We start from the raw sequence: 144179 nt of genomic DNA on the forward strand, positions 1-144179 counted from the left end.
GCAAGAGCAATGCCAGCTCCCACAGGAGGCGGTGTGACAGCTGGGTCATTGAGGATCCCCCTGTGGTCCCACTGCACACTGGGTGCCCTTTATAGGCTCCAGGACACCCAAGGAGACATAGCCAGGCCCAGGGGGATGGGATCCCTGGGGCCAAAATTCACCGAGACGTTGAATGAGGGCTGTGCCCAGGGGGGATGGTGTCCCCAGGGTCAAGATCAGCCTGGGGAGGGGGGCCGTGCACACCCTCAGCCCCATTAGGTGTATTTACTCAATGATTGCATATTATAAAACAATCTAAAATCCTTTGTGGAGGTGAATGCATGTTTGATCTATTGAAACGCAATCTGTATGCAACTGCTATGAGTGGGTTCTTTCGTGTCCTCTCCTGGTGAGAGCAGAGTCCATGCTGTTCTCTTTAAATTGCTACAAGTATGCAAATGTGCAAATCATCTGGGAGGTCAGCCTGCTTGGCCCGCCCAGTTCACCTTAGCAGTATGCAAAGGTCTTCCCCCCTTTTCCCAGGATGATGGACAGTTTACCAAGGGCCCCCCCAGTGCATTTTACCGCTGATTTTGGTGGCACATCCTAGATGCTGAGAGATAAGAGGACATCTTCACCAAACAAAGAAGCTCTTACATCATATAGATAAGAGGAAGTACCCTGGCTTGGTGGAGACTGACATCTTTATAGTCATGTTGGCCTCTCTATAGGAGGATTCATGTAATCAGATAATTTCAGAGAATGAGGCATGGGTAACAATCACATTGCCAAAAACACACAAGGTCACTGGAGACATTTCCTTGTGGTCCAATACAGAGCAGTAGTGTAGAACACATACTGTTCATTTTACCTAAGGAGGCAGAAAGGACTCCACTTGGGTAGATATTTTGTGCAAAATTGTGGATTATTTTTTAATAAAAGGGCAGGTGAGGTCACACAGCTACAGACGCACCCACTCAGATACTCACAGACACATTCAGACACTCACTCAGAGACTCATGCACCCATTCAGAGACCCACTCAGAGACTCAAGTACTCACTCACAGACCCACTTAGACACTCGCGCACCCACTCAAAAACCCACTCAGCCCCTCACATACTCACTCAGAAACTCATGCACCCACTCACAGATGCACTCAGACCCTCACACACCCATTCACAGACCGACTCAGACACATTCGGACTCAATCACAGAACCACTCGGAAAATCACATACCCACTCAAAGACCCACTCAGACTGTCATGCATCCACTCACAGGCCTACTTAAAAAGTCATGCATCTACACACACATCCACTGAGAGACTCATGCACCTACTCATAGACCCACTCAGAGACTCAGGTACTCACTCACAAACCCACTCAGACCCTCACACACCCACACACACCCCCCTCACACACTCATGTACCCACTCACAGACCCACTGAGACCCTCACACGCCCATTCACAGACCCACTCATACACTCATGGACTCAATCACAGACCCACCCAGACAGACATGCATCAACTCACAGGCCTACTCAAAAAGTAATGCACCCACTTACACATCCACTCAGAGACTCATGCACCCACTCACAGACCCACTGAGAGACCATGCACCCACTGACAGACGCACTGAGGTACTTGTGAACACACTCACAGACCCACTCACAGACTTTTGCATGTGGAGTTGGATGGTCATAGAGGGATGGAAAAAGGGTCAGGCCACAGGCCAGGTCCTGCTTCCTACCCTTGCTGCACACAGCCAAAAGCGTTACAGGGCACAGGGTTGGGTGGTTATAGGGGGTTGGATTCAGGATCTGGCTTCAGGCCAGGCCATACAGTCAACCCCCACCATGAACAGTCAAAGGCCAAGGGTGGCATGGGTAGTTATAGCAGGCTGGCACAAGGCAGTGGTTGGAGTAAGGTATAGTAGTTAAAATTACTTTACATTAAAAAACATAGAAATTCACTGAAAAAAACAAAGGTTACATGGATGTTATAGTTAGGATCTGAATTTACATGCTCAAAACAGAAATTCAGCAGATATAGAGAAAGTTATTTCAAGTAACTATTACTCGCAGCCTAAGGTAACTATAACTCATGCCCTTGCCATGCACTACTAATTACCACAGATATTACATCACTCATGACAACTTCTATAATGCCACTAAAAATATAAATGACACATTGGCAGTCCAATTATTGAAGAAAAACTGCTCAGTAGTTTATGAGATATTTAAAGTTTAAAAAATATAGATATCGAGGGATGCTTGTGCTGAGATCTGATTGGATGCCAAAACTTCCACCAGTAAGTGTTGGCAGCCATTTTTGGGCTCAACTTCTGCCGAGTCTCCCCCAAAAAAATTTGAAAAAAAGGAAAATGGACAGGGAACCATGATCCCCTAGCCTTGATGCTGCTGTCTGCCAGGGCAAAAAAACATTTTTTTACATTTGTAGCGAAACTCATGGAGAATCCATGAATCCACTGAAAGTTAAAAACTCAGTTCTTCATTTAGCCCCCAGATGTTCCAGGTCCTGTGGACATGCACACATAAAAAATAAAAAAGGTGGGCACACAGGGTCCCGTTCTAAGGCTCCTATGAGCCCAGGAGACCACCACCTCCCTGGGGCAATATATTATTTCGGAGGGGGCCACACAGACCCCCCTCCGGTGGCTCATTGAGCCCCAGGGACCACCATCGCCCCGGGCGTTCCTTGGAGAAAGGGGGGGACCAGGTGGACCACCCTCCTGTGACTTTTCTATGCTCTGGGGACCACCACCTCCCTTGGGCCAGTTGGGTTATTTAAAGAGGGAGTGCAGCCATGCAGCCCGTCTCCTAGGCCATATATGCCCCCCTGGGAACTCCACCTCCACAGGACCGTTCCATGCACAACCAAGGAGGGGGGCTGTACAGCCCCCCTCCAGATGCCATTAATGGCCATGGGGACCACCACGCCCAAGGCTGGCTCCTGCTATCTCGCAAGGTGCCCTCCCATGGGAAATAGGTGATAGCTTTCAGTTGGCAAGAGCTGAACCAGGGGGTTCCACCAAGCAATTGCAAACTAACTCTGCTCCCAGCAAGCAAGAGGGTGAAAACTGCTCCCGCTTGCTGAGAGAAGAGTTTTCATCTGTTTGCCTGCCTGTTGTCATGTGGGAAGGGAAACAGGTAAAAGATTACTCCCACACAAAGGGAGCTGCATATTTAGAAGCTCCCTGCATGCATAAGCAATGCCAGTTCCCACATGAGGCGGTGATCCGGCTGGGGCCAAGGGGGCCTTGATGCTCGCCCCCCCAGTTCCAATCAGAGTGATGGACAGCTTATTAAAAGACACCTGAGCGTGTTTCCTGCTGATTTTGGAGACTTGTTCTTGATGCAGAGGAATATGATGAACATCTCAATCGAACAAAGAAACACTTCATGTGCAGCATGGGGTGGGGTGGTTATAGGGTGGTTGTCCTATGGCCAACACCTGCTGCGCATGGCTGAAACCCATGTGTGGCATGGGGTTGGGTGGTAATATGGGTCAACACTTCAACCAGGCTGTGTTGGCAGCCATTTTGGGATTTGCCTTGAGCCGATTCCTAAAAAAACACAAAAAAGGGGGGCATTGTTAGAATACGCTAACCCTTAGGCCTTGGTGCTGGAGTCCCCCTGGGACTCCAAAAGGACATAAAGTTTTTTTTTTTTAATGTTTGGAAAAGTCCACAGTGGATACCCTGGTTTTGCTGAAAATGTAAAAAAAAAAGACATGCACAGCCTGCCACTCTTGGGCCCTCATTATGAACATGGCGGGATAGCCCGCTGTCGACCATGCTGATGGTCGACGAAAGACCGTCAGTGGCAGCGGCAGGCATTCTGCCATATCCTGACTCATGGAGCCTCACCACCATTGATGGTGGTGAGGGCCACCATGCGCCATGCTGGCGGTCAGTGGCGGGGGTGGATGCTGCTCCACCCTCATCGCCATTCTTTTCCTCTTTCACAAACCATCAGGTAACTTATTTCCATCCTGATATTGAAAATTGTCAGATTGCTTCTGAAACTGTCATTCAAATAAACTGACATTACAGATGATCCTTTTCGCCTCCCTGACTTCCTAGGGCCTTCACAATCCCAATTCTCATTTATCTGTCATGGGCCTACATTTTTAGGTTTCGGTGCTGCCGTCTTGGACTCAATTTAGCCTGTAGGGCCTTCTCACAGGACATGGTCATCTGGTGGGCTTGCTACATGTAACAGATGATTAGGTCTTCTCTTTCCTCATTGAATGTTGCCTCTGTACTTCCGCTTTTCCGGAAGGTTCTGCATTCATGGTTTTTCTCTGCTCCATGCAATGTTTTATCTGTTTTTCTCAGCTCATCAGACAATGTTTCAAACACTGCTCAGACTCAGGTCCTTCTTCTTATTGCTGTGGTGTGCTTCCACTTTTTCTACCAGGCCTAGCTTTCTATTCTGGAAGTGAGGGAGGCCTGCGCTCGCATTAATCCAAGGCAGGCTTTATGTCTCAAGCCTGACAATCCAGGACCTGTGTGTGAAGTTTACTGCAACTTTGACTTGGCATTTAAGACCTCTTGCCAAGCCTCAAACTCCCCTTTTAGTACATAGAAGTGACCCCTACTGTAGGCCCTATGTAGTACATTGGGCAGGGTGCTATGTAAGTAGAAGGCAGGACGTGTAGTTGTAAGTGATTTTTCACTACTGTGAGGCCTACTCCTCTCATAGGCTAGCATTGGGAATTCCTTATCATACGTTTAAGGTGCAATTCACGATTTGAAAGGAGTAGCTGCTTCATGTTTCATATCTTTGGAATGATAATGACACATCCTCTTTACTGGTAAAGTCATATTTTAACGTTCCCATTTTAGAAATGTCACTTTAGAAAGTAGACATTTTTCTTCTCTCACTGCTGTGTGTGCATTGCAGCCTGTCTCCAATACATATCTGGGCTAGGTGACAGTTACACCTTGTGAATTCCCTCCAGACAGCCATAATCATAGGAATGCTAGGTGTGGCTGAGTACCCATCTACATACATCACCATTATGGTGGCTTTTCCTGGGCAGGAAGGGAGGAGGGGGCTCACACTTATACTACCCCCCCCCACACACACACACAGATAGCCTGGCAGACAGGACTGGGTTGAAAGGTATACTTGTGCACTTCAAAGCAACTCTTTGAAGTCTCCCCACTTCAAGGGCACATTTGTATTAGTACTGGGTCACAGACCCCACCAAATCAGAAACACCTGGATCTTGAACTGGACCTCATTCAGAAAAACTGCTGTGCAGCTTAAATGACTCAACTGGTCTGCTTTTCTGCTTGTTGCCCTGCAGCCTGTTGCTCTCTGACTCTGCTAAAGAACAGTGGAACTCGGCCTTCCCTCCAAAGTAATGCTCATGGGCTTGCTGGCTTGCCTCCTGTTCCTGTTGTCTGAGAGCTATCAAAGATTTCTACTGGGTACCACTGCCTTGGGACTCTTCCATTCGTGAGCCAGGCTGCTGTACTTGTGAGAGAGATCAGAGTGTGTCTGAACATCAGCCTGCTAGTACGAAGAGAGGGTGCCCTGCTTCTGACACAGACGCAGCAACATCGAGGGATGCCTTTCAAGTGCAGGCCACTTGTACTTGGGACCAAGACTGAGCATCTAACTTCATGCAAGCCCGAGTCCCCTGCCTCTACGCGAGACCATGCAGGGACCCAGGCAGGCACTCCAACATGACCTGGGACTTAACAGCACATGTTGCTTTGAAGACCCAAGACTCACCTGCCCTGCTGCATTCCTGACGCTGAGAGTTGGTGTGCATTTTCATGCCTCGCTTACATCTACGAAAGACTCGCAGCACGACTCGCCAAAAGACAGCCTTTTTCTCCAAGGAAGGTAGTGTGATTCCCGAGCCCCATGAGGTCTCTGCAAGTGACCTATGTGACATCGTAGGCAGTTGGAAGGGATTATTAAAGCCTTCCGGTCTCAAGGGACGAGTTAGAGACTTCCATTTGAGAACTTCAGGGAGTACTATGCTAGTGCTCCCACTGTGAGAACATTCATTTGCCTTCTTTTTAGTATTACTGTGAAGAACCTAAAGGGAAAGGATATATCTATAGCACTGTGTTTTTACTACAATAACTGAAAAGCATAAAGTGGATTCTTGTCATTTTGGTCGTATGTTGGTAATATTATAATAATCTATTTTTCTAACACGGTGTGGAGTCTTTTTGTGGTGCTTTCACTGTGTTACTGTATGAGTTATTGCACATATACTTTATACATTGCCTTCCAAGTGAAACCTGCCTGCTCCGTGCCAAGCTACCCAAAGGTGACCACAGGATAATTTAGTTTGTGTTGTGACTTACCCTGACTAGGACTGTGGTCCCTACTTGTACAGGGTGCACACATCTGGCCACTAGAGAACCAATTTCTAACAGGTGCTCTTTGATTAGGCACTGTTGCAACTCCTCCTGGGTTTCTGGAACATACAGTATTGGTGAGCTTCTGTGCTCACGATCAATGCACAGCACTAGACAACTTTTGATACCTAGGATGTATTATTATAATTAATTCCTAGTTTCTGCAGCTTACTCAATAGTTCCTCCTTTTGACTGCCTCAGTTTTCTTTTGTTTGCAATAATTGTTTCTGTCTCTTGATTTCCTAGAGATGTATAATTCCAAAATTTGGACATAGAAAGGGACCTTTTGCCTTGTTTTGAGTGCTTCTTTTTGGACAGTCTTTACATGTGTTACTTCTTTTACCTCACTCAAAAAGGAAGAAGCCCAGTTGAGCTTCCTTTTGCCTACCAGTTTCAATTGACACTCTCTCTTGCTTACCAGGTGTTGAAAGAGAATTCAAGCTCCAGTTGTAGGTTTTTGCTCTTTCCATCATTTTGCTATCTAGGTTGCCACTGGAGAAGTACCCTGCAGTGTAACACCAATGCAAACTAATAAATTTCTCCATACACCTTTGTGTCCACCAAAAGTTTGATAGTGGTTAGAAATCTTTCTAAAGTGGGTGGCTCAAAGATATTTTTATCTTTGTTTGGCCCTTTTTCATTGAAGATCACTGACGTCCTCATGTACAAAGTGTTTTTCTAGTCACAAACGGGCCAATTCACAGAATTGGCCTGTTTGCGACTAGAAAAATGCTTTTTGGGATGTGCGAAGTCAAAATTGTGATTCAGTCATTTGTTACCGAATCACAATTTGGATTTTGCAATTTGGTGTTAGGAAGGGGTGTGTTCAGAGCGTCCCTTCCTAATATCAAATCTGAATGGTATGTTTGATTGTTTTGTGAAGGTAAATGTGGTAGCAAAAAATTGCAGTTAGCACCAATTTCCAACTAGTGTTAACCCATTCGCAAAGGGGGGGGTCCACAATGCACCACTTGCCCTTTGTGAATGCATGCAAAAATGTTTTTGAAGAACAGGCAGTGGTCCCGCGGATCGTTGCCTACTCTTAAAAAATGAAACTGAAATGTTTCATTTTTTTCTTTTTGAACACATCCCATTTTCCTTTATTTAAAGGCAATCACAGACATGGTGGTCTGCTGACCCCAGCAAGCGACCATCCCTGTGACTTTTGTGATTCTCAATGGGTCGCAAATTGCAACTTACCTCACTATTATTAATGAAGTAGGTCTATTTGGCACCCACCAGGAATCGCAAAAGAAACTCAATGGAGTTTCTTCATTTGGAATTGCGATTTCCTAATTGTGATTCACATGGAATCATAATTAGGAAATCGCAATTCTAAAAGTTTGTACATGTGGCCCGTAGTGCTGAAACAGTTGACTTGTGTGTGTTTCTTCCAAAAACCTATGATCAAAAGGTTTCTACTTGGCTATCCTCAATGTGTAAACACTGTAATGAGGAAGATGTATGAGGAGGCTTTACAGTGGACACTCACTGGGTTTCTTCATTAGTCTTAAGTCCTAGTCTTCATCTCCCTAATACTAACTTTCCTCCTTAACTCCAATTTCCTGGACTTACCCAAAGGGTTTAAATGCTTTGCTTGGTAGCACAGGATGGTTGATGCCCTGTGCACTGTCTTGTAATAGATGGGAAGGAAAATAGCCAACAATATGGCCTATGTGTTTATATTTATATGCAGAGTCTAGGCAAACTTTTTTGGGGTATAAGGCAAATCCAAATCATAAGGTCTGGGATGAGCAACACTTTGATTCTGTGGGAAAGATTTATCAAAGGATTGTGTTGCCCTTGCATGAGACATGGTAACTGAAGGGCAATGCAATCCTTAAGTCAAATTCACCAAGCCAGGAAAAACCACCTAGTTTGGCTCTGTGTGGATTGGTAAATATGGAGAAAAGCAAGACAGCACAAGTCTCTGCCTTGCATTACTCTGCACAAGGAAAGCTTTAAATGGGTGGAGATTGGGTATTCCCACACATTTGCCCATGCTCTGTGGCACATTTGCAGGTATACCAGGAGTAGTAAACCTGGAATTGTGTGCCTGACACAGGAACAAGGAGAAATATATTTCTCGATAAAGGGACGCGGAGAAATATCTTTATGTCTCTTTGTTTCCTCTTTTTAAGTGTGCTGTATTCTTCAGCATGCTTAGAAAGAGGGAACAGCCTCTAAAGAAGGTGCCATATCTTTGTAAATTTGATGCATTCCTGCCCCCTCCATTTGAAGCAGCAACTTTGTCTTGCTGCGTTGCATTGCGCTGCACCAAGTATAGATAAAAATGGCCGTGAGTGACGAAAATTACTGGTAGGCATTTGAGGCATTGGTGTCTTGACTTTAAAGTTGATGCAGTGGCTATTTTTATGCAGTGGTGTGGCATGGGTGCCCTTGGACCTACAGTAAGCATGTAAAATGCATTCAAGTTGACCTTAGGTTCTGTAGCAAAAGACTTTGGTAGTTGGAGTGCATCGAACCCCTCATTTCTCTGGTCACAGTGTATCTGCACTGGCTGCGTTATTGATAGTTACTTCTCTGCCTTTATTTCTTTTCTTCAAAATACCCAGACCCAGATTTAAGAAGTCCTAGCGTTAGGGGGATCCCAAAAAAGGTGCAGTGGAATCTATGAGATTCCACTGTGCCATTTTTAGCGGCTATTTTTAATTCCTGCACAGAGTAGGCGTGAAAAGGGGGCACACCGTTATTCTTAATGGCCCGCTCTGTACCTTGCAGGATTAGCGCCAAGATTGTTGGCAATGTACTGCAATAGCGCCAAAAATCATGATGCTATTGTCCCTAACATGCATCATGGTGCACTGTCTGTTAAATACGGCGCACACACTTGGTGGTGTTAAGGGGGCGTAAATGGCGCAAGAAAAGTGGGGCTGCATTTAATGCGTGCACCACTTTTCTTACATTTGGGACCCAGTATTGAAATTAAAGAAAAAAACGCAATTTATAAATGTGTTCTACTTTTGTGGAAGCCATTTTACAGCCCTTTTTAATACAACGTTTGTCTTTCCCATGGTGCTTGCTTGTTTGCTGCTTTTGCTCTGTAAAAAAGGAATCCACTTGTGTGAATCTTCCGACAGGCTGTTTACCGCCCTAGGGTCGTTTTCTTGGGTTAAATAAATGTGTTCAGCTAAGAACTTTAGAATGGATTTATTAATGTGTGAAGGGTATTTTTTTCAAAGGGGTGCTCTCATTCACAGTTTAGGGGCAGAGATCAGACCATCCAGCAAAATAATGTTCACGGGATAACGAATTTATCTATTTCTGTTCATCCCCAATATAATTCCCTCTGGAATTCAACACAACCACAGAAGATTCCTGAACATAAAAGAACACTTAAGGGCATAAAAAAAGCTCTGCAGCTCTGTGATTCATGGGTCATTTCTTAAAGCTTTTTAGGTTTTGCCTCGACAGTGCCGCTGAGCTTCATCTTAATCCAAAGCGTTATGTACAGGCAGCCCTATTTGTCAGTTGAAAGTGCGAATTTTAGAGCATTTTTACGCAATAAAAAATATCAGATACGCAACCCCATCATTTTTTTGTTCCTGATCATGAGGGCAAATGTTATAGGCTTAGGGCCTGATTTAGAATTTAATGGATGGGATACTCAGTCTCTAATGTGTCCAATATCCCGCCTAACTTGCTAGAGGTGCATTCATAACTAAATAGATTCCTTTTATCACAGATATTTTACTGAAATGTGGATTACCCCTGAACAGGGATCTAATAGGTGTTGTGAAGTGTTCGCAGGTCCCTACATTGACTGTTGCTCGAATTGGCAACGTTCTAATATTTCATAATCACATTTGGTTCCTTTTATAAAATTCACTTCTTTTGTATACTTATGTAAACACAGTACGATTTAATCATAAAATTAATTCCTGAATACATATCCCTTTCATCAGTGACAGGTGTGGACATTGTTTTTCTTGAAAAAGTGTTTGTCAGTCTTCAAATTTTTGTCATGCTGTAGAAGAGCATCAGGATTCGGTAATTTACATAGAATGCGTACATAGGTAGCACCTGTAATTAACTAATCAACCTTTATTCCAGGTTAAGTTTTGTATTGAAGGTGAGCATAATAACTGCTTTTCTTGTCCTTTGTGCAAGGAGTACTGTCATCCGACTTGAATGAGTAGTAGAGCGGGTCAGTGGGACACGAGCAAGTTATTCACCGGATTGCAGGGATTCTGTTCCTGTACACCAACGTTTCAAACGGGAATTCTACGATGAGTGTGTAAACTGCTCATGAGCTCTTTGTAATTGTCAGAAATCCAAATACCCTGTTTACTTATATGTTGAAACATTTTTATTTTAATGTTTTCATTTTTGCTCGTCCTCCTTATTTATAATTTGTTCGTCTCAGCATAGATATGTCTCTTTTTTATGCAAGTTTAAACAAAGCTAACTTGTCTTGGTGCAGGATTAAATTATGTATAAAGTGTTTAGAGTAATTTTAGATTTGTTGTAAGCTGTGCTCCATGAAGATGGGAAACACCATGAAACCAGTGCTTAATTTGAGCTGGTGGTATCTCTTGCTTGATACCTGCATTTACTTGTCACTTATGAGAGTCTGTCATATTGTTGCACTTCCTGTCTTATTTAGAAATGCAGAACAACAGTTTACTAGACCTGGCATCCTCTGTATGATTTTCCCCCTTTTTGCCTTCAACCCTCCAGTAATGTGGTACTACCTTTGCACAGGGCCTGTAAATTAAATGCTACTACTGGGCCTTCAACACTAACTGTGCAGCTCACTTAAATAGCATTATTAATCATGTCTCAGGCCTACCATTGCAACTTTTGTGTGTTCAGTTTAAAACTGCCATTCTGCCATGTCAAAATAAACCATGTGCAAGGACCCAAACCATTCTTTACAATACATATAAGTCACTTCTAAGCTAGGCCCTGGATAGCCCAAAGGACAGGGTGATGTGTTTTTAAAAGGTTGGACATGTACTGTTGAGGTTTATATGTGCTGGGACTGGAAAACTCTTAAATTAGTTTTTCAGTACTGCAAGGTCTACCCCTCCCGTAGGATAACACTGAAGTTACTTTATTGCAATTCATAAATGTAATTTACAAATTGGGCCAGGCTACCAGTTTTTTGTTTGTTGTCTCTGGAATTGCAATGTAAAGTCCTCTATTATGGTAACCTAGGATTCTAAATTGAAATTTTGAAAATACCACTTTTAGAAAGTTGGCAGTTTCCTGCCTTGGCAATGTAGTGCCTGCTGCTTGTCTCACGTGGCTGGGTGTAGTTGATAGATGGGCTTTGGGTATTCCTTCTAGAGAGCCACACACAATGAAATTTAGGTGTGTCTGGATGGGCGTTCACTGGCAGGATGGGAGGACAGATCTAGGGAAAGCCCTACTTGCATGTGATTAGGCTGAGCACTGCATCTCCACAAAAGGCTGCATGCCCCCTGTAGTTAGTCTGGAGCTAGGGTAGGATAAGCAGGAAACCAGTGCATTTCACAGAAAAACTTCTTACAGCTTCCTCCATTTCAAAGGAGGCCCTTGGTATAAATATTGTACTCAAATACCAACTCTCCAGTACACTTCTGGACCGGTGGAGACTCTGCCAGGAAGAATCACCGTTGGGCTGATGCAAAATGGAGCTCTGCTGGACTGCTGCCTGCTGGACTACTGCCTTGCTGTCCTTCTGCCTCAGTCAGGGGGAATTAGACCTGCACCTTAACCCAGTACATCCAGAATGTCTCCAAGGGCTAGTCTGCTGACCTCCTGCTCAGAGCCACATGGACATGACAAGCTCACAACCATCAGAATCAACATTCAGATCCAGCTGGAGCAACCTCCAGACCCCGAAGTGGTGCCAGTCAGATCCTACACCCTTCGTGTGACCTCAGAGAGGCTGAATTGACGCTTTTGGGCTCTACACAACGTAAACTAGCCCATAGGCACCAAAACCATGTTACTCACACAGCTCGCCATCGTGAAGTTCTATCAGTCTGACACTTTGTGCTACAGCATTGACCACTTGTGTAGAGTACCATCACGAAGCACTGGCCTGACTTTACAACAACAGGATCTTTGTGCTACTGTGACAACCGTCATTGATGCCAAACCTGCTCTTCATGCTACATAAATGACAATCAGCGGTGCTTTTCTGCTCCTTGCAGAACCCTCTATGTGAACAGGACCCTTTGCGCAGGACTGAGAAGGTAACTTTTCAGTGGGACTTACATGATCCCTGTATCCAACACATGCTATATTAGCCTGACTTGTGACTTTTTCCCGGTCTTGCAAGACCAGATAGTTGTGAGTGGCGCTTTTGGGTTTTTGGCGTATTTTCACTTAAATCTTTAAAACTGTGTATCTCTGGTTCTACTGATTTGATTTTGTCTTTTTGGTCTTTATGTATTTATTCAATTTTGCTCTATTTTTCTAAGTTGGTGTGGATTTTTGATTATGTTGTGTTTTCACTTTATGCATGAATACTTTACACATTGCCTCTAAGTTAAGCCTGACTCTTCTGTGCCAAACTACCAGAGGGTTGAGCACAGGTTAATTTCTGATATGCTTGTACCAAACCAATTTCTCACAACATTGTTTATTAATTCAATATACATAAAATGAGTAACAACTGCAGCCCAAGCTGTGCTTATAGCTTTGGAGGCCTGGAGTAGTCTAAACTGTCACACTTGTAGTAGAACAATCGCATTTGTGTTGATATTGCCATTTCCACTCAAACAGTAAGAGGAACAAAAGCATAAATTTGTGTTCTGGGTGACAAGAGTTGAAGGAGTCTCATCCTTTAACAGGTGGAAGTTATAGGTATAGTTGGCAATCATATTTTATTTAATAGCGATGGATGTAGCATTTGCTTGCGGTTTCCAGTGAACTCTTACCCTGAAAGCAATCCACTGCGGTAATATTAGTCCCCGCAGCCCCATAGTCCCGGCAGTGGTGGTGGGCTGTGAGCTCCTTGGGGCCCCCTCAGCACAGTACCCTAAGCAAAGTTGTACATGGTGGACCGGTGGGCCTTCCTTGTACTTTACAGGGAGGTCCCCTCAAGTTTTGTTATGTCACTAAAGCAATCACAAGTGCATGAAATATAAGCTAAGTGTCATAATTTCCTTCTCCTTTTTAGGGGATCTAAGGTTGAATTTGAAAGTGTAAAAAGCTCTGGAACTCCCTACCAGCCAGTATTAGAAGCACCCAGGAGCAGTGCTGGCTTTAGAGCAGTGAGAGCAGTGCAACCACACTCGATGCTGTCCTGGAAGGGTGGGACACAGACCTCAGGTGGACTCTTTGTTTAGCAATAACTTACCATTTGACTTATGATTTAAAAGCACCTGCTGCAAAGTTCCTTGTGCTTTCAGGCAGCAATTAAAATGTCAAGATAACTCTTGTGGTTCTTTCTAGAGAGAAAGAATGACGTTTTGTTCAGTGGCAGTTTTGCATCCCGCTAAAGTAGCAGAGAGAGTCAATATGTCTGCTGAAAAGAACAGATCTGTATTTTATGTGGATAGTTGAAAGGATTAGTAAAGCCAGCCTTTACCACCACTTTAAAACAATTGAAATGCATGTGAGAGGGGGCTATGAGTGATGAGGGGCACTTTTGCCAGGTGGTAGGGAGGGAATCCAAGGAGGTCATGGGGGAGTAGGGCAAGGGGGCACCAAAAAAGAGTGTTGCACTGGGCTCCACCATTGCCAAAGCTGGCCATGCCTGCTAGCATTTACACTTCCAAAGACACTTGAATATTGCAATTTTCTAGAAAACTGTACCACATGAATTCAAGCAACAGAGCACAGAAAACAGTCACACTCTCAAGCACAATCCTCAGCTTACAACCCATGTACTGCAAAAATCTTATCCAGCAAACTGCATTCTTTATGCAGGCAAGCAAATATAGCTGAACTATAACTTGTCATTGCATTATATAGTTATGTGCATCCAAATATAACTGTTATTGCCTACATTAATAGTAAGACCGTGACACGAAGTGGTCAGCAACACACTGTAACATAGCACCAATTATATTCACATATTATATATCTGCTATGAGGTGAAGCTCATTGTCCATGCTTTGTAAAATGCTGGTCCTTGCACAGTGGAAATAATTCTTGGCAACTCGAGGGCTGAGGGCCATACCCTGCCCCCAGTAAAATGCTGGTCTTCACATTATTGTTATAATTCTGAGCCACTTGTAGACCTCCATACCCACCACGGCTAAAATGTTGGCCTGTGCGTAGCAGAGGAAATTACAAGCACATCGTGATTAAGGGTGAGCAAAATGTATGTTATTTGCTTTTGCAAATATGTGAAATTACAACAAAATTTATGGAATTTAGCTTAATTACATAAAAGAAAATCTGTCATTTTGACCAGTGTTTTACTGCGAAATGCATCCTCACATGAATTTTTGACGTAAGGATGCTTTAAACAAAAGCATTGCAAACAACTGCTACTTTAATTCTGTTGTTACCATGTGTTTGTGGTAATGTTCTAACAAAAATTAAATTTTTATGTAATTATTTTACCATCAATGGCACTTATGTGAAGTGCAGTAATATCATGATTTCAGGAATTTCCCATAACAAGTGTTACAAAAAGTTCTTCAAATTACTCGAATTACACCTGCCTAATTAAAATTTTGCTCAGGCCTAATTGTAATATGACAGTGTCATTTTCTGACTTTGGGGGTCATTCTTACGCGGGCGGGCGGCGGACGCCGCCCGCCTGGCGGGAACCGCCAAATGGCCGCTCCGCGGTCAGAAGAACGCGGAGGCCATTCTGACTTTCCCGCTGGGCCGGCGGGCGCCCGCCAAGGGAGCGCCCGCTGGCCCAACGGGAAAGGCCCTGCAACACAGAGGCCGGCACCGAATGGAGCCGGCAGTGTTGCAGGGGTGCGACGGGTGCAGTTGCACCCATCGCGATTTTCACTGTCTGCTATGCAGACAGTGAAAATCATGCTGGGGCCCTGTTAGGGGGCCCCACGACACCCGTTCCCGCCATCCTGTTCCTGGCGTTCAAAACCGCCAGAAACAGGCTGGCGGGAAGGGGGTCGGAATCCCCATGGCGGCACTGCTTGCAGCGCCGCCATGGAGGTTCAGCCCAGCCAGGGGAAATCCGGCGGGAAACCGCCGGATCCCCTTTTCTGACCGCGGCTTTACCGCCGCGGTCAGAATGGGCACTGAAGCACCGCCAGCCTGTTGGCGGTGCTTCCGTTGCCCGCGTCCCTGGCGGTCTTAGACCGCCAGGGTCGGAATGAGGGCCATAATGCTGGTCCTGACATAATGGAGGTCATTTTCAACATACAGTTCACATTAATAGCAAAGTGGAGGGTGCCTACCCATGGCGTATTGGTGGTTCTATCAGAATTGTAATCACTTATGCAATTTTGTCAACATCCATTACCCACTGGTGCCCAACCCTGGCATAATATTCACCCTGAACAATGGTGGAAATTAGTGGCATTTTGCAGGCATTCGAGGCACAGTAGTAGGTCTGGAAGGATAGTAGCTATTCTTGACATATTGCGCATAACTTTACATAGTGGTGGTAATTCAAGACATATTGTGAGCATTCATGGCAAACAGAAATGCTGCACTGCTCTTTCACACATTATAGAGTTATATCATGGCACACTGTGAACATGCACTCTACCTTATTAGTGAAATTCCTGACATATTGTGATAACTACAGTATGGTGATGCCATGGTATAAATGTAAGTTAATTTTAATACAATGAAGACCAAGCATGTCCAGAAGAGGGGACCCAGTACATATAAACATATTTAATGTGTACACTACGTGTACACTACTCATCATTTTTAACTAAGCATCTCACCAAAACCCGAGGCAGTTACATCTTTGCCAATGCCTGGGATTTGGAGAGAGTGTCTAGCAAGGTGAAATGAATTGCACTGGAACTGCTTGTTTCTGGGAATATAAGAGAGTGTCTCTTTCTGCATGATCACCCCCATTTGTTTGGACTGATACTGTTGGTTTTTCAGCTCTGGGATCCTGACAACTAGGCCCCTGTGCATATTCTCTGACCACTAAAAACTTGTTGAATGGTTTAAAATCTGTATTGCCACATTTAACGTACATACAAGCCCCTAGTACATAGTTGCCCATGCACCCAGGGCCAGTAAGTTAAATTTTGCAAGTGAACTGCAGTATTGTGGCACCACCAAATTGGCCATGTAAAACATTCCACAGCAGCCTAGTTGGTCAGTCTTAAAACTGCCATTTGACCTATTATAATCACCCTGTTGACAAGCCTAAACCTTCTCTTTAAATACTAGGGAGTCACCCTTAAAATATGCCTTACCATCAATAAGGAAGGTTCCCTGATATTTAAAAGTAGGACATGCGTTTTAAATGTACCGAATTTACCAATGTAAAAATATGTTTTTTACATGTCCTTTCAGGGAAAAAGGCCAAAAATCAGTTTTTCACTGTAGCAAGTGTGGCTGTGCCATAGACAACACTTGGTTACTTTATTGCACTCAATAAAGCTAACTTCAGATTGGCACTCGCAAGGAAAATACCTAAAACTCTCATTTCCATATTAAACAAAGTCCAGCATAATGCCAAAGTTGAATTTTGTCTAACTGTATCAAAAGGCAAAAAATGTAGAAATTCAATGTTTTTCTGCTTATAGCCTCTGGTACCCTTTTCAGAGTTAATCACCAACGGTTACCTGGCAGCCTGCTACCCCCCTACAAGGATGTGTGAACAGCTCCCAGGAAAGCGAACAAAAGGCCCTTGGGTGGGAGAATGTGTGTTCTCCTACTGACAGAATGGCCTGAGAGATGTGCTCACCAACTGCACAAGCTTCAGAGGAGCATCTCCTGTCATATCTTTCTGTTACAGCAAAGCAGGTTGTTATAGCTGTTTATGATATTCTAAATAAGAAATACGTGCAATATTGTCACCATTTAGCCCTGAGGAAGTCGTTGGGGTCCTCCTCAAGACGAAACACGGGTTGGCTGTCCTGCTATAACAAGCTGCTTTGCTGTAACGGAAAGATATGAGATTTCAATATTGGACTGTGACAGAGTGCCGCGGTGTTGTAATGGAACAACAGTGATCAATGCACATTGGAGAATGAATCATGCAATTGGACGGAATAAATCATGAAGAATATGAATCACACTAAAGACTCGTTATGGTGTTTCTTCTCGTATCTTGTTGGATTTCATGTAAAGATCGGGACATTTGGCTATATTAATTAATTAATCCTTATTTGACTCTCTTTCCTTAAAAAATTTGTTTTATTTGGTCCTGAAACTCATCTTGCAACTTATGCTTTACTTTAGTGAGTGCCTCATATGTTGTTATTGTTTGCCTGTTTTACTTAGTAATTCAGTTTAGGGGATTTGGGAGTTCCCCTATGAGTGCACCGCTTCATTAACAATTCAGTCCTTACATATATGCCATACTGGGTCTTTGAGTGCCATTTCTTCGATTTTAACACCCTTTCTCTTTTGTAAGTCAGTTTCAGAAGTGGTTTGCTAGGGGAGAATCTCATTTCCCTAGGATCACCCAGAGGAAATCCCAAAGCTCTGTTCGGGGATGAAATAATCTGTTGGATTTTACAACAGTGCTCTGCGGGATTGTTTTGCTTCAACCCCCCAGGAAATTATGCCACAGTGGGTAGTTTTGATCCTGAAAACGTTTTCCCCATTGGTCAGGGAGATTCCCCCACCCACAAGCTGGTACCAGACATAAATGTGATATCCCTGGATACATTTTTCAGAACACATCTAACCTGCGGAAGACAGAAGAAGAATTGCACTAGCTGTTGAACCTGGGGAGAGAAACCCCAAGGGCTGGATCTGCTCCCACTTGTATGCAGTACAAAGAAGTCAAATCCAAGGGTCTCTTGGGTGAGCTCCTGTTAAGGTACAGGGTAACAAAAAGCTGCATGGAGGCTACTTTCCAAGAGCCCAGCTGACCAATTCCAACTGGATTTGCCCTAGACCCTACTAGTGGCTTTTGTGAGAGTTAAGTCCTAATACCCCAATTGGTTCCCACAAGGTCCTGGACATTTGGTTGGTATTAGATTGTACTCTTCTGACCCTAACACCTGCAAAACTGAACACTTCAAAACATTTTCAGAATTTTTCTGCAGAGAACCAGCCATGCTTGGGCCTGACACCAAAGCTGTAACCCTTGATGTTGAATTGCTGGTTGGACACAACTTGCGGTTTTCCCTATTGAAATAATTTTGACTTCCAGAAAAGTTTGAAGATAGAGTGACTTCACTAAGGCTGAAGTCGAACAGCATCCAACTGCCGACAAGACATTTTTTTGCACAGATTCTGGAGTTCACCATCTCTGAGCTTTCCTGCCATTGATGACAAACTTGCTGTGTTTCCCGCCCCAGCAGAAGCACCCACTGAGGGCCCACACTTCACCAGTCCACCATCCTCGAGCCCCCCATCTGATCCAACCTGCAGTCCTACCAACCTACTTTGTATATGTATAATGTTTACAACTGTAAATTATTTTTAATATACTGCCACGTTTATCACAAATCACCTCAACACAGATTTACGTAGTCATCTGCAGTGATCTAATGCAACTTCTTATAGTGCACATAATAGTATACAGAATAAAGTACGAAAGACTAACTTGCAAATAAATAGCCCCACCATGCCACTGGTAATGTTATTTAAATCAGAGGTGTCCTACATGGTAACTAGTTAACTGCAAGTTTATGCAGGGATGTGCTTCCAGTGTTATTAAACAGTTTTGTCTTGGAGAAGTTATTCTGTTGAAAAAGGTTTCCATTTTCTTAGGGTAGAGAATTTCTCACACAGAAACATTGTATTCCCCTTTTTTGTCTGCTCTTTATTTCTCCTTTCCTACATAAACCAATGAGCTCCAGCATTCAAGTATTTACCAAGACCACCAGAGGATATATTACATATGCACTGTGGGCTCAACTGACGTGCGCCTATTTTCATCACCCCTGGGACATTGAAGAAGATGCTGCAGGGGCTTGTGCTGGCTATTCTACAATACAGATAGCTTCAGGGCCCATACAGAACTGGGTGAACCGTGTAGGGAGTTTCCTCATTTGCATAGGAGCATGGCCCAATGAGAATGCACTTTGCTTCTGCCGCCATGCTGTAATATGGATGCAGGTACAGAGACAAAAAGGCCATCAAGAGGTACACTGACAGTGTGTGATAAAGAGGTGGTGCACTGCCAATGCGCCCCAGAGTGCAGGCCTCTTCAGGTGGGAAAGGGGATCCGATGGACCCCACCAGACATACCCTTGTAGGGGGTGCAGCAACTCACTTCATCCCATCAAGTGGAACTCTGCCCCCTTTCGAAGTGCAGGAGGGTGCTGTGTGCACAGTAAAAATCGGAATGGCTACTTCTAGCAGCTACTCTGTCTTTCACTAATGTTCTGTCCTCCAGGCAGCACGAGTTTGCAGCTTCGCTAGGGCACTTGTTTTAAGGTGCTCCGATTTCGTAATATGGCCCCAGGGGTCTACATTTGCTCTGTGGTGAAGTGACTCATTTGTTCCTTCTCCCTGTGGCATATTAACTAAAACTACGACCAGAACTAATATTGTGTTCATTTCAGAGTGTAGCCCTTATAATGCCAGTGTCTGGAAAATTAAGACTGTTTCATTGAGTTTTTTATTTTTCAGTACATTCTCTGTATCACTGTGCCTTCGATGTATGAAAAAAAACAATTATGAACACACATTTTTCGACTCCATTTAATTAAAGAACAAGAATGCCATGTCTGACTCTAATAATTTTCAGCAGGAACATTCCGGGTTCATTCAGGTTTTTCCCATCAGAATTAACTGGATTAAAAAAGTAAACAGTGGATGAGCCCTCACAAATATTTTTTTGCTGGGGTGCATCTTTGATCACAAAAGCATTTTAGATCAAAAAGGCAACGCATACTAGCTAAAATGTTTAAGCGCCTCAGCCAGGAACTGAGGCCCATATTTCTACTTTTTTAGCGCCGCATTTACTCCGCTTTTTGACGCAAAAACGGTGCAAACTTACAAATACAATGGGGCCTTATTTATACTTTTTGGTGCAAAACTGCACTAACGCAGTTTTGCACCAAAAAGTTTTGCACCGGCTTGCGCCATTTTTTAGCACCAGCTGGGCACCATATTTATGGAATGGTGCAAGCCGGTGCAAATGTTAGGCTTACAATTCTAGCGCATAAGGTTAACTCAAACTTTATTCAATCAGCTCAGAATTAATTCATTAGTGACCACCAATAACATAATCTAATCAAAACTTGAGAAAACATATGCTCTAATGCTTCAGCATAAGATAACAAAGATGAACATATCGACATTAATAGCAAAGTTCAGCAACCAGTTCGTTCATTTGTCACTGTCAGCGTCACTCAGAGGATCCTTACCTAACCCAGATTAGCATTTAGCATGTGGGACTTCATGCAAAAACAATTTAGAAATGTGAATTTGGAAAACATCTAGCTAGAAGACAAACTATAAAACAGCGCAGTTGATACCTAGAAAGAAAGGCACAAAAGTTATTTAGTCACATTGTCATAGCTACCTATCCATGGTATGGATCAGCAACAAAGTCAGTCTTTGTCTTCAGGTCATCAATCGATCAGCAATGCATCAGGCTCTCAGAGTTTGAGCCCAATGACAGAATCTTGAATTTGTGTCTCCTGACGTCATCAATTCTCCCCTCACATCTGCACCTCACATCTCTGAAGTTTTAGCCCCTTCAGTCCAACCCCCTAATTCCTAATTGGTCAATTAATTACCAGTTATGACTCTATCCAGTAATATTATTTTTGAAAATCTATGAATTCTAATATTTTGCCGTTCTCAGTTCATTGTTTGGTTCAATGTACGATGTCCTCATCATCCGGCTCATCAGGTATCGAAAAAGTTCCATCTTCTTCTCCAGTCACTGTCTCTATTGTTCGAGCTCTGGGAAAGTACATCAAGTCTGCCTTACACCAAATGTAGTTACAATTTCAGTTCCATCATCTCCTGTTTGTCAGTACATTTACAGAAAACTCTAATTAGCATATCTGCTTTAACCCTCTCTTAAACCGTGAATAACCTAATTTTTACCAACCTAAAAAGAACTGCACTCCTGTGTCAGGGCTGTTTTCGTTCCTTCTTTATCCTTTTTATTTTTTAGATATCCTTCATTTTAAACTAATTCAAAGACAACAGTATTTTTCTGTAGTGTGCCTTACACACAGTATTTCTGTTGTAAGCACAAGTGCCTGCTAGGAAGCAGGGATACTGTTTTACTAACATTTTGTGTTATGGTTGCTTTTTTGCAGTTTAAAACGTCTATTGCATGGACATGGCTGCCATATTTATGCAGTACTGTGTGTTTTTGTTTTTTTTCATATTTGTTGCACTCCAGCTATCCAAGGCCACGTTAATCGCCCTTGCCAATGCTTGTTCGGTATTCTAGTGACAAACTCGTTTCTAATAAATAAGTAAACAAAGCAAGCAAACACTATGAAAGCTGTGCCCGGCATTTCTTTGGAATGATTTTACCTTCACTAAAATAAATAACGAAAACAATTTTGATGGTTGAATTCATTTGAAAATATACATTATTTTCAAAAAGCTAAAATAAAGGCTTAAAGGAGACTTGTAATTGGCATTTGGAAAACATGTATTAAAATAAAATAGCCTATAGCATTCAGCATCTACTGAAAAACTGAGTACAATATGCGCCTCTTCTCAGATCAGAAAACTGTAGGACATTCCTGTAAAAAGCCAATGTCTACACTGCAATTGCAGGTTTAGGACTTATGGGAATTTTCAAAGTGAGAATGTTCAGAATTAAAAGCTGCCATTGTTCTTTTTCCAAACAAAGAAATCGTTTCTGTCTACACTGCATCCATTTGTGTATACACGATTTCACAGTTTTAGGTCCCTTGAATTTTCAGTTTAAATCTCTTTTTTTATATTGACTCTATTAAGAAATAGGATCAATGCTGATCTTTTATCCATGTTTTTTACCACACTATGTTGCCAAATGCTGTCCTTAGCCTTAGTACAAATATTTTCTTTGGTCGAGGATCAGTGCACTGACCTTTAAAAGTTCAGAGATATAGTGACGGCTGACATAGCTTAAAAGTCGTGGGGAGGGTGGAGGGGACACAGGGAGCTCGGGTGAGGGGGAGTACATGGGGGTTGGGGCGGGGGTTTTAATCATTCAAAAAAAGCATGCCTGGTGCTGCCGGTCTTCTTACACCTCTGCTTCCTGGTCTCAGCAGGTCATGGGATCACGTCAGAGACTTCCTGTACAAGCCCCACACTGCCCTCATGATATTACCAAGCATGAGAGCAGCACAGGGATTGGCCAAAGTGGGCTGGTGTACTGCTCGCTCAGCGCTATGCTGCTTCTCCAGCATGGCTGTGCAATACAGCTGCGTTGGAGAAACCTAAGTGCACATGTTTGTTTGGCCGGTCTCACACGGCTGGCCAAACTTACATGCACACTTAAGTGCACTCCACTCCTCCTCTCCCCTCCCATGGCCCAGCCTCTCCCCCTCCGTGCACATGCTGACTCAGCCAGCAGCTAAAAAATAAAACAATAATAAAATATTGTTTTATTTTTCAGCTGCTGACTCTGAGCCAGTGGGACGATGCTCCTCTGCCATTACAGAGGGGCTGCCCGTGTCTGCGGAGTTATTTTCTTTAGTTGAGGTGATTGACTTGTGAAATAATCTTATTCATAAACTATAGACAAGGATCTTGCTAAGTAAATCTCTCCATACTGAAACACTTTCTGTATAAAAGAGTTATAAGTTTTGCTCAGGAGCTCGCTGCCAGTACTGTTGAATGACAGACTGCAAAATATCAAGGTTATCTTGTCTTGATACTAATTTATCCCTCTTTCTTACACCACCATTAGCTTCTTGTCTTTTTATCTCAATGTTGCAGGTTGTTTTTATCCTTGCTTTCTTTGTCTATCACAGTTTACTTTTATGGGTCTTCCTCCTTCTTTCTTCGTTTTCTGCTTTTTTCTCTGTTTATCTTGAGCAAAATCTGATGGTTAACAAACAATGGCAAAACTAGCAACTCAGATCTATAAGGCAGAGCAATTCCTTTCCCAATGTTTTTTTCTCATTTGCATGTGAACAGGGATGTCAAGATGCACACAGATGGCTGCTGGTGTTGCACTGAATCTTCATTAATGAATCGTCATTCCAAGATGGCTAAAGACGCACATGCGTGTGATATGACATATGCACAAGCGTGCATGATAATATGTGGGTATGCAAGGTAACTAATGATAGTCATTTATATTTAATTACTGTTCTGACATGGAAAACAGCCATGTTAGAAAGGTAAATAAATAAAGGTAAAAAAGAAGAACAATGTCCATCAGTATCTGCTCAATTAAAAAAGACGAGCTGCTTAACATTACTTTGCAGCTGCCAGGCCTCTAAAACATACAAGTAAATAAATAAGTAAAATGATGTGAAGGGTGACAGTGAGTGATTTTGGAAACATCAGGGAGCAGGGGAGTTGTCAGACACAGAGGAGGTTGGACTGGCTGGTACCATGAATTGGACCTTTCCACTTGTGTGCACTCCAGGAGCTGCCACTAAAGAACACATATTCACCATGCAAATAGGTGAAGCCTTGCGAAGAGGAGCAGTGTAAGCATGGGGAGTGTGCTCTGCCATGAATGACCTTGGGGGCCTTCTCCCAGGTATTCCTCCAGTTCTGGAAACCACCAGGGTTGGACAGGAGGGCAGGTTCAGACCACCATAGCCAAGCTGGAGCTAAGGCGGAGAAAGTATAGTCCCAACGGCAGAAAGGTCAGAAAACAATCTTAAAGAAAATTCTAGGATTTGGAAGGCCTCATTAGACTGATTATGCTATGCTGGAAAGCTCTAATTGCACACATTTTGTAAATAACAGTGGAATCCACACAATGTACCCAATATATTTTAAAAACTGTTGGATTCTTGTGCACTACATTTCAAGCAACCTGAAAAGGAATGCTAGGTCACCTGCAGCACCGGGAAACCCCAAGCAAAATTGAGATTTTGCCCCTGGGGAGACCATTTGTTGTTAGTCTCCCCAAGGAGACTGTAGCACAAGCCTACATGTATATCTCCTGTGGTAGATGGGAAGGAATGGGGCCCATCATCTCTTTCAAACCTTGGAAACTGAGGAAGAGATTTTCCTTAACCCAGGAGAGCTTCTGGGTCTGTAGTGTATGGCTCCAGTCCAGCAGCGCCCATCCATGTGGGCGAATGAGCCATACCACCTCAAATGTTTTCAGAGAAGAAAAGTGTCTTTCAGGCTAAGCAAAGATCAGCCTGACACACTATTTTTGTTCAGCTCTAGCATCTAGGAGCTAGACTTGTGCTAAATAAGCAGGCTCCTAGCTTTCTGTGCAGAACTTTGCTAGGCTGAGGATTTCACAACCCTGAGGGAGTGACCTCCTGAGCCTGACAAAAGTGCCTCACATCTCTCCCCTTCATGACGAGGGTGAGCGTCACTGATTGCCTCGGGCCTGAGTGCTTCAGTTTTAAGCCCTTAAGCTCCAAGGGACAAGTGCCACCACATCACAGAGTAGGGTAGGTTCAAGCAAGGTTCAAGCAAGACTCACTGAACCCATCCCACTGTGTGATGAGTGAGGGACTGCTGCCTCCTCTCACTGGCTGAGCTATGGTCTTCCCCAATCCTTCAGGGACCTCTGAGGCTTTCATCTCCAGGACCTACAAGGCAGATAGGTGTTATGTTTTTAAGTTTTTGGGCCATGCGTTTATGCATAAATGTATGACGTTTTTGTGAGTGAGTATTGTTAATGTATGTATGTTGGAAAGTGTGATTATTGGTAGGGGCAGGTAAGTACCTACACCTAGCAATAGCAAAAAGAACAGTTGATGGACGGAATGTAGAACAAATCAAACATTCACCCCCAGTCACAGAGCTGGGTTTAATCCATCAGTTTTCTTGCTCACCATGCCATTCTAGTTTGGACCCAGTCATATGCAAATCAGTCTTGACCCTGTTCCCAATGGGAACAGTCCAGCCTGAACTGCCAGACCAGGTCCTCCCTGGACCAGAAACAAGCTTTTTTTTTTAAAGTTTCAAAACCTTTATTCAACTATTAAAAGACAGAATACATGGTAGCCAATCCATGTTTCAGGTGGCACGACATTTGACCAGGTGAAAAACCGCACACAGTGCCAAGGCCAACACCAGGTTAACATCTAGATGTTAATGCATTCAGAAGTAAAAGAAACTAAAAGCAGGAATGTTTAAAAGCAATGGGATAAAAGAAAAAAGCCAAAGATCAATCCCAAGAAACACAGCAACTCCTGTGTTAGAAAAAAGCCCAAACCAAAAAATAAACCATCCATCACCCATGATCACTCCAACACCATTACCCTTCAGACATATATCTTTACACAAGTAATCGTGGACCAAAGAACAACCAAGAGCATAGACCACTTGTGGAGAGAGATCAACCCCTTTAAAAAGCAGAAGATTTCTAGCCCTCCACAAAGCATCCTTCAAACAATTCACCACTATCCAATATTTCTGACATGGGGAGCTGGAAACGAACAGGCCAAAGATCACACCCTCTCTAGACAAAACCACATCAGAATTCAGGGATGAAAGCCATACTTCCGCCAAAGCCCACACCTGTTGTGCCATGGGGCAGTACCAAAAGAGGTGGTCACAGGATTCTTTCGCCAAACAACCCTTTCTGACAGAAAAGGGGGCCCTAGAACATCGTCTCCTAAACAAAAAAAGGCGGACGGGCAGGCAACCATGTATTGTGGACCATACCAGGTCACAATGGATATTATGAAGGTACCGTACAGAAACATTTGCCCAAATAGCCTTAGAAGCCAGGTCTCAAAACCCCCTGACTGGTACCTGCTGCTGGTCCCCAGTAACAGATTTGCGAATGAGCCTTGGTGAGATCAGGTCCAAAGGAATTGTGTGTAAATTGTGAGTCCTAATGAATTTCCTGGCAGAAAAGTAAGCAAATGGGCAGGATTCTGAATGAGGCATGCTATTAGAGACAACCATGCCCCATGTTCTGCACACCAGAAAATTCAACCAAAAACTGGCAAAAAAAGACCACTTCCTTTCTTCCTTATCCAGACAAATACTCCTTCTGATCATGGTGCAAATAAACAAAGATTGCAAAGCGAGACCAATGTTTGGAGCACTCTTGCCACCCAAAACCACAGGCTTTAACATGGTCACGCGGGCCACTCGTTCTTGCTTTGCTCCCCAAATGAACTGAAAAACCCACCTCTGTAGCAGTGTAAGGCAGTGTCGGGGGACGGGGTAAACCACTGCAATATACAGAAGGCACGATAGAAATTCTGCCTTTGTAACAAGAATTTTACCAGTCATAGTAAGTGACCGCAAACCCCAAAGTGCAGTCTTCTGCTTCACCCTGGACATGCATTCAGACCAGCTCTGCAAGCTACCACCCTCACCAAAGAACAGACCAAGAACTTTGACGCGATCTTGCACTACCTTAAGGCCCCAATCCATCTTATCTTCCTTCCAGTTGACATACAAACACTCACTCTTTGCCAGGTTAATCCTCGATGATGAAGCAAAGGAAAACCTACTACAATACCATAAAACCTGGCGGATGGAAATATTATCTAAACGAAAAACAGATACATCATCCATATAAGCAGAGGTAGTGACAGAAACCCCCCTACCTCCAGGGACAGAGATCCCTTTAATCAGCTTATCAGCCCTCAGAGTTGCAAGAAAAGGTTTGATGGCCAAAATGAACAAGAGGGGGGACAAAGGACAACCCTGCCGTACACCTGACAAAACAGGAAAAGAGGCAGTCAATGTCCCATTGACCATGACCTTGCTGTAAGAATGGGTATACAATAAAGAAATCCAGGACCTAAAAGTTGGACCAAAATTCAAATGTTCTAAAACCTGGAATATAAAAGAGTGGTTTAGCCGATTGAAAGCCTTTTCCTGACCCAAGTTCAGCAAACACATAGATAACCCACGGTCTTTAACATACGAGAACACATCCCTAACCAAACATAAATTGTCAGATATCTTGCGCCCAGGTATACCACACATTTGGTCTGACTCAACGACTGTGGAAACAACGGGCCGCAAGCGAAGGAACAAAGATTTAGACAATATTTTAAAGTCTACATTAAGAAGGCTGATTGGACGCCAGTTCCTTACATCGGCTCTATCACCTTTCTTCTTGTAGATTAGTCTTATGCAACCACCTCTCAGGGAATTGGGGAACAATCCTTCCCTCATAGAACAATGAAAGACTTCAAGCAAGTCGGAGCCCACTAGGTCCCAAAATGTAGCATAGAACTCTACAGGTATGCCCTCAGAACCAGGGGATCTCCCCTTAGGCAAGCTGATCCTAGCCCTTTTGGGGTCTGCAAGCACCAAGTCCCCTTCAAGAACTTCCTTATCCTCTTCAGACAAAGACAACTGCAGATGTTGCATGAAAAAATTCCCAGTTGCATTGTCTGAAACTTTGGGCCCATATAAGTCGCTATAGAAATCATGCACACTGTCTCGGATACCTTCGGTAGTGGTATGTGTGGCACCGTGGGAGTCCATCATGGCATCTATAATTCACCCAGTAGCCCTCGCTTTAAGAAAGAAAAACCTAGAGCAAGTCTCATTGTTCTCCAGGAACTGAACCCTACTGCGGAGAATCAACCCTTTAGTAAAATCATGGTACAATGAGGATAACCCCTGCTTGCACAATAGAATGTCTGCCTGTACATCAAAACCGTGCTCCAATAGCTTGGACAAATTCTGGAGCCGGATTTGCACACGGTTGATTCTGCACCGCCTGTCTCTAGCCACTCTAGTTCCCTCCAGAATAAAGAAGGACCGTATGCGAATCTTAATGTCCTCCCACCACTCACTGACTGAGGGGAAAAGAATTTTCAGGGGCTGCCAATTTTGGTAATGGTAACTAAACTTATCCCGGGTAGCCTTATCATTGAGCAAAAGAATATTGAGTTTCCACAGACCCTTCCCTCTAAGAGGTATATCTACTATGGAGACGCCAACTGAAATGAGGCAATGATCGGAAAAGAAAACCGGAATGAGAGTGGCTGAAACTATCTTTTCTGAGGGGCTTGCAAAGATAAAATCTATGCGTGACTTAGTGGGAGAGTTGGAACTAACCCAAGTGTAACCTGGATCATTAGGATGCAACAATCTGTAAGAATCCCGCAAATGAAAATCAGAAATAATACTTTTCAGTGAGGTAGAGCTTCCGTCCAGGTGTACTGCAGAAGAAGAGGATGTGTCTCCCACAGCCAGTAAACAGTTAAAATCACCACCTAGAAAAACATTCCTATTACATAAAAGGAGTTGAGGCAGGAAGCTCAAAACATCGTTTCTGCAGGACAAAGATGTATGGCAGTACACATTAATTAGGTGTAAATCATGGCCATTCCATGTACCATCCACACATAGTAATCGCACTTTAACCACATGTTGAACCTTCTGAATAACAAAGTCCTTACTGCTAATAAAATGCCTATCCCTGCATTTCGGTCCGAATTACAGCCTGACCAGATGGAAGGGCCACAAGTCCACATTTGCTGCAATTTTGTGTCCTCAGATTGTTCTGGGATAGCACATTCCTGTAAGAAAATGATGTCTAATTTTTGCAGTCTCAAAAAGTCAAAAACCGATGAACATTTTATATCATTCCCCAGGCACCTGACATTAATACTTCCCAGGAGAAGCATCAGGAAATATCTGAAAACCATAAACATTGTAAAATGGTACTTTCAGTCCAATTTCCTATTCCTCTTCTTAGTCTTCCGCTTTATCACAGGGGTAAAAGCATCCTCCCCTGTCACCGCCTGGAAATTACGCCTGTCATCCTGTGTGCACAAGTCTCTAGAGTCATTGCTCTCAAACCCAGTCTCTTCCGTGTCATCACCCTCTTTCTCCTTCCTTTTTAATGAGGTTGAGACATCCATGGCAGATTCAACCTCTTCCTCAATAAAAATGTCATCCTTGCCCCACTCAACTACCTCACCAGCAACCGCAGTGTCAGAGAAAGAAGAGTGATCCAGGGCATTACAGGCATACTCAATCTCACTGCAAGAGTCTGTAGAGTAAATTGTAGACACTGTATCCTGAGTACCAACCGCATTTGCAGTACCAGATGAAGCAGGTTCTAGGGAGTGCTGGCTTGGAGTGGAAAATACCTTAGGCGTAACATACAGACTGTCATCCATAACAGTGCCATGTGGCTTTGGAGCAGAAGGTGGAACAAGTTGCACCTGGGGTGCGTCAAGAGCTGCACCTGTGGTGGAAATCAAAGAAGAGCCACCAGCACTGAAGTTGGGCAACACCCCCCTAGTGGTTTTGGAGGACGTCTGCTGTGATTGGACATCCAAATTTAAATCAGGTGTGGGAGCCATGATTGCTTGATCAGGGGCACCTGGTGAAGCACCCTCATTAGGTTCCATTCAGTTCCCAGCCTCATCAACTGCACGTGCTTGTTTTCCCACCAAAACTGAAGCACCTTCCCCAGAGCTGTCTTGCTTCACAGTGATATCCACCTTTGCCTCAGACAAGGATAAACCAGGTTGGAGGGCAAATCTTTCCTCCTCCAAACCAAGCCTGATTAATTCTTCCTCCTCCTCCTCTACATCTTCCGTTGACCTCCCTCTACTCTGGTGTGGAGTGAAAGGTTGCTCCAATCGTGCAGCTTTGATTTTAAAGGCATAGGAGGAGGGGCAGTTTTTAAACTCATGCTCAGTTGAGCCACAAAGATTTCATGTTTTTTCAGCCACACAGTCCTCAACTTCATGTCTAGTGTTTCTACACTTAGGGGGTCATTCTAACCCTGGCGGTAAAAACCGCCAGGGCGAATGACCGTGGTAGCACCGCCAACAGGCTGGCGGTGCACCGCTGGGCATTCTGACCGCGGCGGTTCAGCCGCGGCCAGAAACGGAAAGTCGGCGGTGTACAGCCGACTTTCCACTGCCCTTGAGAATCCTCCATGGCGGCGGAGCGCGCTCCGCCGCCATGGGGATTCTGACACCCCCTACCGCCATCCTGTTCCTGGCGGGTCTCCCGCCAGGAACAGGATGGCGGTAGGGGGTGCCGCGGGGCCCCTGGGGGCCCCAAAAGGAATTTCAGTGTCTGCCTAGCAGACACTGAAATTCGCGACGGGTGCTACTGCACCTGTCGCACTCCAGCAACTCCGCCGGCTCCATTCGGAGCCGGCTTCATCGTTGCTGGGTCTTTCCCGCTGTGTTGGCGGGCAGCCTTTTGGCGGTCGCCCGCCAGCACAGCGGGAAAGCCAGAATGGCCGCTGCGGTCTTGTGACCGCGGTGCGGTCATTTGGCAGTAACCGCATGGCGGGCGGCGACCACCGCCCGCCGCGGTTAGAATCACCGCCTTAGTGCAGAACGGTGCAGTGCAATCCTTAGCCAAGTGCCCCTCCAAATTACAATTCCTGCATCTCCTAGGCTGACCCACATAGAAGAAAGTGCCTGTGGCTCCACCAAGTCTAATAGCGCTAGGTATGTGCCTCAGTTCCTCAGTGGCACGGTCTCTCTTTAAAGATACCAAGGCTTTAAAGTAGCCAGTCTTTCCTCCATCTGCATCTCTCACTCTTGCCCCATGAGAAACAATGCAAAACTGATTGAGCCAGGTGATAATGTCAGCGCTCTGAACATACTCATTAAACATGGAGACATTCACCCATCTCTTCTGAGGCTGAGTCAAGGCATTTATAGTTTCTAGTTTGGACCCAGTCATATGCAAATCAGTCTTGACCCTGTTCCCAATAGGAACAGTCCAGCCCGAACTGCCAGACCAGGTCCTTCCTGGACCTGAAACAAGCATCCTAGGACCGGTTTCTGGGTATCACCCCTCATTAGCCAGGCTAGCTTGAATCTGGTGGCATAGTGAGCATGGGACATACGTCTGGGCATACCCTTCCCACTTGGGGTGACAAAAGCAAAAAGAACAGTTAATGGACGGAATGTAAAACAAATCAAACATTCACCCCTAGTCACAGATCTGGGTTTAATTCATCAGTTTTTTTGCTCGCCATGCCATTCTAGTTTGGACCCAGTCATATGCAAATCAGTCTTGACCCTGTTTCCAATGGGAACAGTCCAACCCGAACTGCCAGAGCAGGTCCTCCCTGGACCAGAAACAAGCATCCTAGGACCGGTTTTGGGGTATCACCCCTCTTCAGCCCGGCTAGTTTGAATCTGGTGGCATAGTGAGCACGGGACCCACGTCTGGGCATACCCTTCCCACTTGGGGCGACAAATGCAAAAAGAACAGTTGATCGACGGAATGTAGAACAAATCAGACATTCACCCCCAGTCACACCTAGCAATAGGCCACTAACCTCCACTAGGTCCAGTTAGGTATCAATAACCTAAACCCAGCTCAACCCTTGCTACCTTGGCAATGAGTAACAAGGCTTAACTTAGGAGACAAGTGTGTAAAGCACTTAAAAATCACAAAACAGTAAATAAGTAAAACACAAAACATAAAAAAAATCACACATCATTTAATAAAATAGAGTATATTTTATCTTCATAATGACACCAAAACAATTAAAATCAGATAAGAGTAACCGGAGATATGAATTTTTAAAGAATTAATGATTTCTAGTGCATAAAAGCTAAAAGTGCCAATATGGTCATATGGTCGCTCTAGACGGGGGGAAGTTTAAGGCTGACCGCGATGGAGCCTTGCTCCACTACAGCAAGCAGGAGGCCCTGGTTAAATGTTTATCTTCAGACATAGGGTGTCATTACAACATTGGCGGTCTTTTCGCAAGACCGTCAAGTTACCGCCGCAGTGAAGACCGCCAGCCGTGGCGGTTTTCCGCACTGCGTATTATGACCGCTGGCAGCCTTCTGACGTTTTCCGTATGGAAAGCTGCCAGCAGCCATACTGGCGGTCGGCGGTAAAGTGGAGGCTGCTCAACCTCCACCGCCACGCCAACACAACACCGCCCACAGAATCACATCCCATGATTCGGTGTGGCAGTGTTCTGGTGGCGGTGTTCTGGTGGCGGTGATGTCACCATGGATCCCGTCCCCTCCCGGAGGACCAACGCACAAGGTAAGTTGATTGTCCGTTAGGGGAGGGGGTGGGGGGGTGATGTGTGTTGTGTGCGTGCATGGGGGTGTGCGTGTGAGTGCGTAGAGGGGGTGTGTGAGTGTGTGTATGCGTGCGGGGGGGTGCTGTGTGTATGGGATATGTGTGCGGGTCGGTCGGTGTGCATGTCTGAATGTATGTGTGCGGGTATGTGTTCTCGTGGTGTATGTGTGTGTGTAGGGGTGCGTGTATGTGCATGTTGGGGGTGTGTGCGTGTAGGGGTGCGTGTATGTGCATGTTGGGGTGAGGGTGGGGAGGGGGTGTGTACCCCCTTTGGGGGGTGGCAGGGGGGTGGGGGGTAGTACTCGTGGGGGGTGGGGGAGACCCCTATCAGTGCCAGGGAAGGAATTCCCTGGCACCGATAGTGCCTACCGCCATGGTTCTCGGTATGCAGGGTCCTGATACCGTTGGTGGTCTAGTGACGACCGCCGGGCCGGAGACCACAACCTCCAGCCCAGCGGTCATTACCTCATTGGCGGTCGGAATGGTGAAGTGGCGGTCGACGCAGCGGTAACCGCTGCGGTCCAAATTAAATTTTTCTGACCGCCGGGCTGTTTGCATTCTTACCGCCGCTTCTCCGCCGACCGCCAGGGTTGTAATGACCCCCATAGTTTTTGCTCGAAGATTTTCTTCAGTTGGAGAAAGTCGAATCACAGGAGACCTCAGTGAAGAAGTCTACCTTCGGACTTAGACGATTCTTCATCCGGGTCAAAGCTAGATCTTGATCTGATGTCCCTTGAGACCTACTCAGACACGCTGCGAGGGGAAGTCCAGTCAACTTTTTTGGAGCTTTTACTCTCTATCGTTGGAGGACCCTGAACAGCAAGCCGATTTCGAGTCTACGTCATCGGATTGCCTGTCCAGGAGCCCACGGTGCAGTCCTGGAAGTCTGTGATACCTGAGCTTTTCAGCGGGACAAACCTTCAAGTCAGACGAGGTCGCGGTTGACGTAAGCCGGCTTGACTCACTTCGGTCCCTTTATGGAGCTTTTTTCTAAAAGTTCTCCAAACTTTTGGATCTTCTTCCAGAAGGTCTTTGGAGTCCACAGCTCACCCTAAGTTCCCAGAAGCTCTGAGTTGCTCCTTGAGGGCTAGGACTCCAACTCCCAAAAAGGACCTGTTCAAATCCAAAAATGACCACTAGCCACTGGTCAGCTGGTCAGTTCCTTCAGGGTTTTATGCTGGGGACTCTGATTACCTATCTTCACCTGTAGCAAGCAGGAAGTCCCTTCTTGAACCAGTTGAAAACAGGCAAAGTCATTTTAGTGGTAAAGCTCAAGTGTGCAGTTGGTGCAGTCCTTCAGAGTGCAGTCTCCAGGTGCAGGTCAGGGATCCAGCAGGGCAGTCCTTCTTCTTCTGTCATTGTTCCTTGTAGGGATCAGTGGTGTGGGTACAGCTCTGGCAAATGTATCCATGCTCCTGGGGTAAAAAGCAGTCGGTGCGGGGTCAACAGTCCAATCACAGGCAGGCCACTACCCTCTTCGATGACCATTTCCTTGGAAGTGTGTCTAAAATCAATCCCAGGGAGCAACATTTCTTAAAAATCTAAAATGGTAGAAACAGAATTTTGGAGGTTAGCTCTAGCTGAGCCCACCCACTAGAGTGGCTAAAGATCCTTAACACACCCCTCTCCTGCCCTCTCCTAATATAATCAAGAGGGCACCTAGTTGTCCGGGTTTGCAGGAAATGGGGAAGGTCCTGTGCTGCTCCAAATGTCCTTTCCTCCTCTGAAGACCAGTTTGGCTGGTCTCCCCCATCCTGTTTCACCATCTGCTTAGGCAGATCTCCTCCCCCAGGCACTTCCTTTGTGTTCAGCCCAGGCCACTTCACACCTCATTGGCTTGGCCAGGCTGCTAGAGGCTCACCAATCAGAAAAGGGCACTACACGGCTACAACTGGTAACTTTATGAAGAGTTCTAAAACTCTTTCCTTGAACTAGTTATACTAAATCAAACAATGACAAGTTGTTGCATGTATTATAACAATCAGTTTGAGACCAAACGTGCCATATCTAGCTCCTTTGGGGAAGTATTAATTAAAATATATTCTTCCCATTTTAGCCTATTCACTACAATGAGGGAAAAACGAAGTTGGCTATTTTTCCTCACCAGGGCTTATAAAACATATTTTATAAGGTCCCTCCTTATAGTTACACTACATCTAACACTGGGGGCACCTAGGGCACACCTTAGGGGTGACTTATATGTAAAAATAAGGTAGCTTAAGACTTTGGAAGTACTTTTAATTCCAAAGTCAAATTTGCATGTCACTTTAATTTAAAAGCAGCCAGCAAGGCAGACCGGGTTTTAAAATGACCCTGCGCACCTCAGGAGTACTCCTATGGGGGCACTATCTATGCTGGGTCCCTAAATATAGATGCCTTACCATATACTCAGGACTTATAGGTAGGTTGATACTGCCAATTATAATTATCCTAATTTGCATACTCATTTTACACAGAGCACAGGCCCTGGGACTGATTAGCAGTATCCAGGGCACCATCAGAGCCAGGAAAACACCAGCAAAAAGTGGAAATGGGGGCAAAAAGTTAGGGAGCGTCTGCAATCAGCCAAGTTTTCTCACAATGTGTGTGCGTGTTTGTGAATGCATGCAAGTGAATGAGTGTATGTGTGTGCGTGTGTGTGTGACTGCCCGTCTCCCTCCATGTAAAAGTGACAATCCACTACTGTCCCAGTGCTTAATTTGAGCTGGTAGTTGCCGGTGGGGTCCACGGCACTTATCTTTTGGGGACTAGGACTTATTTTTCCACATCAGATAATTTCCAAGCGTAAGAGAGGGAAAAAGCACAAATCAGAAAGACAGAGGCAGAAAAAGACTGAAAAACCTCCACAAAGGGAGAACTGTGAGATAAAGTGGCAGGGAGTCTCTAGTAGTGGAGTAAAGAGGCATAAGGTGGATGTAAGACTATAAACCTTAGTATTTGGGGCTATTAATTGCACTGACTACATACCTGCTTGTGTAGTTTGAATGGAAGCTCATTTCTTTACTCTGTGTAATTCTTTAATACGTAGCTGTTTTCCAGGTATCCCTACTTACTCTATTGATGGATGTTACCCAGGAGTTTATGGTCATCATGGTGTTTCTTTGAATACAATTAATTAAATTACATAAGAGTGATAGACCTATTCCATGTATTCTTCTCATCTATCAAAATGAAAATATGTCATCTATGTGCCACAGGCATATTAGTGATTTATATCTATTGCTGTAGGAACATTTACTTTGCAGTTCTGAAAATTGCAGTCTACTTTGGTGCCACTTGTGTCTTTATAGCTTCTTGTGTTGTGGAGCCCTCTATACCTGGGCTGGTCACCCCTGCTTTAGCTTAGTTATATAGTTCATGTTTTTTAATTTTGCTTAGGCTGCTTTTTAACAATGGCTTTTAGACACGTTGTCACTTTGCTTTCTTCTAGGAAAGCAAGAACATGCTGCTCATTTCGTCTTTGCACAACATATAATCAGTATTTTCTGTCCATGGCAGGGGAACACAGTACACACAATGCTAGCTTGTCCTGCCTGTTCAGGAGACAGTTTCTATCATCTAGGCACAGAATTACATCACAACTGTATTTCCAATGTGGTATGGTTTATAATATAAACAACGCACTGACCAAGGAAGAGCAGAGGGTATTCCTGCCACAAGTATCCTGAGATGCTCACTGTGGGACATGTAGCTTGGCTGACAATGATCTGCCTGCTTCCTGAGACGATTGCCATATACACAACAGGCTGAGTCCTGACACTCTCTACATGTTTGGGGCTGGGGCTAATCCCTTAGATTAGTTACAAACGTTCTGCTCTCAGAATAGACCTTGGGTTAGGTAGGAGCCTCTAGTGCCTCTGGAACCAAATACATCATGATTGGATTGCTCATCTTTTTACCATATTTATAATGCTGATTACATTGCTTGGGTTCACCTGCCTAATTATTGCAGCTTACTATTTAACCCCGTGGCTGCCAGGCCTTTCCCCCTACAAAGCTAGGCCTCTTTTTTGGGGGAGTTCGTGCTTAGGCCCTCATAACTTTTTGTCCACATAAGCTACTCACGCCAAATTTGCATCCTTTTTGTCCACCATCCTATGGATTCTAGAGGTACCCAGAGTTTGTGGATTCACCTGGAGGACACCAAGAAATACTGCAAAAAAGTTAGTTTTTAAAAAAAAAAATGGGAAAAAGGGCTGCAGAAGAAGGTGGTTTTTCCCTGAAAGTGGCATCAACAAAAGGTTTGCAGTACTAAAATCACAATCTTCCCAGCTTTCAGGAACAGGCAGACTTGAATCAAAAACAAAAATTTTCAACACAATTTTGGCATTTTACTTGGACATACACCATTTTTATTATTTTTGTGCTTTTAGCCTCCTTCCAGTTAGTGACAGAAATAGGTATGAAACCAATACTATGCATTTTTTTAAACTAGACACCTGGGGGAATTCAGAATGGCATGACTTGTGGGGCTCTCACCCGTTTCTGTTACCCAGAATCCTTTGCAAACCTCAAAATGTGGCCGAAAAAATAATTCCTCACATTTCGGTGACAGAAATTTCTGGAATCTGAGAGGAGACACAAATTTCCTTAGACCCAGCGTTCCCCCAAGTCTCTCAATAAAAATTGTACCTTACATGTGTTAGTAGGTCTAGTGTCCGTGACAGGAAATGTTCGAAAACACAACAAGGACATTTCACATTTTCCCAAAGAAAATAGAGCTGTTTTTTGCAACGTGCGCAGCTGTGGATTTTGGCCTCTAGCTCAGCCAGCACCTAGGGAAATCTACTAAACCTGTGTATTTTTGAAAACTAGACACCTTTAGGAATCCAAGATGGGGTGACTTGTGGGACTCTCACCAGGTTCCGTCACCCAGAATCCTTTGCAAACCTCAAAATTTGGCAAAAAAACATATTTTTCTCACATTTCAGTGACAGAAAGTTCTGCAATCTGAGAGAAGCCACAAATTACCTCCTACCTAGCGTTCCCCAAAGTCTCCTGCTAAAAATGGTACCTCACATATGTGGGTAGGCCTAGTGCCCACAACAGTAAATGCCCCAAACCTCAACGTGGACACATCACGTTTTCCCAAAGAAAATAGAGCTGTGTTTTGCAAAAGTGCCTAGCTGTGGATTTTGGCCTCTAGCCTAGCCAGCACCTAGAGACACCTACCAAACCTGTGCATTTTTTAAAACTATACACCTAGTGGAATCAAAGATGGGGTGACGTGTGGGGCTCTCACTAGGTTCTGTTACCCAGAATCCTTTGCAAACCTCAAAATGTGGCCCAAAAAAATTTTTTCCTCACGTTGCGGTGACAGAAAGTTCAGGAATTCGAAAGGAGCCAGTAACTTCCTTCCACCCAGCTTTCCCCCAAGTCTCCCCATACAAATGGTACCTAACTTGTGTGGGTAGGCCTAGTGTAAGCAACAGGAAATGCCCCAAAACACAACATTTACACATCACATTTTCCCAAAAAAAACAGAGCTGTTTTTTGCAAAGTGCCTAGCTGTGGATTTTGGCTTCTAGCTCAGCCGGCACCTAGAGAAACCTGTCAAACCTATGCATTTTTTTAAACAAGACACACAGGGGAATCCAAGATGGGGTGACTTGTGGGGCTCTCACCATGGTCTGTTACCCAGGATCCTTTGCAAACCTCAAAGTGTGGCCAAAAAAATACTTTTTCCTCACATTTCGGTGACAGAAAGTTCTGGGATCTGAAAGGAGCCACAAATTTCCTTCCACCCAACGTTCCCCCAAGTCTCCCAATACAAACTGGTGCCTTACTTGTGTGAGTAGGCTTAGTGCAAGCGACAGGAAATTCCCATAACACAACATAGACACATCGCATTTTCCCAAAGAAAACAGATCTGTTTTTTGCAAAGTGCCTGGCTCTGGATTTTGGCCTCTAGCTCAGTTGGCACCTGGGGAAACCTACACAACCTGGTCATTTTTTAAAACTAGATACCTAGGGGAATCCAAGATGGGGTGACTTGTGGGACTCTTAGCAGGTTCCATTACCCAGAATCTTTTGCAAACCTCAGAATTTAGCCAAAAAATCACTTTTTCCTCTCATTTCAGTGACAGAATGTTCTGAGGATCTGAGGGGAGCCACAAATTTCCTTCCACCCATCGTTCCCACCTAGTCTTCTGATAAAAATCGTATCTCACTTGTAGAGGTAGTCCCAGTGCAAGTGACAGGAAATGCCCCAAAACACGACGTCGACACATCACATTTTCCCAAAGAAAACAGAGCTGGTTTTTGCAAAGTGCCCAGCTGTGGATATTAGCCTCTTGTTAAGCCGGCACCTAAGGAAACCTACCTAACCTGTGCATTTTTTTAAACTAGACACCTTTAGGAATCCAAGATGGGGTGACTTGTGGGGCTCTCACCAGGTTGTGTTACCCAGAATCCTTTGCACACCTAAAAATTTGGCCAAAAACCCCACTTTTTCCCCACATTTCGGTAACAGAAATTTCTGGAATCTGAGAGGAACCACAAATTTCCTCCTACATAGCATTCCTGCAAGTCTCCCGATAAAAATGGTACCTCATTTGAGTAGGTAGAGCTTGTGGTGCCCACGACAGGAAATGCCCTGAAACACAACTGTGACACATCACATTTTCCCAAAGAAAACAAAGCTGTTTGTTGCAAAGTGCCTAGCTGTGGATTTTGGCCTCTAGTCTAGCCAGCACCTAGGGGAACCTACCAAATCTGGGCATTTTCTAAAACTATACACCTAGAGGAACCCAAGATGGGGTGACTTGTGGGGCTCTCAGCAGGTTCTGTTACCCAGAATCCTTTGCAAACCACAAAATTTGGCCCAAAAAAACCCACTTTTTTCTCACATTTCGGTAACAGAAAGTTCTGGAATCTGAGTGGAACCACAAATTTCCTCCTACATAGCGTTCCCCCAAGTCTCCCGATAAAAATGGTACCTCATTTGAGTAGGTAGACCTTGTGGTGCCCACGACAGGAAATGCCCTAAAACACAACTGTGACACATCACATTTTCCCAAAGAAAACAAAGCTGTTTGTTGCAAAGTGCCAACCTGTGGATTTTGGCCTCTGGCCCAGCAAGCACCTAGGGGAACCTACCAAACCTGTGCATTTTTTAAAAACTATACACCTAGGGAAATCCAAGATGGGGTGACTTGTGGGGCTCTCACCAGGTTCTGTTACCCAGAATCCTTTGCAAACCTCAAAAATTGGCCAAAAAACAATTTTTCCTCACATTTCGGTGGCAGAAGGTTCAGGAATCCGAGAGGAGAAACTAGTTTCCTTTTATGCAGCATTCCCCCATGTCTCCCGATAAAAATGGTACCTCAGTTGTGTCGGTAGGCCTAGTACAAGCGACAGGAATTGTCCTAAAACACAACGTGGACACATCACATTTTCCCAAAGAAAACAGGGCTGTTTATAGCAAAGTGCCTAGCTGTGGATTTTTGACTACAGTCTAGTCAGCACCTAGGGAAACCTACCAAACCCGGGCATTTTTTAAAACTAGACACCTAGGGGAATTCAAGATGGGGTGACTCTTGGGGCTCTCACCAGGTTCCGTTACCCAGAATCCTTTGCAAACCCGAAACTGTGGCCAAAAAAACACTTTTTCCTCATGTTTTGGTGACAGAAAGTTCTGGATCCTGAGAGGAGCCACACATTTCCTCCTACCCAGCATGTCCCCAATTCTCCAGATAAAAATGGTACATCACTTGTGTGGGTAGAGCTATTGCTCGCGACAGGAAATGCCCCAAAATACGTCAACACATTACATTTTCCCAATGAAAACAGAGCTGTTTATAGCAAAGCGCCTAGCTGTGGATTTTTGCCTCTAGTCTAGCCGGCACCTACAGAAACATACCAAACCTGGGCATTTTTTAAAACTATACACCTAGGGGAATCCAAGATGGGGTGACGTGTGGGGCTCTCACTAGGTTCTGTTACACAGAATTCTTTGCAAACCTCAAAATGTGGCCAAAAAATACTTTTTCCTAACATTTCGGTGACACAAAGAGCAGGAATTTGAGAGGAGCCCCAAATTTCCTTCCACCCAGCGTTCCCCCAAGTCTCTCAATAGCAATAGTACCACACTTGCTTGGGTAGGCCTAGTGCAAGAGACAGGAAATGCCCCAAAACACAACGTGGACACATCACATTTTTCCAAAGAAAACAGAGCTGCTTTTTGCAAAGTGCCTAGCTGTGGATTTTGGGCTCTATCTCAGCTGGCATCTTGGGAAAACCTATCAAACCTGGTCATTATTGAATACTAGACACCTAGGGGAATCCAAGACGGGGTGACTTGTGGGACTCTCACCAGGTTCTGTTACCCAGAATCCTTTGCAAACCTCAAACTTTGGCCAAAACAACACTTTTTCCTCACATTTCAGTGATGGAATGTTCTGGAATCTGAGAGGAGCCACAAATGTCCTCCTATCCAGCATTTCCCTAAGTCTACAGATAAAACTGGTACCTCACTTGTGTGGGTAGACCTGGGATAACACAGCGAGTTTATAAGCACATATTTTTCTTTTATACATCTTTAGGTTGACTCTGCTTTGCATCAGTGCGGATCACTGCCTAAGTGAATGCCAAACATGCCACCCTCCCGGTCTCGTAGCGCTACTATAGGCCATTATTTGCAGAATTGTGGGGATGAACGCTTTCTTGCTGAGATCAGACACTCAAAGCTGATTCTTTTTTTTTTTTTTTAAAGTTATAAAAACATATTAGCTTTGCCTTTAAATTAATACCTCCCCACTCTTCTTCCTTGTGTTTGTTCTGCGCCCTTAGCGCCCTCTGGCCTTAATATGGAAAGATGCTGTCACAGCTTCACATTTCTCTTCTCTTTGCTGACACACTCCACAATGTGAATGTCAGGCCTCTGCTCTCTGGTGTTCTCCACTTAAAATTAATTCTGGTACAGTTTAGCCTGCGCTGTATTTTATATATTTCCTCTTTTGTATGTTTAATCTAATTGGTCGGTGCTGCAGAATTTGCTGTTGCAGTGGAAATAGATAATCCTGACTTTCACCTTCAGGGATAACATCTGGAAACTGCGCAGTCCTCCAGTTAATGGTCACCTCGGCGCTATACAAACTGTCGATAGCATCACGCACCCTTGCAGTGTTTCTTTTCTTCTTGTTAGGGTTGAAATGCGTAATCACGCAGACCTTTCTTATAATTGGTGATGTTTTGCCCTTGTTGGTCTTTTAGCTGATCCGATTATGTGTTTTTTTTAGGAATAGCTTAACATGCCGTGCATGACAGTCTGCTGGAAGCATTAGAAATTTGATGAAAGAATGTCAGAGCCAGAGATTCAAGGGTAATTAGCAGCTTGGGGATTTTCTTTAAATAATATGATGTTCTTTCTAGTGTTTAAGACTTATGTAGCCTGATTAAGAAGAAATTAATAAGCATTCTCACTCTTTCACTCTGTCTCTCGCATTCTCCCACTCTCACTACTCATTCCCTCTCTTTCTATGCCCTTTTCTGCGTCCCTCACTCTCTCAATTTAAAAATGAGTCTATATCTCGTAGTCCCTGGTTTTGAGGCACCCAGAGCATAATTGCCAAATGGAATTCTACTGTGCCGGATTCTGAGTATGGCAGTCTTCCCAGGTGTTGGAAAACTGGACCCAAGTTTAATGGGCAGAAAATGTGCATGATGCTTTATCAGCATTCAAAGCTGCTTCTGTTTTTTTTGCATGGGGGAGCATACAATGCACGTGTCAGAACTTAGGGGCATGTTTACAAGTTATTGGTGCAGGACAGCACCACAAGCCTTCTTGCTGCACTGCCCTGCATCAAAAGAAAAGGGCAAGAGTGTGACATACCTATAAGATATTGTGCATTCCTGTCCTTTTATGCTGTGCTGGCCCACCATGGGCTGCCAAGCGCCAATGCAGGCACCCTTGCACTATGGTGCAAAGGTGTCTACGTTGCAGGGATTATTGTTTTTGTGCAGGAAGGTCTGCCTTCCTGCACAAAAACAATCTTGAGAGGCATTTTCCTCTTTCTATGTGTGCTGCAGAATGCAGCACTAACAGAAAAAGGAAAATTTGGAGAAATAAAAGTATTCCTTTTTGTTGCGCTTCGCATATGCCTCCCCTCGGGAGGCGTAGGCTATTGACGTATTTCCAGGTTTAAAAAAGGATTCATGAATCTGGGAATGTGTCAAATGCCATGGATGTTACTTGGGAACACCCACTGTAATGCCCATGGCACACTTCCCTGTGGCAGGGTGAGTCAAGGCAGCGACTTACGCTGCGGTCACTCAGTTCATATTTACAAGGCCATGAAAAACCACGTAGGGTGGCTTTATGTGACATTGTAAATATGGCCCTGTAGTGTGCACCACTGGACTGTCACTAAAAGTGACATTTCGCGGCACAAAGGGGCTTGTAAGTATGCCCCTTAGTTTCTCCTTCCCTTCTCTACTCCCCATAGCACACCCTCCACCCTCACGCCTTCAGTATACCTTTACCACATGCTAAGAGGAGGTGGTAAATATGTGTTAAACCCTATAGAATTGAGAATTATGTGTGCTTTTACAACTGGTAAATCCAGTCCCACAAAATAATTCCACAAAGTTTAAGTCATAACTATATGGTACTAGTATGATATTAATACACTGTTACGTTAATTTTGCACACAAATTTACTATCCCACCGCTACTGAGTAACTCATAATCAGCCTTTCTATGAATCCTTGCACTGGCTACAATGTATACAAGGAGCCATGCAAAGGACATTACCCCATCTCTGCTTTCAGTTTCATTAAAAGTCAAGTTGTGGCCCCTTCCTGTGCATGGACAGACATAGCATCGACATATAAAATGGCACTTCAGGAAGGACACATCAGGGTCATGCAGTTGTGAATGGGTCTACTCTCTGCCCTCCCTGATACTGTCAGATCTCTCTTTCTTTGTCGAACCAATCTGATGTGGACAGCTTTCACTTCTTAAGAAATTACTGAAATGTAAAGTATCTTGGCACAATCCAGGTAAGAAGTGGCAGGCCATCATAATCTAAAATGGTGGATTCTACAGAAAAAGCCAGTTACAATGTAAAGTTGGGCCAATGAAACATAAGATTGACTTGAATTTATGGAAAATACTGTTGAGAGATTTGGTCTTTTTTGCCTTCAGGTCCGGCAATTAGTGTTGTGGGGGGGGAGTCTTCATCTCCCCCTTAGTGTAATGCACTTATGATCTGTTCCAGCAAGTAGAGTGTGCTCTTGCGACTGAGGGTGGGGGCAGTGGGGGTAATATATGCATGTATTCCTCTGTGAAAGGTCTTCATAGCCCAGCTTGCAATTTAGGTCCTCATTACAACTGTGCCTAGACATTTCATGCATCAATTTTCAACCAGTAATTACTGATACTGTAGGTATTGTTAATTCCCAGAAGCAGAGTTACTTTGGGAGCACAAGTTGTCCCCTATGGAATGAGGAATCACCAATGAAATCTGTGTTAACGCATCAAATTCCACATATAGAGCAGGGAATACGAGGGAAATTAGTACTATCACATCAGGTTCCAATAACAATACCTGAATTCCCAGGTCTTTTTTCCCCGGCCATATTCTGCCATGTTTGACCAGGCTAATGTGTCCCTGCGAGCACCTCAGGTGATTTTGTTTCTGGAATTAGAGGATTAATTGGTATTTCCGATTTGGGTATAAACTCCCTTTTCCTTCCAAATCTGGATTTCCAAGTGATTAGAAAAAGAGGGAATCACCTGCTGTCTAATGAATAAAACGACATGTGGTAGTCAAAAATAGAAGGTAATGATATAGGTGTTTGATAGAGTATCAACTGAGAGCAATTGAGGGCCAGGTGTGAATCTGAGAACTGCAGATTCACCGCAGGTGACACCAGAACTCAGACTTTTGAGTGAGTCCCTAAAGGAGAGGTGATGGAATTTCCATTGAAGAAGAAGAGTACCAATGAAGATTTTTAATATTACAAGCACTGAAGGAGTTGCATAGAGGCTGCACTACAGGGCCCAGGGTGCCACAGAGAACAGGAGGAGGTGAAATGAGCTTCAGAGTGCTAGTTAGGCATCATTTAATGCCAGCTGTGTACCATAGTGTGGTGCATGCTGAAGGAGTTGCAGAGGGGCTGCACTAAAAAAGTTCCAGCGTGCCTCAGAGAACTGGAGGAGGGGTGGGAGCCTCAGAGTGCCGGTCGGGCATCATTTAAGGACAGCTGTGTGCCGCTGTGCCAGGCGTGCTGAAGGAGTTGCAGAGGGTCTGCACTACAAGTCCCAGAGTGCCACAGAGACCAGGAGGATGCTGACAGAGCCGCAGAGCGTCGGTCAGGTTTCATTTAAGGCCAGTTGTGTACTGCAGCACAGGGCATTCTGAAGGAGTTGTGAAAGGGCCACATTACAAGTTCCAGAGTGACACATAGAACAGGAGGAGGTGAAGGGAGCCTCGGAGCCCTGGTTGGGGTCATTTAAGTCGAGCTGTGTACCATAACGTGGGATGTGTGCGGGATGCATCCGGATGCATTCCTGGGTGAAGATTGGGCCAAGAGCGGATCCATCTGCACCCTTCAGAGCCCGGAGGAGGCTGGGATGAGACCCTCCTTTTTTGCCTATCTAAAGCTACAGGTACTGCTATTTCTTTAAATAACCTTCATCACGTTCAGTTTTTCTGTGACATGAAAAGCATAAGACCCAGTGTTCCCCTCCTGGGCCACAGGCACGATCCTAGGTGGGTTTCTAAAATGGTCACTTTTCTCCAATGTGATCGAACTTGCGGAGCACCGTCTCTCACTTTCATGGCCTCCCAGGGTCCTTCTAAGCCCCTTACTGGCTATGATTGAAGCCCAAGACTGTGACAATTGGGTTGAAACTGCCTCTCCAGACAGAGAAACGTACTGGGCCTACAATAACAGCTAGTGGTAGAGTTTCTTAGTTGGATATGGTGCTGAAGGAGGTACTTAAATCCCAATTAAGTGGCACAATAATAGGCAGGCAGGCTGGGAAACGAAAGAGTGTAAACTCTCAGTCAAAATGGTGTTACCGCAAATGTTTTAACTTGAAATTATTAATGAATGTTTATTTATTCTGAATAATGAAATTGGTAGAAAAAGCTTAACGTAGAAAAATAATGTGCACATTTGAAATTGTGACCATGGAGAGTGATCACCAGAATTCACAAATACTATCAAAAGAGTCATTAAATTATATGAAATATTGAAAATGTATGAATGTAGTAATGTGTCGCATTAAGAGACATTACCTATGTTTTGCATTAATTGTAGGCCTTAACTTAGCGAGGGTCTTGGCCTAGTTTGCCAGGCCTCAGGCAGAAGCTGTGTTCCTTAACGTTAATGGAAAATGCTGACAAGCTGAACTAACCGTGAACTGATCATTGTTTAATAAATTTGCTTAGCTGATACCTCTGTGTGAACCGACGGACAGTAGATGATGGAACTATAAATGTAACGATGAATGTGTAAAGCGCACTGGGTGTACTTTCCCAGGACTCAAACAATGAAAACGGTGACTGGAGAAGAAGATGCAACATTTTTGATACCTGACAAGCCAGATGATGAGGACATCGTAAAGCGAACCAATCAATAACATGAGAACTGTCAAATATTAGAATTCATAGATTTGAGTTACACATTTTATTGGATAGGGAAAAATCATATGATTAAGTGACCAATTAGGAACTGGGGGATAGTCTGTGTGACTTTGATATAACAACGTGATAGAGGGAAGAGAGTTCAGATGATGGAGATGATGGAGATGAGATGCAGGAGATTCATATGTTAGGGAGCGAGACTGCAAAATTATAGAAGAAACTGCGAGATTCTGTCACTGGGCTCATACTCTCTGACTGAGAGCCTGATGTGAAGCTGATCGACTGATGACCTGAGGATGAAGACTGACTCTGTTGCTGATCCATACCGAGGATATGTAGCTATGACAATGTGACTGAATTACATTTTTGTGCTTTTCCTTTCTAGGTACCAACTGCGCTGTCTAAGTAGTATTCTTAGCTAGATGTTCCCTAAATTCTTATTTCTAAAATTGTTTTGCATGATGTCCCACATGCTGATGATAATTTGGATAAATAAGGGTTTCCCTCCTATGATGAATAATAGGTGACAGAGACAAATCGTTGACGGACTGATTTGCTGAACTTAATGTCTCATGTTGACTTATTGCCTTTGCTTCATTTGTTAATCTATGCTAATGCTTTAGAATGTACTCTAGTGCAAGTTCTGATTAGGTTATTTTTTGGCACCTCTAATGAATTAATACGGAATCGTTTAATTTGAATAAAGCTTGAACTAATCTCATGACTTAGTATTGTAATCAACAGGGAATAAAATTACTAAAATGCACACTGATTTGTGATTATTAATTGTTGATTAATGACTAATCTAATGATTATTGAAAATTGTGTATCGATTATTAAGAAACATTGGTCACATCATATATAGGATACTCCATGTGATTCAAAAGGTTCATCGACCTATGTGTGTCCCCTTGTAAGTTTACTTATTAAGGACTAGGCACACCAGCAGAGGCCATGTACTTAAACTCTCACACCAAAGGATGACAAAAGATTAGCAGAAGCAGACCTCTTCCTTGATAAAATGAAAGTTCTTTGCAGCAAAATTAAAGAATCTATACTTAGTAAGATTGAACCTATTTATGCTTGTTTGGGGGATATCGAAGCCCAGTTAAGTAACCTGAATCCACTTTCTGTTGCTGATCAGCTGACTAGGGTGCCATGAGATGCCCCATGCTCTGAGGGCATGATTAGAGCATCTTTGCCCATGGCTCCAAACCTTCACAGCATGGCATCAGGCAGACCCCCAGCCTCGCCCTCAACGAGCCTGGCCAATAACCCAAAGGTGCAAATGGATGAGCATATAACACCTGACATGCCAGCAATGAAGGGTCAAAGAGAGACAGAGTAAATGGGGAGGCTTCCAATACAAATGGGATAAACCCAACTTTTTCCCAACTTCCCCCGTATACACTCCGTATGTCCTGGTGCTGAGAGATGTCACAAAGGTTTCTCCATTCGTATATGATGATCATTCCAGCCTGAAGAATAAAACAATCCAATGGCTACAGAATAAGGCCGACTGGTTTCACACTTGTCACCGGAGGTCATAATGGTAAAAAGAACCCCCTGCTTAGGTCCCGTAAAAAGGAGACAAATGAGATTGCATAATCATCAACTTTAGATCCCCAGTGCTGGTAAAGTCTCTTGTAAACTTCTTTGGCAGCCAATGTCAATCTCTAGGCACTGCTAGCGAGTCTGGTTCTTAGTAAGTAAACTTACAAGGGGACGCGTATAGATCGATGAACTTTTCTAATCGCATGGAATATCCTAGTGATGCAGCAACCATTGGACCAATAAACAACATCAATATTCATGAAAGCATTTTGTATGAAATCACCCTAAAAACCATCTACTCATGAAAAACCACAACTCGGTAGAAAGTTAACAGTTTTCATTTCCCTATTGCTTACAATTCTAAATTATCTTATAGTTCAAACTTTATTTGAATTGTTAATTCATTAATAAAACACCATCAGATAAGAAGACATAAGCGAAAGGTAATTCCATAAGCTACAACATTAGTATTGATAATGAAGTTCAGCAATTAAGTTGATCAGTCAATTATCACTGTCAATGTCACCCTTCAACAGCCTACCTAACCAACATTAGCATTAGCATGTGGGTCTTCATGCATAATAATTTGGAGAAAACATTAATTTGGAAAAAATCTACCTAATGGGGATATCTATAATCAGTGCAGTTGGTACCTAGAAGAAATGGCATAAAAATAGTCAGGCTCATTTTTTTAGCTACCTATCCAAGATGGATCTGCAACAGATCAGTATTCGTCTTCAGGTCATCAATTAGTCAGCTACGAATCAGGCTCACAGTATGAACCCAATATCGGCGCCTCGGACAGTGTCTCCTGACGTCATATATTTTCCCCCGGCGACTCTCCTAAATTCTGAATTCTTAACCTCTTGTCATGACTTTTTATTAGGGTCTCCTAGTCCATCCCCCTAATTGGTAATTGGTCAGTCAGTCAGCAGATATGACTTTAACCTATAGTTTTGGTTTACCAAATCTACTAATTTCTATATGTTCCAAGTCACAAGAAGCGGATTGGTTCTTTATGTGATGCCCTCATCATCCGGCTCATCTGGTATCAAAATTGTTGCACATCGCCCTTCAGTCAGTGCCTCTATTGTTCAAGTCCTTGGAAAGTACATTTAGCCTACTCTACACATAAGTGTATCAAAATGTCTTCATCATCTCCTGTCTGCTGGTACATTGCAGAAAATTCTAGCTAAGTAACTTGAACTTCAAATGGGTCAAGGTTGCATACAGCAGTTTCCAGTCCTTTGCAAGACATTCGTTTTTTTTCATGTTCAGAGTGTGCGAGGCCTAGTGGAACCAGACCTTTAGTCCAGCTAACTTAAGACTACAAATTAATGTAAAACATAGGTTATACATCTCATTAGGACATATTATTACATTTTTCTCATATATTTTTATTATTTTGCACATTTTCAGTCGTTTTAGTACACATGATGATCATACCCCCAGGGCACATTTTTCAAACGTGCACATTATTGTTCTATGATTGATTTCTCTACACATTTTCCCATTAGTAATAACATATAAATCATTAATAATTTTCTTAATTAGCATATCTGCTTCTACAGTCCCTCCTCTGATGACTAAATATGTCATCACACCTTCCCTTATCATTATTTTTACAGTTGTGTTTCTGATGTTCTTTGACTTCTCCTTAAATTTTCTCTATAGATTCTTCTCCTGGGCCGTTCTTCCCTCCTCTGATTATTCTTAGATCTCTTTAATTTCATTTTCTGCCATAATTTACATGTACCCCATAATCCTGGTATAGAAACAATTACAATTAATATTCCCTGTACAATTTTCCATAATGCCCCATTCCAAATTTGACTAAACCTATCACCCACGGAAGGAAATCCATTTCCCACTTTTTCCCAAACTCCTGGTTCCTTCAATTCCTTCAAATCCTTGCTTGGATTAGTTAAGTTAGTAAGTAAGTCTCTTATCTCCTTATTACTATCAGGTATATAGGAACAACAATGCCTAGCACTAATTATCCTACAGACTCCGCCGTCTTTCGCTAAAAATATGTCTAAAGCAAGTCTATTCTGAAGCTCTATCTGCAGCCAATTCTGTATCTAACAGGAGTATTGCCCCTGTGAAATTTGTCAGCATGTTATGCACAATAGTAGACAACTTTTGTATCTTGATTGCATTCAAAATAACTCCTACAGAAGGAATTACTACACCAAAAAATGTCTCCCACAATTGCAGAGGAGGTTTCCCTCCTCTGTCGCTCATGATGTAATTCAGTCACTTTCAGAAATTTCTTTAAATCATCTATCTGATACATTTTAGGGAAAACTATTCCCAAAATAGCATGCTCCATACCATCCTCTAGGAAGACGGTAATAAGCATTAAGTCCACAAATATAGTAGATTCCAGGAATTACAGGGTCCTGACCATTCAGCATAAAAGTCCACTTATTCTGAAACAAAAACACATGCCTACATTCACTCGTTCCCACAAATAAAGTGTCAGTGCATGATCTCGGCCTATATATACAAAGCTTCACTACATGTAATGCATCTAAAGCTAATTTTCCTTGCATTTTAATAGCAGTGTAAGCATAATCATTCTTATAAGTTCTTTTCTCCAATCCTTTTTCTAATTTATCTTTCCATGCCTTTTTCCTGTCATCAGTATGCTCTATAAAGCTCTGTTTCTAAAGGGGTTAGTAAGCAGGTTAGATTATTTTTATGTGCATAAGCAGTACCAAATGTTAGTGTTGGCTCAAAGAATTCTCTAACTAATACTATATCATGCACTTTAGCTATTTTACTCAAGTATCTAATAATAGGAACAAAGGAAAACACAACATCATGGTTAGAATAAAAATATTGAATATACTCTTGGTTATAGAATCTTGTTAGTAGCAAAGTACAACTTATGCCATAGGTTAAAGGCAAGCTATGGTGCGTAACCCCTTCTTCCACAGAGGAAGGAATCTGCGTATACACAAGACAATTCCTCACATCCACTGTCTCAACATACTCATGCAACAACCGACAGAATACATTAGAATAAAGCTCTCCTTGAGCAGTAGTATACTCATGCAAAAACTTTTCATCTAACTGTAACCTTTCTAAGCTGTTAGTGTAGTAACCTCAGGAACGGAAGCAATAGTAGCCTCCTTCATTTCATGAACAGACATTCCTACAATCATTATTATGAACATTATTCCACACATAATTGCCACTCCACCACTCAAATACCTACAGTATCTAATATTCCTCACGCAATTATCTATTTCAGCCATGATCTGTAAAGAATCAGAAGTAGAATCAAGTTTTAGATAAAGTGCAACAGAAAAATCAAAAATGAGGGAAAATAATTCTTTCTCACAGTTCAGTTTTACACGTAGAAACCCTTTTTTCATTTGTCAAAATCAGTTAGCAGCTTGTCACATCTGGGCTTCCAATTGTCACATCAAGTTATCAATGTCTTTTCTGGTTTTATCTTGCAGTCTCTTTTGAGATTTATCTAGATCAGCTCAACAACTCAGTCTATTGATTGCCTTCAGGTTGCATCAAAGTACTGATTCGGAACTTCTCTATCAAAACAAAAAGACATCAATTTGTTTTGCCATTCACTTGTTGCTGCATATGCCCACTCAGGACCTGCATTTCTTCGACTTGCTACTCTCTTTCTTTTCAACCTTCGTTCTCCACCTAATTCTCCTTCACTTAAATCTTCCTTTCTTGTAGTATCCACTTCTTCCTCTATTGGTTCATTTATGACCAATTCTTTCTTCTTCCCAATTTGTGACTCAGGTCAATTATCTCCTTTTCTCATTCCATCAGTCAATATTATCCTCAGAATTGGACTCTTTTCTTTTTCTTTCTCTATGGTGTTTCCTCTAGATGGACCTGCAACGGGTTCAGGAGGAGTCGGACCACTTTTACTTTGATCCGTCTCAACTCTTTCCCCCTCTTGATCTGGCACTTGTTCTGCTTGCTTTTCAGCACCAGCTTCTGGGAGAACCCCTGCTTTGCTCGGTTCTCCTGCTGTATCCGTTAAGTTAGACTCTTTCTCACCCTCCTGTAACTCTTCACTCTCGTCTCTTACAGGTGTGATTGATCCATCTTCCACAAGCTCAGGATCAACCTCAGGATCAGCTTGTTCTTGTTCTGACTCATTTATAGTCACTTGCTTCGCTGTTGTTGGTGCTCTCAACAACACCTCTTCATGCTCTTGCGGGCTGACCACTCTCTTTGTATGGCTTGCATGTATCCAATTTGGCAGTCCTGCACATTTTACAGCTGTCGTAGTTGTTAGCACCACCTGGTATGGACCTTTCCAACGCGGTGCTAAACAGGTCTTTTGCACGTGCTTTTTGATGACGACCCAATCTCCAGCTCTCAGATTGTGACCTGGGTCATGGATGGGTGGCAGGGTAACAGCCTGCGCCTGCTGAGAGAAAGAGCGAACCACATCAGCCAGACCCTTGCAGAAGTCCAACACCATATCATCTGTAATATTGACAAGTGCATTGGCTGGAATTGCTGGCAACCTCATTGCTCTGCCCATGTGAATCACATGGGATAACAATCCTGTCTTCCTGTCAGGAATATTTCGCATTGACATCAATACCAAAGGTAAGGCATCTGGCCATTTCAGGTTAGTTGCTGCACACATCTTGGCACTTCTCGATTTCAGTGTACCATTCATTTGCTCCACTAGTCCTGATGCTTCAGGGTGACAACTGCAATGCAGTTTCTGGTCAATGCTTAATGCTGCACATAAGAGTTTGATCACTTCGTTATTGAAGTGAGTTCCCCTATCTGATTCTAAAGAGATCGGGAATCCGAACTATGGTATTAACTCTCTAAGCAAAACACCTTTACTACTGTGAGACTGTCATTTCTTTGTGTAGGGTATGCTTCAATCCAATGACTAAACACACACACAATCACCAACACGTACTTCAATCCACCACATGCAGGCATTTCAATGAAATCCAACTGCATTCTGCTGAATAGTCCTCCTTCTCTTCCAATGTGGCTCAAATTCACCAATGTCCCTTTTCCCACATTAAGTTGCTGACAGATTACACATCGATGACACACTGCCTCTGCCGCCTGTCTGAAGTTTGGATTGAACAAATCAACTTTGAATAACCTGACCATGGCATTCCTTCCAATAAGTGGCTGGCCATGATAATAGCGGGCCATCTGAGTAAACAAACTATTTGGCAACACCATCTGACCCTCCTCAGAAACCCAGATTTCATCAGATCTTTGAATGCACTTTCATCTGATCCAAAGTTGTTTCTTTTCCTTATCTGCATTCTCTTGTAATGTTTTCAATTATTCCAGTGTATCAATTACTTTTAAAGTAAAACTTGTCAATTATTTTCTTCTTCAGGCATTAGTTCCCACTTGTCTTTAAACGATATACAGTTCAATGCGCAAAACCTTGTGACTTGATCTGCATATCCATTTCCCAACAAAATGTAATCCTGTGTCTTTTGATGTGCACTGCATTTTACCACAGCATTTTCTTCAGGTAACTGTATTGCGTACAACAACTCTTTTATTCGATCGCCATTTATCACTGGTGTTCCAGTAGATGTCATAAAACCTTGCTGTTACCACAATTGGCCGAAATCATGAACAATTCCAAATCCAAATTGACTGCCAGTATAGATTGTGACTCTTAATCTTGCAGAAACATAGCATGCTCTAGCAAGAGCTACTAATTCTGCCACCTGTGCAGAGTATACACCTGGAAGCCATGAAGCTTCTGATAGGCCTGTAATTGTGCAAACTGCATATCCTGCTCTCAATGTGCTTGTTCCATCTCTGACACACAAACCATCAACAAAGGCAATTTGTTCATTTTCGTCTAAGGGCGTGTCTCTAATATCAAGTCTCGGTTTTGTACACAGTTCAGTTACCTCAAGACAATCGTGCTCGAGTCTTTTTCTTTTTCAATTTCAACAGTATCACTTGGAAGCAGTGTTGCTGGATTCAGTGCTGTACATCTCTTTAACGTTAAATTTGGAACACCCAATATGCTCGTCTCATACCTTGTCAGTCTTGCACCCGTCAGATATTGCGTTTTCGTTCTCTTTCTTGTCAGTAAAATTTCAACGGAATGTGGTACCATTACCATCAAATGGGTATCCCATGACTACCCCTTCACATTGGGAAAGACTTTGATCAACTGTGGATACTGCACACAGGCAACCTCGTAAAGCTGCTGCAACCGGGTCCAAGGCAGCTGAAAAATAAGCTACTGGGCGATAAGCACCTCAGTGGACTTGTGTCAAAACAGACAAAGAACAAGCATCACGTTCATGACAAAACAAAGTGAAAGGCTTTGTGTAATCAGGCATTCCCAATGCTGGGGCTATGCACAAACTTTCTTTCAATTCAGTGAATGCTTTAATCTGATCTTCATCTAGGGTAATGGGATCTGTAACTTTCTTATGTGTCAACTGCTGTAAGGGATTGGCAATTTCAGCAAAATTCGGAATCCACTGCCTACAGTACCCCACCATTCTCGGAAACATTCTTACGTCTCTCTGTGAAGTCAGGGGACTTATCTGCAGAATCATGGTAATTCTCTCCCGGGAGATTCTCCTTAATCCCTTCTTAATCTGATGTCGCAGATTTTTTTATAGATTTTTGGCAATACTGCAATTTTATGGGTGAGACCTTATGTCCAAATTCTCCCAAATGATTCAACAGGGCAATCGAGTTGTGTTTACACTCGTCCCTTGTTCTGGATGTGATCAACAAATCATCAATGTACTGTGCTAGACTCAATTGGTATGGCAATTCTAATGACTCCAAGTTCTTTTTCAGGATCTGATTAAACAGTGATGGTGACTCCGTGTACCCTTGTGGAAGCCTGCACTAGCTGTAGACTCTGTCTAGGAATTTGAAACTAAAAAGAAACTGACTATCTTCATGAAGAGGCACAGAAAGGAAAGCTTGTGACAAATCAACCAGTGTGAACCACTCTGTATCGCAATGAACTCGAAACAGTATCACTGCTGGATTTGGCACCACTGGACAACATTTAAGCACCAAATCATGCACTTTTCGCAAGTCCTGGACAACACGAACTTTCCCACATGGCTTTTTCAAGCCCATTATTGGTGAGGGCTACTCAATAATTCTTTCAAGACTCCTTATTTTAGAAAATCTCCAGTTATCTGTGCCACCTTCATTAGAATGTCTGGTGGATTGTTATGCTGTGGAAGCTGCAGGAATACTGCATTGGGCTTCAAAGTGATCTTAATTGGCTCCACTCCCTTAATCAGACCTACTTTTTTACCTTCAGGTCCCAGACTTCTTACTTCACTGTTCCCTGCAAGTCTGCATGCAATTCCTTCAAAGTAAACATCGGGAAAAATTCAATCAAGGGGTATTCTTCATTGGCATTGTTAACCATCATTTCAGTTACCTGCTCTTCCTCCTCATCACTATTCGTTTGACCTTCTATTCCATTGTCCGAACAATTAATAGAACATTTTGTCTTACACAGTAAATTTCTTCCCAAAAGTGATACGGGACTTAAATCGCACACTGCAAATCTATGTAGTCCTTGCTAATTTCCAAAGTCAACCTGCACTGGTTCTGTAATTGGGTTTGTCAACTGTCTATTTTCCACTCCTACAACTTGAACTGTCCTGCCTGAAAGAGGTAAGTTCGGGACCTCTATACTTCATAATGCAGAGCGCGTAACTCCTGTATCCACTAAGAATGAGACCTTGGAACCCATCACCTTTCCCTTCACAAAAGGTCCTCTCTGAGCTACTTCTAGGGAAGCTGCAAGCATACAAGCTCCTTCATCCGAACTGTCACTCATCCATTCTTCGTTTATTTCATCCTCACTGTAAAATGGAAACTGGTGTACTGTGGTATTACTACTGTCTTGTCTCTGACCTGTGACCTGCTGAGTAAGCATCACCTGTTGCTGCTCCATCGGGGCTTGAGGTATCTGCATTTGCTGTCTAGGTACCATGGGAATCTGCTGCTGCACTGGTTGCACCTGGGTAAATTGTGCATGTGGCACCTGCATTTGCTGCACCGGTAGGCAATTTTGTCCTCGATTCTGAACATTAGAAATAAATCCTTTCATTCTTGGGACTTTCACAGTTTGAAATGTACTGACATCACCTCCTTGCTGAACGACACCATCCTGTGCCATCAACGGGCACTCCCGCTTCCAATGTCCCACGTTTCTGCAAGAATGGCACAGTAACATCTTTTTCATCCCTTGCATGTCATTCTGAACCAATAGTCCCTAACTCTGGACTACGCATCATGTCAACTCCACATCCTCTACCTCTCTTCTGAGGCTGGAACATAACAGCTCTCTGCTGCAGCGGCATAGGCGGTACTGTAGCTCCTTGCACTCCTGTCTGAGCTGCATTAATTTGCATCACCATCGCTTTCTCCTTTAGCTTTTTCTGTTTCAATTAATTCTCGTCACTACAGAACTTTACATACTTCAACACCTCATCAATCAGCTTTGCCTGCCAGCAAATCAAATGACTCTTAATCATCTGCCCTAATTCCGGTCTCAACCCTTCGACGAACCTGAACACAAAATGCAACATGTCTTTCAGCTCAATTGCTTCCTTGCCACTATACTCCTTGAGTGCCTTTAACAATCTTTCATAGTAAGTATGTATTGACTCTTTAGACTCCAGAACCGTTCTATCAATCCTCTGCCAATCAATATTTTTGGGAGAAATTCTCGTCTTCAGGAACTCGATCACCTTATAATAATTTTTCATTACTTCAGGTGAAGGTGCACAAGTTACTTTATCCCTTTCTGGTTCACTTGTTGGCCAATCCACTACTCTCTTACAACCCAAGGGTCGGCTGCCACCACTATCTCCAATAGCGTGTTTAAGTTCTCCCACAAACATTTGGAAAGTTTCACAAATCTATCTGTTTGCTGATACCACTCGACCGACTTCTCTCTTAATTTTGGGTAATCATTTGTAAATGACAATATATCATTCCTGTGCCATGGAACATGAAGAAACTGCCCTCCTGGAATCTCTCTCATCGGAAGCATCTTTACTGATTCTTTTTCTTTTTGAACCTCCACAGACCCTTCTTGTGAATCCCGTTTTCACTTATCTTTTTTCTTTGTTCATCTACCTTTCCGCTTCTCTAAAGCTCCCCAAATCTGAGCACTCTGCAGCAATTCTCTCAAATGTGCCTTCAATCCTGCTGATCTCATGTGTTCAAAATCCTTTGCCTCGAAATCTAATCTGTAACTGCGTTTCAAATGCTTTGTTTCCTCAATCTCAATGTCATGTTTCTCTGCTGGCTCTGCCAATTTCTGATGTATTTTACTCACTTCTCTTGTAATCTTTGGGCACAAGTACCTCAGCTCTTCTTCAGTCTATGACTCCAATCTGTTTACACCCATTGTTCCCTCAACTAATTTGATTGCTTCTATATTCAGCCTTACACAATTTATCTGCTCTTCACTTTTGGATGCATTTTGACGAGTGTTTAGACTATCTGACCATTCACTCAATTGCTGGGCTGACAATCCCTGTAATGAAATATTACTTGCATTTGGCACTGGTAACTGTTGCACCCCTGCACCTGAAGCTTGCGGTGTCAAACGTTTCAAACTCTGACTCGCATTCGTGCTTTTTACTGCATCTGGAAGTGCTACAAGTGGACTAAGATCCATTAAGGGTCTAGATCTATTGAAAGTCTGACCTGCTGATGACATCATCTGCACAGGATCACTCACTCCCTTTCTCACAAGGCTCTGTGACATTTCGTTCTGCTCCCCTGCATTTGATTTCTTTTGCACAAATAAGGGTACCGCTGGACCAACAGTAATCAGTAGCGATAGTGCATCTGGAGCTGCCCTGACACTCGCACCTTGTGGAAAAGTTACTCCCATTGCTTGAATCATGACTGGTATAATATCTGACTGTGTTCCTGTCACTGGTGTCAACTTCGGCAAAGCCTGTGCCGAAGGCAGTAACATTGGGGTTGGCTCTGTTTGAACTAGCATTGGCCTCGGAAGCACTTGCTCCGTTGGCACCATTATGTTCTAAACTGTCTTGAGAACTGGCACTTCAGGATAAATCCTCTGTACCGAAGGTGGATGCATCTGCGCTTGGACCACAGTAGTAGTTCCTGCATTAGGTGTACTCTGTATTACCCCTGTATCTGGCCACTGTCTGTCTGTCCTGCTCCCTCTGTTCCTGGTGATTGTACTGGAGCAGTTGTTGCAGTACTGGTTCCTGGACCCCCTGAATAAGTCACAAAGGGTGGAGGTCGATCTCTCAACAACTGTGTAATGAGATCCTCAACATCAGAATCTTCATCGTCTACATAGGACTTTCTCTTTTTCTTCCTCCCTGCACTCTCATCTTCTTTAGCACTGTCTTCCTTATCTGCCTCATCTCCCTCCGTAATGGCAGGAAACAACTTAGAACACTGTAATGTCTCCTCTCTCCATCTTTTCTGTTCCCAATCCCATCTAGCTTCAGCTAAAGATTTCTCTACTCGTTTTATCCTCCTTTTGAACCGCATCCCTTGTTGCTGTCTGGCTACCAGCTCCCAAACCGCTAAAGCCTCAAACTGTACTGGTCTCGGTAACGGCTTCATCTCATATAATGTCATTCGCAATTCATCCAAAATTCTCAAATTAAATGTTCCATGCTCTGGAAATGCTAGAGATCCTTGTTTCTTTGTTAACTTACACCACTGCTTTAACCAAAGAAACAGTGCTACACCTCGCTCCTCCATCACAATGTAAGCCGGAGAATTTTCCGGTGGTGTCGGCTAACCCCACTGATGCTTAATATAAATATCATCCTTCATCGCACTTCTGAATGCCTTGAAAAATGTAATTTCATCTGTTTTGTTTATTTTAACTCAATAGTGAAATGACTTTTACTCCCAAGATTCCCTTCACCCGCTTACTCAGCCAATTGCCTCTTACGGATGGCTGCCAATCCGCTTGTGACTCTTCTCACTAACCAACCTATCCCAGCGCAGCACTCTCTGATGTCACACTCACATACAGTGGCTGACAAAGTCTTGCGGCTTGTCCTCCAACTTCAACTCACACAACTAATGTAAATTATTGCAAGCACTTTAACCAAATACCAATAACTAAAACAAATCTGTTGGTTTACTACAGGAAGGGACACAATTGCTTCAGAGACCTTATGGATTTTCAATAATGGCCCTTTCGCTCATATAGCTATTCCTCTTTCTCAGTCTCTCACATTCACAAGCAAAAGTTGACCTGCAAATGTTACTGTCAACTGATCAATGGGTCTGTCCTGGTGCACATAGAACTCGTCAAATTTCAGTTGAAAATTTCTTTTACTCATCTATTTCATACACTGACTTGTTGACCAAGCCCGATCAACCTAGTAGACCTAAGTACAACATATAACCAATTGTCTCCTACACTTATAAATATACTTCGGAGTCTTAGACCACGCAGGGTCCGTACATTACCAACAACCACATGGATAATTATTTAGCACAAAGCGCCACAGACATGTGAAGCTCGACGATTTCCCTACTCTCATACTGCAGAGAATACACATCCTACTAACCTCAACTGGAGTATGCAGACTCCCTACTTTACCTCTCATACATCACAAATCACATGTGGTTTGCTTAAGCTTGTGCAAGCACAACCTACCACTTTCACACTATCACGGAACACGCCGAGAACATACCCAACTTTATTAGCAGGATCTAGGATCTGGGAAAGTCATTTCTAGGCTTCAGGGGACATCATCTTTGCTTCCATTGCCATTTCAGGAAGAAAACAAAATTCAAACCTCATAAAATATACACAACTAACCCTAACTTATACCACTATTATAACCAATAGTTACCTCATAACTAGTTCTCCAATGAAACTAACCATAAAGCTGCCACCCAAAACTGCTAACGCGCATGGTCTTTAGTAAGTAAACTTACAAGGGGACACGTATAGGTCGATGAACCTTTTGAATTGCATGGAGTATCCTATTCATGCAGCAACCACTGGACCAATAAACCACATCAATATTCACGAAAGCATTATGTAGGAAATCTCCCTAAAAAACATCTACTCACGAAAAACCACAACTTGGTAGAGAGTTAACAGTTTTTATTTCCCTATTGCTTACAATTCTAAATTATCTTAATAAAACACCATCATTTAAGAAGACATATGCGAAAGGTAATTCCATAAGCTATAACATTAGTATTGATATTGAAGTTCAGCAATTGAGTATGTCAGCCAATTGTCACTGTCAACGTCACCCTTCAACAGCCTACCTGACCAAGATTAGCATTAGCATGTGGGTCTTCATGCAAAAATAATTTGGAGAAAACATTATTTGGAAAAAATCTACCTAATAAGGATATCTATAATCAGCGCAGTTGGTACCTTGAAGAAAAGGTATAAAAATAGTCAGTCACATTTTATAGCTATCTATCCAGGATGGATCAGCAACAGATCAGTCTTCGTCTTCAAGTCATTAATTAGTCAGCTACGAATCAGGCTCACAGTATGAACCCAATATCAGCACCTCGGACAGCGTCTCCTGACGTCATCAATTTTCTCCCTGCGACTATCCTAAATTCTGAATTCTTAACCCCTTGTCATGACTTTTTATTAGGGTCTTCCAGTCCATCCCCCTAATTGCTAATTGGTCAGTCAGTCAGCAGACATGACTTTAACCTATAGTTTTGTTTACCAAATCTACTAATTTTCATATGTTCCAAGTCACAAGAAGTGGGTTAGTTCCTTATGCGATGCCCTCATCAGGTATCAAAATTGTTGCACATGGCTCTTCAGTCAGTGCCTCTATTGTTCAAGTCTTGGGAAAGTACATTTAGCCTACTCCACACATAATTGTATCAAATTGTCTTCATCATCTCCTGTCTGCCGGTACATTGCAGAAAATTCTAGCTGAGTAATTTGAACTTCGAATGGGTTTCGGTTTTTTTCCATGTTCAGAGTGTGCGAGGCCTAGGGGAACCAGGCCTTTAGTCCAGCTAATTTAAGACTACAAATTAATGTAAAACATAGGTTACACATCTCATTAGGACATATGATTAAATTTTTCTCATATATTTTCATTATTTGGCACATTTTCAGTCATTTTAGTACACATGGTGATCATACCCCGAGGGCACATTTTTCAAACGTGCACAATTTTTTTCTACGATTAATTTCTAAACACATTTTCTCATTAGTAATAACAGATAAATCAGTACTAATTTTCTTAATTAGCATATCTGCTTCAACAGCACTATACAAGTTTTGCCTTCATCCCCATATTTCTTGGCTAGTCTTCTGACTTTCCCTGCTGAACCCGATATTTTGCTCATTAACTTCTATTATAACATTTTCAGTCAGCTGGTAAGGGATGTAATCTAAATTTCTCAAATGGTATGTGCTGTATGGAGAGTGTTCGACTTTCCTGGGAAACCCTGTTGAGGGTGCTATTGATAACATTCTTCTTTCAGCTGAGCTATCCTCTTATCTTATCAATTATGCTGTGCATAGTAACTGTGCTAATGACCATAATCCACATTGCATTAGATTGAACGTTTTTCTTAAACCCCTGATCACTAATAGGAAAGAAAGAATATACTTCACAAAAAATAATGGACTAAGGGTAACTTGGGATAAGATAGACACAGTTGTTTTTTAACCAAGACATAATAAAAGAGACTATGGGATTCATTTTAATTTGTTTAACTGATAAATGCAGGGCAGCTAAGATCCAGCTTGAACTTAATAATAATTTGCGGGTCCATCTCAGATAACCATCCCCCAATGAGTCACCACTATGTCGGTTGTTTAATGTGGCTTATTCCACCGTCGATACATGGGTGGCTTGTTTCACAAAAATGTTCTCACCAGAAAATGTGGCTATTAATTTTTGTCCAGATTGCAGCCTACATATTGCGCGATCTTACAATTCCCCAAGACCGACTGAATATTGAAGTTAATTAAGTGTTTCAAGCCATTTAAGCCATTAAAAATGCACTTAAGGAAAGGCCCCAGGCCTAGATAGAGTCCCAGATGATATTTTTAAATACAGCATAAATCTGTGGGTTCCACTGCTGATTAATGGTTTTAGATCTGCTGTGTCGGGTCCCATCCCTGATTCCTGGAGGATGGCCATTGTCATCCTAAATTTTAATAAGAGGTATAGAACTTAACTAACTTGGTACAGGCCAATCTCTTTAAAAGATTCCAATGCCAAGATGCTGGGCTGAACATTACTGTCTCGCTTAGAAGAATGGGCTTTGACAAATAATGTTCTGATGAAGTCCAATTTGGATTGAGATCCGGCATTGGCACTGTCGAACAATGTTTGCCTTAAAGCAGAAACGTATGGGAAGGATAAAAAGGGTTTGTTACATTTGACCTTTATCATTTCATCAAGTGCCTTTGACCTCGTGAATCACTCCAAAATATGGGACTTGATGGGTATGATGGGCGTTGAGAAAGAACTTCTCACTCTTATTAGCCGCCTACTCCAGGGTCTTACATTTAGGGTGTGGCAGGACCCTCATGTGAATGTTCCCCTCATATCAGCTCCACCCGGGCTATTAGGCAAGGGTGCATGTTGGCTCCTTTCCTCTTCCTGCTTTACATAAATGGTATTAATAACCATCTATTGGAGAAATGAAAGGAACTGCAACGCATGGGAAATTAATTTATACCCATCCTATTATATGCCAATGACGGAGTACTTGTTGACCTCATGGTAAATGGCCTACAGACCCTCTTGGACTTCTTCCTAGCCTACATGGATGACCTGAATCTCCAGGTAAATTACTCAAATCCTACATTTTGACCTGTCCAAGACTAAGGCGGTCATTCTGACAGCGGCGGTCGGCGGTCGCCGCACGCCAAGCGGTTCCCGCCGAAAGACCGCTCCACGGTCAAAAGACCTGGGCGGCCATTCCGGCTTTCCCGCTGGGCCGGCGGGCGACCGCCAGAAGACCGCCGGCCGGCCCAGCGGGACAGCCCCTTCAACAATGAAGCCGGCTCGGAATGGAGCCGGCGGAGTTGAAGGGGTGCGACGGGTGCAGTGGCACCCATCGCGATTTTCACTGTCTGCACAGCAGACAGTGAAAATCTTTGTGGGGCCCTGTTAGGGGGCCCCTGCACTGCCCATGCCAGTGGCATGGGCAGTGCAGGGGCCCCCAGGGGCCCCACGGCACCCGTTCCCGCCATCCTGGTTCTGGCGGTGGACACCGCCAGAAACAGGCTGGCGGGAAGGTGCTCGGAATCCCTATGGCGGTGCTGCAAGCAGTGCCGCCATGGTGGATTCCCTGGGCCAGCGGGAAACCGGCGGGAAACCGCCGGCTCCCCTTTTCTGACCGCGGCTTTACCGCCGCGGTCAGAATCTCCCAGGAAGCACCGCCAGCCTGTTGGCGGTGCTTCCGCCACCCTCCGCCATGGCGGTCATGGACCGCCAAGGTCATAATGACCCCCTAAGTGCTTTGTCATGGGGACTTTCTTATAGCAAAGGTAAATACTTTTTAGCGCCTCTTTTAGTTGGACAGCACTTTTAACTTCAAGAACACATCATTTTAATAGGAACACTGAGTCCATATTCAGATTTGCATATAAGCTGAAAAACAAACTATTCCCAGAGGTGTTGTTTCTGTACAATCAAATGTATTTCGGGTGTGGCTTATGGTACAGGGTTATGCGGCTATTACAAGTCAGGAATTCTTCGAGCTAAAAATTGTTGTATCCACAGACCATTTACAGTTCCTGGGGGTACTCCTACTTTTATATGCCATGAGGAACTCGGGCTGCCATTGTTTTGAAGATCTGATTGGGCTTGCCTCACTCTTATTGTGGATTAAAGTTTGGGGAGCCCCTGAAGCTAGCCTTGTCAGAACCTGCATTACTGATTGTTTGTCGCTTGACAGGCTAGCCAGATGCCTTGGCTTTCATACCAAAGGAAATCCTTTAATTCTACAGGCCGTCAAGAATCATATAGCAATCCTCTTATAATTGGGCTAAAATACAAAGAACGGGTCAAGCAACGATATCAGGACCATTGTATGACTTTTCGCTTACAGAATGTCCAGTTTAATTAATCGATAGTCAAATATTCATTATCATCAACCACAAGGAGTACAGAGCCCTACTTATGATGGATCACGAATCCCATTCATCGCCATTACTTTACACTGTTTAGGATTTCTATATTGCATTTTAAATTTGCTTTCCCTTTGTCAGGAGTGTGGCAAAAGGATTTACCCCTTTGCTGCTGTGATAATGTTTCCACACGAAGCATGACTCTACTCACCTGGCACTGTTGTGCACTTTGTATTCTTCCCCAATGCTTTCTTTCCTGGTTCCTATATTACAAAAGTCAAACTTGAGACATTATAACGACGGCGTGTCTTCTTGCAGTGGTTAAGTTCATCTGACATCTGTTATGCGGTTTTAAATTTTAACATAAGGAAACAATATGAGTTTTGATATACAGGTATGTATTCTAAACAACACCCAAGAACTTTTTTCCATCGAATGAGTTTGCTCATTTTCTTAATTCTCAGTCCTTAGCCCGCCCATTTTTGTTGAGGGGTTTTAATTATTAGTAAATTATACAAACATTTTTATACTTCACGATATATATTTTTAAAGAATTGCACACGGCCTTTCTAATATTTATCGTGATCAGTCATTTTTTTGTCTAAATGTTTATTCTGCTTTCTTTGTTGATGCCTTACTTTTATGGCTTTTGGCCGAATAAAGATATTTTGAACATCAATACAACAGTATACGCTTTGGCCGAGGTTATTGTCACTCTTATTGGAGCAGATCCATTTATGGAAACACTTTCTGGAAACAGTTTGCTGAACTCACAGGAACGATTTGTAAAAGGTTCCACTGACAAGGAGCCCTTTAAAAGTGGCTGCCAATCAGCTACAAGTTCCTATCATACTCAAGCTGAAGTCTCAAACTAAAGCTGAAGGCCAGAGACAGGAGTGAATGTTTTGGGTGTGTGTACATACACACCTACACACATCTTCTGCTGTGTCTGCCGCTCTTATGCCTTTCTCCTCTGTGCCTGATGCTCCCTTTGCCCCTTTGTATGTACTGTTCTATATCTGTAATACTATCTCTGGTATTATTAGATTTACCTGAAGAGAGCTTTAACTTTGGGGGACCACTGCAAAAGATGTATAGTTAACTAAAAGGGAAATGTTCAAAAGAGCATTTCAAGTAAGTATAACCATGAATCCAGTTAGTTTCTGGTATCCGTTGGCTTCAGCACTAATTTTAAATGCAGTTAGACCATTCAACTCCACTCTGCAGGATTACTATGCACACACATCTCATGCACACACAGAATCATATCAGGAAGATTGGCATTCTCTTACATGAATCCTAAAGCATGGGATGACCTCATACTCCACATCAGAATCTCCTCCTCAATTCCACAAGAAGCTGAAGCCTTGGCTTTCCAATTAAGCAACCTACCCCTACTCACACCTGCTCGGGATACTCTCATGGGTGATTGTGTTGTAGGCCTCTTAGCACCTAGGTTGGGCACCCTTATTTTAGCATTAGGCCTGTAACCTGTGCTTTTTACATTCAGATGCATTTTATTCATATGCGTTTTATTCATTTTAATTTTTTATAGCACAGCCAGCTTTTACCACATTGTTTTTATATTTTAATACACTGCTTCTTTTAAATAAAGACAGAGTTTTTTACACTGCACATTTTATCAGCCATTTATACAAGGTGCACTCTGTGCCCTGCTCAAGGCTGTCATGTATGGTATGTGATATGCTTACTTGTATTGCCAACCCCTATTCTCTAGACACATCGGTATGTCAGGCCTGTTCTGAGAACCATTTATGGGGTATTATATAATAACCACATAGGCCTAAGGGGGGGCAGAGGGCTTTCCAGTCATGACCGTCCTGAGAAGTGTACCATACAACAGACAGCTCTGCGGATCCTGGAACTGATTCCTCAGCTTTCTAAGAGGATTGCCATTGAGACAACAGGCAGACCCCTGCTATCTCATTCAGGCATGGGCCCGGGTTACTCCCTTAGATTGGGACAGGCAGAAGGGTTACAACCACTATGCTCTCAGTTCTAGACATAGGGTGCTGGCAGGAATCTCCAGGCTTTCTACAAGTATATAAAATGGTGGGGTTATTTATCTTTTTTGCACTGGTTTTAATGATGATTACCGTACTATGTTTCATCGGCCTTATTATTGCAAGTTTTTTGTAGTAGGCCAATTGTTTCAATAAGTGTTTTGAAGTCCAGACTGCATCTTGTGTCTTGCCTTGACGTGTTTGAGTCACTTTGTGAAAAGGGTATGATCTGTTTGCATGACTTCCCTGAGAAGTCAGAGTGTCAGGTTTAGGTTGCCAGAAATCACCTCTTCCTTTCTAGTGTTGGGTGAGGTATTGCAGGCTAGCCAGGAGTTAGGCCAGTCTCCAAAGTGATGTGGAGTTGACTCATTCTCTCACACTCACTGTTGCTGCCACCTGAAACACACAGTCTTATTATCATAATAAGAATGGCACAACAATTGTGATCTTTACCAATACACAAAACATAACCTTTTCTTAAATAGGTATTGCTGAACATTGTATGTCACCGTGTGAATAAAAGGCTATGTAAGTGTAATCTTGTGTGGGCTTTAACAATACAAGAATATGCTAACAAAAAGAACACCAGACTGTAATGGTAATTGTTAGAACTTGGGTTTCTGGTTGGCACAGGTATGCACCATGTCCAAGCAGGAACCACAATCCTAGTCGGGGTAAATCACCAACACCGCCTACATTAACCTGCAGCTGGGCACAGAGCATTCAGGCTTAACTGAAGAGGCAATGTGTTAAGTATTTGTATAACACTTCAAACAGTAAAACAGTGAAAACACAGCGTAAAAAGACACCAGACCTGGTTAGAAAAATAAAAATTAATTTAATTCATAGAACAAGCCCAGAATGACAAAAATCCAATAAGTAGAACTTGAGATAAGACGTTTTAAAGAATAGACTGTGAAATAGTTCTTAGAAACAAAAAGCATCAACCACGGATATCTGGTCGTGCCAGACAGGACAAACAGTGGCAATGCGTCAGGTCCGAGATGCAGCAGTTCCTAAGGTGGTGCTTCGGCTGCGATCTAGGCAATGGGGCTGATGAGTGAGTTCCGATCCACATAACAGTGGTGATGCACCGGTTCTGATCTGCACTGTGGTGGCATTGGGTCGTGTTGACTGGAGCAGCACTTTATACCCACTTTCAATGGCCGAGATCTGGATTGGCCCCACTTGGCAGGGCAAGGCACACAGTTGAAAGAGGTGGTCATTCCAACCCTGGCGGTGAAGCGGCGGTAAGACCGCCAACAGGCTGGCGGTCTTTTTTCATGTATTCTGACCATGGCGGTTACCGCCATGGCCAGCTGCTGCTTCACCGTTCCGACCGCCACAGCGGTAACGACCGCCGGGCTGGAGACCTGGGTCTCCAGCCCGGCGGTCGACACATACCGCCGGCGGTATTCCAACCCGCCTGACCGCGGCTTACTGCCATGCATTTCATGCGGTTTGGGACCGCCATGAAATCCATGGCGGTAAGCACTATCAGTGCCAGGGGATCCCTTCCCTGGCACTGATAGGGGTCTCCCCCACACCCAACCCCCACCCCAACTCCCTCCCCTACCCCCCCCACCACCCCTGCCACCTCCAAAAGGTTGCAGGACCCCCCTCCCCCACCCCGATCCCCAACATATACACACACATACACACATACACGCACGCATTCATGCACGCACACATGCACATACACACACCCCCCCGCATTCATGTATGCACTGATGCACATACACACACTGCACATACACACCCCCCCCCGCATTCATGCACGCACTCACACGCCCCCTCAACATACACACACGCACACCCCCATGCACGCACACAACTCACAACACCCCCCCACCCCCCTTCCCTAGCGGACGATCACCTTACCTGTTCCGGTGATCCTCCGGGAGGGGACGGGACCCATGGGGGCAGCTCCGCCGACACCGCCACGCCAACAGAACACCGCCACAGCGAATCACAGGTCGTGATTCGCTGGGTGGTGTTCTGTTGGCGTGGCGGTGGAGGTGGAGCTACCTCCACTTCCCCGCCTGCCGCCAGTATGGCTGTTGGCGGCTCTTCGTCCGGAAATGGGCAGAGCGCTGCCAGCAGTCAGAATGGCCCGTGCGGAAGACCGCCAGCACTGGCGGTCTTCCGTACGGCAGTCCCTCGGCGGTCTGTTGAAAAGACTGCCGAGGTTGGAATGACCCCCAGAGTCCTGGTGCTGTAGCAGGTGAGTTGGAAGCATTTGTGTCCCTGAGACTTGAGAAAACAGGAGACAAGCCAAAAAGTCCTTGGAATCACTTTGAATCTGGGTTGGAGAGATCAGATACAGCCCTTCTCACTACCAGGCAAGGAGGGCAGCAGGCAGCAGGTCAGCCAGCACAGCAGAGCAGAAGTCCAGCAGAGCCCAGCAGAGCGATAGTGCTTTCAGCAGGACAGCAGTCCTTCTTCCTGGCAGAGTATCCACAGGTCTAGAAGTGTACTGAGTTGGTGGTGTCTGAGGTCCAGTACCTATGCCCGCTGTTAGACCTAGTCCTTTTTCCAGGGTCATCCCCAGACCTTTTGCCTTCCTCTTCCTATTTTTTCTGACCTCTTTTTGTTTGCTGCAGGACTCTGATCACTTTATCTCTGCTGATGAGTGCTAAACTGCATGTGCTCTCCCTTGTACATTTGTTATTATTGGCTTACACCTAATTGGCACATTTCATTTACTTGTAAGCCCCTTGTACAATTCTATCCCTACACCCAGGGCCTGTAAATAAAATGTTCCTAGTGGGCCTGCAGAGCAGCTTTCACCACCCACAGAAGTAGCTTTTCAAATCTGTCTCAGGCCTGCTACTGTAAGGACTGCATGCACAGTTTACTGTCACAGGGACCTGGCATCCAAATTACTTGCCAGGTCTAGAACTCCCATTTTACTACATATAAGACACCCATAAGGTATGCCCTAGCTAGTCCTATGAGCAGGGTGCTGTGTGGGTAAAAGGCAGGACAAGTGCCTGGTTGTGTTGCCTGTCCTGCTATTGAAAAACAGCCTATTTGGTTTCTCACTACTGTGAGTGCCGCCTTTCTCATAGGATTGCATTGGAAATGCCCAACATATGTCTAAGTGTTATGAGGGGTAGCATAGGCATGTTTGGTAATGGGTGAAATGGTAGTAAGAAATGCTGTTAACTGGTGTAGGTGGATTGTTTATTGCCACTGCAGAAATACCACTTTTAGAAAATTAGCATTTCTCTGTGGTTATAACTCTGATGTTCTGCAGTCTGCCTCCAATCCACATTTGGGACAGAGTGACAGCTGGTCTTTGTGCATACTTTTCAGACAGCCTGTACACAGGGAGGGTCGAGGTGTCACAAGAGTACATCTGCATTTGTAAAGGTTGTGCACTGGCCTAACACACAGGGCTTGTTTGCCCCTACTTATGTCTGGAGCCAGTGCTTATAGGAGAAAGGGGACACTCCTGGAGCCAGTTAGTACTGGTTGGAGCACCTTCTCCCCCCTTTGCGGAGGCTGCGCAAAATGAGTTTCAGTACAGAGGTTTTTCCCCCATACTTTTAGAGCACTTTTGGAACTGAGACTGAACCTCTGTAAGAGGGGTTACTGGACAACACAAAAGACTCATCTGGACTGCCCTTCTGCTTCTTGCCCTGCTGCCTGGTATCTGCTGAGTGGCAAAAAGGTCTCAACAGTATCGCTTTTCAGCTTGTTGCCCTGCTGCCACTCCTTTCTGACTGTGGTACCCCCAAGGCACTAGGAGACAGCCAGGAGGAACCACAACTGGAACCATGGGCTCTGTTGTGTGTTGGCCTGCTGCATAACTGCCCTCCGTGGGGCTCAAGTGTTCTCCAAAGGGTTCTGATTTCCTGCCCCTTTTCCATCCAAATCTGCAACTCCAGCACTTGGAGAGTGCTATATAATTTTTTTACTTGTTGAGTGCTATACGTGAGACTACAGCAAGTGGAGAGCGCTTCATTGTCACATCAGCGCATGAAGAGCACTCGACTTTGCTTGTGGGGAGTTCCTTTTTCATTTCCCCTCAGGCACCACGAAGTGCCCCCGTGTCCCAGCGTGTGAGGATCCCCCCTCCCCAACAGAGGAGAGGCCATAAAGAGCCTCTGTGATTGCGTGGGTAAGGACGGTTCGTGCTGTGCCCCTGGGGAAGTCACAGGCACTTCCTTTGGGGGAATCACCGCAGTGACCTGGGCAAGCGTGGAGAAGCTGCTGCCTCACCAGAAGGAATGTAGCAGTGCGGGAGGCTCTGGAGGGCACCAGACTTGCTACATGTAAGGGGGCGCTAGAAGAAAGGCAGTAACCACGTGGGCATGGTTGGCTGCCATGTAGTTGCCTCAGAAAGGGTAAGGAGAGGGTAGGAGACTCATCTCCCTGAGCCACTGCACTGCATCCTCGTGGGCAGTGGCGTCCTCCCCACTTGAATCTGTGAACATGGAAGCCACCAGAGGGTTTTCAACATCATTGCCTTGTCAGGGATACACCCGGCCGGGGCACTGCTCCTGGTGGTTGCTCCCCCGCAAAAGGAACGGGTCGCTTCCCTCGTAAACCTTACCAAAGTTACTGGAAAAAGAGCATGGGAGGTCCTACACTGTTTTTGATTGGTTCCTTCTCACTGTGACCCTTCCCAACGAAGTGCAGAGGGGCTATGACATTCAGGCATAAGGGGCTTTGGGGCCCTTCTTATACACTCCACAGTTCACTATGAAGGTCTCATGCCCCCAGGGCTTATGTTGTGATTATGCCCTGATTGGTGATGTTATGTCTACTTGGTTGTGACCATTAACACTTTCTACATTGCCTGAAGAAGAGGGGTAATGTTTTTAGGACATGGACTAGATCAGAATGTTTCATCTTATGTGCATTCATGATGGTGCCTTGGCATCTCTGATATTATGCTTATCCTGATAGGTGCATTTACTTTGGTGATCTAATCTTTTTCCTGATAAGTGCATTGATTTTGGTGATCTAATATGCTTATCCTGATATGTGCCTTTTTGGTGATTATGACAACTTGACTACCTCTTGTGTTGCAGAATACCAATAACCTATTTGTTTACCTGACTACTGCTTATTTTTTCCAGAGTACAAGTAACCTGTGTGTTGATTTGACAACTGTTTGTGTAGCAGGGTATCACTGATATGTGTTGTGGTTGGTCTAATGATGTTTTACGCAATACAGTTTGTTTTTATATAACTTGTTGTTGTGTTTCCTTTGTAGTGTATTTATTGTGTCATGTGTGTTGTGTGTGTTGTGCAAACACTTTCCACATGACCGCTGGGATAAGCCGGACTGTTCATGCCAAGTTATCAAGGAGGTGAGCAGGGGTTATCTTGGGTGTGTAACTCCCTCGCCCTGACTAGCATGGTGGGTTCTGCCTGGCTGAGGTGCATACCCTAGCCAACCAGAAACCCCATTTCTAACACCCACTCATGCCTTTGCAGTTGGGGAGACTTCAAAGAGAGACATTTCAAGTGCACGGAGTCCCTACCGCTTGCTCCAGTGTCACTACGGGAGGTATGCACTCCTTTGTGTGGGGACTGGACACAGCTCATTCAGGTATAAGTGTCAACTCCTCCCTCCAATCCTGCCCAGGATGGCCCATTAGGATGTGGATGTCACATCAGTCATGCCTAAGCTCCTTTTGTGTGCAGCTGTCTTTAGGAAATGCACAAGGTCCAGCTGTCACCCAACCCCAACATGTATTCAGAGACAGGCAAAAGCCACCATACTGTTAAAATAAGAAAATGCCGACTTTCTAAAATAGGCATTTTCAGAATTACAATTTAAATTCCGACTCTACCATAAGTTGTAATTGTAAAGTGTGATTCCAGAGAAACCAAACTTGGGGGTCCCATCTCTTCCCAATTGGAAATTAAATGTAAGTAGGTAATTGCAATGTTATCCTGTGTAACAGTTTTTCACTAATAGGACATGTAAAACTTAAAAGCACATGTCGTATTTTTTAAATACACTGCACCCTGCTCTTAGGCTGTCTTGGGCCTACCTTATGGGTGACTTATATTTATTAAAACAAAAGGTTTGGTCCTGATAAGAGGATTAACTTGCCCAAGTCAACATGCAGTTTCAAAATGCACACACAGGCTCTGCAATGGCAGGCATGAGATGTTTGAAGGGATACTGAATTGGGTGGCACAATTAGTGCTACCATGTAATGTTACCAATGTTACCATGGTTTAAGCAGAGCACATGCACTTTAGCACTGGTTAGAAGTGGCAAAGTGCCCAGAGTCCTAAAGTCTGCTAAAACGAGGTCAGCGAAACAGGAGGTCTGAAGAAAAAAAAAGTCCAGGGAAATCACACCAAGGATGCCAGGTCTAACAGTAATCTATCCTAGGTAGGACAACGACATGACACCACTAAAAGAGGTCCTGGCAGCAAAAGATACTATGATATAAACCGTTGTTATCCAGGATAGGGTAGGAGGAACTTTAACTCTAAACCATCCTTTGATCGATGATGGAGCATCAGACCAATAGCACTTCTTTATACAGAAGTGGTCCTAGCTGTGGAGGCGAACCTAATCCAAAACTCATTTAACCTGAGTTTGTGCTATAGCTCCCTGGGTTGCTCAAACCAGGGACAGGAGCAGCCGTGTTTTATTTGTATCTTCTAGATAAATACAGGCCTGCTGGGAGGCGGTGATAACGGTCTGATTAAAATCAAAGCAGTACTGACGGGAATGAGCCAGTAGTTTGAAATAAAATAACATTCCCTGCTAGCCTAGCAGTTTTTCTCCTCCATGAAAGGTAGAGTAAGGTTGCGAAAAAAGTATTAGTATTCATAACATTAACGTATTCTAATAATAGATTCTATAATATACTGTAGAACTTTATAACGTTGTAAAGAGCTTTATAGCAGATGCTCCTGTGACTGAATATAATGGCACTGAATTTAGCAATCAAACAAGGGTTAAGGTTGTGTCTTCCGTAGCCTTGTTCAAACGTGGAAATTGCAAATCACTGAAGACGGCAGCAGGGAGCTGTCTTTTCAGGCTTGAAGCTTTACAAATGGATGTAATAGCCCTTAAAATGTTACCACTTTAGCTGATTATAAGTGTAATGATGTCCAACCTAAGAATATCAGTCCTGTTGAGACGAGTCTGTAACATAGAACGCAAAGGAGCCCCGTGCTGTTTTTCTCAAACAATGACACTATTGCTGAGAAATGCCAGTGTCATATGATCACAGGTACAACTTCCTTAGTGAAATATGCTTGCAGTAATTCAGAATATAGCAAGAGTCATAACTCTGTAATGAAGTGTTAGCATTTTCCCTTTAAATGTGTTGCTGCACTATTCAGAAGTCGAAATGCTGTCTCAAATGATAGCAGTACTGCTAGGAGGCGTGGCTGCAATTACATTAATAATGTAGCATCAAGCTAAGAAGCGCCGATATGGTGTCTTCGAAAGTAATGCCACAGTACCGAAAAGTGGAAGCCTAATGCAGGCAGCAGTAATTCAAGCCTGTGACACACTATAAAGAGATCACTGAAACAGGAATATTAAGCTATCAAACTCTTACAACAGAGTTTTAATTGAGTTGTGTAGGTATAAATATCAGTCAGTAAGACAAAAATGTTAATTAGGGTTTCAACACCATTGAACAATCATAAGGAACACATTAAAACATTGCAATTTAAAATCTAATATGTAACCTCAACAAAAGAGAATGCACAAGTTTCCTGCTAAAGTGCGACTTAAATTAGACAATCAGAAACAGACAGGAATTCCTCATGTATCATATCTAAAAATTCAATTAAGGTAAATGTTATGTTACGCTATTTTTATTTGTGTAATGCATTAATCGCCCGAGAGTATGTCCAGGCACTTGGGCAAGTGCATAGGTGTGTGGTCCCCAGGGTGCTAATACGAAGAGCCAGGCCTTCAGCTTCTTGCAGAACTCAAAAAGTGAGGAAGAGGATCTGATGTACTGAGCGAGGTTGTTCCATGTCGGGGGTGTGATGGTAGAGAATGAGAGATCTCCAGTTGTGCTTTTGCAGATGTGGTGAATATTTGCAAGGGAGAGTGAGTCAGAGCGTAAGTGTTTATTGAGTTGGTAGAAGTGTATGCGGTCCTGTGTTGTGTAAGGCTTTGTATGTGTTTGTGAGAATATATATTGAAATCCATATCATCTAATTAGAATTAGGTGGGGATAAAACTTATTACTAATGCTGTTGCAAAATTTCCTTTGAAGCTGCCCATAGATGTGAGAAATCTAGGCATACTGTACACATTGGTTCCTTTGGGGGTCTCAAGAGTCTTAAAGTTATTACATAATATGGTACCCAATATATGGTGCAATTTTTCCATGAAGTGGTATGGGCGGCACAAGAACAGCACATGTTGCAAAGTCTCTACTAGGTTTCTATAAACTGGGCATTTATCGCTAGTTGGTTTGACTGTAGGCCATTTACAAATAATCAATTTAAGGGAAGAATTCCATTCCTAAGTTTGCATAAGGTACATAAATCCAGAAATGTCTCAAAATGTATTGTTGATTTAACATGTAGAAAGGTGATGGTAAGCCTATCTTCTCTAGAAGCAGCAACGTCATTTGCTAGGGCATGCAGCCAAAGGTTCTCTCTTTTATTATCTTTGGTATCTGGCTGGCCTCTTGCTGGCCTCCTTTGGGATTTCCCATAGTGCTCCTAGTACTAAGGTGTTTAGATACAATTTGACAAATTTCAACTAAGTAATTTTACAACAGGAGTCCACAGTAATGACCACCTCAAGTGCCATTCTACAGGACATTAGCTCCTTTGTATATCAAGTTTGCCTATGATAAAGTAGTTGTCTGATTTTAACTTTCTGCATAATGCTTTTGATCCTCATCTCCATCTGGGGGTAAAGATACAGTAGTCTGGAGCAACTTAACCCAAGAATTTGCTTTCCAACTTGTCCAAATGTGGCACCGTGGAGTGCCCCTTCAGCTCTGCACAATATAAAGCCTCTCCCAATGCTTGCAGTTCATACATCCGCAGTGCAGGAAAGAAGCCAATTTTGTCAAGGTTGTTTTAAAAGATCTTATTACTACAAACTATATTGTTGCAATTTGAAATTGCTTTTGTTTATCTGCAAAACCCAAGACATAGTATTGTTTAGTTTCACACCCAGGTATTCAAACACCTTAACTCTTTCAATTTCCCCCTCAATACATTTGGGAGCTCCCTGGGAGGTCTTATGCGAGTTCAATATCAAAAATTTGATTTCAGCAGTATGCACTTCCAACTCTTTCTGTCTTCAGAAGTCTGCAAAATAATCTAATAGGACCTGAAGACCCATAGGTGACTTTGAGATCAATAGCGTATCATCTGAAAACAGGAGAGCTGGAATCAAGCATCCAAGTAGGATTGGGAACACTTTCACACATGAGCTGAAAAAATCCACAACCCAATTTATAAATAGTATAAAAGAGTTTTGCCCCAAAAAACATCCCTGCCAAACCACTTTCTGCATGTGGATGCGTCTGTCCTTTTGCCACGGAATGCCCCTTTTACTGATCATGCAATCTTATTAGAATAGATAGAATATTTGCATGGACTCCCATCTCTTTTAAAGCATTTGATCAATTCTCTATACATGTTAGATATCTTTTCTGGATGTTGATTAAAAGATCTATACTTTGTTATTCATCTGTGATTTGAAATGTCAAGAGCACTTCCAAATAACATAGCTACTGGAGCTCTGGTTTGGTAAAACAATGCCTTTTATGGTCAAATTAAGGGCATTGTTATTGCTATCATGGTGTTCTACAATACCTACATATTTCCAGAGCCTTAGATCTTATATAGTCTATCCAACAAACTTGATTAGGTCTGTTATAAGTTGTTTGTCAGTTGGACCAGAACGGGTTCGTCCATTGCAGGACCTATAACCCAACAACAGTGTAAAACTATTTAACAGAATGGCAGTTGGAGACCATCATTTAATAGGGGGATTTGCCATTTGGGGGTGGTCCACACTTCATCCTCCCTCTGCAGTAATAGATGATTCTGCAGTGTCCAGTGGTTCATAAGTAGTATTGAAATCACAAGCGATAGTTAACAATGGTCTATCATTTAGATTATCAATACGTGTTTCTAGCTTGTAGATTGTTTGTGAACTGCTATCACCCCTAGCTGTGCAACTCTATATGTTATAAATGTGGCATGTTTGGCCATTAATTTATATGTTGATAGTGCCCAGAATGTTGCGTGAGTCAACATCTACAGGTTTAATAACCTCTGGCAGAGTTAAAAACAGTTAGACCCCTATATAGATGATCCACTCTTACAAAATACACTTCTGATATACTTTCTGAAACCAGAGCAAAACACAAGATTTAAACTCCAGGTCTCCTGAAAGCTTCAGATATTGAATTTATCAACCAACTCACACCATTCAGAATCAGACCATTTTGAGTGTAACCCAGCTACAGTCTACGAAAATTGCTGCAATGATTGGAATTCACAGGAAGTATATGTTTGTTGTTCAAGTGAATAATTGGAATCTAGCCTATTGAATTTCAAAGCTGCTTCACCATGCAGAGAGTGTTTTTCTTCGGGAGGGGACCTAGTCATGAGGAGTCGGTTGGTACTGCTGAGTTCTCCTCTACCTATAATGAATGTTAGAGACAGGAGAGTGTGTGGGAAGGCCTGTTACTTCAGGCAGGGTTATCACTCCTGACTTGTGCAGTCTTCACATCACATTGTGTCACTAAGCAGACTGCTCTTTTGTCACTTATTTTTATGACCTCAACAGCATTTCAAGGATTTATAAGTGACAGTCCTGCCTAGATCTCGGTACTGTCTATTTGAATAGTTGACAAGGGCTTACTATAACATTGTGTTAGTTTTTCTCAAGGTCAATGTTTCCATAGGAAATGCCTTTTTTGTTTTGCTACTAACCTTATTGCCCTTTGATGCATCTTCACAAAACTTGCCGAAATGTTTCTCTTTTTGCCTAGTTTGTGTATCGAAAGCTTTGGTATAATCCATCAAAGAAGAGGCAAAAAGGAGGGGTTCGCAAATGCAAAATCCCCATGAATTTTTCATACTCTGAAAACTACTGAACGAGTTTACACCAAATTTGGCCTGAAGCTGGGTCTTGGTTCAGAAATTGTGCCTTTTGTGATTTGGTAAATCAGTTCAGGAGTTTTAGAGAAATTAAGGAGCAAAAATATTTGTATGTCTGGACTGTTGAGTTCGAGGGACTCTCGCAAGAGTTCCTCAAACACAATTAAAAAAAATAGAGCAACCTGTTTCAGGGTTTTTTGCCCCACTTGGGCCTATGTGCTCCCACAGGAGTTACACTCCCTCTGGAGCGAGAGCTATGATTGCATGCCTGCAACATGAGATACCTGTTGCAGACAAGCATTACAGGACTCAAGGACTTAGGGGGTCATTCTAACCCTGGCGGTCCGCGACCGCCAGGGCTAAAATGACGGAAGCACCGCCAACAGGCTGGCGGTGCTTCCCTGCCCATTCTGACCGCGGCGGTAAAGCCGCGGTCAGAAAAGGGGATCCGGTGGTTTCTCGCCGGATTTCTCCTGTCTGGGCTGAATCTCCATGGTGGCGCTGCAAGCAGCGCCGCCATGGAGATTCCGACCCCCTTCCTGCCATACTGAGCCGGCTTCTGGGTTGCAGGGCCTTTCCCACTGGGCCGGCAGGTGCTCCCTTGGCGGGCGCCCGCCGGCCCAGCGGGAAAGCCAGAATGGCCTCCGCTGTCTTTTGACCGCGGAGTGGCCAAGTGGCGGTTCTCGCTTGGCGGGCGGCGACCACCGCCCGCCAATGTAGGAATGACCCCCAAAGTCTCAAGTCCTGAGTTCAAATAATAACAAAAATATAAGGGGGCAGATCATCTCTAGGCCTTGTTAGGGGCTCAAGATGGGACTTTAATTTAAAATGTTGTGATTCCACAGGAATCCCATGGGGCAACTGTGGCATCACAATTTTTTTTCTACCAATATTTAAAAAACAAAGAAAACATCCACCCACATTTTAAATGCCATAAATTTGACCTTGGGGTAGGTCAGGAGCCGGGGATCTTTAATATGTTATATATGTTCATTGTAAGGGAGGGGTCAAGTGGCCTCCCTCTCCTAACCACTAATGAGCACCGGAGGCCCCCATCCACAAGGGTCAATTTATTATAAAAGGGGGGGTGAGCAGCCCCTCCAGAGTCTATCCCATCCCCCAAAGCCAAAAACACAATGAAAAATGGGACAGGTGATGCACACCCTCCTCCCTGTGATGGTATGTGACCCAGGGACTGGAACATCTGGGGCATGATACTACACAGTATACCAGGGAGACCACCCTTGGACACTGTGGTTTTCTGCCTGGAAGAGTCTAGGTGTACCCTGCCCACAGTTTCCCAGGAAGGAATTCCACTTTGCTCCCACCTGGTGGGAGCAGTAGAAAATATACTGCTCTCTCTCAGGCAGGAGCAAACGAAAGGTGGTGGCTCTTGCCAGATCCTAGTATGGTGCTGGCTGCAGAGCCATCTGTGGCCTTGGGGGTCCTGGGGCTCCCCACATAAGTCCTAATGTAGTGGTTTGTGGGAGACCTGGTGGGCACCCACCAGAGGTCCGGGGGGATGGGGTCTCTGGTGCTAAAAAGTTTGGGGAGATTGGCCATGCACCCAATCCCCTTAATTTATTAAAGTCCCAGGGATGGAATCCCCGGGGCCCTTAGTAACTCAGGGAGGGGCTGCATGCCTCTCTTCCCTCAATTTTAAAAGGCCCCTGAGGATTGGGTGCTCTGAGCCTCTAGTGGCTCGGGTAGGAGGGAGCTCGTAACCATGCCCTTCTTTAAAAAAAATATGACCCAAGAATGGGGTCCCCGAGACCTGCAAAGTCTTGGGGAGAGGACCACACATCCCCTTCTCCTTATAAAAAATAATATATGGGTGTCCCAGGTGGGCACCGGGTCACACAGAGTAAATATAACAAAAAAGTAGATGAATACATGAGCGTCAGGAACAGCTCATTTATTATTCACCGCTCCTAGGAAGGAGTGCCACATATGCCCTGCAAGACCATTAAAAAAACAAAATCTGCATGGTAGTTCCCCTAATATAGGGAGGTGCACCACCAATTTTTGTTGGAGTTTACAGGGAGTCGAGCATCCCCCAGCAACATTAAAAAAAAAGAAAACAGTAAGTCTCTGGGGTCATTAAATCCATGACCTCAAGAGAACTTAAAAATTACTATATTTTAAAGCACTCCTAGCCTGAGCTCTATGTATGTATAAATAAAAACTATGCCAAAAGAGTTGCAGTCACTTTTTTATTAAAACTTTATTAAACATTTCATAATAATCAGTATTAATAAACATTGCCTTGTGTAGAGTATTGAAATATACATTTTAATACAAAATTATTGGTGATTTCTGGGGAAAGATGATAGATTTCTGGGGCCATTAAATCCATGATCCCAGGAGAACTTAGAACTTACCATATTTTTAAAGCACTCCTAGCCTGAGCTCTCGGTATATATAAATAATAACTATGTAAAAAGAGTCACAGTCATTTTTTAAATTAAAACGTTATTTAACATTTTATAATAATCAATCTTAATAAACATTGCAATGTGTAGAGTAGTGAAATATACATTTGATTACAAAAATATTGGTGATTTCTGGAGAAATATGATAGATTTGCTTTCTGTATATTGATATGCTCACCCTTAGAAATAGCCAACGGGCTCAGTTTTTATACTTGAATGTTGTGACTCCTTGACAAAGCCAGTAAGTCTGCCTGAATGCATCTAGTTCATGGGGGAACAACTGCAGGATGCACATGCCAAAAGGCCGTGCATGGCTTAGGGTTTGCTGCTCAGAGGCTAAACCCTGCGGCCAACTCCACGCTGTGCATGGGGGAGAGGAGAGAGTTGGCCGCAGGGCCTGTCAGCAGGCCAGGCATGGAGCCAGCGCAGGGCTTTGGCCATACGTGGATGTGTGGATAGTTAATATATGGTAATAAAAAATTACTTTACATGAAAAAAGAACCCTAGAATTTCACTGAAAAAACCAAGGTTAATGTGATTTTATTGTTAGATGAAAAATTCAGTGAAAACAATGTTTTAAGCTGAAAAAAATATAACAGGCAACTTCTGTGAAACACAGGACAGCTATAGAGTTCAAATACAAAGGTCATGCTGTTTTGAGCACTGAAACATAGCTGACACAGGGGATAAGGAGCTTCCTGAAACATTATCTGATGTTGAAGATGAGGAAGTCACCTGCAGTGAACAGGTGAGATAGGGAGAAAAAAAGCAAAGGACTGAAATGGGTAGGAGACTTTCACACATTGCCTTGCAGAGAAAAACTTAATGTCAAGAAGCTCCAGTGTAAGCTGTGTGACCAAAACCTGATCAGTCTGCAGAGAAGTTTCTGATCCTTTGGGACAACAATGATGATCTGACATCAGAAGATGAAATATGCAGGGAAACATGTGAGGTTCCTAGGAGAATAGAAAAAGAATAACAAACACAGTTACCCAAGATAGAGACTGCACAAGATTTCTGGAGAATTGATGAAGAAAACTGATAAAAACAATCCCCCTCTCAGTTTATTTGTGCTTTATTGTATGGAGTGCAAAAATCATTTCAAGTGTGGAGAAGAAAAAAATCCAAGAAATAGGAATGAGAGGGTGGGCATTCCATCTAGAGGTGGGAGAGTAAACAAATTTACAGGGGTAACCATGCACGAGCCATTCTAAGGGTCTGGCTTGGCCCACAGTGCCCTGGCATGAGTCAAGGCTTGAAAATGTTTCCCATATAAGTCATACAACAAACATTGCATAAAATATGATAAAGTCTTTTCAAAATTCAAGAGAGTGTGTTTATTTTATATATGGAAGCTTTGAAATGAATGTACATTATAGCACTGCACTGAGAAGCACTGGCTTTTAAATATAAACTTCAAACCATTCCTCCCCGTGCCCCCACCCTGGTGACAGTGCCATTATTGAACTAAGAGGCAAGACATTTGTCATGTGAATGATGTATGTGGCCCGATTCTTATAGAGAGAACAACATTATAGTCTAATAAATCGAAGGCAATAGGTTTTTGTACAGGTGATATTCTAAACTCACGTATTTGAATGTTCTTTAATATATAATAGTGAAAAAATTGCATATTGCAATTGCATAAATAAACATTTTATTAAGAGGTGAAATTGTGATTAATCAAGTTTTCTGGTTTCGCTTTGTACAAATCAGTCCCTAAATGGATATCTATTTGTCTCGCCTTTTTACCACAAATGTTAATGCTTTGCTTTTTCCTCTTTGTGAATCAGGGGTGAGCGAGGGCAGCAAGAGCACCATGAAAGCTCGGCCTGTTAGGGGTCTAATGTTCAAATGTGACCTCGAGTTGAACCAAGTTTCAATTTTGAGCATAGCTCAAGCTTTTTTTTGGTTCACCCTCCTCTAACTCCATCCATAGAAAACAAAATGTTACACAAAATCCCACAAAATAACAAAAATCCAAAAATAAAAAACACAGTTCTTTTGCAAACCACTCACAAAACTCAGCAAAAGAGGGTTCTTCTATTAAACTGCCACCCAATGCAGATTGGGCACTGGGCTTGAGACCAATTGCCACTGCACAGAGCTGTGTATAGGGCCTGGCTGAAGGTTCGGTCCTGTGGGTAACCGCATCTGCTCATGTCCAAATGGTATTTATAGCACGGACTGGCACCCTCAGTGGGTTTGTTACAAGAGTTCCATATGGATAAATTAGGACTTGCTGCCTTAATATCTTTTAGCACTATTATTTTACTGAGGAGAATATAAAATGAAACCATTCATCCCATAAGGACTGTTCATTTAAATTGTTTTAATTGTATATATACAGCGCTTACTCCCCCTGACAAGGTGTTGAAGTGCTTTTATGCCGGGCAGCACACTGCTCTACAAACTAAGATTAATAATTCAGTGTGTTAGAAATGGGGTCTTTGGTTGGCAGTCAGGTTACCCCCTGTCCAAGCAAGGACCCTCACTCTAGTCAGGTGAAGTCACACACAATCTAAATTATCCTGTGCCCACCCTCTGGTAGCTTGTCACTGAGAAGTCAGGCTTAACTTAGAAGGCAATGTGTGAGGTATTTGTGCAATAAATCATGCAATAACACAGTATAAAACCACAGAAATACACCACATAGTGTTTAGAAAAATATGTAATATGTATCTGGATAAATGCAGGTCAAAATGATCAAGATTCAACAAGTATACGTTGAAATATCACTGTAAAAATGATATAAAGTGTCTTTAGTCTTTAAAAAGCGATAAGTGTCTCTTGTAAGCACAAAGTACCTGGTTTGCGTTCAAATTCTCTGCAAGGGACTGCAGAGGAGGAGATGTGTGGAAAACAGGAAGGTGTGCGTGGATTTTGCTGGCGCACACAGACGATGCGTCATTGATTTTTCATGCAGGGCAGGCTTTGCGACGATTTCCGACACATAGACTGGGATCCTCTTCGGGGTGAAGGGTTTTTGGATGCCCCGGGGATGATGTGTTCAAATCCCAGGTGTGCAGGACGAAGTCACAGCTACGCCAATCCGGTGGGTGTTGCGTGAAAATTTCTGCTGCACGGCAGGCGCTGTGTCGATCCCTCTCAGAAAGTCAGGCTACGTCATTTAGACTCAGCTTTACACTGATCCAGTGGGCCATGTGTCAAATTTCCCGTCGCAACGCTGGCGCTGCTTCTTTTTCCTCTTTGGAAATTCGGCCTGCTTCAATCCAGTTTGGTGTGCGGTGATTTTCTCACTGCGATGCAGGCTGTGCATCATTTCTTGCAGGCTGTGCATCGATTTTCGTTGCACAAGGAGTTCTTTTGTAGAAGTGAAGTCTTTTTGGTCCTGAGACTTCAGGGAACAGGAGGCAAGCTCTATCCAAGCCCTTGTGGGCACTTCTCAGCAGGGCCAGAGGACAGCACGGTAGCAGCCCTTTGCAGAAAAGCAGTCATGTGAGTCCTTTGGTCAGCCAGGCAGTTCCTCTTGTCAGGTTGCAGGTTCTCATTCAGGGTTTCTTCTCCAGTGGTATCTTGTCCAGAAGTGTCTTGTGAAGTAGAAGTGTCTGAGTTGGTAGGGTCAGAGACCCTGCTTAAATACCCAAATGTGCCTTTGAAGTGGGAGAGACTTCAGAGAGTGGCTTAGAAGTGCACAAGGTCCCCTTTCAGTTCCATCCTGTCTGCCAGGGTCCCAGTAGCGGGTGAGGCAGTCCTTTGTGTGAGGGCAGGCTACTGTCCTTTAACATGTAAGTGTCAGGCCCTCCACCCTCCTATCCCAGGAAGACCCATTCAATATGCAGATGTGTGCAAGTGTGACTGAACATCCTGTGTTTGGGGTTGTCTGAGTGAATGCACAAGGGAGCTGTCAACTAAACCTAGCCAGACGTGGATTGGAAGGCACAGAAGAATTTGAGTGTAGAGAAATGCTCACTTTCTAAAAGTAGCATTTCTAAAATAGCAATATAAAATTCAACTTCATCATTAAGCAGGATTTTGTATTACCATTCTGGCCATACTAAATATGACCTGGCTACTCCTTACAGATCAGGATCTACCACTCAGACAGTATATGAGGGTAGCCCTAATGCTATCCTATGAAAGGAGCAGGCCTCACAGTAGTGTAAAATGAATTTAGGAGTTTTACACTACCAGGACATATAGAACATACTTGTTCATGTCCTGCCTTTTACCTACATAGCACCCTGCCCTATGGGCTACTGAGGGCCTACCTTAGAGGTGACTTTTATGTAGAAAAAGGGGAGCTTAAGGCTTGACAATTACTCTTAAATGCCAAGTCGAAGTGACAGTGATCTGCACACACAGGCCCTGCAATGGCAAGCCTGAGGCATGGTTAGGGGGCTACGTATGTGGGTGGCACAACCAGTGCTACAGCCCACTAGTAGCATTCAATTTACAGGCCCTGGGCACATGTAGTGCACTTGACTAGGGACTTGCAAGTAAATGAAATAAGCCAATTGCGTATGAGTCAATGTCACCATGTTTAAGGAGAAAGCACATGCACTTTATCACTGATTAGCAGTGGTAAGTTGCGCAGAGTCCTAAAGCCAGCAAAAAGTAGGTCAGAAAAGAGAAGGAAGAAGGCAAAAAGTCTGGGGGGGCTGCAGAAAGGCCATTTCCAACACAGTGGATATTGGTTATCCGAGTTAATCTTGTGCTCTCAAAAAGACCATTCCTGTGATTCAGTCCAATGTCTTTGCAGTGGATCAAATTATTAGGATTTTGATGTCATCAGTATTGGGGCTATGTGATTTGTTGCTGATGGTTGCAGGAATTAGAAGATAAGCTAGAGGATGTTAAGCATTGATAGGTTGAAGGGGTTGAGTCTAATATTAGAGAATAATGCAAACATGCACATGCCTTAGAGGTGTCTTTCCTCAGAGGGTGGAGGCATGCAGAGAGTGTAAAGTAAGGAGAGGGTCATTCAAAGAAAACCAGAGACAATAATCAAATGATTCAGATCAAGGTCAAAATTTCCATTCAGGGTTTTGGAACATACAACAGACTTTTGAGGTAGTATGCACTCTTAGAATACAAAGAAACATTATTATTTGCATGTGAGATAGTGCTATATGCAGTACTTTTTGTTAAGCTCTAGATTCAGATAACTAGCCTGCCACCTGATTGACTACTGCTAGACCATCTCTCCAGCAAGGGTAGCAGATCAGCTCAGAGTGGAAGCCTAAAGTAGTGATTGGACACTTATAGAGGGAAATATTGATGTTTTAGGTTTGCGCATAATGGAGCATTAATCTCATGATAAGAGCAATGTGCGAGAAATTACAGTGTAAAGGATACAGACATTGAAAAAGAGACTCTGATAATGCTGTAGTGTATGTCTTCTGACATTTATTTAACCTTAAAGGTTGTTTCATATTATTAACTAGCAAAGGGAAGTGGGATCCATCTGATTGCTCCTGGTTTAGCATGGCACAGGATGGAGGTGAAGATAGTTCTCCTCTGCAGGAGAGACCTGAGCTACCTTTAGAAATTACAAGAGGTGCTTTGTTTAACAAGGGGACGCAGATTAGTCTTCCTGAGCACTGCCATTAGGTGGATGCAGGTGTGAGGGGTGGAACAGCCGTTTCGTTTTTTCAGGGTGAGGAGGTGTCTAGGCCAAGCCTGTCCTTAATCTGTCCTTGATTACTGCTTCAGAAAGATCTCACACTTCATTTTGCCCCTGTTGTGGTGCTCCAGCTTGGACTCAGCCCCAATAATTCCTACTGTGAAAAACACTACTTAATACAAAGGCTGTCTCTTTAGGGTAGACTAAGAACACATTAGAAAGAGAGCTACTCCACCACAATGTGCGTTTTACAAAATAGAAATGAATGTAATCCCACAGATATAGTCATGCCTGTCTTATTTGTGCTGTTTCCTGGCCTCACGCTCAGATTCCAATCCTCACACTTTGGGAGTGTAGACTCACTTTTCTTCACAGACTCGTATTCCCTGCAAAGTTCTATTTTGTTTCATATACCTAAGAAATTTTCAAAGAAGTATAGGCCCTGATTTATACTTTTTGGTGCAAAGCTGCACAAACACAGATTTGTACCAAAACATTTAGCACCGGCTTGCACCATTTCTGAGCACCAGCCGAGCACCATATTTATGGAAAGGGTAGGCTAGCGTAAAAAAATGACGTTAGCCGGGTGGGGCTAACATATGGAAGAAGTGGATTTTGCACCAAGAAATTATGTTAGGCAGGTTAGAGTAAAAAAAAAATACTCTAACCAGCTAGCATGATTTTCTGATGCAAAACCATCCATACCACATGACTTCTGTCTTAGAAAAGACAGGAGTCATGCCCACCACCTCAATGGCCAGCACAGGGGACCAGGGTTCCCCTAGGTATGGCCACTGCACCCAGTGCCATGTGGGGGGGCATTTTAGGGCCCCCAATGTCACTTAAAAAAAAATACTTACCTGTACTTACCTATATTTACCTGGGATGGGGTTCCACGTCCTCCGCTGTCCCTCTGGTGGGGGTGGTGGTGTTCCTGGGGGCTGGGGAGGGCACATGTGAGCTTATTCCATTGTGTTCCACCATGGAAATAGACCCACAGGTCCCCTAAAGCCTGCCCTGACCCAGGTGTTAAATAATGGTGTAAAGCAAACTTTGCACCATTATTTGACCACTCCCCCGTGTGTGATTTTAGCATGGGGGATAAATATGGCGCTAAGGCCATAGAGTAATTTTTTGCACGGGAATGCCTACTTTGCATCTTATTGACGAAAAGTAGGTTTCCACATCCAAAAAATGACTTTAACTCCATAAATTTGGGGCTAGAAGGGTCTAGCGCCAAAGTATAAATATGGAGTTAGTTTTGCACCGTATTTGCATTAAACAAATGATGCAAATTCATTGCAAAACAAGTATAAATATGCCCCATAGTTTCTCAAACAAACTGACAAAAGACAGCAACACATTTGGAGGGTCCCTCTCACTCAAGAATAAACAGCCTTTTTCTTGAACTTTCCTTTATTGCCATAAGTGAAACAATAATATGTATAATTAAAACAGTAATCACACTGCTATATAAATAACCAAATAATAGCTAACTGTCATAACTTAGATCAGATTTTACTTTTTAGGAAAACATATAGGAATTTTGTAAACCTTTTTTTTTATTTGCTCAAATACTGCCAATTGAAATTCTACCCAAGGGCAGATATAATTTGTAGAAATTCTTCTTCATGTATGCTTCCTGACATTGCTGAATGTGCCATTACTACCTTTTTGCCTGTCGAGTCGCATCTCTCTCTTTCCTCTCCCCTACGTAGCCATTGGCTGAAGGTCTATGTATCTTCACAGCAGCAGGTATTCTTACCACTGCCTGGCACCCGTAGCACAGGGGGGTGCTCTGTGCACAGGTTTGAGATCCCCTACCTGGCAGATTGAGTTGAAGTCTCCCTGTACTTAGAGGTTCTCATGGAAGGAGCAGGGCACTGAGATGCAGCTAAGAGGCATGACTCAGAGAGGTACCTAATGGACCGTGCTGAACCACAGGGATACTTCCACCAAGGGACCTGGCCGAGGAGCACACACAGATGGGTGTGACGAAAGGGGAACAGGACAACACCAAATAAGCATAGCAGGTAGCAGCACTCCTATGACCTTCATGGTGATGCTCCTGCTTCCGAAGCAGCAACGACAATCTCTGTCAAGGGTGAAACACAAGCAAACCACAAATTAAACTAAGCATAAACCTGTGGTAGCTTGCCACAAAACCTGACAGGCTTAATTTAGAGACAATTCGTAGAGTATTAATGCAGCATTTCAAACAGTAATAAGGCAAACACATAACACAAGAAAAATCCCACACCAATTTAGAAAAATAGAGTCAAATTTATTAAACTGTGTACCGCAAAAACACTAAAAATCTAAAAGATTTCTTTGCATAATTGTGTTCAGCACTTTTAATGCCTGCTCAGAGCAGGCATTAAAAGGAGGCTTCCATTGGTTTCAAAGGGTCTCTTGGTGCTTTGCAGGATTAATGTACACAAATTTGATGCTAATCCTGCAAAGCTCCGGACTACCCCCAACAGTTCTGACACTAGTCCACTAGCTACCACCATGGTGCACCGTATTTTAAATATGGTGCACACATGGTGGTGTTAGGGGGGCTCTAAGGGGTGCAAGAAAAGTGGCACTGCACTGTGTACAGTGCCACCTTTCTTAAATATGCCCCAAAGTACCTTAAATCCTGGTTGCAGACCGTTGCAAGATTGTGTGTCAAAGATGCGTCATGCGGAAGTGGTTCTGAGGAAATGGTGGCGCTGCAATGTTCAGTCCTGAATCATCATCGAGGATGTCATCAGCGAGGGCCTTGAAGTGTAATGTCTGGCATCAAGGATGTATCACACAGCAGAGTTTCTGAGGAAGGTGTGGCGATATGGAGTCCTGTGTCGCCGTCATCAAGGATGCTGTCAATGAGGAGCATGCAATGCGAAGGCCTGTGTTGAGCAGCAGCAGTTCTGAGGAGGTTGTGAGCTGAAATGCGAGGTCCTGTGTCAGTAATGCTTTGTGCAGCAGCAGTTCAGATGTGGCTGCAAGGAGATGCATCACACTGGGTGGGTTCTGCTAAAAGGACAAGAGCCGGGTTGGCAAAGCAGCTTCAGACCCACTTTCAAGGGTGCCCCCACCTGGGTTGTCAAGATTCACAACAGGTGGAGTCCAGAAGTTGGAATCAAGGTGGTTATTTTTGTCATCTTGTTTTTATTTTATTTTTGTGTTTCTGAGCTTTTACTTTTATTCATTTATTTTTGTTTTTGTTTTTGTTTTCCTTTTTAACTAAGGAACAGACTTATCATGGATTGGATGTGTGCCTTTTTGTCTTGCAATATGACTGTCTGTTCACCTTAATAAGGTATGTCTTTATACTTGAGATACACAACTTGGTTAATTTTGATGTTAATGATTAGATCAAGCTGTTTGGATTGACTCAATACCCATGTGTCCTCTGATCTTTCTAGAGTAACAGATTTCAGACTAGTGTGCCTACATAAGATGTGTTTTTTTTCGACAGTGATTTTTGGCTTTAATGGTGTGGTACTACTTGAAACCACACAGGTGTGCGTCCTTTTCTCAGTTTAAAGGATATCAACCAGTACTGTGGCTTCTGCAAAATACTTATGTTTAGGTTGGTTCCCTTTTATTATTCTACAATAACATCCATTTCACTCAAATAGTCTTGGGCACTTGATGCATGATTCACATTTCACGTTTAGGGATTCATGTGTTATTTTTTGTCTACACACGGCATGCTGGATTCTCCTAAGCATGGTGTGGAACAAATAAATGATCCTCACTATTGTTTTTAATTCGCAAGTGCCGGAACTACATTGGCAATCTTCACTTTATGGTCTTTCTCTAGTTTAAAAACAGATGGAGTTCTTCACTGGCACGTTAAAATGTTTTACATTAACTCCACTTTTACTCATTTTTCACTCTCTTTCTTCTTTTGAAGCAAGTTGGGTATACAAGTGTATTTTTGAATTTTAGATCGTTTTTTAACGGTCTTTTATCCTTGTCATCTTTCTTATGTATTACAACTAGAATTTTTGTATGCACTTCTTACAGCCTTGAAAAAGTCACATTCAGTGACAAAGCACGTGTTGTCTGTTGTGGAGCTATATGAAAAGTCTGATTTCATCTAAGTCTTCTACGCATCCTTAATACAACAGGAATATTTAAATGTTGCTATGTATTTACTCAACCGTGTGCAGGAGGTGTATGTTGTTTATTGATTTATATTCGTCTCTTGGGGATTAATATTACAAATGATCTGGTAGTAGGGCGGTTATCACCTAACCAGTACAATTTATATTGTGTTTTTGTTCTTATTGATATAAATTTTCCACTACTGTTTTGTACTTCTCATGGGAGGTGCAGTTTCTTATTCTACTACTACCCATTTCATGTGACCCAGTAAACAGGCTGCAGGCACCAAATGGCTGGGGCAAGAAAATGCCAACTAGCCACAAGTGGCATTTTCAGAATTGTGACTTGAAATCTGACTTTACCATTAAAGTGGGTTCTAAATTACAAATGTGTGGACACCAGACTCAACATTCCTTTTGCCTCCCAACTGAAAGTTACCACTTATTAAAAGTGATAAGGTAACCCAATGTTATGCTTTGAGAGAGATAGGTCTTACAGTAGTGAAAAACAGATTTAAGAGTTTTTCACTACAAGGACCTATACGTGTTAAAGGTACATCCCCAACTTTTCAAATACACTGCACCCTAGGCTATTAAGGGCCTACCCTAAAGGTGATTTATAATGTATAAAAAAAGGAAGGTTTAGGTATGGCAAAAGGTGTATTTTGCCATGTTGACACGGCAGTTAAAAACAGCATACACTGGCTGCATTACCAAGGCTGTGACATGTTTTAAAGGGCTACTAAAGTGGATGGCATAAAAAGTGCTGCAGGTCCACTAGTAGCATTTACACGACATGTCCTGGGTATCTGTAGTACCAGTTTATTAGGGACTTAAAAGTAAATATAAATGTTCCAGTTGGGTGTAAGCCAATGCTACCATGTTAGGAGGAGTGAGAACCCCCACTTTGGCACTGGTTAGCACTGATAAAGTGCACATAGTTCTAAGGCCAACATAAATGAGAAAAGCAAAAATGGAGGAGTGAGCCAAAAGCTTGGGTGAAGACCATCCTAAGGCTGTCAGGAATAAAAAGTGTAGTGGAAGAAAGATGTCCAGACAAAGCCCTAACCTGCAAGGGGATTGTGGTATGACAGTCTTGTCCTGTACACAAGGACCAAGTGCTGATCAAGCTATTCCGTGATTTGAAGAGCCGTCTATTGTGATAACGACCTGAGTGTACCCTGTTACACTGTTATCTGGGAAACCTTGAAACTTGTAGTTGCTGGGTGTTGGAAAGTCCTCTTTTGTATGGTCACCCCCCCACTTTTTGCTGCTTAACGATGATGCTTTTGACCTGAAAGTGTACTGAGGCCTGCTAACCAGACCTCAGTACCAGTCCTCTTTTCCTTAAAATGTACTGAGGGTTTTGCACACCCAATTGGTAAGGTCTTTTCCACCACTGTAAGGTCCTAGTAAATGTCACCAGTGGTATTCAGGGCAGAGATGGTAAAGGAGTCACCAGGGCTGCAGCACTGATTGTGCCAACCCGCTTGACCCTAGTAAAAGTAAACCTGCAGAGCTGCTATGTCAGCCTGCACAAGCAACCTGCCTGCTCAACCTCGACTCTGCCCACACCATGTCCAGATAGAGTAATTTCACTGCCATAGAACAGGTAAGTCACCCCTAAGGCAGGCCTCCTACAGCCCAGGAGGCAGGCTGCATGGTGTTATGAGTGTGGACATATATGTACAAGCATATATGACCCTGTGGCAAAATTCAAATCTGAATGCTACTGCAGGTGACCCGCTGTCCATAGGATAACATGGGCTGGCAGCCAGGCAGTCCCCAGATGTCCAGCTCCCTGATGGCTGGATCGATTTTCCCCCTGTTTAGTGTCAAACACTGTTTTCTAACCCTTAGCATGATTCTCATACCCTGGATTAGCTAGCATGTACCCTGGTGGCATCCTTTGGGGATGCCCATCAAGATACCAGATTTCCCCTGCCATGGTGGGCTCTCCTGAGTCATTTGGCCTCCTGCTGGTCTTGCTAACACTTCCTCCAGATGGAGACAAAGGACTTGAGCAGGACGAAGGTCACACTTCCAACCTCCCAGGATGACTAGCGTTTACAGTAATCAAGGCGGTGACCCTCAAAGGCTACACTGCCCTTGATATGTAATCTCTTGTCCCCCACTCAAGGACAATCCTTTCCCACCCTTACCAAGCAGGCAGGTGGGAAAAGTAATTATTCAGGAGGTGTACACCTTCCAAAGACTAGGCAAACCTTTAAGGTGGGGTAGGAGGTCTGTACAGCCAATGGAAGGTTCTGCCATGTTGGCAAACCTTAGCAATGGTGGGTTCTGGGTAGAAAAGTGGCGTACTCTCACAGGAAGTTGTTACTTCAGGGGCAGACTAGCCACAGGGACCAGTAGCCCGATGGCCACTGTACCCACATCCTTAACACCCCTAAATCAGGATTAAAGTGGCTCCCCTGGCTGCAGAACCTCAGTTCTGAGTGTGAATCAGAGAAGAGGCACAGAGAAGATGCTGTAACCGACAAGAGTATTTTGGACTGTGCTGCAGCAACACTCAAGTGCCCTGAGTAGTCCATATACTGGAACTATACATCTGCCTGTGGTGGAAACTTGTTGCTTCCAGCAAGAGGGACTCCAGTGGAAGCCAGAAAGTAAAGCAGACTCCTCTGACTGTTGGTACCAGTCACCAACAACCTGCAAAAGAATAGTCAGGCTGAAGTCCCAAGAAGTGCAACCCGTCGGGCCCCTTGTGAGGGAGCCCAAAGAAATTTGGTGACCTGCATCCCAGGAGTGGTGTGAGGCTCCTGACAAGTTTGAGCCACTATTCCATCCCAGATGACCTCCAGCAAATGAAGTAATGACAGACTACTTTTGCCATTGCCAAGGCTTGTTGGTAGCCAGTCCGGTAACCAACCCCGTTTCATACATCACCAACTCCAGAGCAGTTTGCAGCATAGTGACCTATGTCGGCAATGACCCCACTCCTGAGATCCGTCATCCGGAAGGAGGTGACTTCGAGAGAGTTTAAAAGGCATCTTTGGAGCGACCAACCCGTGATTGACAGCTGAAAGGCTACCACTGCACCCGGAGCCCTTGGACGCAGTAGAAAAGATCCTGCTGTGGAATCCAGGTCCTGCGACCCAAAAGGCCTCTACTGTCTGAGAGTAGAGAGTAGTTCAATCCCCAAGTGTGTGTTTGTCAAGTGTTGCAATTTTGATAGGGTCCACGGATCCCGTCAGTACGAATGTCAGCCAGAGCACCTTTGCACCCAGACTTCTTGGGCGAGGTAACAAAATACTGACTGTTGAGTCTTGGTCTAGGGACCTGCCAAATCTTAACTCGAGGTGGGTTCCACGTAACTCATCCAACAAGTGTCAAATTGCACGCTGTGCTTTTCCACAGCTTTTCCCCCGTTGACTTCTATGGAACTGTGAGAAACGTAAAAGTGCATCTATTTTTCAATTCTTCTAAAATCCACGGCTACGGTTGTATGTAAGATACAAAGTTTGTTTTGGTGTCTAAATTAAGAAAAAGTTTTTTTTTTTTTTCTAAATTGAATTTCTTACGAGTCATGTTATTTACTCATCGTCCATGTAGGTGTTGTGAAATGCTTTGCATATGTTCCCCTAAGTACCCTGATTGCTCTTTGCCACATTACCAAGACTGAGCTAAGGTTTACTGGTGTGAACTCGAGGTCCACTTCTGGGTCATGTGTAAGTATTACATGGTAAGACTCTCAGTCATACCACATAATACTGTGACCTTGCTATACTGGGTTACTTGATTTTTTCTTTATTTATGTATTTACTAGTGTGTGATATTTAAGAAATGGACTCAGACAGAGGTGTGCTTTCCAGTTTTACTTAAAACTACAGGTAAACTTAAATCCACACTGCAACAATTTACAGCTCTTTACTGATCTCAAAGGGGTGGATCAGTATGTTTTATGACTCTTCCCACAAATGTTATACATCTGAGTCTCGGATTTTTACTGATACTCACAGGGGGGCACCAGATACTTGCTCAGCATGTGCCTGATGGCCAGGCTCACAGCAACAAGACCATGATGGGTGACTGATCGTTTCTGGACATCAGTGTTCCTATATACTGCAAAGTTGCTGTCATTGTAATACTGTGACTTGCAGAAGGTCAAGAGCTATATTGTCAAGATGCAACTGTGCACTCATTTGTGCAGGTGGGCCCAGGCACTCATCTTGTATTTATTATGAGACTTTGACCAGATAAAGAGACGCAAAGCTAAAATAGGGAGAAAAAGAAGAAACGGATGAAAAGGGGCTTGCAGGAGTGAGATAGAGAAACAGGAACTGTGGAGTGGTGGGAGAAAGAGGCACTAGGAGGAATAAAGATGAGGTAGCTTGGTATTCAGCAAACGTTACATTCTACAAATTCAAAACTGCAGCCATCGTGCATGCATGCCATTCTAAACATGGTTGGTGGCTGTAGGGACATGTCCATGGCTGCGGGCTTTGGCATACTCAAAGCGTGTGCTGTTTCTTTAAAAGTAGTATCACATTCCGGGTGCTCATCTTAAGTATAATACACTTTAAAGGCTAAGATGATCCTTAGCACTTCATCACAACTTCTTTGTACTAGTACATTAATTCATCAGGTGGCTATTAGTAAAAGAAAAAAACAAGACACCGTAAACATTTCCAAAGTGTTCCATACACCAAATTCACCGGTTTCAACAATAAAACAGTCCCATGGACTAAAAGTTGAACAACCTAAAGATACTCAGGCCCATATTTATACTTTTTTAGCCCCGCATTTGCGCCGCTTTTGCGTCAAAAAATGACGCAGATGTGGCGCTAAAAAAGTATAAATATGTGCCTTAGTACATACATTTCATGTTTAAAACACAAATTGGTAATCCATATATAGAAATGAAGGGCAAGAAGCAGATTTCACAAATAAAATGTATCACAGGGACTCCAATATCACCATTTCGAAATGCAGTTTTAAAGCAATACTTTTGTAGGTTTCTATATTAAAAAAGTGTCGTGAAACATCTGTCATAAAGAGAGGATAATGCCGGATTGAATTGTAACACAAACTGCCTTCGTCTGAGATGGTTCAATATCGAGCAGAAGTATGTTTCATTCCTCTTGGTCGTTTTTGTTTCTGAAAAACTTTAACTTAGCATGTTCCAGGATACGGTTAAGGGCATTCTAATACACAGTGGAAGCAACTCCTTTTGAATATAGGAGTAGCTCTAAAAATGGTTTCTTCTAGGTTTGACCATGGGCAAGTCACCCAAATGGAAGAAAATGTTGTCCCAATGCGAGAAAGGACGATTTTTTTGATGCAGTGAGTTATTCACTTTAGTAAAACTTTTCTAAGTAGGAGATGTTAATCTGTATACCAGTAAAGTCTTGCATGGCAGAAAAGCCGTGGTCTGGAGGATGCACTCAAATCACTATCTTGGATTTGAAAAAGTAAAGTATTGGAATTCACACTTCCTGAAGAAGGGAGATCACTTTGAGTTTGATCTGTTCTATCTTTAGTACAACCTCACCAGAGTATTAATACATCTGTCTTAGTGAGGTGCTCTGTTATAATATTGAAGTTTTAATTTTGACATGCCTAAATTGACTACATACATATCATCCAAGGTAATAACTTAAAGTGTTAAAAATAGTAACTCTATATTTCCTTAAATATATGTTAATCTTGATGATATTTTGAGGTTGATATTGCGGAGTCTATATATGTGCAGGTTCATGTTATTGACATGTAATCATTTGATTCATAACCTTGGTGTCTTAGGATTTTGATTGGTGCTTTGTTCTCCATATTTAAGATAGAGGTGGAAATGGGGAAGAGGTGAAGCAATGGTTTACCACAGCACAGGATGGGGGTGAGTATATCTCATTCAAAAAAATCAAACCACAGGAGAATTAGAAAGTTGAATTTGAAGACTATCTATTGGATAGATATCAGATCATATCTAAATTGACTTACAGCTATTGTTTAAGATCATATGGCCTCATTCTACCAAGATAGTTGGGCTAATTGTAATTTACTACCCTATCTATTGTTCAAAGTTGGTCTGAAGTCAATCCGCTCTGCTGGTTGTTTCAAATACTAACTGGCCTTTGCTGCATTAGACATGTGCAAAAGTATTCTCTAGCAATCTTTCTAATAAACCTGGAGGGGGAACGTGGCGGGCAGCAATGAGCACGCGCGCTGAGACACGTACCGTTCCGCTTCCCATGAAGGATCCGTTTGTCCCGTCATGTGCAGGCAGCGTATGAGCGCAGGGAGACGCTCGTACGCTGGAGAGGAGTTCGGGCAGCAAATTGGAGCAGAGCACCCCTGGAGCTCCGAAGAAGCCGCCAAGCAGCGGCTCGCATTTCCCTCCTGGGAATTGGAGGCAGCACTAGTACCAGCTGCCCTGCAGTCCCTTGGAAACCAGCATTTTTAGAGTTTGCTGAGCCTCTGGATTCGGGTCAACAATTAAGCAAGCCCGCTCATGAGGCTGGGGCCCTTATTTCTACCTCTCTATCAGCCAGAAGTCTTTCAGCTATGGCCACAAGTAAACTTAAAACTTTGTGTGCACATAAGGATAATGTGGGGGCACAATACTGGGAAATAAACGAGGTGACCTTTGTAGGGGGGAGGAGGATTGTAAAGTTAAAAATACAAAAATAAAGCAGAAGTCTGTTAGGACTAGCACCAGGGTTACCCCCTCTCTGCGGACATATTTTAGAGCCCTCCCGATCGTGTCTACCACTCAGGATTCACTAATGAGTGAGGATACAATTATCGAGGGGGTGTCTGCACCTAACTCTGCAGTAGGGTTTACCTCCTAATCTACCTTTAGATTTACATTCCAGCTCCCCGGAGATGAATGAGGCTAGGTGCGGCATTTATCTGGCACAGGAAACTTTGCATCATCTGGCAGGGGCAGAAACTTTAGGAACCTCACAGATGCTTGAAAGTTTACCTCACAGCACTGTATTAGAGCCTAGTTCTTTGGAAACTATGTTTGTTTCACTGACTGAAAACATAAGAAAGGGGTTCTTAACCTCAGAGATGAATCAAGCTGAAATACGATTAGCCTGTGAGTCCTTGGAGAAAACAATAGATCTTTTAGCCTTGCGAACCCAGGCACTTGAAGAGTCAGTGGAGACTATGAGAGAGGATCTGAGATGGAATAAGGAAGAGATTCAGCAGTTAAAAGGAACGGAACGGGATTTGCAGGAGAAGCTGGAATATTTAGAAAATAATTCAAGAAGGAACAATCTTAGAATATTGAACATCCCGGAAGGAGTGGAGGGGTCGGATTTGAAGCAGTATATAGTCTCTCTAATTAAAAAGGTTATCCCTTTGGATGAGACAGAGGATCAGATCTTCAACGATATTCAGAGAATGCATCGCGACCCTTTCAGGAGGAACCTGAACATCAAGAAACCGCAGAGGGTCTTGGCAAATTTTCAGACTTACTCGCTGAAAGAAAAAATTGTTGGAAAGGCATTAGATCTTGGTTCTGGGGGTATTAAATTTGAAATCAGGTCTGATCTCTCTAGGACAACATTGAATAGGCAATGGGAGCTAGGAAAACATTTGGAGGAATTAAAAAATGTAGGTGCCGAGGCCCGGATAAATATTCCAGCCAACCTGCGTGTGATGTTTAATAACAAAATGTTTAGCATCAGGGATCCAGCTGCGGCGGATGATCTTATAAAAACTACAAGGAAGGGGAAGACGGTTTAAGGAAGCTTGGGTGCTCAACGTGTTTCAAAAGGGGGCCTAAGGGCCTATCAATGGTGGTGGGAGTTCTGCAAGGGAGGGTGGGTGGAGGCACCATAAGGGAGTTTATGGGGGTGGTCTAAGGGGTAGGCATGCGGGGGGATTCAATTAACCTCATACACCTCAGATTTATTTCTACCTGGATAAGAGCCAGGGGGCCCAGGGAGGCAGGAAGGAACTAGTGAAATTGATGTCATGGAATGTTAATGTGTTGCGTCTACGAGCTAGGGCGAGGAGAGTTCTGCAATTTCTTAGGGCCTCTCCAGCCCATATCATAGTTCTAAAGGAAACGCATTTGACTAAAGAGGAAGGTGCAGCTTTGTTCAGAACACAGAGATGGGTAGGGGATTTTGTTACCACCGAGCACAATTTTAACACAAAGGGAGTGGCGATTTTGGTCAAGCGTCAATTGAATGTCACCCTATCTAAGGGGTTAATGGATAAGTTAGGGAGATGGATTATACTTAGATTGCAGTTGGGGGGTAGGGCATTTACACTGGTAGGATACTATGGTCCCAACTGCAATGATTTGGAACCTCTCAGAACGTTTTTTTCCCATCTCTTGAGTTTTTCAGATCCAGTTATTATGATGGGTGACTTTAATTTGATCCTTGATAGTAGGCTCGACAGGTCAGCAAAATCTAGGTCAGTGGGTACTCCAAAGTCTCAGCAATATTTAAAGTTAATGTTGAAGGACTTTAGTTTGTGTGACTTGTGGAGGCAGAGAGCAGGGTAAAAGCAGGAATTTTCATTTTATAAACAAAAGTACGGTAATGCATCACGGATTGATTATTTCCTAGTGGACCACGCTACGTGTCATTTGGTAGAGACTATAGTTTATTCACCTGTCCATTTATCAGATCATGCTGCAGTGATGTTAAGTTTGAGTTGCCCTCTTGAGACAGATGGGGTTGGATGGACTTTTGATCGGTCTCTCATAATGAAGGATGAGATTATTTGTACCCTTCAGAAAGAGGATGAGGATTTGTTTAGGGTGAATCAAGGGACAGCATCAGGAGCAGTAATATGGGACACTTTTAAGGCAGTGGTAAGGGGGAGAATCATAATTCTTGTGAGCTACAGGAATAAGAAATACAGAGTAGAAGTTAAAGTTTTAGAACAACAAATAGCTCAATATAATACTTACTATGATAAGGGTGTAGATCTGACATATTTGGAGAATAAGATTTCTCAGTTAAAATTACAGTTGGAATCTGTTTTACAAACTAGGATTACTAAGCGATAGGAGGCAAGAGAGCAAGTCTACTTTGAATATAGAGAAAACATTGGGAAATTACTAGCTTGGAAGTGTAAAAAGGGTCGGGCGTAATAGGGTTAAGGAATTGGTGGATACCTCGACAGGGGTTAGTGGTACATCTCCAGTGGCTATAGCGGAGGTGTTTTATAAGTTTTTCTCAGATCTCTATACCGAGGAGAGGGAGGTAAGCGAGGAGATGATTGGTGAATTTTTGGGAAGTGACATGACCCCTCGTTTGTTGCAGAGCAAACCGAGCGATCTGTCTAGACCTATCACGGAGGGGGAGATAAGAGCAGTGTTAAAAAAGAGTAAAAGCGGTAAGGCCCCGGGCCAGATGGAATTCCGGTGGAGTTTTATAAAGCATTGGGGGATTCTATAATCCCCTTTCTTCTCCAACTATTTTCAGATATTTTTGAGGGTCAAGCCGCTATACCGGCTTCTTGGTATGGGGCCACTATCTCACTTATTCTAAAGCCTGGTAAGTCTCCATCGAAGTTTGATTCCTATAGACCTATCTCTTTGGTAAATAGTGACTATAAGCTTTTCACTAAGATATTGGCGAACAGATTGAGTAGGGTCGTGAGTGATTTGGTCCATCCGGACCAGAGGGGATTTATTAGAAATAGATTTCTATATGAGAAGACATTTAGGGGGTTATTCTAACTTTGGAGGAGATGTTAATCCGTCCCAAAAGTGACGGAAAAGTGACGGATTTACCACCAGCCGTATTACGAGTCCATTATATCCTATGGAACTCGTAATACGGCTGGTGGTATATCCGTCACTTTACCGTCACTTTTGGGACGGATTAACACTCCTCCAAAGTTAGAATAACCCCCTTAATTTGATGGGGCCCATTGATTTAGCTACCACCTTCCAGGATCCCTTAGCAGTTATAGTGGTAGATGCAAAGAAAGCTTTTGATAGAGTGAATTGGAAATATCTATATAGAGTTTTGGACTGTTGCAATTTGGGGCATAAATTCTGTCATGTAATTCGATCTATATATCAGGCACCTGAGGCTAGGCTGTTGGTTAATGGTAGTTTAACTGATCCCTTTAAGATTACAAGGGGTACCAAACAGGGTTGTCCTCTTTCTCCCTTGTTATTAAATCTGTACATAGAAACTTCGGCTAGGAGAATTAGGTAGGATTTGAGAATTTCCCCAGCAAGGGCTGGGAGAAAAAAGTAGCTTTGTTTGCCGACGATCTTCTCATCTACACCTCCGATCTACGGACAACGATGCCTGCTTTGTTGGTGTTAGACTTTTCATCCTTGGCGTGGTCTCCCTTAACTTTTTGCCTCTGTTCCCCAGGTTGTTGATGTGTGCTGGACTCTGATTTTACTGTTTTTGTTACTCTGGGCACTTTACCGCTGCTAACCAGTGCTAAAGTGCAAGTGCTCCTGTTTAAAATGTGTACGTAATTGGTTCTCCATGATTGGCATATTTGTTTTACTGTTAAGTCCCTAGTAAAGTGCACTAGAGGTGCCCAGGGCCTGTAAATCAAATGTTACTAGTGGGCCTGCAGCACTGGTTGTGCCACCCACACAAGTAACCCTGTAATCATGTCTCAGACCGGTCACTGCAGTGTCTGTGTGTGTATTTTTACACTGTAAATTCGACTTGGCAAGTGTACCCACTTGCCAGGCCTAAACCTTCCCTTTTCTTACATGTAAGGCACCCCTAAGGTAGGCCCTAGGTAGCCCCAAGGGCAGGGTGCAGTGTATGGATAAGGTAGGACATATAGTAATGTGGTTTATATGTCCTGACAGTGACATACTGCCAACTCCGTTTTTCACTGTTGCAAGGCCTGTCTCTCTCATAGGATAATATGGGGGCTACCTTTAAATATGATTAAAGTGTAGATTCCCCTAGAGAGTAGATGGACAGGTGGAGTTTGGAGTCCCTGAACTCACAATTTAAAAAGACATCTTTTAGTAAAGTTGGTTTTGAGATTGTGCGCTTGAAAATGCCACTTTTAGAAAGTGAGCATTTTCTTGCTTAAACCCTTCTGTGACTCTGCCGTGTTTGTGGATTCCCTGTCTGGGTCAGTTTGACAGTTGGGTTGTTTTTCACCTCACACCAGACAGTGACACAAAGGGAGCTGAGGTGTAACCTGCATTTCCTGATTAGCCATCTCTGCTAGGAGGGAGGGGTGGAGTGGTCACTCTCATCTGAAAGGACTGTGCCTGCCTCTGACAATGCCGACTCCAACCCCCTGGGCAAGGCAGGATTTCACAAGTAGGTGTGAGTCCCCTTTGAAGAAAGGTGACTTCAAAGACTAAAATGGGTATAAGAAGGGCACCCAAATCTTCAGACTTGAGAAACACTTCTGGAACCAAGAGGAACCTCTGCCTGGAGAAGAGCTGATAGCTGAGGAAGAAGTGCTGCCCTGCCTGTGACTGTTCTTTGTGGAGCTTTCCTGCAGTGCTGCTTCTGCCAGAGTAAGAGGGCAAAGACTGGACTTTGTGTGCCTTCCATCCTGTGAAGAAATCTCCAAGGGCTTGATTTTAGAGCTTGCCTCCTGTTGTTTGAAGTCTCAGGGACAGCAAAGACTTCTCTCTGCCAGCACCTGGAGTCTCTGGAGAGACTCCTGCTCTGACAAGTGGTGCCCTATCCAGTCCCTGGGCTCTTGAAAGGAAAGCTGGTGGAAATCCAAGGAAATCGACTTCGGACCACTCCGGACCGACGCCGCTGCTGAATCCAGTAACGCCGCCTGCACCAGACGCCGTGACCTTTGCCGGAACGGGACGCTCTTCGCAGGCCCGACGCCACTGCAGCCCCACTGAAGTCTGCGACTCCGTGGAAGTTGCCGCACCACGTCGTGACCGACGCCGCTCGAAATGCACAGATTCAACGTTTCGCACAGACGCCGCGATCCCCGACTTCGTGCATCGGCTTGTTTTCACTCTTCACCAAAGGTACTGTACTTGGGGGACTACACGACTCCTTGTCCGGCACCTCTAGTGTCGGCTTGTTGGGAACGACTCCGTCATGACGCCCTGTTAACATCTCATCAAAGCATTTTTGTTTCTAAGCGCTATTTTTGAGTTTAATCTCTAAAAATTCATAACTTGACTTGTGTATGTCGGATTTTTGTCGTTTTGGTCTTGTTTTTACAAGACACCTAGCACTCTGAGGTTAAGCCTACTGCTCTGCCAATCTACCAAGGGGGTAACCAGGGGTTAGCTAAGGGTGATTCTCTTTTACCCTGACTAGAGTCAGTGTCCTTGCTTGAACAGGGGGTAACCTGATTGTCAACCAAAGACCCCATTTCTAACAGTTGGCTATTACGGAAGAATTTGGGAAGGTTTCAGGTTATTGTATTAATTCGGACAAGACTGAAATAATGGTCTGGAACATTTAATGTATAAATTGGCGTACCAGGAATTGTATGAGGTATTTAGGATTGTCCATTGTTCTCGACTTGAAACAAATACCTGTAGTAAATATTAGGTAAGTTATAGCGGAGTGTAACAAGTTAATGCTTGGTTGGTTACATCATCCGCTTACAGTTTTTGGGAGGGTGAATCTGGTTTAAATGATAATATTGCCTAAGCTGAAGTTTCTCTTCAATTCTATTCCGTTATTTTTCGATAAAAAATTGTTGGTTTTGTGTCACCAGAAAATAACCTCCTTTATATGGGCAGATAAGGTCCCTATGATAGCTTGGAAGAAGTTGCGTAGGAAGAAAGAGAAGGGGGGGTTTGACTCTCCCGGATGTCCAGCACTGTGTGTGGGCATTCCATCTAAAGAATACTAGTATGTTGTTTGCTTCTCCAAATTTGTCAGCAGTGGGTATAATGTTTAACTGTATGGTGGCTACTGAAAAGGGGGGCGCAAGGTATTTCCTATATAAGTTTGGGGATCCCAAATTCTTCAAGAAAGTTAAATTTAGAATACTACCAGATGCTGCTAAAGTTTGGGTCGAGGTGCGCCGACTGGAAAAGATTCCATATTATAGTCTGGGCACTCCAGTTTGGGATTCCCCAGGCACTTCTGAATGTTCAACAGATGTACTGGCTCGACCTTTAAAGAGGGCTGGAGTTGAAGTGTGGGGGATCGGATTGAGGCAGGGACCTTGTTGTCTTGGGATGAGCTTACAGAAATAACAGAGGGATTACTTTCAAGATTGAAATATGTTGAGATAAGGAATTGGTCTTGTGAGCCCGCTATTACTTTGGGCCATGCAAATCATCTAGAAGATAGTTTGGTAAGGACTCACGCCCAAGTACAAAAGGTTTCTAAATGGTATTGGGGAATGTTGGATGTTTCAGAGGGTGATTTTAGATTACCAGCTGATCTATGGAGGGACCAGTTTCTCTTGGGCAGGTCAAGATGTGGTGAGAAGTGGCAATGCGAGGGGTGTTCAAAATTGTTAAATTGGCTTCATTGAGGAGGAATCATCTCTTTACCCTGCATAGGGCCTTTTCCTCCCCTGATAGGATTTCTATGATGAGGGGAGGCGAGGATGTGCTGTGTGCGAAATGTGGATTGTCAGGGGCTTCTGATATTCATATGTTTTTGACTGCCCAAGGGTGTTTCCCTTTTGGAGGGAAGTATGCATTGCTCTTTCAGCTATTTTTCAACAAGATGTTTATTTAACTTTGTCTTTAGTTACTCTTTTGGTACTGGAAGGGGAAGAATCAACTAAGAATGATGTTAAAACAATATTGTATTATGCAATATTATTGGCTAGGAGGGAAATTTGTAAGAAGTGGATGGTTTCCTCTGCTCCTTCCTATATAGACTGGCTCAGTCGTTTGATGCTTATATCAAGACGAGATGTGGAAGCAAGCAAGACAAATAGGAACAAGAAGATAAAGATCTGGTCACGTCTATGGGAATGGAAAGATACTTTAGTATAATGTTGTGTATTTATCACTCGCATCCTATGATTAAAGAACTCAGTTACTCTTGTGTTTAGGACATCGATATTAGTTGGTGTCTGAGTAAGAGAGATTGGTTCTCCCTGACCGTAGTTAACTCTATGTATGTCGAACACCATAGGGGCGCTATTGAGTGGTTTGAAGGCCAGAGGTGTATGAGGACAAAAAAATAAAAATAAAAAAATAAAAATCTTTCTAATAAACCTGACACTCTCTTGGGACTCTGGAAGCTATACCACTTCTTAACCTTATGTGGTTGTAAGAGCTCTCTGCCTGCCTATAGAACACAGTACTGTATTACACACATCCCATACTCATTGGCAGTTGGCTATTCATAAGGAAGCAAGAGTCACAACCTATGGAGGCTGAAGGTTGTGCACTGCACATAAAATTGTTTCTTATAAATATTCCAGGCCACTGTCAGGTTCTGTGGACCTTCTCTCCTCCCTCTTGAGTTCATTGTTATCTCAGTAAAATTCTCATTTTTCCTGACCATTCCATCAGAACAATTCTTTGAAGTTTATGCATTAGCACTTGGAGGAATATTTGTAAGCCCCTAGTGCCACCTTGTGACATATTAACGTCATTTATTTTGACGTTCACCCCTTCGCTGCCAGGCCTTTTCCCCTCCTGTGCTGAGCCTTTTTTTGGCTATTTGGGGCAGCTCGTGCTTAAGCCCTCATAACTTTTTCTCCACATAAGCTACCAATGCCACATTTGTGTCCTTTTTTGCCAGCATCCTAGGAATTCTAGAGGTACCCAGAATTTGTGGGTGCCCCTGAAGGAGACCAAGAAATTAGCCAAAAGAAGGCTTGTGTTTTTTTCCCTGAAAATGGCATCAACATGGGGTTTGTGGTGGTAAAATCACCATCTTCCGAGCTTTCAGGAACAGGCAGACTTGAATTAGAAAACCCAATTTTTCAACACAATTGCGACATTTTACTGGGTCATACCCCATTTTTACTATTTTTTGTGCTTTCAGCCTCCTTCCAGTTAGTGACAGAAATGGGTGAGAAACCAATGCTGGATACCAGAAAGCTAAACATTTCAGAAAAGTAGACAAAATTCTGAATTAAGAAAGGCGTCATTTGTGTAGATCCTACAAGTGTTTCCTACAGAAAATAACAGCTAAAATAAAAGAATATTTAAATTGAGCTTCCAAAAACAGCCATTTTTCTCCACGTTTTACTCTGTAACTTTTTCCTGCGATGTCAGATGTTTGAAAGCAATATGCCGTTTTGTCTGCTGGACTCTTCTGGTTGTGAGGATATATAGGGCTTGTAGGTTCATCAAGAGCCCTAGGAGCCCAGAGCCAAAAATGAGCTGCACCTTGCACTGGGTTTTCATTCCATACCGGGTATACAGCAAGTAATTTGCTGAAATATAAAATGTGGAAAATAGGTATCAAGAAAAACTCTGTATTTCCAAAATTCCCACAAGAGAAGGTGTTGAAAAGAAGTGGTTATTTACACATCTCTAAATTCCGGGGTGCCTATACTAGCATGTGAATTACAGGGCATTTCTCAAATAGACGTCTTTTTTACACACTGTCTTACATTTGGAAGGAAAAAATGTAGAGAAAGACAAGGGGCAATGACACTTGTTTTGCTATTCTGTGTTCCTCCAAGTCTCCAAATAAAAATGGTACCTCACTTGTGTGCGTAGGCCTAATGCTCGCGACAGGAAACACAAAATGGACACATCACATTTTTACATTGAAATCTGATGTGTTGTTTGCAAAGTGCCTAGCTGTAGATTTTGGCCTCTAGCTCAGCCGGCACCTAGGGAAACCTAGCAAACCAGTGCATTTCTGAAAACTAAACACATAGAAGAATCCAAGATGGGGTGACTTGTGGGGTTCTAAACAGGTTCTGTTACCCAGAATCCTTTGCAAACCTCAAAGTTAGACCAAAAAAACCCTTTTTCCTCTCATTTTGGTGACAGAAAGTTCTGGAACATGAGAGGAGCCACAAATTTCCTTCCACCCAGCGTTTCCCCAAGTCTCCTGATAAAAATGGTACCTCACTCGTGACAGAAAGTTCTGGAATCAGAAAGGAGCCACACATTTCTCTTCCACTCAGCATTCCCCCAAGTCCCCCGATAAAAATGGTATCTCACTTCTGTGGGTAGGCTTAGCGCCCGCGACAGGAAATGCCCCAAAACACAACGTGGAAACATCACATTTTCACAAAGAAAACAGAGCTGTTTTTTTAAAAGTGCCTAGCTGTGGATTTTGGCCTCTAGCTCAGTTGGCACCTAGGGAAACCTAGCAACCCTGCACAGTTTTGAAAACTAGACACCAAGGGGAATCCAAGATGGGGTGACTTTTGGGGCTCTGACCAGGTTCTTTTACCCAGAATTCTATGCAAACATCACAATTTGGCCAAAAAAAACACTTTTTCCTCTCATGTTGGTGACAGAAAGTTCTGGAATCAGAGAGGAGCTACAAATTTTCTTCCACCCAGCGTTCCCCCAAGTCTCCCGATAATAATGGTACCTCACTTGTGTGGGTAGGCCTAGCGCCCGCTACAGGAAATGCCCCAAAACACAACTTGGACACATTACATTTTCCCAAAGAAAACATGGCTGTTTTTTGCAAAGTGTCTTGCTGTGGATTTTGGCCTGTAGCTTAGCCAGCACCTAGGGAAACCTAGCAAACCTCTGTAGTTTTGAAAACTAGACGCCTAGGGGAATCCAAGATGGGGTGACTTGGGGGGCTCTAATCAGGTTCTGTTACCCAGAATCGTTTGCAAACCTCAAACTTTGGCCAAACAAATACTTTTTCTCTCATTTCCGTGACAGAAAGTTCTGGAATCAGAGAGGAGCCACACATTTCCTTCCACCCAGCATTCCCCGAAGTCTCCAATAAAAATGGTACCTCACTTGTGTGGGTAGGCCTAGCGCCCACAACAGGAAATGCCCCAAAACACATCGTGGACACATCACATTTTCACAAAGAAAACACAGCTGTTTATTGCCTAGCTGTGGATTTTGGCCTCTAGCTCAGCTGGCACTTAGGGACACCTAGCAAACCTGCGCAGTTTTAAAAACTAGACATCAAGCGGAATCCAATATGGGGTGACTTGTGGGGCTCTGACCAGGTTCTCTTACACAGAATTCTATGCAAACCTCAAACTTTGGCCAAAAAAATACTTTTTCTCTCATTGGAATCAGAGAGGAGACACACATTTCCTTCCAACCAGCATTCCCTGAAGTCTCCAGTAAAAATGGTACCTCACTTGTGTGGGTAGGGCTAGCGCCCACAACAGGAAATGCCCCAAAACACAACGTGGACACATCACATTTTCACAAAGAAAACACAGCAGTTTATTGCAAAGTGCCTAGCTGTAGATTTTGGCCTCTAGCTCAGCTGGCACTTAGGGAAACCTGGCAAACCTGTGCAGTTTTAAAAACTACACATCAAGTGGAATCCAATATGGGGTGACTTGTGGGGCTCTGACCAGGTTCTGTTACCCAGAATCCTTTGTAAACCTCAAAATTCAGACAGAAAAATACTTTTTCCTCTCATTTCGGTGACAGAACGTTCTGGAATCAGAGAGGAGCCACAAATTTCCATCCACCCAATGTTTCCCCAAGTCTCCCGATAAAAATGGTACCTCACTTGTGTGGGTAGGCCTAGCCCCCACAACAGAAAATGCCTCAAAACAACGTGGACACATCACATTTTCACAAAGAAAACAGAGCTGTTTTTTGCAAAATGCCTATCTGTGGATTTTGGCCTCTAGCTTACCCAGCAACTAGGGAAACCTAGCAAACCTGCACAGTTTTGAAAACTAGACATCTGGGGGAATCCAAGATGGGGTGACTTGTGTGGCTCCGATCAGGGCCTGTTACCCAGAATCCTTTGCAAACCTCAACATTTGGCCACAAAAACACTTTTTCCTCTAATTTCGGTGACAGAAAGTTCTGGAATCAGAGAGGAGCCACAAATGTCCTTCCATCCAGTGTTCCCTCAAGTCTCCCAAAAAAAATGGTACCTCACTTTTGTGGGTAGGCCTACTGCCTGCGAAAGGAAATGCCCCAAACACTATCTGGACACATCAAAATTATCAAATACAATACTACCTGTTATGCAGGGGCACCTGTGTTTTTGGTCCTGGGCTCAGCAGCCATCTAGGGAAACCAACCAAATCCAGACATTTCTGAAAACTAGACACCCGAAGGAGTCCAGGGAAGTATGACTTGCTTGGATCCCCCAATGTTTTCTTACCCAGAATCCTCAGCAAACCTCAAATTTAGCTAAAAAAACAAGTTTTTCCCGCATTTCTGTGTGGGATCACCACACCAGGACAAATTTCATACCACCCAACGTTCCCCTCAGTCTCCCGGTAAAAATGATACCTCATTTGTGTAGGAAGGTAGCCTGTTTCTAGCATTGTTACCCCCACTTTTGGCCTGTTTGTGAGTATATGTCAGTGTGTTTGATATGTGTCACTGGGATCCTGCTAGACAGGACCCCAGTGCTCATAGGTTTGTGGCCTATATGTGTTCCCTGTAGGGTGCCTAATTGTGTCACTGAGGCTTGGCTAACCAGAACCTCAGTGTTTATGCTCTCTCTGCTTTTCAAATTGTCACTGCAGGCTAGTGACTAATTTTACCAATTGTGATTGGCACACTGGAACACCCTTATAATTCCCTAGTAAATGGTACCTAGGTACCCAGGGTATTGGGGTTCCAGGAGATCCCTATGGCCTGTAGCATTTCTTTTGCCACCAATAGGGAGCTCAGACAATTCTTACACAGGACTGCCACTGCAGCCTGAGTGAAATAACGTCCATGTTATTTCACAGCCATTTTACACTGCACTTAAGTAACTTATAAGTCACCTATATGTCTAACCCTCACTTAGTGAAGGTTAAGCACAAAGTTACTTAGTGTGAGGGCACCCTGGCACTAGCCAAGGTGCCCCCACATTGTTCAGGGCAATTTCCCCAGACTTTGTGAGTGCGGGGACACCATTACACACGTGCACTACATATAGGTTAATACCTATATGTAGGGTCACCATGTGTCAACACCAGAATAGTACGCGCTCTATTGGCGTCAAAAAATGCAAAAAAACATCACTTTCAAAATAACATGATTCATGCATTGTGCTGATATGTTGTATTTTACCCTTTTGCATTGCAGAGTTCAATCCTAAACACTTATTCTTAATATGTTTACAAATACTTTTTCTTTGCAAGGTATTGCTACAGGTTTTCAGAGTGGGTTAGGGTGTGGCCTCTTTCCAGGGCCTTCCAGAGACTTTCCCTGCAACATGCCTGGGCGTGGTACTGGGCTGGGCCAAGACTCTATATAAGGAGAGTCAGCCCAACTCCCAGGGCTCACTATTCAGAGGTTCCAGTGCAGAAGAGCAGCTATTTCCAGAACTTCAGTTCCAGTGGCCTTTTTGATCTCCCAGTTCTGCTTTGAAATCTTCATTGGTGTATCTTGTTCCTGGGTGGTAAGACGGTAGTTTGGGTTTATTCCCAATACCATTTATTTTATCTAGAATTATCTCATTCTAAGATCTGATCGTTTTTTTTATGTCAACGATTTGTTTTAAGGTTATAAAAAGTGCACTCGAGTATTTTTGTTAAAGTGTGTACATGGATGTTTATGAATCGGCAAGAAGCGCGATTCGTTTATAGTTTTGAAACTCATGTTACATTGCACGCCAGTGTTTATTGACATACGCGTTGAGGTTTACAAATCGACAGGATGCGCGATTTGTCTGAAAAGCTTTAAAAAGGAAAAACTGTGTTACATTGCGCGCCAGTGTTTATTGACATACACGTGGATATTTATGAATCAGCAGGAGGCGCGATTCGTTTGAAAAGCTTTGAAATCTTGAGTTGCATTGCGCCCTGGCATTTATTGACACATACATGATTGATCACGAATCGGCAAGAGGCGCGGTTAGTTTATGAAGCTTTAAAAGCTTGTGATACATTGTGTGTTACTATTTATTGACATTTAAAAGAAGGTTTTGAAGTGGTACGATGTATAATTTAATTTAAGATAATTTCAAAACCTATTGCTATTTATTGTGCAACCATTTCTTGACTTTGCATGGTGGCATTCGAGTCAGCAGGATATGCAATTTTTTACTAGAGTTTATTTATGTTGTGAACTGCATATTACCATTCCAGGATAATTGCTTGGTATAGTTCGAGTTGATAAGTATGGGAAATATTTCTTGAACTATTGAACCCATTGAAAAATATTTCTTCTCTAGTGTTTTAAGAGTGTAATCTGCGTTGAAAACATTTCAAGGAAAATATATAAAGGATCAGAAGTTCTAGATGCAATATTATATGCTCCTATTATGCATATTCTTGTTATTCTAATTCATGCTTGAATAAGAAAAGTTTTATTTGAATTAATCTTGATTCCATTACAGGTATCTGATCATCACAAAATTTGTTCATTTTTAAAACTGCAATTCAAGATTGCTCATATTTTCAGAAAGACTATGGCCCATATTTATACTTTTTGACGCTAAACTGCGCTAACGCAGTTTAGCGTCAAAAAATTTAGCGCCGTCTAACGCCATTCTGAAGCGCCATGCGGGCGCCGTATTTATGGAATGGCGTTAGCCGGCGCTAGCAGACCGGCGCTGCCTTGTGTGTGTGGAAAAAAACCACGTAGACCAGGCAGCGCCGGCGTAGGGGGAAAATGGCGTTAGGGCATCTTAAAATGGGGCAAGTCAGGTTGAGGCAAAAAAATCACCTCAACCCGATTTGCGCCATTTTTTTCGACGCCCAGATGCCATTTAAATGACTCCTGTCTTAGTAAAGACAGGAGTCATGCCCCCTTGCCCAATGGCCATGCCCAGGGGACTTATGTCCCCTGGGCATGGTCACTGGGCATAGTGGCATGTAGGGGGGCACAAATAAGGCCCCCCTATGCCACCAAAAAAAATTAAAAAATATAAAAAATTATACTTACCTGAACTTACCTGAATGTCCCTGGGGTGGGTCCCTCCATCCTTGGGTGTCCTCCTGGGGTGGGCAAGGGTGGCAGGGGGGGTCCCTGGGGGCAGGGGAGGGCACCTGTGGGCTTATTTTGAGCCCACAGGCCCCTTAACGCCTACCCTGACCCAGGCGTTAAAAAGTGGCGCAAATGCGGGGTTTTTTGAACCGACCACTCCTGGGCGTGATTTTTGCCCGGGAGTGTAAATACGACGCATTTGCGTCGCCGTCATTTTTTTAGACGGGAACGCCTTCCTTGCATCTCATTAACGCAAGGAAGGCGTTCCAAAAAAATGACGCTATTTGCCCATACTTTGGCGCTAGACGCGTCTAACGCCAAAGTATAAATATGGCGTTAGTTTTGCGCTGAATTTGCGTCGAAAAAAATGACGCTAATTCGGCACAAACGGAGTATAAATACGGGCCTATGTTTATTAATATTTACTTCAGGTTATATTGTGTGTTCTGACCTTTTTTCCCATAAAAGGTCTCCTTCCCAGCAGTACCCTTCCTAATCCCCTAATCCCCTCTTCCCCTCTTGAACTCTCACAGTCTCTGTGAATTGTCTATCAGAGTCTTGGAGCTGTTCATTAGAGGACGTGTTGGGAACGTGCTCAAACCCCGAGGATCTGGTGACTCTGACAGAATAGTGAGCCCACAAATTATTATCCTCCTGGTTTGTGAATGTTCTCAGCATGGCCACGCTAGACGAGTTAGTTAAGGCTATCACCCAGCTCCAAGCAGAGGTGGTATCATCCAAAGAATTGACTACCAGCTTAGCAGAGAGGGTGAGTCAGTTGCAAGATAAGGTAGAGAAGAAGGAGCAAAGTCCCACAGGGGTGTTTTGGCCAGGTACTTCTTCTCAGGCTTCTGGAAGTAGTCCAATTTCCCTAAATGTTCCTGCTGCTATTCCTTTAGCTCCCCCAGAACGTTTCTCAGGTGACCCATTGAAAGCGCAATCTTTCCTGGTTCAAGTGGAACTACACTTCACCTGCAGACCAAATACCTTTCCCGATGCCCAGTCCAAAGTAGCTTTCTTGTTATCATATCTGACTGGAGATGCAGCTACTTGGTCAATTCCTCTTGTGCGTAAAAATAGTCCCTTGTTGTATAATTGGAGAAATTTTGTTCGTAAATTTGAGAGAGTTTTTGATCGTAGAACTGTAACACAGTCAGCAGATCATGAATTATTAAACTTACGCCAAGGAAATCAAGACCTAGGGGGTGATTCTAACTCTGGCGGGTGGCGGAGGCCGCCCGCCAGAGTTCCCCCCTCCAGAATACCGCTCCGCGGTCATAAGACCGCTGCGGTGATTCTGGGTTTTCCACTGGGCTGGCGGGCGACCGCCAAAAGGCCGCCCGCCAGCCCAGTGGAAAACAATCTTCCCACGAGGACGGCGGAGTGGGAAGGTGCGACGGGTTCAGTATTCAGTGTCTGCAAAGCAGACACTGAAATACAAAGTGGGGCCCCTCTTACGGGGGCCCCTGCAGTGCCCATGCCATTGGCATGGGCACTGCAGGGGCCCCCAGGGGCCCCACGACACCCCATACCGCCATCCTGTTCCTGGCGGGCGAACCGCCAGGAACAGGATGGCGGTATGTGGTGTCAGAATCCTCCATGGTGGCGCAGCGAGCTGCGCCGCCATGGAGGATTCATTTGGGCAGCGGAAAACCGGCGGGAGATCGCCGGTTTTCCACATCTGACCGCGGCCAAACCGCCGCGGTCAGAATGCCCTGCGGGGCACCGCCAGCCTGTTGGCGGTGCTCCCGCCAACCCTGGCCCCGGCGGTCATGGAGAATGACGCCCCTAGTGTCGTATTTAGCCAACTTTAACCGGCTGGTTGCCAAGACTTCCTGGCCTGAAGAAAAACAAGCGGTCTTGTTTTACAAGGGACTCAAAGAGGAATTAAAAGATATCTTAGCGCAAATCGATCCACAACCTACAGACTGTCAAGAGTTAATAAATCTTGTCTTGAGACTTGACCATCGTTTAGCAGAACGTAAAGGAACGCACAAAAAGATTGAAAAATATTCATGGCGCGTTCATGATAACAGAGATTCAAGAACTCCGAAAGAAAGAACGTCGGAACCGATGGAAATTGGAACCATCAGAAGACCTTTGACTAAAGATGAAAAGGACTTACGCAGAAAAAATGGACAATGTCTTTATTGTGGGTGAAAAGGTCATTTTGCCAAAGATTGTCCAATCAAACCAAAGAACAAGCAAGGTCAAGTTCTGAAGGTCGCTGCCAATGCACCAGTCGAGTTGGAAAACTAAAACAGATGCAGAGAAGGGTTGCTCTTGGGTGTCACCATGGACCCTTCACAATCTAGACATCTTAAACTGGAAATAAGAGTTCAGGTCAAGAAAGAGATCTATTTCAAAAAAGCTCTAGTTGATTCTGGAGATACTGGGAATTTTGTTGATGTCCAATTGGTTCGTGCATGGGGGATCCCATGTATTGAAAAGAAAAACCCAGAAATCATCCAGGCAGTCGATGGAAAACTCTTGACTGGTGGTCCGGTAACTCTTCAGACTATCCCCTTGTCAATGATTTGTGAAGATAAGATTCTAAGAAAGAAACATGAAGAGAAAATCATTCTAGATGTGATCCATGCTCCCCAATATGGGATTATCCTCGGCTTGCTATGGTTAACTCATCACAATCCAGAAATCAATTGGGCAGAACGACAAATCATGTTCTCATCTGCGCTATGTGATGAACAATGTCTCCAAAAAAATCAAGTACCAACAGTTTTCAACTCTAACATAGCTACTGCTGCGGAGAAAGAAACTCAGTTGCCCAAAAAGTATTCATCGTACAAAGATGTATTTGATGAGAAAGGAGCAGAGACTCTACCTCCTCATAGATCCTATGACTGTCAAATTGACCTAGCCCCAGGTGCGACACTTCCCAACTGTCGTGTTTATGCTCTGTCAGAACATGAAAACCAACATTTACGAAAATACCTAGATCAATTTTTGGAGAATGGCTTCATTCGCCCCTCTAAGTCTCCTGCAGCTTCGCCTTTATTTTTTGTTCCCAAAGCTAATGGAGAACTTCGAACTTGCATTGACTATAGAGGTTTAAACAAAGTCACCATCAAGAATAAATATCCTTTACCCCTAATTCTGGTTTTATTGGAACAAGTAAAGAGAGCAAAGATCCACACGAAGCTTGATCTTCGAGGTGCTTTTCATTTGGTCAGAATGAGAGAGGGTGACTAATGGAAAACAGCGTTCAAGACAAGATATGGCCTTTTTGAATATACCGTCATGCCTTTTGGTCTGTGTAACGCTCCAGAAGCTTTTCAATTTTTCTTGAATGACGTTCTTAGAGAGTACCTCAACATATTTGCAATAGTCTACATCGATGACATTTTGATCTACTCAGACAATGAAAACGAACATGTACAACATGTCAAGAAAATTCTTGCAGCCCTTCGAAAACACCATTTATATTGTAAACTAACCAAGTGTGAGTTTCATGTTACCACGGTTGAGTTTTTGGGGGTTATTCTTACCCCTCAAGGTATGGTGATAGCAGAAAAGAAAGTAAAAGCTGTATCTGAGTGGCCCATCCCAAAAACTGTTTGTGATGTACAGTGCTTCCTGGGGTTTGCAAATTTTTACCGGAGGTTCATAAGTCATTTCTCCCAGACAGTGGCTCCAATCACTAAGCTACTAAGAAAGAAAGAAAAGTTTGTATGGTCCCCAGAAGCTGATCAAGCCTTCTCGACTTTAAAGAAAGCTTTCTCCACTGCTCCAGTTTTAACTCATCCTGATGCGAATCAACCTTTTATAGTGGAAGCTGATGCTTCAGATGTAGCAATAGGAGCTGTCTTATCACAACGAAATAAAGACACTGGTCAACTTCATACTGTAGCTTATATGTCTCGGAAGTTGAACGAAGCCGAACAAAACTATGTCATTGCTGAAAAAGAACTTCTGGCAATTCGGGACGCCTTTAAAGAATGGAGACATCATTTATTGGGTGCCAAATACACTGTTACAGTATATACTGATCATCGTAATCTTCAATTCATGAGTTCCGCCAGACTTTTGACCCCTAGGCAATTACGCTGGATGCTTTTTTTTGCCGAATTTGATTTCGTAGTAACCTTCCGGCCTGGTAAAGATAATCGCAAGGCTGACGCATTGTCCCGTCAAGAGTCTACCACGTTGCCTGCATTTCAAGCCTCCAGAGCTATCATTGCTCCAGACAAGGTTCTATGTATCATAAAACCTGAAGATTTCTTTGAAGAAATTCGCAATTCCTTCACTGTTGAAAAATGGCAAACATGGGCCAACGCTGATCCCAAAAGGTCAATCAAACAATGTTTACCCTTTCATGACGCTCGTTTATTCATACCCACTATTAAACTTCGCAAGATAGTGTTTCATTGGTTACATGTTATACCTACGGCAGGTCATCCAGGTATTCCTAAAACTCTTGAACTGATCCAACGTTATTTTTGGTGGCCTACCTTAACAAAAGATGTAAAAGCAATGGTAAACAACTGTGAAGTTTGTGCTCGCATTAACCCCTTCTGTGCCGCGGACGTAGTGGTTACGTCCCGCGGCACAGTGCTGCTGTGCCGAGGACGTAACCACTACGTCCTCGGCACACAGCCCAGAGGGAGCGCTCTCGCTCCCTCTGTGTGCTTCCCCCCCACCCCCCAAAGTCAGGGATGGAAGGGGAAGCCCTTCCCCTTCCACCCCCGACCTCCCCACCCCCCCATAATGACGTCAGCCATTTGCTTCCTGTGCGGCGACGAGTGAAGAGGTGAGTTCCTCTTCCCGGTGGGTGGGGGGTTGGGGCTAAAGAGGCACCGGGGAAAAGGAAAGGCTTTTCCTTTTCCCCGGTGTCTCTTTGAGCATTCCTGCTGCCCGATCGCATTGCGATCGGGCAGCAGGAATGCCCACTAAACACCAGGGATTTGTTTTTTTTTGTTGTACTTTCTGTTTCTGGCTTGCGGGGAGCGGCCCCTTGGGCAAGGGTCGCTCCCCTTTAGGGGGCAATTACTTAGGCCATTTCAGCCCCCCTTGGGGGCAGATCTGGCTACTTTTTAGCCAGATCTGCCTCCAAGGGGGGCAGAAAACACTAGATCACCAGGGATTTATATTGTTGTGTGCATTTATGTGTGGGGGGGTGCCCCCTTGGGCAAGGGGCGCCCCCCCAAGGGGGCAGAGAACTGTTGGCCTTTTCTGCCCCCCTTGGGGGCAGATCGGCCTATTTTTTTTAGGTCCATCTGCCCCCAAGGGGGGCAGAAGCCACTTAGGCACCAGGGATTGTGTGTGTAGTGGATGGGGGGGCGCCCCCTTGGGCAAGGGTCGCTCCCCTTTGGGGGGCATGTCTTTTAGGGCCATTTCTGCCCCCCTTGAGGGCAGACTGGCTACTTTTTAGCCAGATCTGCCCCCAAGGGGGGCAGAAAACACTAGATCACCAGGGTTTTTTATTTGTATGTGTATTTATGTGGGGGGGTGCCTCCTTGGGCAAGGGGCGCCCCCCCAAGGGGGCAGAGAACTGTTGGCCTTTTCTGCCCCCCTGGGGCAAATCGGCCTATTTTTTTTAGGTCCATCTGCCCCCAAATGGGGCAGAAGCCACTTAGGCACCAGGGATTGTGTGTGTAGTGGATGGGGGGGGCGCCCCCTTGGGCAAGGGTCGCTCCCCTTTGGGGGGCATGTCTTTTAGGGCCATTTCTGCCCCCCTTGAGGGCAGATCAGCCTATTATTTTTAGGCTGATCTGCCCCAAGGGGGGCAGAAACCACTAGAACGCCAGGGATTTTTTTTAATGTGTTTATTTTTGTGGGGGGGCGTCCCCTTGGGCACGGGGCGCCCCCCCCCACGGGGGGCATTGACCTGTTGGCCATTTCTGCCCCCCCTGGGGGCAGATGGGCCTATTTTTGTAGGCCCACCTGCCCCCAAGGGGGGCAGAAGCCACTTAGACACCAGGGATAGTGTGTGTGTGTGTGTGTTAGTGGATGGGGGGGGCCTTGGGCAAGGGTCGCCCCCCACTTTGGGGGCACAAGTACCCAGGCAATTTCTGCACCCCTTGGAGACAGATCAGCCTATTATTTTTAGGCTGGTCTGCCCCCAAGGTGGGCACAAACCACTAGAACACCAGGGTTTTTTTTGTATTTGTTTTTTTTTGTGGGGGGGGCGTCCCCTTGGTCACGGGCGCCCCCCCCAAAGGGGGCATTGACCTGTTGCCCATTTCTACACCCCCTGGGGGCAGATGGGCCTATTATGTTAGGCCCACCTTCCCCCAAGGGGGGCAGAAGCCACTTAGACACCAGGGATAGTGTGTGTGTGTGTGTTAGTGGATGGGGGGGCCTTGGGCAAGGGTCGCCCCGCACTTTGGGGGCACATGTACCCAGGCCATTTCTGCACCCCTTGGAGACAGATCAGCCTATTATTTTTAGGCTGGTCTGCCCCCAAGGGTGGCAGAAACCACTAGAACGCCAGGAATTTTTTTTAATTTGTTTATTTTTGTGGGGGGGCGTCCCCTTGGTCACGGGCGCCCCCCCAAGGGGGTATTGACCTGTTGGCCATTTCTACACCCCCTGGGGACAGATGGGCCTATTTTGTTAAGCCCACCTGCCCCCAAGGGAGGCAGAAGCCACTTAGACACCAGGGATAGTGTGTGTATGTGTGTGTGTGTGTTAGTGGATGGGGGGGCCTTGGGCAAGGGTTGCCCCCCACTTTGGGGGCACATGTACCCAGGCCATTTCTGCACCCCTTGGAGACAGATCAGCCTATTATTTTTAGGCTGGTCTGACCCCAAGGTGGGCAGCCTATTATTTTTAGGCTGGTCTGCCCCCAAGGGGGGCAGAAACCACTAGAACGCCAGGGATTTTTTTTTAATTTTTGTTTTTTTTTTTTATTTGTTTATTTTTGTGGGGGGGTGTCCCCTTGGGCACGGGGCGCCCCCCCAAGGGGGGCATTGACCTGTTGGCCATTTCTACACCCCCTGGGGGCAGATGGGCCTATTTTTGTAGGCCCACCTGCCCCCAAGGGGGGCAGAAGCCACTTAGACACCAGGGATAGTGTGTGTGTGTGTGTGTTAGTGGATGGGGGGGGCCTTGGGCAAGGGTCGCCCCCCACTTTGGGGGCACAAGTACCCAGGCAATTTCTGCACCCCTTGGAGACAGATCAGCCTATTATTTTTAGGCTGGTCTGCCCCCAAGGTGGGCACAAACCACTAGAACACCAGGGTTTTTTTTGTATTTGTTTTTTTTTGTGGGGGGGGCGTCCCCTTGGTCACGGGCGCCCCCCCCAAAGGGGGCATTGACCTGTTGCCCATTTCTACACCCCCTGGGGGCAGATGGGCCTATTATGTTAGGCCCACCTTCCCCCAAGGGGGGCAGAAGCCACTTAGACACCAGGGATAGTGTGTGTGTGTGTGTTAGTGGATGGGGGGGCCTTGGGCAAGGGTCGCCCCGCACTTTGGGGGCACATGTACCCAGGCCATTTCTGCACCCCTTGGAGACAGATCAGCCTATTATTTTTAGGCTGGTCTGCCCCCAAGGGTGGCAGAAACCACTAGAACGCCAGGAATTTTTTTTAATTTGTTTATTTTTGTGGGGGGGCGTCCCCTTGGTCACGGGCGCCCCCCCAAGGGGGTATTGACCTGTTGGCCATTTCTACACCCCCTGGGGACAGATGGGCCTATTTTGTTAAGCCCACCTGCCCCCAAGGGAGGCAGAAGCCACTTAGACACCAGGGATAGTGTGTGTATGTGTGTGTGTGTGTTAGTGGATGGGGGGGCCTTGGGCAAGGGTTGCCCCCCACTTTGGGGGCACATGTACCCAGGCCATTTCTGCACCCCTTGGAGACAGATCAGCCTATTATTTTTAGGCTGGTCTGACCCCAAGGTGGGCAGCCTATTATTTTTAGGCTGGTCTGCCCCCAAGGGGGGCAGAAACCACTAGAACGCCAGGGATTTTTTTTTAAATTTTTTTTTTTTTATTATTTGTTTATTTTTGTGGGGGGGTGTCCCCTTGGGCACGGGGCGCCCCCCCAAGGGGGGCATTGACCTGTTGGCCATTTCTACACCCCCTGGGGGCAGATGGGCCTATTTTGTAAGGCCCACCTGCCCCCAAGGGGGGCAGAAGCCACTTAGACACCAGGGATAGTGTGTGTGTGTGTGTGTTAGTGGATGGGAGGGGCCTTGGGCAAGGGTCGCCCCCCACTTTGGGGGCACATGTACCCAGGCCATTTCTGCACCCCTTGGAGACAGATCAGCCTATTATTTTTAGGCTGGTCTGCCCCCAAGGTGGGCAGAAACCACTAGAACGCCAGGGTTTTTTTTTTATTTGTTTTTTTTGTGGGGGGCGTCCCCTTGGTCACGGGGCGCCCCCCCCCCCCCAAGGGGGGCATTGACCTGTTGGCCATTTCTGCCCCCAAGGGGGGCAGAAGCTACTTAGACACCAGGGATAGTGTGAGTGTGTGTGTGTTAGTGGATGGGGGGGGGGCATTGGGCAAGGGTCGCCCCCCACTTTGGGGGCACATGTACCCAGGCCATTTCTGCACCCCTTGGAGACAGATCAGCCTATTATTTTTAGGCTGGTCTGCCCCCAAGGTGGGCAGAAACCACTAGAACGCCAGGGATTTCTTTTTGTTTATTTTTGTGGGGGGGCGTCCCCTTGGTCACGGGGCGCCCCCCCAAGGGGGGCATTGACCTGTTTGCCATTTCTACACCCCCTGGGGGCAGATGGGCCTATTATGTTAGACCCACCTGCCCCCAAGAGGGGCAGAAGCCTCTTAGACACCAGGGATAGTGTGTGTGTGTGTGTGTGTTAGTGGATGGGGGGGCCTTGGGCAAGGGTCGCCCCCCACTTTGGGGGCACATGTACCCAGGCCATTTCTGCACCCCTTGGAGACAGATCAGCCTATTATTTTTAGGCTGGTCTGCCCCCAAAGGGGGCAGAAACCACTAGAACGCCAGGGATTTTTTTAAATTTGTTTATTTTTGTGGGGGGCGTCCCCTTGGTCACGGGGTGCCCCCCCAAAGGGGGCATTGACCTGTTGGCCATTTCTACACCCCCTGGGGACAGATGGGCCTATTTTGTTAGGCCCACCTGCCCCCAAGGGGGGCAGAAGCCACTTAGACACCAGGGATAGTGTGTGTGTGTGTGTGTGTGTTAGTGGATGGGGGGGGGGCCTTGGGCAAGGGTCGCCCTCCACTTTGGGGGCACATGTACCCAGGCCATTTCTGCACCCCTTGGAGACAGATCAGCCTATTATTTTTAGGCTGGTCTGCCCCCAAGGGGGGCGGAAACCACTAGAACGCCAGGGATTGTTTTTTATTTGTTTATTTTTGTGGGGGGCGTCCCCCCAAGGGGGGAATTGACCTGTTGGCCATTTCTACACCCCCTGGGGGCAGATGGGCCTATTTTCTTAGGCCCACCTGCCACCAAGGGGGGCAGAAGCCACTTAGGCACCAGGGATAGTGTTGTGTGTGTTTTTTTGTTTTTTTGTTTGTTTGAGGGCTGTCCCCTTTGGCAAGGGTCGCTCTCCATGGGGACACACTACTAAAGGTATTTTCTGGCTTCCTTGGGGCAGACAGGCCTATTCTTTTAGTAGGCCCATCTGCCCCTATGGCAGAATCCACTTAGGCACCAATTTCTAAATGTTTGATGGTGGGGTGTTTGTCAACTGAAGAAGTCTTTGCATTTGTGATAAAAAATGTTTTCCTCCTTTTTGTTCTAGTTCAAAGCTTTTGCTTTATTTGCTGTGGCTCCTTGCGGTTTTGGCGGTGGTTGACCTGCAGTTTGCACAGTTACATGTTTTAGGTAAGTAAAAACAATTTACTCCAAAGGAGTATTGTTGCAATGCATGAATGACATGTTTGTAGGGGGTGTACTAAATGCAGGATTGTGTGTGAAATTGTCCTTAGGTTTGTGCACAATGATATTTGTTTTGTCTTATTTCTAATTTGCCTTTCTTTCTTTATTTTTAGTGGGATATCATTGGTGATTGCTGTGTAGTTGCTGGTGAATCAAGCTTTTTCAGGCAAGTGAGCGGTATAGTTTGTGAGTTTATAACTCTTACTAACAAAGCTACACTTTGGTACTTGTCTTACACAGTGCTGGTTGTTGGTGGTGAATTTGTCCAGTTAATTTTAGCAGGAGAGATTATGGCTAGCCGCAGGATGACCGCTCAGCAGGTGGTTGGTATGCTTTTTGAGTCACAGTCTGATCATGACTATGAGAAGGACTCTGCATCTGAGGCAGAGGAGGAAGTCAGAGATTCTGGCAGTGATGTTTCTGTTGGAGGGGAATCTTCTGATGATGAAGCCACACTCAGTGCAGATGAAGGGCCTGTTTTAGAGGAGGACATTGATGTGCCAATAGTGCAGCAACCTGGGGCTGAAAGGTTTCCCGTTATAAGACCTGATGTCTGGGTTGCCCCAAACATGGAGCAGCCAGAGTTGCCTGCCTTTACTGGTCTCCCGGGGTGTAACGCCAATACAGAGAACTTTATGCCTATCAATTTCTTTGAGTTATTCATGGATGATATGTTTTTGGAAGAGATTGTTGAGCAGACTAATTTGTATGCGGAGCAGCATTTGAGGGACAACGCTGCTAGACTTAGGCCACACTCTAGAGCTGCCCAGTGGATTCCCACAAATTTGGAGGAGTTAAAAAAGTTTTTGGGTTTGACTTTTTTGATGGGGTTGATAAGGAAGCCGTCACTGGCTTCGTATTGGTCTACTAGTCCCTTGATGGCAACAGCTATATTTCCAGCGACCATGAGTCGTAATCGGTATTTGCTTCTTCTTAGGATGCTGCATTTTGTTGACAATGCATTAGCCTTGCCATGAGATCACCCAGATTCTGACCCTCTTTTTAAGATTAGGCCTGTACTTGATCATTTTGTAGATCGGTTTTCGGAGGTCTATGTTCCAGGCAAAGAGTTAAGTGTGGACGAGTCTTTGGTCCTCTTCAAGGGTTGTTTGGTTTTTAGGCAGTACATTCCTAGCAAAAGGGCACGATATGGAATTAAATTGTATATGCTGTCTGAGAGTAGGACAGGATATGTGTATAGTTTCCGTGTGTACACTGGTAGGGATTCCAATATTGACCCCCCTGGTTGTCCTCCCACTTTTGGAGTTACTGAGAACATTGTGTGGGATCTTGGTAGACGACTGTTCAACAAAGGTCACCATTTGTATGTAGATAACTTCTACACTGGTGTGCAATTGTTCAAGGAATTGTTTAGAGTGGACACAGTTGCTTGTGGCACAATCCGTTCTAACCAGAAAGGCTATCCAAGGGAGCTTGTCTGTAAAAAACTTGAGAGAGGACAGTGCTGTGCCTTGCGGAACAAGGAGCTGCTAGCTTTGAAATTTTCAGACAAGAGGGATGTCTACATGCTAAGTACCATCCATGATGAGAGTACTTCCCCTGTGACTGTTTGGGGCCAGGTTGCTGAAGTGCGCAAACCTGTGTGCATTTTAGATTATAATAAGCACATGGGAGGTGTAGATAGAGTTGACCAGAGGTTGGAACCTTATACTGCTATTCGTAAGTCTTACGTTTGGTATAAGAAGTTAGCACTTCACCTCTTCGACTTAGCAACCTTCAATGCTTTTATTGTGTTTAGGGATAGGTCTCCAGAGTCAAAGATGACATTTGTGAAATTTCAAGAGTCAGTGATAGAGAGCCTTATTGTGGTGGAACAGGCCAGAGTTCCTAGAGAAGCAGTGGTGGAGGATGTGGCTAGATTGAAAGATCGCCACTTTGCTGAGCACATTCCTCCCACACCCAAAAAAGACTTTCCAGCTAAGAAATGTAGAGTGTGTTTTCGAAGAGGTATCCGGAGGGAGACTCGAATGTACTGCCCAGATTGTCCTTCAAAGCCTGGGCTGTGTGTCGGTGCTTGTTTTAAGAATTACCACACCCAGAAGAATTTCTGGGAACAACCATGAGTGTAAACTCATGTCTGTTTTGTATTTTCATGTGTTTAGTTTCATGGTTAGCATTTCTGTCATGTTCTTAGTTAGAGCTTTTGTGTTTGTAGTTTTGTAATTCTTTCTACTTAGTTAGGGGTGCCTCTGTTAAAAAAAAAAAAAGAAAATGATGCCATTGTGTGTGGAGTGGGGCTTGGCTGAGAGTGTACATATTGACTTGCTGTTGGCTACTGCAACACACTGCCAGCCAAATACCAGTCCACACACTCCCATCAGCTGGTATGATTGTTGTATCAGGCATGTGGGCGTATGTAAGTTATGGGCCCTTGAGTGGCGCTGTCTGTCGATGTGAGTGTTGTAATGTGCTGGGCCCGTGGCTGGCGGTGTGAATGGCCTTGTGTGTGTCATGTATGAAAGTTGTGTGAATGGACTGTAAAGCGGTTGGTGCCTTGTCGCGGCTTTACAGCTCACGAGCTGTGAGTCATTGGTTCAGTTTTTTGCCTTTCAGTTACTAACCGTGCATTTCATTTTTGTGAAAGCTCTTCTGTTAGTAAAATTTGATCCACTGAACCATCACTCACCCTCGTGCCAAATCCAACCAGTATGTGTGGTAAAAATGACAAAACCTTCTCCGCTGTAATCAGGCGTCGCAGCACACCTGTGACACGCTAGGTGCCTCAGGTGGGACCCCAATGATGAAGCATGCCACCAACTTGGTTGGTGGGTGAGGGGTCTTTTTCACATAACCTAAGTGTGTTTCTTTTCAAAATTTTAGTGTTTGGCACATCACGAACGTATGTGGGCACATCAAAACGATATATTACAAAACTACCTGTGTTTGGGGGGGAGAGGGCACCTATGTTTTTGGTCCTGTGTGCGGCCTTCATCTAGGGAAACCTACCAAACCCAGGCATTTTTTAAAACTAGACACCCCAAGGAGTCCAGGGAGGTGCGGCTTGCGTGGATCCCCCAACATTTTCTTACCCAGACTCCTCTGTAAACCTCAAAATGTGCTTAAAAAAGCATATTTTCCTTACTTTTCTTCGTAAGATCACCACTCCAGCACAAAATTCCTACTCCCCAGTGTTCCCCTCAGTCTCCCAAGTAAAATGACACCTCACTTATGTGGGTCCCCAAAGCAGAGTCAGTCTAAAGATGTATAAAAGAATATATCCTTATAAACTTGCTGTGCTATCCCCTCTATCTCTACAAGTTTTGGGCCTTATTCTGTTGCAGGCACCTGGCCCACCCACACAAGTGAGGTATCATTTTTATCGGGAGACTTGGGGGAACGCTGGGTGGAAGGAAATTTGTGGCTCCTCTCAGATTCCAGAACTTTCTGCCACAGAAATGAGAGGTATGTGTTTTTTTAGCCAAATTTTGAGATTTGCAAAGGATTCTGGGTAACAGAACCTGGTCCGAGCCACACAAGTCACCCCATCTTGGATTCCCCTAGGTCTCTAGTTTTCAGAAATGCACAGGTTTGGTAGGTTTTCCTAGGTAGCGGCTGAGCTACAGGCCAAAATCTACAGGTAGGCACTTTCCAAAAAACACCTCTGTTTTCCTTCACAAATTTGGATGTGTCCATGTTGCGCTTTGGGGCGTTTCCTGTCACGGGCGCTAGGCCTACCCACACAAGTGAGGTATCATTTTTATCGGGAGACGTGGGAGAACGCTGGGGGGAAGGAAATTTGTGGCTCCTCTCAGATTCCAGAACTTTCTGTCACAGAAATGTTAGGAACATGTGTTTTTTTAGCCAAATTTTGAGGTTTGCAAAGGATTCTGGGTAACAGAACCTGGTCCGAGCCACACAAGTCACCCCACCTTGGATTCCCCTAGGTCTCTAGTTTTCAGAAATGCAAAGGTTTGGTAGGTTTCCCTAGGTGGCGGCTGAGCTACAGGCCAAAATCTACAGGTAGGCACTTTGCAAAAAACACCTCTGTTTTCCTTCACAAATTTGGATGTGTCCACGTTGCGCTTTGGGGCGTTTCCTGTCACGGGCGCTAGGCCTACCCACAAAAGTGAGGTATCATTTTTATAGGGAGACGTGGGGGAACGCTGGGTGGAAGGAAATTTGTGGCTCCTCTCAGATTCCAGAACATTCTGCCACAGAAATGTTAGGAACATGTGTTTTTTTAGCCAAATTTTGAGGTTTGCAAAGATTCTGGGTAACAGAACCTGGTCCGAGCCACACAAGTCACCCCATCTTGGATTCCCCTAGGTCTCTAGTTTTCAGAAATGCACAGGTTTGGTAGGTTTCCCTAGGTGGCGGCTGAGCTACAGGCCAAAATCTACAGGTAGGCACTTTGCAAAAAACACCTCTGTTTTCCTTCAAAAATTTGGCTGTGTCCACGTTGCGCTTTGGGGCATTTCCTGTCACGGGCGCTAGGCCTACGCACACAAGTGAGGTATCATTTTTATCGGGAGATGTGGGGGAACGCTGGGTGGAAGGAAATTCGTGGCTCCTCTCAGATTCCAGAACTTTCTGCCACAGAAATGTGAGGAACATGTGTTTTTTTAGCCAAATTTTGAGGTTTGCAAAGGATTCTGGGTAACAGAACCTGGTCCGAGCCACACAAGTCACCCCATCTTGGATTCCCCTAGGTCTCTAGTTTTCAGAAATGCACAGGTTTGGTAGGTTTCCCTAGGTGGCGGCTGAGCTACAGGCCAAAATCTACAGGTAGGCACTTTGCAAAAAATACCTCTGTTTTCCTTCACAAATTTGGATGTGTCCACGTTGCGCTTTGGGGCGTTTCCTGTCACGGGCGCTAGGCCTACCCACAAAAGTGAGGTATCATTTTTATAGGGAGACGTGGGGGAACGCTGGGTGGAAGGAAATTTGTGGCTCCTCTCAGATTCCAGAACATTCTGCCACAGAAATGTTAGGAACATGTGTTTTTTTAGCCAAATTTTGAGGTTTGCAAAGATTCTGGGTAACAGAACCTGGTCCGAGCCACACAAGTCACCCCATCTTGGATTCCCCTAGGTCTCTAGTTTTCAGAAATGCACAGGTTTGGTAGGTTTCCCTAGGTGGCGGCTGAGCTACAGGCCAAAATCTACAGGTAGGCACTTTGCAAAAAACACCTCTGTTTTCCGTCACAAATTTGGATGTGTCCACGTTGCGCTTTGGGGCGTTTCCTGTCGCGGGCGCTAGGCCTACCCACACAAGTGAGGTATCATTTTTATCGGGAGACGTGGGGGAACGCTGGGTGGAAGGAAATTTGTGGCTCCTCTCAGATTCCAGAACTTTCTGCCACAGATATATTAGGAACATGTGTTTTTTTAGCTAAATTTTGAGGTTTGCAAAGGATTCTGGGAAACAGAACCTGGTCCGAGCCACACAAGTCACCCCATCTTGGATTCCCCTAGGTCTCTAGTTTTCAGAAATGCACAGGTTTGGTAGGTTTCCCTAGGTGGCGGCTGAGCTACAGGCCAAAATCTACAGGTAGGCACTTTCCAAAAAACACCTCTCTTTTCCTTCAAAAATTTGGCTGTGTCCACGTTGCGCTTTGTGGCGTTTCCTGTCACGGGCGCTAGGCCTACGCACACAAGTGAGGTATCATTTTTATCGGGAGATGTGGGGGAACGCTGGGTGGAAGGAAATTCGTGGCTCCTCTGAGATTCCAGAACTTTCTGCCACAGAAATGTGAGGAACATGTGTTTTTTTAGCCAAATTTTGAGGTTTGCAAAGGATTCTGGGTAACAGAACCTGGTCCGAGCCACACAAGTCACCCCATCTTGGATTCCCCTAGGTCTCTAGTTTTCAGAAATGCACAGGATTGGTAGGTTTCCCTAGGTGGCGGCTGAGCTACAAGCCAAAATCTACAGGTAGGCACTTTGCAAAAAACACCTCTGTTTTCCTTCACAAATTTGGATGTGTCCACGTTGCGCTTTGGGGCGTTTTCTGTCAAGGGCGCTAGGCCTACGCACACAAGTGAGGTATCATTTTTATCGGGAGATGTGGGGGAACGCTGGGTGGAAGGAAATTTGTGGCTCCTCTCAGATTCCAGAACTTTCTGCCACAGAAATTTGAGGAACATGTGTTTTTTTAGCCAAATTTTGAGATTTGCAAAGGATTCTGGGTAACAGAACCTGGTCCGAGCCACACAAGTCACCCCATCTTGGATTCCCCTAGGTCTCTAGTTTTCAGAAATGCACAGGTTTGGTAGGTTTCCCTAGGTGGCGGCTGAGCTACAGGCCAAAATCTACAGGTAGGCACTTTGCAAAAAACACCTCTGTTTTCCTTCACAAATTTGGATGTGTCCACGTTGCGCTTTGGGGCGGTTCCTGTCGCGGGCGCTAGGCCTACCCACACAAGTGAGGTACCATTATTATCGGGAGACATGGGGGAACGCTGGGTGGAAGGAAATTTGTGGCTCCTCTCAGATTCCAGAACTTTCTGCCACAGAAATGTGAGGAACATGTGTTTTTTTAGCCAAATTTTGAGGTTTGCAAAGGATTCTGGGTAACAGAACCTGGTCCGAGCCACACAAGTCACCCCATCTTGGATTCCCCTAGGTCTCTAGTTTTCAGAAATGTACAGGATTGGTAGGTTTCCCTAGGTGGCGGCTGAGCTACAAGCCAAAATCTACAGGTAGGCACTTTGCAAAAAACACCTCTGTTTTCCTTCACAAATTTGGATGTGTCCACGTTGCGCTTTGGGGCGTTTTCTGTCAAGGGCGCTAGGCCTACCCACACAAGTGAGGTATCATTTTTATCGGGAGACGTGGGGGAACGCTGGGTGGAAGGAAATTTGTGCCTCCTCTCAGATTCCAGAACTTTCTGCCACAGAAATTTGAGGAACATGTGTTTTTTTAGCCAAATTTTGAGATTTGCAAAGGATTCTGGGTAACAGAACCTGGTCCGAGCCACACAAGTCACCCCATCTTGGATTCCCCTAGGTCTCTAGTTTTCAGAAATGCACAGGTTTGGTAGGTTTCCCTAGGTGGCGGCTGAGCTACAGGCCAAAATCTACAGGTAGGCACTTTGCAAAAAACACCTCTGTTTTCCTTCACAGATTTGGATGTGTCCACGTTGCGCTTTGGGGCGTTTCCTGTCGCGGGCGCTAGGCCTACCCACACAAGTGAGGTATCATTTTTATAGGGAGACGTGGGGGAACGCTGGGTGGAAGGAAATTTGTGGCTCCTCTCAGATTCCAGAACTTTCTGCCACAGAAATGTTAGGAACATGTGTTTTTTTAGCCAAATTTTGAGGTTTGCAAAGGATTCTGGGTAACAGAACCTGGTCCGAGCCACACAAATCACCCCATCTTGGATTCCCCTAGGTCTCTAGTTTTCAGAAATGCACAGGTTTGGTAGGTTTCCCTAGGTGGCGGCTGAGCTACAGGCCAAAATCTACAGGTAGTCACTTTGCAAAAAACACCTCTGTTTTCCTTCACAAATTTGGATGTGTCCACGTTGCGCTTTGGGGCGTTTCCTGTCGCGTGCGCTAGGCCTACCCACACAAGTGAGGTATAATTTTTATCGGGAGACGTGGGGGAACGCTGGGTGGAAGGAAATTTGTGGCTCCTCTCAGATTCCAGAACTTTCTGCCACAGAAATATTAGGAAAATGTGTTTTTTTAGCCAAATTTTGAGGTTTGCAAAGGATTCTGGGTAACAGAACCTGGTCCGAGCCACACAAGTCACCCCATCTTGGATTCCCCTAGGTCTCTAGTTTTCAGAAATGCACAGGTTTGGTAGGTTTCCCTAGGTGGCGGCTGAGCTACAGGCCAAAATCTACAGGTAGGCACTTTGCAAAAAACACCTCTGTTTTCCTTCAAAAATGTGGCTGTGTCCACGTTGCGCTTTGGGGCGTTTCCTGTCGCGGGCGCTAGGCCTACGCACACAAGTGAGGTATCATTTTTATCGGGAGATGTGGGGCAACACTGGGTGGAAGGAAATTCGTGGCTCCTCTCAGATTCCAGAAATTTCTGCCACAGAAATGTGAGGAACATGTGTTTTTTTAGCCAAATTTTGAGATTTGCAAAGGATTCTGGGTAACAGAACCTGGTCCGAGCCACACAAGTCACCCCACCTTGGATTCCCCTAGGTCTCTAGTTTTCAGAAATGCAAAGGTTTGGAAGGTTTCCCTAGGTGGCGGCTGAGCTACAGGCCAAAATCTACAGGTAGGCACTTTGCAAAAAACACCTCTGTTTTCCTTCACAAATTTGGATGTGTCCACGTTGCGCTTTGGGGCGTTTCCTGTCGCGGGCGCTAGGCCTACCCACACAAGTGAGGTATCATTTTTATAGGGAGACGTGGGGGAACGCTGGGTGGAAGGAAATTTGTGGCTCCTCTCAGATTCCAGGACTTTCTGCCACAGAAATGTTAGGAACATGTGTTTTTTTAGCCAAATTTTGAGGTTTGCAAAGGATTCTGGGTAACAGAACCTGGTCCGAGCCACACAAGTCACCCCATCTTGGATTCCCCTAGGTCTCTAGTTTTCAGAAATGCACAGGTTTGGTAGGTTTCCCTAGGTGGCGGCTGAGCTACAAGCCAAAATCTACAGGTAGGCACTTTGCAAAAAACACCTCTGTTTTCCTTCAAAAATTTGGCTGTGTCCACGTTGCGCTTTGGGGCATTTCCTGTCACGGGCGCTAGGCCTACGCACACAAGTGAGGTATCATTTTTATCGGGAGATGTGGGGCAACGCTGGGTGGAAGGAAATTTGTGGCTCCTCTCAGATTCTAGCACTTTCTGCCACAGATATGTGAGGAACATGTGTTTTTTTAGCCAAATTTTGAGGTTTGCAAAGGATTCTGGGTAACAGAACCTGGTCCGAGCCACACAAGTCACCCCATCTTGGATTCCCCTAGGTCTCTAGTTTTCAGAAATGCACAGGTTTGGTAGGTTTCCCTAGGTGGCGGCTGAGCTACAAGCCAAAATCTACAGGTAGGCACTTTGCAAAAAACACCTCTGTTTTCCGTCACAAATTTGGATGTGTCCACGTTGCGCTTTGGGGCGTTTCCTGTCGCGGGCGCTAGGCCTACCCACACAAGTGAGGTATCATTTTTATCGGGAGACATGGGGGAACGCTGGGTGGAAGGAAATTTGTGGCTCCTCTCAGATTCCAGAACTTTCTGCAACAGATATTTTAGGAACATGTGTTTTTTTAGCCAAATTTTGAGGTTTGCAAAGGATTCTGGGTAACAGAACCTGGTCCGAGCCACACAAGTCACCACATCTTGGATTCCCCTAGGTCTCTAGTTTTCAGAAATGCACAGGTTTGGTAGGTTTCCCTAGGTGGCGGCTGAGCTACAGGCCAAAATCTACAGGTAGGCACTTTGCAAAAAACACCTCTGTTTTCCTTCACAAATTTGGATGTGTCCATGTTGCGCTTTGGGGCGTTTCCTGTCGCGGGCGCTAGGCCTACCCACACAAGTGAGGTATCATTTTTATCGGGAGACATGGGGGAACGCTGGGTGGAAGGAAATTTGTGGCTCCTCTCAGATTCCAGAACTTTCTGCCACAGATATGTTAGGAACATGTGTTTTTTTAGCCAAATTTTGAGGTTTGCAAAGGATTCTGGGTAACAGAACCTGGTCCGAGCCACACAAGTCACCCCATCTTGGATTCCCCTAGGTCTCTAGTTTTCAGAAATGCACAGGTTTGGTAGGTTTCCCTAGGTGGCGGCTGAGCTACAGGCCAAAATCTACAGGTAGGCACTTTGCAAAAAACACCTCTGTTTTCCTTCACAAATTTGGATGTGTCCACGTTGCGCTTTGGGGCGTTTCCTGTCGCGGGCGCTAGGCCTACCCACACAAGTGAGGTATCATTTTTATAGGGAGACATGGGGGAACGCTGGGTGGAAGGAAATTTGTGGCTCCTCTCAGATTCCAGAACTTTCTGCCACAGAAATGTTAGGAACATGTGTTTTTTTAGCCAAATTTTGAGGTTTGAAAGGATTCTGGGTAACAGAACCTGGTCCGAGCCACACAAGTCACCCCATCTTGGATTCCCCTAGGACTCTAGTTTTCAGAAATGCACAGGTTTGGTAGGTTTCCCTAGGTGGCGGCTGAGCTACAGGCCAAAATCTACAGGTAGGCACTTTGCAAAAAACACCTCTGTTTTCCTTCAAAAATTTGGCTGTGTCCACGTTGCGCTTTGGGACATTTCCTGTCACGGGCGCTAGGCCTACGCACACAAGTGAGGTATCATTTTTATCGGGAGATGTGGGGCAACGCTGGGTGGAAGGAAATTCGTGGCTCCTCTCAGATTCCAGAACTTTCTGCCACAGAAATGTGAGGAACAGGTGTTTTTTTAGCCAAATTTTGAGGTTTGCAAAGGATTCTGGGTAACAGAACCTGGTCCGAGCCACACAAGTCACCCCATCTTGGATTCCCCTAGGTCTCTAGTTTTCAGAAATGCACAGGTTTGGTAGGTTTCCCTAGGTGGCGGCTGAGCTACAAGCCAAAATCTACAGGTAGGCACTTTGCAAAAAACACCTCTGTTTTCCTTCACAAATTTGGATGTGTCCACGTTGCGCTTTGGGGCGTTTCCTGTCGCGGGCGCTAGGCCTACCCACACAAGTGAGGTATCATTTTTATCGGGAGACATGGGGGAACGCTGGGTGGAAGGAAATTTGTGGCTCCTCTCAGATTCCAGAACTTTCTGCCACAGATATGTTAGGAACATGTGTTTTTTTAGCCAAATTTTGAGGTTTGCAAAGGATTCTGGGTAACAGAACCTGGTCCGAGCCACACAAGTCACCCCATCTTGGATTCCCCTAGGTCTCTAGTTTTCAGAAATGCACAGGTTTGGTAGGTTTCCCTAGGTGGCGGCTGAGCTACAGGCCAAAATCTACAGGTAGGCACTTTGCAAAAAACACCTCTGTTTTCCTTCACAAATTTGGATGTGTCCACGTTGCGCTTTGGGGCGTTTCCTGTCGCGGGCGCTAGGCCTACCCACACAAGTGAGGTATCATTTTTATAGGGAGACATGGGGGAACGCTGGGTGGAAGGAAATTTGTGGCTCCTCTCAGATTCCAGAACTTTCTGCCACAGAAATGTTAGGAACATGTGTTTTTTTAGCCAAATTTTGAGGTTTGAAAGGATTCTGGGTAACAGAACCTGGTCCGAGCCACACAAGTCACCCCATCTTGGATTCCCCTAGGACTCTAGTTTTCAGAAATGCACAGGTTTGGTAGGTTTCCCTAGGTGGCGGCTGAGCTACAGGCCAAAATCTACAGGTAGGCACTTTGCAAAAAACACCTCTGTTTTCCTTCAAAAATTTGACTGTGTCCACGTTGCGCTTTGGGGCATTTCCTGTCACGGGCGCTAGGCCTACGCACACAAGTGAGGTATCATTTTTATCGGGAGATGTGGGGCAACGCTGGGTGGAAGGAAATTCGTGGCTCCTCTCAGATTCCAGAACTTTCTGCCACAGAAATGTGAGGAACATGTGTTTTTTTAGCCAAACTTTGAGGTTTGCAAAGGATTCTGGGTAACAGAACCTGGTCCGAGCCACACAAGTCACCCCATCTTGGATTCCCCTAGGTCTCTAGTTTTCAGAAATGCACAGGTTTGGTAGGTTTCACTAGGTGGCGGCTGAGCTACAAGCCAAAATCTACAGGTAGGCACTTTGCAAAAAACACCTCTGTTTTCCGTCACAAATTTGGATGTGTCCACGTTGCGCTTTGGGGCGTTTCCTGTCGCGGGCGCTAGGCCTACCCACACAAGTGAGGTATCATTTTTATCGGGAGACGTGGGGGAACGCTGGGTGGAACAAAATTTGTGGCTCTTCTCAGATTCCAGAACTTTCTGCCACAGATATGTTAGGAACATGTGTTTTTTTAGCCAAATTTTGAGGTTTGCAAAGGATTCTGGGTAACAGAACCTGGTCCGAGCCATACAAGTCACCCCATCTTGGATTCCCCTAGGTCTCTAGTTTTCAGAAATGCACAGGTTTGGTAGGTTTCCCTAGGTGGCGGCTGAGCTACAGGCCAAAATCTACAGGTAGGCACTTTGCAAAAAACACCTCTCTTTTCCTTCAAAAATTTGGCTGTGTCCACGTTGCGCTTTGGGGCGTTTCCTGTCACGGGCGCTAGGCCTACGCACACAAGTGAGGTATCATTTTTATCGGGAGATGTGGGGCAACGCTGGGTGGAAGGAAATTCGTGGCTCCTCTCAGATTCCAGAACATTCTGCCACAGAAATGTGAGGAACATGTGTTTTTTTAGCCAAATTTTGAGGTTTGCAAAGGATTCTGGGTAACAGAACCTGGTCCGAGCCACACAAGTCACCCCATCTTGGATTCCCCTAGGTCTCTAGTTTTCAGAAATGCACAGGTTTGGTAGGTTTCCCTAGGTGGCGGCTGAGCTACAGGCCAAAATCTACAGGTAGGCACTTTGCAAAAAACACCTCTGTTTTCCTTCACAAATTTGGATGTGTCCACGTTGCGCTTTGGGGCGTTTCCTGTCGCGGGCGCTAGGCCTACCCACACAAGTGAGGTATCATTTTTATCGGGAGACATGGGGGAACGCTGGGTGGAAGGAAATTTGTGGCTCCTCTCAGATTCCAGAACTTTCTGCCACAGATATGTTAGGAACATGTGTTTTTTTAGCCAAATTTTGAGGTTTGCAAAGGATTCTGGGTAACAGAACCTGGTCCGAGCCACACAAGTCACCCCATCTTGGATTCCCCTAGGTCTCTAGTTTTCAGAAATGCACAGGTTTGGTAGGTTTCCCTAGGTGGCGGCTGAGCTACAGGCCAAAATCTACAGGTAGGCACTTTGCAAAAAACACCTCTGTTTTCCTTCACAAATTTGGATGTGTCCACGTTGCGCTTTGGGGCGTTTCCTGTCGCGGGCGCTAGGCCTACCCACACAAGTGAGGTATCATTTTTATAGGGAGACGTGGGGGAACGCTGGGTGGAAGGAAATTTGTGGCTCCTCTCAGATTCCAGAACTTTCTGCCACAGAAATGTTAGGAACATGTGTTTTTTTAGCCAAATTTTGAGGTTTGAAAGGATTCTGGGTAACAGAACCTGGTCCGAGCCACACAAGTCACCCCATCTTGGATTCCCCTAGGTCTCTAGTTTTCAGAAATGCACAGGTTTGGTAGGTTTCCCTAGGTGGCGGCTGAGCTACAGGCCAAAATCTACAGGTAGGCACTTTGCAAAAAACACCTCTGTTTTCCTTCACAAATTTGGATGTGTCCACGTTGCGCTTTGGGGCGTTTCCTGTCGCGGGCGCTAGGCCTACCCACACAAGTGAGGTATCATTTTTATAGGGAGACGTGGGGGAACGCTGGGTGGAAGGAAATTTGTGGCTCCTCTCAGATTCCAGAACTTTCTGCCACAGAAATGTTAGGAACATGTGTTTTTTTAGCCAAATTTTGAGGTTTGAAAGGATTCTGGGTAACAGAACCTGGTCCGAGCCACACAAGTCACCCCATCTTGGATTCCCCTAGGTCTCTAGTTTTCAGAAATGCACAGGTTTGGTAGGTTTCCCTAGGTGGCGGCTGAGCTACAGGCCAAAATCTACAGGTAGGCACTTTGCAAAAAACACCTCTGTTTTCCTTCAAAAATTTGGCTGTGTCCACGTTGCGCTTTGGGGCATTTCCTGTCACGGGCGCTAGGCCTACGCACACAAGTGAGGTATCATTTTTATCGGGAGATGTGGGGCAACGCTGGGTGGAAGGAAATTCGTGGCTCCTCTCAGATTCCAGAACTTTCTGCCACAGAAATGTGAGGAACATGTGTTTTTTTAGCCAAATTTTGAGGTTTGCAAAGGATTCTGGGTAACAGAACCTGGTCCGAGCCACACAAGTCACCCCATCTTGGATTCCCCTAGGTCTCTAGTTTTCAGAAATGCACAGGTTTGGTAGGTTTCCCTAGGTGGCGGCTGAGCTACAAGCCAAAATCTACAGGTAGGCACTTTGCAAAAAACACCTCTGTTTTCCGTCACAAATTTGGATGTGTCCACGTTGCGCTTTGGGGCGTTTCCTGTCGCGGGCGCTAGGCCTACCCACACAAGTGAGGTATCATTTTTATTGGGAGACGTGGGGGAACGCTGGGTGGAAGGAAATTTGTGGCTCTTCTCAGATTCCAGAACTTTCTGCCACAGATATGTTAGGAACATGTGTTTTTTTTAGCCAAATTTTGAGGTTTGCAAAGGATTCTGGGTAACAGAACCTGGTCCGAGCCACACAAGTCACCCCATCTTGGATTCCCCTAGGTCTCTAGTTTTCAGAAATGCACAGGTTTGGTAGGTTTCCCTAGGTGGCGGCTGAGCTACAGGCCAAAATCTACAGGTAGGCACTTTGCAAAAAACACCTCTCTTTTCCTTCAAAAATTTGGCTGTGTCCACGTTGCGCTTTGGGGCGTTTCCTGTCACGGGAGCTAGGCCTACGCACACATGTGAGGTATCATTTTTATCGGGAGACGTGGGGGAACGCTGGGTGGAAGGAAATTCGTGGCTCCTCTGAGATTCCAGAACTTTCTGCCACAGAAATGTGAGGAACATGTGTTTTTTTAGCCAAATTTTGAGGTTTGCAAAGGATTCTGGGTAACAGAACCTGGTCAGAGCCACACAAGTCACCCCATCTTGGATTCCCCTAGGTCTCTAGTTTTCAGAAATGCACAGGATTGGTAGGTTTCCCTAGGTGGCGGGTGAGCTACAAGCCAAAATCTACAGGTAGGCACTTTGCAAAAAACACCCCTGTTTACCTTCACAAATTTGGATGTGTCCACGTTGCGCTTTGGGGCATTTTCTGTCAAGGGCACTAGGCCTACGCACACAAGTGAGGTATCATTTTTATCGGGAGACGTGGGGGAACGCTGGGTGGAAGGAAATTTGTGGCTCCTCTCAGATTCCAGAACTTTCTGCCACAGAAATTTGAGGAACATGTGTTTTTTTAGCCAAATTTTGAGATTTGCAAAGGATTCTGGGTAACAGAACCTGGTCCGAGCCACACAAGTCACCCCATCTTGGATTCCCCTAGGTCTCTAGTTTTCAGAAATGCACAGGTTTGGTAGGTTTCCCTAGGTGGCGGCTGAGCTACAGGCCAAAATCTACAGGTAGGCACTTTGCAAAAAACAACTATGTTTTCCTTCACAAATTTGGATGTGTCCACGTTGCGCTTTGGGGCGTTTCCTGTCGCGGGCGCTAGGCCTACGCACACAAGTGAGGTATCATTTTTATCGGGAGATGTGGGGCAACGCTGGGTGGAAGGAAATTCGTGGCTCCTCTCAGATTCCAGAACTTTCTGCCACAGAAATGTGAGGAACATGTGTTTTTTTAGCCAAATTTTGAGGTTTGCAAAGGATTCTGGGTAACAGAACCTGGTCCGAGCCACACAAGTCACCCCATCTTGGATTCCCCTAGGTCTCTAGTTTTCAGAAATGCACAGGTTTGGTAGGTTTCCCTAGGTGGCGGCTGAGCTACAAGCCAAAATCTACAGGTATGCACTTTGCAAAAAACACCTCTGTTTTCCGTCACAAATTTGGATGTGTCCACGTTGCGCTTTGGGGCGTTTCCTGTCGCGGGCGCTAGGCCTACCCACACAAGTGAGGTATCATTTTTATTGGGAGACGTGGGGGAACGCTGGGTGGAAGGAAATTTGTGGCTCTTCTCAGATTCCAGAACTTTCTGCCACAGATATGTTAGGAACATGTGTTTTTTTTAGCCAAATTTTGAGGTTTGCAAAGGATTCTGGGTAACAGAACCTGGTCCGAGTCACACAAGTCACCCCATCTTGGATTCCCCTAGGTCTCTAGTTGTCAGAAATGCACAGGTTTGGTAGGTTTCCCTAGGTGGCGGCTGAGCTACAGGCCAAAATCTACAGGTAGGCACTTTGCAAAAAACACCTCTCTTTTCCTTCAAAAATTTGGCTGTGTCCACGTTGCGCTTTGGGGCGTTTCCTGTCACGGGCGCTAGGCCTACGCACACAAGTGAGGTATCATTTTTATCGGGAGACGTGGGGGAACGCTGGGTGGAAGGAAATTCGTGGCTCCTCTGAGATTCCAGAACTTTCTGCCACAGAAATGTGAGGAACATGTGTTTTTTTAGCCAAATTTTGAGGTTTGCAAAGGATTCTGGGTAACAGAACCTGGTCCGAGCCACACAAGTCACCCCATCTTGGATTCCCCTAGGTCTCTAGTTTTCAGAAATGCACAGGATTGGTAGGTTTCCCTAGGTGGCGGGTGAGCTACAAGCCAAAATCTACAGGTAGGCACTTTGCAAAAAACACCCCTGTTTACCTTCACAAATTTGGATGTGTCCACATTGCGCTTTGGGGCATTTTCTGTCAAGGGCGCTAGGCCTACGCACACAAGTGAGGTATCATTTTTATCGGGAGACGTGGGGGAACGCTGGGTGGAAGGAAATTTGTGGCTCCTCTCAGATTCCAGAACTTTCTGCCACAGAAATTTGAGGAACATGTGTTTTTTTAGCCAAATTTTGAGATTTGCAAAGGATTCTGGGTAACAGAACCTGGTCCGAGCCACACAAGTCACCCCATCTTGGATTCCCCTAGGTCTCTAGTTTTCAGAAATGCACAGGTTTGGTAGGTTTCCCTAGGTGGCGGCTGAGCTACAGGCCAAAATCTACAGGTAGGCACTTTGCAAAAAACAACTATGTTTTCCTTCACAAATTTGGATGTGTCCACGTTGCGCTTTGGGGCGTTTCCTGTCGCGGGCGCTAGGCCTACGCACACAAGTGAGGTATCATTTTTATCGGGAGATGTGGGGCAACGCTGGGTGGAAGGAAATTCGTGGCTCCTCTCAGATTCCAGAACTTTCTGCCACAGAAATGTGAGGAACATGTGTTTTTTTAGCCAAATTTTGAGGTTTGCAAAGGATTCTGGGTAACAGAACCTGGTCCGAGCCACACAAGTCACCCCATCTTGGATTCCCCTAGGTCTCTAGTTTTCAGAAATGCACAGGTTTGGTAGGTTTCCCTAGGTGGCGGCTGAGCTACAAGCCAAAATCTACAGGTAGGCACTTTGCAAAAAACACCTCTGTTTTCCGTCACAAATTTGGATGTGTCCACGTTGCGCTTTGGGGCGTTTCCTGTCGCGGGCGCTAGGCCTACCCACACAAGTGAGGTATCATTTTTATCGGGAGACGTGGGGGAACGCTGGGTGGAAGGAAATTTGTGACTCTTCTCAGATTCCAGAACTTTCTGCCACAGATATGTTAGGAACATGTGTTTTTTTAGCCAAATTTTGAGGTTTGCAAAGGATTCTGGGTAACAGAACCTGGTCCGAGCCACACAAGTCACCCCATCTTGGATTCCCCTAGGTCTCTAGTTTTCAGAAATGCACAGGTTTGGTGGGTTTCCCTAGGTGGCGGCTGAGCTACAGGCCAAAATCTACAGGTAGGCACTTTGCAAAAAACACCTCTCTTTTCCTTAAAAAATTTGGCTGTGTCCACGTTGCGCTTTGGGGCGTTTCCTGTCACGGGCGCTAGGCCTACGCACACAAGTGAGGTATCATTTTTATAGGGAGACGTGGGGGAACGCTGGGTGGAAGGAAATTAGTGGCTCCTCTGAGATTCCAGAACTTTCTGCCACAGAAATGTGAGGAACATGTTTTTTTTTAGCCAAATTTTGAGGTTTGCAAAGGATTCTGGGTAACAGAACCTGGTCCGAGCCACACAAGTCACCCCATCTTGGATTCCCCTAGGTCTCTAGTTTTCAGAAATGCACAGGATTGGTAGGTTTCCCTAGGTGGCGGGTGAGCTACAAGCCAAAATCTACAGGTAGGCACTTTGCAAAAAACACCCCTGTTTACCTTCACAAATTTGGATGTGTCCACGTTGCGCTTTGGGGCGTTTTCTGTCAAGGGCGCTAGGCCTACGCACACAAGTGAGGTATCATTTTTATTGGGAGACGTGGGGGAACGCTGGGTGGAAGGAAATTTGTGGCTCCTCTCAGATTCCAGAACTTTCTGCCACAGAAATTTGAGGAACATGTGTTTTTTTAGCCAAATTTTGAGATTTGCAAAGGATTCTGGGTAACAGAACCTGGTCCGAGCCACACAAGTCACCCCATCTTGGATTCCCCTAGGTCTCTAGTTTTCAGAAATGCACAGGTTTGGTAGGTTTCCCTAGGTGGCGGCTGAGCTACAGGCCAAAATCTACAGGTAGGCACTTTGCAAAAAACAACTATGTTTTCCTTCACAAATTTGGATGTGTCCACGTTGCGCTTTGGGGCGTTTCCTGTCGCGGGCGCTAGGCCTACGCACACAAGTGAGGTATCATTTTTATCGGGAGATGTGGGGCAACGCTGGGTGGAAGGAAATTTGTGGCTCCTCTCAGATTCCAGAACTTTCTGCCACAGAAATGTGAGGAACATGTGTTTTTTTAGCCAAATTTTGAGATTTGCAAAGGATTCTGGGTAACAGAACCTGGTCCGAGCCACACAAGTCACCCCACCTTGGATTCCCCTAGGTCTCTAGTTTTCAGAAATGCAAAGGTTTGGAAGGTTTCCCTAGGTGGCGGCTGAGCTACAGGCCAAAATCTACAGGTAGGCACTTTGCAAAAAACACCTCTGTTTTCCTTCACAAATTTGGATGTGTCCACGTTGCGCTTTGGGGCGTTTCCTGTCGCGGGCGCTAGGCCTACCCACACAAGTGAGGTATCATTTTTATAGGGAGACGTGGGGGAACGCTGGGTGGAAGGAAATTTGTGGCTCCTCTCAGATTCCAGGACTTTCTGCCACAGAAATGTTAGGAACATGTGTTTTTTTAGCCAAATTTTGAGGTTTGCAAAGGATTCTGGGTAACAGAACCTGGTCCGAGCCACACAAGTCACCCCATCTTGGATTCCCCTAGGTCTCTAGTTTTCAGAAATGCACAGGTTTGGTAGGTTTCCCTAGGTGGCGGCTGAGCTACAAGCCAAAATCTACAGGTAGGCACTTTGCAAAAAACACCTCTGTTTTCCTTCAAAAATTTGGCTGTGTCCACGTTGCGCTTTGGGGCATTTCCTGTCACGGGCGCTAGGCCTACGCACACAAGTGAGGTATCATTTTTATCGGGAGATGTGGGGCAACGCTGGGTGGAAGGAAATTCGTGGCTCCTCTCAGATTCTAGCACTTTCTGCCACAGATATGTGAGGAACATGTGTTTTTTTAGCCAAATTTTGAGGTTTGCAAAGGATTCTGGGTAACAGAACCTGGTCCGAGCCACACAAGTCACCCCATCTTGGATTCCCCTAGGTCTCTAGTTTTCAGAAATGCACAGGTTTGGTAGGTTTCCCTAGGTGGCGGCTGAGCTACAAGCCAAAATCTACAGGTAGGCACTTTGCAAAAAACACCTCTGTTTTCCGTCACAAATTTGGATGTGTCCACGTTGCGCTTTGGGGCGTTTCCTGTCGCGGGCGCTAGGCCTACCCACACAAGTGAGGTATCATTTTTATCGGGAGACATGGGGGAACGCTGGGTGGAAGGAAATTTGTGGCTCCTCTCAGATTCCAGAACTTTCTGCCACAGATATGTTAGGAACATGTGTTTTTTTAGCCAAATTTTGAGGTTTGCAAAGGATTCTGGGTAACAGAACCTGGTCCGAGCCACACAAGTCACCACATCTTGGATTCCCCTAGGTCTCTAGTTTTCAGAAATGCACAGGTTTGGTAGGTTTCCCTAGGTGGCGGCTGAGCTACAGGCCAAAATCTACAGGTAGGCACTTTGCAAAAAACACCTCTGTTTTCCTTCACAAATTTGGATGTGTCCACGTTGCGCTTTGGGGCGTTTCCTGTCGCGGGCGCTAGGCCTACCCACACAAGTGAGGTATCATTTTTATCGGGAGACGTGGGGGAACGCTGGGTGGAAGGAAATTTGTGGCTCCTCTCAGATTCCAGAACTTTCTGCCACAGATATGTTAGGAACATGTGTTTTTTTAGCCAAATTTTGAGGTTTGCAAAGGATTCTGGGTAACAGAACCTGGTCCGAGCCACACAAGTCACCCCATCTTGGATTCCCCTAGGTCTCTAGTTTTCAGAAATGCACAGGTTTGGTAGGTTTCCCTAGGTGGCGGCTGAGCTACAGGCCAAAATCTACAGGTAGGCACTTTGCAAAAAACACCTCTGTTTTCCTTCACAAATTTGGATGTGTCCACGTTGCGCTTTGGGGCGTTTCCTGTCGCGGGCTCTAGGCCTACCCACACAAGTGAGGTATCATTTTTATAGGGAGACATGGGGGAACGCTGGGTGGAAGGAAATTTGTGGCTCCTCTCAGATTCCAGAACTTTCTGCCACAGAAATGTTAGGAACATGTGTTTTTTTAGCCAAATTTTGAGGTTTGAAAGGATTCTGGGTAACAGAACCTGGTCCGAGCCACACAAGTCACCCCATCTTGGATTCCCCTAGGACTCTAGTTTTCAGAAATGCACAGGTTTGGTAGGTTTCCCTAGGTGGCGGCTGAGCTACAGGCCAAAATCTACAGGTAGGCACTTTGCAAAAAACACCTCTGTTTTCCTTCAAAAATTTGGCTGTGTCCACGTTGCGCTTTGGGGCATTTCCTGTCACGGGCGCTAGGCCTACGCACACAAGTGAGGTATCATTTTTATCGGGAGATGTGGGGCAACGCTGGGTGGAAGGAAATTCGTGGCTCCTCTCAGATTCCAGAACTTTCTGCCACAGAAATGTGAGGAACATGTGTTTTTTTAGCCAAATTTTGAGGTTTGCAAAGGATTCTGGGTAACAGAACCTGGTCCGAGCCACACAAGTCACCCCATCTTGGATTCCCCTAGGTCTCTAGTTTTCAGAAATGCACAGGTTTGGTAGGTTTCCCTAGGTGGCGGCTGAGCTACAAGCCAAAATCTACAGGTAGGCACTTTGCAAAAAACACCTCTGTTTTCCGTCACAAATTTGGATGTGTCCACGTTGCGCTTTGGGGCGTTTCCTGTCAAGGGCGCTAGGCCTACCCACACAAGTGAGGTATCATTTTTATCGGGAGACGTGGGGGAACGCTGGGTGGAACGAAATTTGTGGCTCTTCTCAGATTCCAGAACTTTCTGCCACAGATATGTTAGGAACATGTGTTTTTTTAGCCAAATTTTGAGGTTTGCAAAGGATTCTGGGTAACAGAACCTGGTCCGAGCCACACAAGTCACCCCATCTTGGATTCCCCTAGGTCTCTAGTTTTCAGAAATGCACAGGTTTGGTAGGTTTCCCTAGGTGGCGGCTGAGCTACAGGCCAAAATCTACAGGTAGGCACTTTGCAAAAAACACCTCTCTTTTCCTTCAAAAATTTGGCTGTGTCCACGTTGCGCTTTGGGGCGTTTCCTGTCACGGGCGCTAGGCCTACGCACACAAGTGAGGTATCATTTTTATCGGGAGATGTGGGGCAACGCTGGGTGGAAGGAAATTCGTGGCTCCTCTCAGATTCCAGAACATTCTGCCACAGAAATGTGAGGAACATGTGTTTTTTTAGCCAAATTTTGAGGTTTGCAAAGGATTCTGGGTAACAGAACCTGGTCCGAGCCACACAAGTCACCCCATCTTGGATTCCCCTAGGTCTCTAGTTTTCAGAAATGCACAGGTTTGGTAGGTTTCCCTAGGTGGCGGCTGAGCTACAGGCCAAAATCTACAGGTAGGCACTTTGCAAAAAACACCTCTGTTTTCCTTCACAAATTTGGATGTGTCCACGTTGCGCTTTGGGGCGTTTCCTGTCGCGGGCGCTAGGCCTACCCACACAAGTGAGGTATCATTTTTATCGGGAGACATGGGGGAACGCTGGGTGGAAGGAAATTTGTGGCTCCTCTCAGATTCCAGAACTTTCTGCCACAGATATGTTAGGAACATGTGTTTTTTTAGCCAAATTTTGAGGTTTGCAAAGGATTCTGGGTAACAGAACCTGGTCCGAGCCACACAAGTCACCCCATCTTGGATTCCCCTAGGTCTCTAGTTTTCAGAAATGCACAGGTTTGGTAGGTTTCCCTAGGTGGCGGCTGAGCTACAAGCCAAAATCTACAGGTAGGCACTTTGCAAAAAACACCTCTGTTTTCCGTCACAAATTTGGATGTGTCCACGTTGCGCTTTGGGGCGTTTCCTGTCAAGGGCGCTAGGCCTACCCACACAAGTGAGGTATCATTTTTATCGGGAGACGTGGGGGAACGCTGGGTGGAACGAAATTTGTGGCTCTTCTCAGATTCCAGAACTTTCTGCCACAGATATGTTAGGAACATGTGTTTTTTTAGCCAAATTTTGAGGTTTGCAAAGGATTCTGGGTAACAGAACCTGGTCCGAGCCACACAAGTCACCCCATCTTGGATTCCCCTAGGTCTCTAGTTTTCAGAAATGCACAGGTTTGGTAGGTTTCCCTAGGTGGCGGCTGAGCTACAGGCCAAAATCTACAGGTAGGCACTTTGCAAAAAACACCTCTGTTTTCCTTCAAAAATTTGGCTGTGTCCACGTTGCGCTTTGGGGCGTTTCCTGTCACGGGCGCTAGGCCTACGCACACAAGTGAGGTATCATTTTTATCGGGAGATGTGGGGCAACGCTGGGTGGAAGGAAATTCGTGGCTCCTCTCAGATTCCAGAACATTCTGCCACAGAAATGTGAGGAACATGTGTTTTTTTAGCCAAATTTTGAGGTTTGCAAAGGATTCTGGGTAACAGAACCTGGTCCGAGCCACACAAGTCACCCCATCTTGGATTCCCCTAGGTCTCTAGTTTTCAGAAATGCACAGGTTTGGTAGGTTTCCCTAGGTGGCGGCTGAGCTACAGGCCAAAATCTACAGGTAGGCACTTTGCAAAAAACACCTCTGTTTTCCTTCACAAATTTGGATGTGTCCACGTTGCGCTTTGGGGCGTTTCCTGTCGCGGGCGCTAGGCCTACCCACACAAGTGAGGTATCATTTTTATCGGGTGACATGGGGGAACGCTGGGTGGAAGGAAATTTGTGGCTCCTCTCAGATTCCAGAACTTTCTGCCACAGATATGTTAGGAACATGTGTTTTTTTAGCAAAATTTTGAGGTTTGCAAAGGATTTTGGGTAACAGAACCTGGTCCGAGCCACACAAGTCACCCCATCTTGGATTCCCCTAGGTCTCTAGTTTTCAGAAATGCACAGGTTTGGTAGGTTTCCCTAGGTGGCGGCTGAGCTACAGGCCAAAATCTACAGGTAGGCACTTTGCAAAAAACACCTCTGTTTTCCTTCAAAAATTTGGCTGTGTCCACGTTGCGCTTTGGGGCATTTCCTGTCACGGGCGCTAGGCCTACGCACACAAGTGAGGTATCATTTTTATCGGGAGATGTGGGGCAACGCTGGGTGGAAGGAAATTCGTGGCTCCTCTCAGATTCCAGAACTTTCTGCCACAGAAATGTGAGGAACATGTGTTTTTTTAGCCAAATTTTGAGGTTTGCAAAGGATTCTGGGTAACAGAACCTGGTCCGAGCCACACAAGTCACCCCATCTTGGATTCCCCTAGGTCTCTAGTTTTCAGAAATGCACAGGTTTGGTAGGTTTCCCTAGGTGGCGGCTGAGCTACAAGCCAAAATCTACAGGTAGGCACTTTGCAAAAAACACCTCTGTTTTCCGTCACAAATTTGGATGTGTCCACGTTGCGCTTTGGGGCGTTTCCTGTCGCGGGCGCTAGGCCTACCCACACAAGTGAGGTATCATTTTTATTGGGAGACGTGGGGGAACGCTGGGTGGAAGGAAATTTGTGGCTCTTCTCAGATTCCAGAACTTTCTGCCACAGATATGTTAGGAACATGTGTTTTTTTAGCCAAATTTTGAGGTTTGCAAAGGATTCTGGGTAACAGAACCTGGTCCGAGCCACACAAGTCACCCCATTTTGGATTCCCCTAGGTCTCTAGTTTTCAGAAATGCACAGGTTTGGTAGGTTTCCCTAGGTGGCGGCTGAGCTACAGGCCAAAATCTACAGGTAGGCACTTTGCAAAAAACACCTCTCTTTTCCTTCAAAAATTTGGCTGTGTCCACGTTGCGCTTTGGGGCGTTTCCTGTCACGGGCGCTAGGCCTACGCACACAAGTGAGGTATCATTTTTATCGGGAGACGTGGGGGAACGCTGGGTGGAAGGAAATTCGTGGCTCCTCTGAGATTCCAGAACTTTCTGCCACAGAAATGTGAGGAACATGTGTTTTTTTAGCCAAATTTTGAGGTTTGCAAAGGATTCTGGGTAACAGAACCTGGTCCGAGCCACACAAGTCACCCCATCTTGGATTCCCCTAGGTCTCTAGTTTTCAGAAATGCACAGGATTGGTAGGTTTCCCTAGGTGGCGGGTGAGCTACAAGCCAAAATCTACAGGTAGGCACTTTGCAAAAAACACCCCTGTTTACCTTCACAAATTTGGATGTGTCCACGGTGCGCTTTGGGGCGTTTTCTGTCAAGGGCGCTAGGCCTACGCACACAAGTGAGGTATCATTTTTATCGGGAGACGTGGGGGAACGCTGGGTGGAAGGAAATTTGTGGCTCCTCTCAGA

This window comes from Pleurodeles waltl, chromosome 11, assembly GCF_031143425.1.
Source record: "Pleurodeles waltl isolate 20211129_DDA chromosome 11, aPleWal1.hap1.20221129, whole genome shotgun sequence".
In the NCBI taxonomy this organism is placed as follows: Eukaryota; Metazoa; Chordata; class Amphibia; order Caudata; family Salamandridae; genus Pleurodeles; species Pleurodeles waltl.